The sequence below is a fragment of the Carassius carassius genome, chromosome 1, assembly GCF_963082965.1.
Source record: "Carassius carassius chromosome 1, fCarCar2.1, whole genome shotgun sequence".
Taxonomy (NCBI): Eukaryota; Metazoa; Chordata; class Actinopteri; order Cypriniformes; family Cyprinidae; genus Carassius; species Carassius carassius.
In genome coordinates, this window is record NC_081755.1 from 39,611,451 (window position 1) to 39,755,629 (window position 144,179).

A 144,179-nucleotide genomic window follows, 5' to 3' on the forward strand; every position below is an offset into this window, starting at 1 on the left:
AGCATATGTGCAACATTTGGATTTTTCTGAAATAAGCCGTGAGTGTGATAATGACAGTTTTAGTGGTTGTGATCAACTCACATAAGAGACAGCATCACTCTTGAGGTTGTGATTAATGAATACACACTCACACGATGTTGGTACTGTGAAGTTATACGTACTGTATATAACTTTGATTTTGTACTGTATATACTATGGCAATGAATGATTACCATATTAATAGTAAAAATCATGGTAATAGCGTGGCAGATGTCTAAAAGCATGTTTTATTACCATAGACAGAACACAAACATTCAAAAGTATGGGGTCAGTAAGAATCTTTTTTTTTAAATACTATTTTGTTCGACAATATTCATTCAGCTGATCAAAAGCAATAGTGAAGACTTTCATAATATCATAAGGTTTATATTTCAAATGAATGCTTTTTATTGATCAAAGAATCCTGAAAAAATGTGTCATTGTAAAAAAATAAATAATAATGATAAGCAGTTCAATTTTCAACATTTATAATAATAATAATATATCTATTTTTTTATTTACTTTTTTTGAGCGTCAAATCAGCATATTATAATTATTTCTGAGAGATTATGTGACACTGAAGACTGATGTAATGAAGCTGTAAATTCAGCTTTGCCCTGCAGGAAAAAATCACATTTTAAAATATACGCAAATATAAATTGTAATAATATTTCACGATATTACTGGTTTTACAAATAAATGCAGCCTCTGTTTCAAAAAATAAAATAAAATGAAATAAAAAATCTTACCGAACCCAAACTTTTGAACAGTAGTGTAAGTGAACATATAATTAAATCGAAGAGTTAATTAAAAAAAGTACTGCATGTAGTGCAATTCTTCAAGCTAATTTGTTAAAGATGTAAGGTCCAAAAGCCTGATGCCTGTAATGTTTTAAGATTTGAAAAATGGGCCATAAGACCCATGTGGGACGAAGAGGATTAAGTAAGGAAATATATGCAGTACAACTGTTGTTCTGATAACATATGGCATCCTATAATATGATATGAATACATGATATAATTAAATAAATGCATATAGAAGTGTAAGCTTTTGGACCCAACTCTCTGAAATTGTATTAGCCACAAAACAAAACTGTATGCATAAAATTGGGCAGAAATAGCTGAAATGTTCTCATTTTAGAGGATCTGTGTTTGATTGTAGTTATTTCTAGTCTTCCGAATCCACAAATAACCTCAGCTATCAGACTCAATTGTACTGCACTCGCTGCTGGTGTGCGAAAAAAAAGAGAGAGATTAAAAAGAAAACCCTCAGGGTGACGGTGGGTAAGGACACTTAACTCATCGCATGCATCATCATAGAAGACATGATTCGTATAGCAACTCTTTCTGACGAAAATGAATAAAATCCTCTTATATTGACAAATATAAATATATTTATGTTCGGGATAATATGTACAATAACCATGTTTGCCATCATAAACACCATTGGTATTGGGGGTTGACAGATTAGCACTCTCGCTATGGGTACACACACTTTCGCAAAGACAGGAACGATCGATTGGCGTGTTGAAGCACAGATCGAGGGAACACTGAGGGACGTTCGGCTATGAGAAGGCTGGTGGTGCGGAGAGCAGCAGCGGTTTAGTCCCGAAAGCCAGGCGAGTTGCCGTCCTCCTCCAGTTCCCACTGAAAGTTTTGCCCTGTCATTTGGTAGAACATCATGTTAAAGGGCTTGTAGAATTTGTGCAGTCTGCGAATGACATCGGGGTCTATTTTGGGGTGAGTTCTGCCCTTGGACTTGCCAAGGCACCGTGGGGTACTGCTGTCCTCAGGCTTCTTTAAGCAAGGGAATCCCTTGGTTTTATTAAAATAGAAATGTTTGTCAGTAACGATACGCTTGAGTCCCAGGAAATCCTGCACCTTTGCCATCTCGCCGGCCGGATCAACGATAAGCCGCTCTCCGCTGACAAAGTGCATCTGCGAGAGCGGGAAATACTGCATCCAGCTCTCCAGGTGAAGCGCGTAGATCCCTATACGCAGGGCGCTCCACGACGCGTCGATCAGACCCAGCGTTCGGTTCTTGAAGGCCAGCACTTCGAAAGTGGGAATCTCTGGCCTCTTGGAGAGCGTCTGAGTATAGTCCGAAATGGCTCTGGTCACTGGATTGCGGACGACTATGATTAGCTTAATGTCTCTCGCCATCGAGTGGATTCGCTTCGGGGCGCTGTTTGTCACAAAGTAGCTGGGCGTCTTCTCCATCGTGATCTGTCCCTCCAGAGTAGACGGCATCAGCTCCCTGCAAACACCAGAAGCGAGAAAAGCAAATTAGTGTGAAGCAGTTAACACGATGCACTGGCTTCATTATTAAACGCAATATCCAAGGACACGGTACGTGCAAAATTGATTCAACTAGTAAGTTGTAAATTATTTGAAATCACATGTGAAAATTATTGTTATTATCACTGGACATAATGTTGCAAGTAGAGGCATTCAGCTAATTATAGCCACGGAGTAACATACAAGAGATAAAAGCCCAAAGATGAAACGTGTATGTGTATGAGCGCTCGTTGCTTAATTGACTCCATCTGTGTTACTCCTGGCACTATTTGGGAACTTTAATAATGAGTTCACTGAATATTATTAATACTGCTGTGCCTGGGGTATTGTTTTATCATACAGTACATTTACTCAGAATGTTACACTCTGTACCCAGCAAGTACAAAGGCTTTTAAAAATATATTTTTTATGTGTTGCAGATTTAATGTTGGTTGCAGTTAGGTATCACACCTAAATAAATGTAAAAAAAATTAAAATGAAACTTAAATAAGAATAAAATGAATGTTTCAAAAATATCCAGTGAAAACATTCCACAGTTAATAATTATTTAATCTTTAAAAATACATTACAAATGGACTCAAAGGCAAATCTCTTACAGGTTTTGTGATTTAAAACCCCTTTAACACTTTTGAATAACTTTTAAAAAGTAATGTAAATATTTTGATGCAAGTCAGTTACAGGTAATTGTTTTTTTTTTTTTTTGCTGGCATTACACTAGTTATTCAGATTTAAATGAATCATATAATCTACGAAGTAAATTTAATTCATAATGTTTATTTTTATAAACATGATGATGTTTATATACATACTATTGTTATTTTGAAGAAATGTAAAAATTTGACACTGGAGTATAATAAGTACTAAGTAAGTACTTTATTATGCTGTTGATTTGATTTTTGATATTTGATGTTGCACATTGATTTGAACACATTCTGACATTTATTTTTTATAACATATGTACCAGACTAGATGTGGTACTGTTTATAAAACATTGGAAAGAAATGTGCTAACAATAACATAATACAACAACATATGTTGCTGCAGCATGGTTAAAATAGGTATACATTACATTTAAAATACAGACATCTGATGTCAAAGAACATACAGTACATATAAAAATAAAACATTTTTATAATCCTTTTATAGGTTTTTTTGTTGTTGTACGTATCCTTTGACTTTTCGCCTCTTCTTGTTGTGATTTAATGTTCAGATGCCTCACTAGAAGTACAGCATATTAATTATGGCATTTTATGTGATAAAAGATGAATGTGCTATGAGTGATTATAGTCAGCTGTTTGTCACTGAATGAAGTATTGTGTTCAACTTTTTATCATCAGAATCAAACTGGGAGATAAATCAGTGTGCCAGGAAAGAGTCATTCATAAATGAAGTAAAATAAATAAATATTACAATGTGATCCATGCCCCAGGAGGGCAAAACAAGTGAATATTTAGCAAGCTCTCTGCTCTATGATCTATACTGATCTATTCAGTATGATCCCTCATTAAACCTCACAACAAGAATTTGACCTAAATTTATGACTACATAATTAATTTGCCTTCAGTTCTAAGTAACTGAGACACTATGGGACTCATCAGTACACACCCACACACAATAAATAAATAAAATAAAAATCACAGAAATTTCATTTAAATTCTACACAACATTCACTAAAATTAGCTTATTTTATCATATCATGTCATGTCATATAACAAGTAAATAAATAATTAAAATCTATTGCAAGTATTAGGGGAAGCTATTTCATTAAAAGGCTATTTAAGGGGAAGATATTTATGCTTTTATTTATACATAGTTGGATAATTTATGATTTAACAGTATTTACTAACTTTTGAATAAATAAATCTAGATTACGGTGGTAGCATTAATTAAAATGGACGAGATACTAACACTGAAAATTACAATATATATTATTTAAAAAATATATTTCATATATGAAAAACAGAGACTTGAACTTCACTAATGTTAAATTACATCACTTTCATATTAGACTAAAAGCTACATTATTTAAAAGTTAATAGTCCATAACACAGGAAAAACACTGACTTAAAATGCTGGAAAAAATAGTGGTAAAAACGCAAAAGCTATGGAAGAGAGACAAAACAAATGTATGGTTTTAAATACACACAGTTGGTGGTAATAATCATTTCTGTGGCTGCATGGACTCAGTCGCTCAAAGCCAAATATAAACTTTAGTTAAGCGATGTCAGCTGAATTAAAGCGTTACGGGCTGAAGGTCTTTCTTTAGGGCACAACGGTTAAAGAGCAGGTCTTTAACTTTAGCTGAAGCTTGTCAAAATGTTCTGCACTATTTATTATGTAATTCTTGAAATGTTTGCTTTTTTCGTTGTGCTTGACCTTTTCTAGCTTTTACTGGAGCAGAAAATAAATAAAGAAATCTTTGTTAAACCTGCCAGAAACCAAACATTCAGAGTTTAAATACCTGGCTGCACACACTTTCTCAGAACTACCGACACATTAATCAAAAAATTAAAAAGTTCACCCAAAAATGAACATTTTTGTCATCAGATCACTTGTTCACCAATGGATCCTCTGCAGTGAATGGGTGCCGTCCAAACAGCTGATAAAAACATCACAATAATCCACAAAGCACAGCCTCACAAGTCATTAATCAAAGGATTGGAGTTTTGTGGATTATATTACTTTTCATATTTTTATCAAATTCTGTTATGGAGGTGAAACAAAATCACCTACATCTCAGATGGCTTGAGGGTGAGTACATTTCTACAAAGTTTTCATTTTTTGGGGGGTGAACTATTCCTTTAAAAAACTTTCCATAATACTGTACCTTCACATTGAACAAAAGCACTCACTTTGTGCAATCACAGATATTTGTGTAAAGTCTAGGTAAATACAGAAAATGTGTTTTTAAAAGGTAAATCATTCTTATTCTTTCTCATTCCCTTGAACTGCTCTGTAAAGACCATTATTTCCACTCAAATTGCCACCAACTGCTCCTCGTTATTATTACATTTACCTAACGCAACAACAAGCAGTGGGTAAGAACTCAAGTTATTCAGGCTTACTTTCATAATATCTGACAAATCAACAGGACTTCCAACCTCACAGCCGATGTTATGATATTACTCAAGCAATCATATTACTCTGGGGCATCACTGATGAAAACACCAATAACCTTTGATAATCATCGTATGAGAGACAATCAGCTGCTTTGTTACGTTCAGTACAATGTCAATCTGTAATTTATGAGCAGCAGAATGACCTGGTTATATGATCTTATTTAACCAACAAATATTTAAAGGTTCTGAAAATTCTATTTTTTATTTTGCACTACAATCTGATCACCTATAATCATATATATGTGACCATCTGTCAGTGTGCTTGCAACAATTGCTTAATTAATTAATTACATTTTTTGTGGAAGGGACTGTAGATACTTATATCTTCAAGTTATATTTGATATTTTTAGAAATTGTATTGTTTCATCCTGCATTTATGTTGCAAAGCCTACTGGCATAAAAAAAGGTTGCAAACACAGCTGAAGGTTCAAAGTGCACAGTAATGTGCAGAGGCAGCACACATACTCACGATAGATTGGAGACTGTATGTGCTGTTTCATACACTATATACAGCAGCACCTTGCACAGGCTTCATTTATTATATAGATGCTGAGCGATTGTGGAACTGAAATATAAGCTTTGTCCACCAAATTGTATTAAATTGAACTGCACCTCAGTTCAAAGGTGACAATGCTGTGTGTGTACTTGTTTATGCTACATTGTGGGGACCAAATGTCTCCACAAGGATAGTGAAACTTGAAATGTTTGACATTGTTGGGGACTGCCCTGTGGTCCCTAGGGGTAAGAAATTAAATAAAAAAATAGTAAATGAAGTTTATTTGAGGTATACTGTAAAGGTGGGGCGATAGAAAATACATTTTGCACAGTATAAAAACCATTACAAATATGGAATGTTCCCACAAAACATGGAAACCCAATTTGTGCGTGTGTGTGTGATTTACGTAAGCTGTTTTTTTTTTCTAACCAAGTTTAATAAGCAGAGACAACTATAGGCCTATTTGTAATCAACATTTCTATGTTGATTTTGTAAAAAATGTGTAAGACTCTGGCCCTGTTGCTCATTTATTTATTTATAATATATCATATTGAATATTTTATTAAATATTTAACTGCCTTTTTAATAATGCATTTTAACAGTACTCATAATTCACACTGTAATGTGTTATTTGGCATGTTTTAATGCATTATGTTTTCTAAGTATTATAATGCATTATACCTTTTGTTACGGTTATTCACGAGATCATACAATGCATTATAAGGGGTATTACAAGACATAATTAAAAGGATAGTTCACCCAAAAATGAGAACTCATTTACTCAGGCCGTACCAAGGATTCATGTAAAATGTTACCATCTTTTTTTCTTCTATTCCATTTTATTCATAAATGCTAGCAATTATGATAATGACTGATTACATTTGTAAAATAAAGTTTTACTTCTAAAATAGTTTATGAAGAAGTATTGCTGATTGTAGTGTTGTATATACATACAGAATGTCTTCCAATGTGACAGCTGTCGCTCTCTCGCAAATATGGTGATAGCACAAGCCAATCAATCATTGCACGTTGGACACATTTTAAATGAGCATCTTTCCAGGCCGCATTCGAATTCTCCTTGTGTAACACATCAAATGGAGTACATATATCCTCCATGCCCCTCAGCACACACATGCACACACTCACTCACAAGTGCCTCTGTAATTTCATTTCTGTAACAGTATTGCACTTCTGATGGGTAATTTCCCAATGGATTATGCTTTGCTCAACATGCTATAGAGCTTGGGCCACTTCTAGAGCAGTAATGGGATATAAAACACATTTGTAGATAGCACAGTGACTAGAAAGAGTATTAGTTTTCATTACATTCCATCAATGTTCTACACTTCCTCAGTGCAGTAATGAATGACTAAAGATCTTTTGCCCTTTCAAGGTCTTCAGGGGTTGCTATTTAAAGTCCACAATGAAGCACACAAGATGTCAAAGACGTGAGGGCTTGTTTGCTCACGAGTTGAATTTAGGAAAAAAAAAAAAACTTGCTGAGAGCAAACAAAACGGGGAAAAAAAACCCATAATGAATCACCTTGTATTCACCTATGTAAATCGCATCTAAAGTACAGGCGCAATGAGCAGCAGGCCTCGATGTGTAATAACAACATGTCATGCTTCTCCGGACGAAACGTTCCGTCAACAGGACAGATGACTGATGCTCAAGGTAACCTTCTTCATTTAAGATGAGCACATAACCAGCCATTGTCCTCATCAAGCTCGATGCAACTCATTATATGTGTAATTGCAAATATATGGAGATTACGGAGGCGCGATACCTTCATTTGTGTTTGAGGTCGAACTCATTTTGATTGTGAGCGAATCAGTCATGGATGATGTACATATAAAATGTCAGAGGGAGGGAGAGGTGGAAAAGAAAACAGAATGCTGATAAACAAGCTAATTTTCCTCTGCGCCGCGTATGACTCGGCTGGCCTTGCGCTCAGCTGGGATGGTGAGAAACAGATACAAATGGTTAACAATTGCTTATGCCTGCATGAGGAGTGCAGCATGACATGGGTCATTCAGGTGGGCAGGTAAATACAGCGCGAGGGGCTCAAAAGGCTTCCCTCACCATCTGCTGTTTACCTACTCGCACAAATTGCATAATATACCGGAGCTATTTGTCTGTTTGCCTTGCTGTGCTTGCATAACGCTTGGATAAACATGCTTAGGACAACTAGAGTTAAACGAGATAAATTCCTTCATAGCTCCATGGATCATTTCATGTGGACTGAATTATTCAGTTTAAGAAGAAAAAATGCACAGCGAATTTTAGAAATTGTGAATTTGATGTTGTGTAAGTTAAAAAAAATGTTGATTGACTTTTTTTACATTTTACAGTAAAATGGCATGTGAGCACAGTCAAGTAGAAGGAATAACTGTTTAACAAACATAATTTTTGAGGGAATGTTGCTTTTTAGAGTGCAAAACTATATTGCCTTTTTGTGCTTTGAAGGTAAAAGCATTCTAATTACCACTTGCTGAGATCTACAAGACAGAGAAAGATAATGCATGATCCAGAGGTATTATTTTACACTGGCACAGTATTTCTCAGGATTGCCTCCAAATGCATCTTCTGAGGCACTCTGTTTCCAAGGCAGATAAACTCTGTGAATTTACAGACAATGCAAGGATGCCTCACCTTCAGTTACAGACATTTTAAGGGCTGTATTGGTCACATTTTAAACTGAAATGTGCTTATTTTGAATTAAGTTAGTTAAATTAAAATTCTGAATACTGGTATTATGTACAAAGATGCTAAATTAAAATTTGAATTGCACTAACAAGACTAAAAAAAAAAAAAATTAAAAAAAAAAATATTCCAACACAAGTTTTGTAATTAAACAGCAAAAATTACATTTAATTTTACTAATTACTGTATACCTATATAACTGTCCAGTAATTAACTGTCTGTCCATATCTATCTATCTATCTATCTATCTATCTATCTATCTATCTATCTATCTATCTATCTATCTATCTATCTATCTATCTATCTATCTATCTGTCTGTCTGTCTGTCTGTCTGTCTGTCTGTCTGTCTGTCTATTATTTCAAACTGTAATTAATCTTGAAGTACCATAGAATAAAAAAAAAAAGCCTCATCGACTTAACATATTGATTCCATGATTTCAATATTTATACATAAAAATCCATACCTATTTGGGTCTGTTATTCATACATAAATATTTTTTAGCAGTTTTCCATATGTCAGTATTGCATGTTTCAGTGTAAACAAGTAAACGTACTTGTCATAGAACCTAGGATTTTTCTATGATAGTATAAGTAATTCATACAAAAATGACATTCACAGCAGCATGAGTTCCACGCACAATGTTTCCCAAGCAGCTCTGCATGTACCTCGGTTGTTTATCAAGGGGATGTAATGGCAGAATTGTCTGATTGTTTCAGGAGAACTGGGTGAGGAGGGGCTCATGGCAGAGATTCAAGAAGAAGTCAATAACAAGAGCAAGACTTTCCCCAAAACAAGTCAATGAGTGCTGCGATGAATCGCTCCAAGACATAAAACTTTGCTGTAATTATAAAGAAGGCATTCAAGCAATATCTGGCAACAACAAACCAATCCAGCATACAGTGTATCTTCATAATATATATGTGAGTCAGTGAAGTAATGAAAAGACTATATTGGTCACATGTGTAATTTCTGGATCAATAAAAAAGTTAGTTTCCCCAAAAATCCTCAGATGCTAAGGCAAACCGATAACCGCTTCAAACTCAGGCCATTGGTTGAGCCAGAGCTGCTGTGTCTGTATGCTCAAACAAACAGAGCAATGTTTGGTTAACGCCAAAGAGACACTGTGTTTACACCTTTGGTGGAATCAACCTACAAATGGTTTATTTGTAGTCATCTCATCATTAGTCTGAGAAAGTATTTTAACACAAAAAAGGGGTTAGTAATTATTAATAATAATTATTTTTAATATCATTTATTGTTATTACAATTGTAAGTACATGTAACTTACGTAACACACTGTAAAATAAATTGTTTCCCAATTTTCACTCAGAAATGGCTAGTAAATTTTACAAATAATAAACAAACAACAACAAGTAACACCTTGAATTAAACGTGAAGTAGAAATAGCATTTTCTTGTATAACATACTCCATTAATGGAGTTGTTTTATTTACAAATCGAAGTAAAATGTGCAAAAGCCAATGCTGCTGAACACACAATCTCGCAACAAGTGCTCGAGCACATCTAGATGTGGTTTTGGTATGATATTAAGAGGCCCAAAACGCACAGGGAATTGTTTTTCTTTTCTTATGGGGTGAATAGAAAGGCTTTCTGAGAACAATGGCAAGAGACTTGACAGGATGAAACACCTATGACAGTTCCCCAGACAGTTGTGCCTCTGTTTCCTTTGCGCTCTCACCCGGCTGACTGATGTTGTGATAAGAGAGCTGTAGAACAGTCAGTTTCTAAGTTGCATGGAGAGAGGTGCGAGTAATTAAGACAACAACACGTTCTCCCCGCTTCAAGTAAAGCCTCTTCCACTTCCCCGGGAACTGTTCACGTCAATGAAACCGTTTAGAGAGAACTGACAGCTGGTCTTGATCAAAAAAACCTTTTCTGTTCTCTCCTCCTGAGATCCCCAGAAGGCCATTCTACGTCCAACAGCGAGGCAGCACAGTGCATCGCTACCCATCCTGCCAGCCTGCTGCACTTAGATCTAAAGCTATGTTTATGAGCCTCTTGGACATGCTGAGCGTGATGAAACCAACCAGAGAAGAAGCTTTATGGTTTTTTGGAATATCACCATAAAGCTGATAATTGCTCCATGAAACCAGCCTGTATATCACCTTTTAAATGAGCTTGTTTTTCTCTCGCAACATCATTTTAACGAGAAATTGCTGTGGAAGGCCACACCTCAGAGCGTCAGTTTCTATTTATGAATTCAGTCCTGAGGGGTGAGCGGAAGCGAACGTTCTTTTACCATTTTATCACTCACACGGCCTGGATGGCTCTAGAAACCTGCCATTCATCGGAATATGCATGCAGGTGCTTTCAGAACTTACATTTATTTACATTGCATTCGATGGCGTGATAAAATCGTTTCGGGCCATGCGCATACAATTTCCTCACAATAGCCCTCAATATCCTGTGATTGGTGAGGCGATTACAAAAACGAGTAGATGCCATGTTTGGCTCCTGCTATAGAGCGCCAGAGACTGCACGAGCACGCTCATCAGTCATTTAGTATTTTACCAGGATGCAATTGAAAAATTATTGCCATCTGAAAAAAGAAAAAAGCACTGTAGAAGTCACACCTGGGTACAATAGAGGCAAAGGCTATAATTTCTATCCAGAAAATCTAGCTGATATGGTTCAGTTAAGCAGAACTGATTAATATGACAGATTGGATGTGATAGATTTTATTGCCAAAAAGAAACAGCGATGAGCACTCATCCAGATACTGAGAGAGATTGCACTGCTGCCCATGAATGATAACACCACAGCTTTCCTACTCTGCATGAGTGACAGGAGTTACAGGCATCCATTAGTGATGGGATAACCGTGTAGACCGACGCATTAGAAATCTGACTTTTCCATATGGCTCCCATCCTTGATAACAGACTTTCATCAGAGAAGAAATGTAGCATGAATGCACTCTGTCGCTTCTTCCATGTGCCCTTACAAGCCATGCATCATGATCCATTGTGTAGGAGACAATTAGAGCTGCCAAACTGATTCAAGATTATAATCAAAATATTTTCATGATATGCCACTTAATTTATCAAACTGATTACAAGTTGTCTCATACATCTATATTTGCTAAGAAATTAGTCTGTCAGAGGTAAACGTTCACATGCGTTGCTTTTTCCATTTTTACAATGGATTTATCTGCCAGGTGGCCATTTCTATTTTTGCAAGTTTTTGCAAAAATATAAAGGTTTTATTTTAATTTATATACAGATTAGGGACAATAACATGATTATTGATTAATAAAATTGATTTGCTTTATTTTTATTTTGCTTTATTTATATTATTCTTCAAAGGTTTGGGATCAATATGATTCTTTATTGTTTAATATAATTAGAAATTATAACATTTGTTCAGCAATGATGTATTAAATTGATCAGAAGTGAAGTGCCATGCATTATAGCGTGATCTGAACCCTAAACAGGTTTTGTAAAATAAAAATAAAAAAACTTTCACTGAACCTTGCTAAAGCAGCATGTTACAGGGTGAGGGAAAAGTTGACCTGGATACTTTTGCTATAAAACCAACTTTTAATATATATAAAAACACACCTTCAATTAATCTAAATTTTTTAAGTTACCTTTATTTGTTTAAGTTATTACTTAATCAAAAAAGCCCAAATGCATTTTGAAAGAATTTAGAAAGAAAGAAAGAAAGAAAGAAAGAAAGAAAGAAAGAAAGAACAAACTGGGGCTCCAACTGGGGCAAGTCTGACCTGCATCAGGTCATGCTCTCCTTTCCCCTTCTCGTTTCCAAATAATGTCCTTCTCTCTATACTGTATTATTTAATAAAATACAAAAAGCCCATACATAAAAAAGGAGGAAGCAGCCTGCCTCTGCGAACAAAATAAGACCTAAAGTAGACTGTCTTATGGCGTTGTTTGTCTGATGTGCTGAAGTCCTCTGAAGCACAACAGTACTTTTAGAGTGCTGTTAGTCTGCAGGCAATCCATTGAGTCTGATATTTGCTTGAGTCAGCATCACAGGACCCCATTTGTCCAGTGCACTTACTTATAATAGCTTTGTGCAAAGCAGCATTTGGGAGCAGCTACGGCTCCGCTCATTGCGCCAATGACACTCCACCGCTCTAACATCACATAGTACGGAACATTTCACTCTGGTACAGTCAAACGTGATGTATTTTCTCAATTTCCCTGCTCGGACTCACTAGACTGGGAATTACTAGCCTTTGAGAAAATCTAGGCACAGTGGATTGATATTTTCACTAACAATGCACAATGGGTGAGCCATTTAGATAGCACTGTAGCAGTCATTATTAAAATAATATCAAGGTTTCGGTGTCTTCTGCTCTTTGGTGATAGCATGATTTGCAGCATGAAAGTGAACTCCTGACCGTATTTAAATTAAAATATCTCTTCCTCTCTCCCTCTCTCTCTCTCTCTCCTTCCATTTTTTGAGCCAGTTTTGCTGAATCCTTTAAATATACAGTATCTAAGATTCAATTTATTTTTCTATCTGTGCGAAAGGCTCAGGCTGGCAGCAGCCTCCTGAACGTGAAGCTGATCTGCACTTTTTAGCCCTCACAGGTATGGTTGAGTACTTCGAAATACAGTTTTATTTATTTTTTTATTTAAGGACAGATTAAGTAAAGTATAGTATTCAGGTGGTTCTACAGTCTGTATGGGGACAGACTACAGTACATTTTTAGTGGTAGAACCAATGTGTACTCCAGTTCATTAACTGATCTGTTACAGAGTATAATTACCCACAATGCACCCAACCTACAAACATGCCCATGAACCAGCAAATAAGTAAATATTTTAGTTTCTGAAAGACTTTAATGTAATGAGAAGAGACTTTAATGTAATGTATCAATCATATATGGATGACCGGGGCTAGTTGTCACATGGGAACAAAAAGCCTATTAGTAGCTGAGTCAAAAGTCCCTTTACAAATATGTTTTCCCTAGCAGTAGTCTTTTATACTGATTTCAAACGTCTGTTTCAAATCCCTAATAAACTGAAAATATCCAAGATCATCATACAGTAGCTGCTGGGTAAAACAGTGAACACAATAAAACACACTCAATCACTCTACACTCTTAAAAATAAAGGTGCTTAAAATATTCTTCATAGCGATGCCATAGAAGAACCATTTTTGGTTCCACAAAGAACCATTCAGTCAAAGGTTCTTTAAAGAACCATCTCTTTCTTACCTTTTTATAATCTGAAAAACCTTCATTTGCCACATTTAGAACCATTTAGATAAAAAAGGTTCTTCTATGGCATCGTGAAACACCTGTATTTCTAAGAGTGTACATTCAGGCAAGAGTCCACCAGTGAAGGCAGATTATAAATCTTTTAAACTAATTACTTACAATATTTGATGGCTAAATGATAATAGTATTTCTGCACATTACCTTTTATATTTTTGCTGTTCCATTAATTGTTTTAAAGTTTACGTTTTCTGTAGCCAAGAGTTGAAGGTATGTGCCTATACAGAAAATAACATTCAAAAGATAAACTGAGAAACATTCACTTTAGCAAAAACCGTGAGAACCCTCTTTTTTCACCTCCTTAATGTACCTTAGTGAGAATTTTTAAAAAAAAAAATACATTTATTTTAGGCATAACATTAAGAAATGTGCATTGTGCAATAAATAAATACTCCAAAAAAAGTTTAATTATAATTTTCTGTCAATAAGCCTTTAGTGATATATCAATAAATATGTTAATGGATTTGATATATACTTAGTATAAAATCTCACAAACTCACAAATGTAAATTTCTAAGTATGCTCAGACTGATGGAGTCTAAATCCAAAATAGGTATTTTTTCAAATTGAAACCAGCCTTTCTTTTTCAAAATCACAAAAGTAGAGTGAAGTGTTAATATAAACTTTACACCAACCCAAGAGAGTGACACAAAAGAGAATGGAACCAAGACAGAAAAAGGTTCTTGGACTTCACTAATCCATCAAAGTGCCGTGTATGTTTTTCAGGCTCTGGTACTCACACGTTTTTGACCTTTGATATGCTTTAAGGGCGAAAAATATTAAAGCATTGAAAATGGAGCAGAAGCACCAATGCTTACAGTTAATGCACATGGAGTGTTGTCATTCAACTTTTAAATGTCACCGTCTCTTTTTATCTTGTGTGCACTGCAACTTCAAGAGGACATTTTTATCATATAGTCTTACAAAGACAGTCACACACAAATCACAGATGTTTTTACATTATTTTGACTTCTAGGGGTTTCTAAATAAACACTAAAATAAACAAGAAGTACACTTTGGCATACTTTAAAAATATAGTAGCCAACTATAGTTTAAAAGTGTGTGTGTGTTTGCAAACTTGATTTGATGTTATTAACAATTAAATTAAAATGTATTATATTTTCCATTCATATTAAATGCGACTACAGTAGCTGAATGTTTCTGATCAACTTAAGCACACATTCTTTGCACGTATATCTGTAATCTTTATACATAATTAATGTAATATAATATAATAATAATACATAATTCTGTTGTTTTTTCAATATAATAAAATGTACGGCCGAATATACTGACAAACATATATGGTAAGCTAAAATATATTTTAATTTTGATCAAAACTTGTATGTCAAATATTTAAATATATCTTTAATTACACATTTGTAATGATAACATTGTAACCGTCTTCATTTTAAGACCAAAATAACACGGGTCACTAAAATCCAGGCTAGAACCGCATTAGCTTTCACAGAGACATAATCGCGCGGTGGTGTTTATTCGTGAACATCTGGCTTCATGGAAAGAGCCTGCTAAGAACGTTATAATCACGTACTGAAGGACTAAGCTGCTCCATTAAAAGCTAAGCTGAACTATTACTGGAACATTTGGTAATCCGAATTGTGCTTTTACTGCCACAAATAATGCTGTGAAAAAGAAACTGCTTAATATATATATATATATATATATATATATATACTGTACAAACACATTTTAAGAAATACACAAGCAGGTTTTCTGTCACTTGATGATGAAAAATCTTTTCTTGAAGAGTTGCAGGTGCGATCGTGAAGGATTTCTAGGTAATTAAAGCTGTAGCGGTCGTCTCGTAGACAAGGCACTTACGTAAGTGTAAAACGAACACGATGGAAATCCAACCAACACATTTGTCACATGGTCTGCCACAGCATATGGAGAGGAACGCCTGTTTATTTCCTGTCGCCAAATGTCCATCATTTATCTCTACCTACACATACAATTTATAGAGCACTCTGGCTTACACAGCTCTGGATGATGCAGCATTTTCATGCAACATTACAGTAAACACTAAACCAGGGTGCTGCCAAAAGTTCTTGTTGACATAAAACATGCCAATGGATTAGACCAATGAAAAATCAACAAGTGCAGTTTGTGTTTTCTAAGAGAATCACAACACAAGTCCTAGATTTCAATGTTATCTAGACATCATTAAAAGCCAAATAGCTTCATTCTCCATTTTAACTGTCTGTCTATACCGTACTCTGAGCTTTACTAATACTGTTTTAGCCCTCTTTTAAGACTTGGATTTCATGTATATTTAATGATGCCGTGGATCAAAGCAAGATATGTACGATTCAATTTCACTACGTCACTTGCAACCCTGTTATGTGCAATGTTGCATCGCTGTTGCTCGATGGTTTCAAGCACTGTACTTTACTGTCAAAGTCCTGCATAATATCTCCTAGAAGAAAGCTGTGTTGGCTCAATAAATGAGAAAAATCATTCTTTATCTTCAGAGGGAGCGACACAGAACATGCCGACTGTGAAATGACTGTCCCAAGTCATTGAGCACTTCGCTGGCTTGCGATTCGAGAGATGCGTCTAGATATATGTGTAATCCTGGAATGGATCTCGGCACCGCTTTCATAAAGCCTTGGGCCAACGAATAGCGTGTTTAAGCACTTCCAATAAACCACTGTACATATCTGTAATCTCTTCATCAGAGGTGGTTTGATATTAAGGGAGGATCGCACATCGCGAAGGCAAGGATAATGTTTTACAGATACACAGATTAATTTGTGTAATCTGCATGGCCGAAAGGAAGATCTTAAATGCGACCTGAATATTTAATCCTTGTCTTGGGTTTCTGTCATCGTGATAATCTCAAAGATTGTTCTTTTCTTAGTGAAGCTGTTCATACACATTTGCATTCATTACACACATTTACACAATATCTCAATGTATCCAATTACATTCATTGTAATAAATACCATTGCCTCACTTGTTAATCAAAATATACATTTGGATTTGAATGAATGAATGAATGAATTCATTAATTAATTAATATTGTACTGAACAGGTAGAAATGCAGCTCTTAAAACTGAACCATGTTTGATTGAAGAGAAAAGAAGCAAATAAGCTCTAGAGCTCCTCCGAATATGGCATTTCAAAACAATTAATATTAAATACAGCAATGAACACCCATCAAATAATCATTTTCAGTATTTAACAGCCGTTTGAAGTGATTGTGAATCATTGATTAGAGAATGTGAGCAGCCCATGTGGATTGTGGGACAGTCGGTGGGCTTAAACCATAGCTCAGACTCAGAGTCGAACAAGGCTGGGCTCCAGTATCACTGAATATTCTCTAACCGGAAACAAGATCCTCCAGGTGCTGATGGAAGATCCTGTCCTTCGATCCCCAGCTGCACATCCAACCTTGAAAAAGCTTAATTTAGGCAGCAGGCAAAGGGGGGATGAAAAATTATACTTTCAAGCAACTTTGTCATTATCACCTCACACATGTAAACAGGGGCCAATACACTGAGAGAGAGAAAACGATTGAACAAAACAACTAATATTGTTTATCAGTCCAAATTCTTTGTCTTTGGGAATTTAAATATTAATCCAATGTATTTTATTAAAATATCACTAATATTGATTATCTGTGCATATTTTTGTATATTCTTTGTATTGCATACTGTATTATTTTATGTTTGTAAACACACATACAGACACACACACAGTGTGCAAATTATACACAGATGCCACATTATACAGTACACAAAATATATACAGATACAACAATACTACTCAGGGAAAGACTATCAGAACAAAAGTTAGCATGGCTTTTGCAAATGATAGAAGTGTTAAAAGTGCTAGAATTCAGCAACATTTGTATTCAGTCGTTCTCAGTTTCATTCAATAGTTCCCATGTGTGTATTTACCGTCAAATATTTGAAATAATATAGAAAATATGGAAGCAAATCATTGCTAGAAGCAAGCAGTAATCTCACTTGGTAATCAAAATATGCCTTTGGCTTTCTTTTATTCGGGAGTGATTTTGTTCTCTCAGTACATGCAGTATATTCAGTGTCATGGAAAAGTGCCACTGGAGTTCAGTCAGCCTCGTTTTTTTACATTCGACCCTCAAATAACTTCATCATGACCCACTTTAAGTAACTTTACCCACTTGCTTTGTTTAGGACTTTCTAACAGGGCGCAATGAAATTAGCCCGAATGTCAAAACTCAAGAGCTCTGTATTATTACTATGGCAAAAATTGTTGCCTTATTTAACAACAAACAAATAGTTTGGAGAGTTTTAGTATCAAATTATACCTTTATTTTCACAATTTTCCAGTTAAAAAATTCATTTCAGCCTTGTGAGTATATTCACAGAAGAGCAAGCAGATAGTATTCGGTGGCTGTTGGTAAGAGATAAACAATTTTTCAGAGTGCTTTGAAATTATGAGATTACAGTTAGGTCAAAAGTACTTCTTATACCCTACGTGAGAAGTGCAAAAAGACTGTGGCGTCTGCCCACATGAGCATCTCTGCAGGCTCTTATAATCAGTGCTGTAAAGTGAGTTACAAGACACCAGTGAATAAACCCCCACTGCTGCTTCTGAATGAGCCTGTGGACTCTTAAACTTCCTTATTTAAGTGCTAATTTTACGACTCTGCTCATCACCAGACATTACACAGGCTATAGAAACTATGGTGCGTTATATATTACATTGATATGGCCAGACTGATAAAAATACTCTGTAAGAGACACCACAATCTCAGCTGACGCTCAAGCCTGCAGAGCTGTTAGATTAACTCCAGGTCCGGAAATCTGACCTCATAATGCGTTCATGAATGCTGAAGCCCTGCATTACTTTTAAAAGACCTCAAGTTTGAAAGGGACTGTTTTCGTTTAGAATTAAATTAGATTAGCTTCCCTCATTCCCTCAAGTCTTTAGGCACAGCAGTGAGTTTCAAAATAGCGAGCTGTTTGGCAGCTATTTTCTAATTCTGCTGGAAAGGCCAGCTTACACCTGCGTGCACTTCTATGCGGGTCCAGGGCTGACTTGATGCTGGTCTAGCTGGTGCAGTGTGTTTTACAGGAGTAAAGGTTAGATGGCAAACCTGGATGATTTCCAGCATCCAAAACACAGGGAGTAACACTGATATTAGTATTTTGCTTAGCTAACACTCTGATAAACCCAACAGAAAAACACACAAATGGTGCAAATACTGAATTGTGCATTTATCACATGTTCAAAAAATAATAAAAGTATAAAAATCAGGGTATATCAGGGACAGATGTCACTCAAAACGACCTCTTTGCCACATTCCACCGCTGCAGAGTACATCATTGCCAGACAGGCTCTACTAAGTCTTATGGTTTTAGAATATTTTAAATCCTAATGTTAAAGTTTCTTGTCACAACCATGATATGTCAACACCATCTTCCAATTTCTGAGGAAATTATTTGAAATGTTAATTTTATTTTATTCTCAGAAGCAGGTTCTATTAGCATCTAGCAACAACAGACAAACAAACAAACAAACAAAATGGCTACTACATGAACTCCATTTGTTTTGTGAAAGAAAATGCCAAATTTATTATAGGATATACAACCCGAATTCCGGAAAAGTTGGGACGTTTTTTAAATTTTAATAAAATGAAAACTAAAAGACTTTCAAATCACATGAGCCAATATTTTATTCACAATAGAACATAGATAACATAGCAAATGTTTAAACTGAGAAAGTTTACAATTTTATGCACAAAATGAGCTCATTTCAATTTTGATTTCTGCTACAGGTCTCAAAATAGTTGGGACGGGGCATGTTTACCATGGTGTAGCATCTCCTTTTCTTTTCAAAACAGTTTGGAGACGTCTGGGCATTGAGGCTATGAGTTGCTGGAGTTTTGCTGTTGGAATTTGGTCCCATTCTTGCCTTATATAGATTTCCAGCTGCTGAAGAGTTCGTGGTCGTCTTTGACGTATTTTTCGTTTAATGATGCGCCAAATGTTCTCTATAGGTGAAAGATCTGGACTGCAGGCAGGCCAGGTTAGCACCCGGACTCTTCTACGACGAAGCCATGCTGTTGTTATAGCTGCTGTATGTGGTTTTGCATTGTCCTGCTGAAATAAACAAGGCCTTCCCTGAAATAGACGTTGTTTGGAGGGAAGCATATGTTGCTCTAAAACCTTTATATACCTTTCAGCATTCACAGAGCCTTCCAAAACATGCAAGCTGCCCTTACCGTATGCACTTATGCACCCCCATACCATCAGAGATGCTGGCTTTTGAACTGAACGCTGATAACATGCTGGAAGGTCTCCCTCCTCTTTAGCCCGGAGGACACGGCGTCCGTGATTTCCAACAAGAATGTCAAATTTGGACTCGTCTGACCATAAAACACTATTCCACTTTGAAATAGTCCATTTTAAATGAGCCTTGGCCCACAGGACACGACGGCGCTTCTGGACCATGTTCACATATGGCTTCCTTTTTGCATGATAGACCTTTAGTTGGCATCTGCTGATGGCACGGCGGATTGTGTTTACCGACAGTGGTTTCTGAAAGTATTCCTGGGCCCATTTAGTAATGTCATTGACACAATCATGCCGATGAGTGATGCAGTGTCGTCTGAGAGCCCGAAGACCACGGGCATCCAATAAAGGTCTCCGGCCTTGTCCCTTACGCACAGAGATTTCTCCAGTTTCTCTGAATCTTTTGATGATGTTATGCACTGTAGATGATGAGATTTGCAAAGCCTTTGCAATTTGACGTTGAGGAACATTGTTTTTAAAGTTTTCCACAATTTTTTTACGCAGTCTTTCACAGATTGGAGAGCCTCTGCCCATCTTTACTTCTGAGAGACTCTGCTTCTCTAAGACAAAGCTTTTATAGCTAATCATGTTACAGACCTGATATCAATTAACTTAATTAATCACTAGATGTTCTCCCAGCTGAATCTTTTCAAAACTGCTTGCTTTTTTAGCCATTTGTTGCCCCCGTGCCAACTTTTTTGAGACGTGTAGCAGGCATTAAATTTTAAATGAGCTAATTAAGTGGATAAAAGTGTAAAATTTCTCAGTTTAAACATTTGATATGTTATCTATGTTCTATTGTGAATAAAATATTGGCTCATGTGATTTGAAATTCCTTTAGTTTTCATTTTATTAAAATTTAAAAAACGTCCCAACTTTTCCGGAATTCGGGTTGTACTATATACTATAAGATTCAGGGAACATAAGGCTGAGGGAACACAAACACTGTATTAAACATATCTATACATAATACAGTTTGTTTGCATTCTGATCATATGTGTTCTGATAATTTTTGGATCATTTGTTAAGATGCTATATCCGAAAATTAAGATCGTGAATGTGCATAGATGGATTTTTTTTTTTTTTCATATAGCTGTTTTTGAAAGTTACTGTGTTTGTTTTGTTATTAATCCCCCTAATTGTGCAGCCTCTAATTAAAAACATTATTTTGGATGTGTATTGCAATTATAGACTTATTTCAAAATGGCCTTTTCTCTCAAAATTGTTGGAGAAAGGAGTTCTCAGTCAGATGCAGTCTTTTTTTAATAGAAATTACCTCTGTAAAGTATTTTAGTCTGGGTTCAGGGAACATCACAGTACATAATCTGTGCTTTTAAAGATTCTTAATATATGTTTTTTTTAATTGTGGACTTTGGCAATGCTGCAGTTCTGGTGCTTTTGACACCATAGACCATAACATTCTTAGTGCACAGCTTGAGCGATTGGTAGGGTTTCAAGGTACTGTTTTAAAATGGTTTAAGTCCTATTTAACAAATAGAAGTTTTTCAGATGCCTAGGGTGAATTTATATAATCTTCAGCTCCTCTTACATGTGGGATTCCCCAAGGATCCATTTTGGGTCCCATTTTGTTTTCATTATATATGCTTCCAATTGTCCTAATTCCAATTATTTTTTGAAAAACACGGCATATCATTTTACTGTTACATTGATGACACACAAATATATATATACCAGTAAAGAAGGAAAGTAGCTCATTAGGGCCTCTTCTTGCATGTTTTTAATGACCTGAAAACTTGGTTGTAGGAGAATTGTTTTGCATACGAATGAATCTAAAACAGAGATTATTGAAGGTAAGTAAATCATGGGGTACTGTAATTTTCATTTTTGGTCCAAATATCCCTTTAAAGCAAAAACTAATTAAAACTGACATTTCCTTTAGTGCATTTAACATCTTAGATTACAGTCATCAGAATGTATTCTGTTATTTCTATGAAATAGATTGAGATATATGTATAATGCTTTAAACTGTGTCAAAATGAGGGATTTTTGATGCCCACAAAGATGCCTGAAAATGATGTCCAGGTAGGCCACTGATTGGATTTTGGAAGAGAGCAAATTATCTAAATGGAGTTGTATGTCAGTGTTCATCTTTCGCTGTCTCCTGCTTTACCAACATTCAATTAAGCCTTGGGATCTGATGATTTGACACAGAAAACTGCAATGCGTCTTTTTCTGTGTTTCCCTACTGCGAGAAACCCTAAACAGATGTTATTTCAAAGCCAAGATTTTTAATGCCAGGGAAGGAGGAGGAATTGGATTTAACCCAGATTATAGACACATAAGGGACACCACTGAGTGGAAACTTACAAACTGTAAATTCACAAACACGAACACGCATCGTTAGACATGCAAAATTGCCTCTGATGTTGGCAGTGTTTACGTGTGTCAAGAGGAAGGGCTGAATCCATTCTTGACTGATTGATTTTGCATTGATTAGACTTACATTGACTCATGTGCATCTTAAAACTCACAAACAACATGGTGCCTTGTGATGCTCTGCAGAAACCTCACCACTACAGTTTGAGCGTTCACACAGAAAGTGCTCTGCTGTTCTCCACTGATAAGTTTTACAATGCCACGTCTGCACCAGTGCACCGATATGTTTGCATTAAAGAGAAATTAACATTAAGAACTGAGTTTAAAAATAAGCTGCTTTTCATTTAAGTACAAGTTATCTAGTGTTAATGTTCTGAAACAGTTAGCACAAAAAATGTCATTTATAAATTATTCATGGGATATATTTGTTCTGAAACATTGTAGTTGGACATTTAGATAATGTTTTTTTGTTTTTGTTTTAGAACATTCAGAGAACATTCAAAAGTAAAATTCAAACAATATTTGTAAATGATAAAATGGAATCTACACCTAATATCTGTTTATAATCAAGAAAATGTTTAAAACATTTAAAAAATATATATTTTTGACATTTTGAAGATTTAGAGAACATAGTGAAATCATTTTTCATAACTCTTGGTCTATGACACTTTTTTACAAAGTTATTCTGATAATAAAATAATCCATCAAAGCCTTTTGATATATACTCATTCCAACCTTCATATGTATTTCACAAATTCTGTCAAAAAATTACTTAAAAAAAAAAAAATAATATATATATATATATTGATGTAGAATACAAATGGTTCGTTTATGGCAATTTCTCTTTGAGAGAAATAGTCTTAAGCCTATATGCTATATTTATATGTTTGACACATAATCAAATCATTTACAGAACTGTGTCATTCTTTAATGTGATTTTTCGCAGTCCATTAAAATGTGTTAAAGGGAAGTAAAAATAATTCCCACAAGCTGAAGGTGTCTGAAATGACAGTCAAAACTGTGCTATTTTGGACATTCAAGCTGATTAATAGCTATTTATATGCAATGATGCAATTATGTATGAATCAAAAACATATTTCCATGGCAGTACACACATTCACTGGTGGGCAGTCTTTATTAGTTATTGTACATCAGGCCATCTTTATAGTCCTTGAAGTATACAAACAGATGCTGCTCAGTTAATCTGCCTTTCATGATTCTCACAAATGGAACTGCATGGTGATGATGTGCCATCTTTGTGTGTTTGTTTTTTGTGGTTTGTTTACATGTAGAGTGAGGTGAAACATATGAGCCGTGCAGAGCCTTGGCCACTTGCTGAGCGTGTGCTGAGGAGAGCTCTCGACTACAAATAAAGAAAAGCCTCGCTGATGACGGCCACATTATTAATGGATTTTCCGTTGGCATGGAGCTAATCTGCAGTGATTATTGCCCCCTAAAAGGTTCATTATTTTTGTAAGCAATTGATGCAAACAACTCACACAATTCCTTCTGAGAGTCCACCGGTTCCTTCCTCTTCTTTTCCTTACAGCTGCTTTACGCCAAGATAAACCAGACAAGCTTACTATGCTCATTATAAAAATCATGTCCACCTCAAAACTCAGTGGCTCTGCCCAGAGGAACATTTTTATTGCTTAGAGGTTGCTCTTTTATGGCTCAGAAGACCTTATGGTGAACTAATTATCTTTTATTTAAGTTTCAACTTAAATTTCTTTTAAAATGTATTTGGATACATAAAAATAGAGCCAGAAAAGGGCACTGTTGACATAGAGTAAGAGGGTGGTAAAAACAATTATTGTGGAAAACACAGTTAAGATCATTTGGTTTGGAGAATTTGATGAGAAATGTGCATATGGAAATATCTAAATTCAGCACATTTGTTAATTATAATGTGTGTTAAATTAAGTTTATTATTCTTAACACACTGGTAAATATTTAATTTAATTTAATTTAATTTAATTTAATTTAATTTAATTTAATTTAATTTAATTTAATTTAATTTAATTTAATTTAATTTAATTTAATTTAATAATGCATTTTTTTATAATTTTTCTTAGGAAAAGACTTGAGTACACATTTCCATTTATTCTAAGTGAAGTACTTCTAGGGAAAACAAACAAACAAGAAAACAAACAAACAAACAAACATTGAACTTTTCCTGTTGTATGGGTCAGTGTTGTTTTAATTTTAATTTTAATTTTAACTATTTAGGATATTGTATTTACGAATATTTACGACTGAATGAATCTCAGATTTTATTATAATTGTAGTAATTTTGTTATTTGTTTTTCTCTTTTTTGTTGTTTAATATTTCCATATAGCTATATTTTTTATTTTGATTTAAGTAATTTTAATAATCTAGCCATTGATTCATTTATTTTTTTTCTTTGGGGTCAGTGTTATTTTAATACTAACATTTATTATTATTATTATTATTATTATTATTATTATTATTATTTAAGTTCAGTTTATCATTTTAAGTTATTTCATGTGCATTTCATTAGTTTTTTATATTTCTATTCAATTAATTTTATTTCAGTCTTAGAAATCTGAGTACTTGAGTGCTCTGTGGATCAGTGTATTATTTATAACTATAATATATATTGTTTAGTAATATTTTAAATTGGCTATTTTCATTTTATTTTTTATTTTAGTGTAACATGTAGAAATAATTATATTTTAATATTTCATTAAAGTTTTAATAATTTTTATTTATTTATTTATTTTATTTTTTTGTACTTCACCTTAAACTTATTTATTTCAGTCACTTGCCAGGGCAACATTTCTTATATACTTTTTTAGGTTTTTAGTTTTATTTTATCTTCATTTCAGTTCCTGAATAGATTTTTAAAGGATTAGTTTTAGTTAACAAAAACATCCTTGCTAGTGTGCTGTATGTGTGAACTTTAAAATGTTCGTCTCATACACACACTCCCATCAAAAATCCTTATACTGAGTCTTAAAATAACAGCCGTTTCAGAGATACATTAGCCACAGCTGCTCTGGCTGTTGTTCTTGTAGATATTACGAGACCAGTGAGATTCACCCACAGCGGGGGGCCTCAATATGTCTTTCATTATTAATAAAGATGCGACTACAGTCCCTGTCTGACAGCCTTCAAGTCCCACACTTCCTTAATGTGCAGCCAGTGACAAGCCAAGAGCAGGAGCACCCACGCACACTCCAGCCCGGCTGTTGTCACACCAGCCCACCATAACCTGTAATTATTCATGCTGCCTAAGTGCTCCCTACCAGATATTGGGATAATTTGTTAGGTGAGTCTAGTTTCAGAGCTAGAGAGAGAAGGAGAGCAAGTAAAAAGAACAAGAGAGTAAAAGGGTATAATCCAAGCTACTGTAGTGAAAGCACCAGCCATTGATGGATCTTAAATTATTACTTAAGATGTAAACCACAGAAGCAGATGGACTGAAACACTTTTTCTTAAACACGCCACTCAAGAGAGACTGGCCGGCGTAGAGGTCTTAATATTCCCGCTTTAATTCTTCATCAAACAAATGCTGTCAGCAGGACAGGTTGGGGAAGAAAAAACCAAGCTCACAATGAGCTTTAGATGTTATTTATATCTAAATAATATCTAAATTTGGCAAATTCACTTGCAGTGACTCTAGAGTAGCATCATTTAAACTTAAATTAATCGCAACTTCCTAAAAGATTGGTTGATTGAATGAATGAATGGATGAATGAATTAACATATATATTTTAAAAATAAATAAATGCATGAGTAAAAATGGCTATTTAGTGATTTAATTCTAGGGAGATACATTGAAACTGATATTTTTAATTTAAATTAAAATTTTTAAATAAATAAATAATTTATTACATTTCTTCATTAGATGTGGCAAGTTCAGATAAGTTGGGCCTTGTACAGATCATTTGGTTTTAACTGAACTGTCATCATCTAACCACCCAAACTCAATTTCCCTCCCCCATAAAACAAAATGCCAAAGCTGCTTATTTCCAACAAAAGCCACATGGTGATCAGTGGTCATCCAGTTCAGCTTCCATTTAGCTTTGTTCTCTGCCAATTTAACACTTTTCTTAAAAGTAATGTAATGCTCTCAAAGCAATTCATGCAGCTATCTAAACACAGGCTCATCTTAACCAACCAGTTTAACTTTACTGCAAAACGAACCACTGCAATATTATCTAGTAAGTAATGCTTTTATTAATAGCAAGACATATAAATGTCCAAACATTTTTCAATGGAAATGAATGGAACAAGAGCATTGTAGACATAGTGGTTCAGAACAACATTTGATGTTAATATATGCTTCTAATAAACGCATTATTAGAAAACAGTTGCAGTGCTTAATTAGTTGAAAAGTTGAACTGTTAGTTTAAGATAAGCCTGTGTTTAGATGGCTGTGCTAATTGTTTTGAGAGCACTTACATTTCTTTGGAGAAAAGTGTCAAAGCGACTGAGAAAAATACTGTAACTATTATGAAAACATTGAAGTGTTTGTGCAGTGTTTTGAGAAGATTATTCGCATGATTTGTAATTTTTTTAAATGAATGAAACCTTACAATCTGTTTAGGACCTTTACAAAGCGTTCAGATCACTTTGTAAGCTGTTTTGAGAACAGTGACTTGACTTTAGACAAATGTGTGAAATTGATAGAGAAAAAGTGTAATTGTGAAATTGTACAATGTCCCTAGACTCTCCTATTTCATACTTACTGTATATAAGACACGACTATGTCATTCAAGGCATCTTTTTCTTTCGTCCTGTCACCAAGTATGACACTAACGCCCGCTAAAAATATAGGTACATGACATCCCTATTTTTCCAGTCCAAATAAACGTACCAGGTTCACCCTATGCACTTCAATTAATGTCTCAACAAGTCAGATTCGAATCCCCTGTGTGAAATAACAGATTTGAAGGGGGTGTTATGGCCTCTCTCTGTGAGCTGAGTCAGACTGTCAGAGCCACTGATGATGACGGAGTGACACGGCTGCAGGTCCCTCATAACACACAATCTTCCTCCATGTGCATTAAAGGGATAGTGCACCCCCTTCGAAACCTGTACGAGGCTTTCAGACAACAAAAAGAATCATGAATGTGGCCCATACAGCTTATTTATTGTTATATTTCAAATCATTTAAAGACATGTGATAGTTTTGTGATAGGACTGAAATTGTGTAACCACTGAAAATCTCAAGTGAAAAAGTTCCTGGTGCTTTTGTGTCCTTACTGAAGCTTGAAAGCCTCTTTTTTTCATAATTGCATGAAAACCCTGTGCTCCATGAAATATAGTCAGTCATACAGCAATGACATGAGGGTGAGTAAAAGATGACAGCATTTATGTTTTTGAGTGAACTGTCACTTTGAGGAGGAAGAGCAGCAGCAAGCAAACATCCATTTCAGCAGTTAACAGTGAGACACTTCCTCTCAGATGGGATGAGCTAAGTCTGAAAGGCCTGAGACTTCCTCATGGCTGTCTCAAATGGATAACGCCAGGGTCCTGAAGAGCAATCTGACAATTTAGTGAAAGGGTTAAAAGAAGAAACTTAAACACTTATATTACAAACACATTAGGTGACTCAAATAAAGAATAGACACTAAAGCAACGAAACTAGCTGATGTTGTGATAGATGAGATCAGGCATTTGCAGCTTACAAAAAAATTTACTAAGAATTCACTTAATTCAACAATGCATTTTTAAGAAAAGAAAAGAGATGTGTTTAAATATATACATACATACATACATTGTGTTGTTCCTTACTATTTAGTGAAACCAGGACTATTAAACTCAAAAAATAAAATAATAAGCACCATTACAATATCCCATACAATTTATGTGTTATATTCCATGTCTTCTGAAGCCTTTGGGGTCTGTTTGTTTGTTTGGGCTCACACACTTCATTTTAAGTTCATGTCCTCGCTATTAGCAAACCATTAACTGCGACGTTTGCCTCAAACTCATAATTGGCTGCTTATTAGCAAGGTAGCATTTGGGATGTAGAATATGGTCATGCAGAATATGTGTTTAATAAGTACTAATAAACAGCCAATATGATAATAATAGGCATGCTAATAAGCAACTAATAGTAGGAATTGTTCCCTATACTAAAGAGAGTTACCATTCATTCATTCATTCATACATACAGTACAGACACACATTCTCATTCAAAGAGTTTTCTTTATTTTCATGACTATGAAAATTGTAGATTCACACTGAAGGCATCAAAACTATGAATTAACACATGTGGAATTATATATGGAATCATATACATAACAAAAAAGTGTGAAACAACTGAAAATATGTCATATTCTAGGTTCTTCAAAGTAGCCACCTTTTGCTTTGATTACTGCTTTGCACACTCTTGGCATTCTCTTGATGAGCTTCAAGAGGTAGTCACCTGAAATGGTCTTCCAACAGTCTTGAAGGAGTTCCCCGAGAGATGCTAAGCACTTGTTGGCCCTTTTGCCTTCTGTCTGCGGTCCAGCTCACCCCTAAACCATCTCGATTGGGTTCAGGTCCAGTGACTGTGGAGGCCAGGTCATCTGGCGCAGCACCCCATCACTCTCCTTCTTGGTCAAATAGCCCTTGATGCCTTCAGTGTGACTCTACAATTTTCATAGTCATGAAAATAAAGAAAACTCTTTGAATGAGTAGGTGTGTCCAAACTTAGAGATCGACCGATATGGGTTTTTCTATAGCCGATGCCGATGCCGATGCCGATGTTTAGAGGTCAGGGTCAGCCGATGGCCGATATGTGCTGCCGATTTTTAGGGCCGATATCTTGAAGTTTTCCCCTTCATTTGCATGCAAAAATGTCACACTAATAATAAGTGGATGCACAACATTTCTAAACTTAACATCATTTATTGAGCACTGACTTGAACCATCTCTCGAATCTTAATTTTGTGCACTGCACGGTATTAAAATAAAAAATGTATCCAAAGTTAACCAAACAAAATCAATAAACTGACCAAGTATTAAATATATAAAACAGGTAATATATATATATATATATATATATATATATAAATCATTTGCATTAAAGTTTTAGCGCATTTATCAAGTAGAAGTTTTCAAGTTTGTTGGAACATGAATGTAAACTTAAATATACATTTAAATAAATACAATTTTAAAAATAAAAATCTGAAAAATATAAAAAAATAAATATATAAAAAATAAATAACAGTAGTGCTGCAAACACACTAGCAACCAGCAACATTTGTGTTTGGTATAAATGACACAGAACATCTAAAGTGCATTCTAATTTCAAACTTACATCGCAGTCTGTTCATTATTAAAATAAAATACAGTCAACCAAACATTTAAAAGGTGACACCGGTCAGTTTAAATGCCGTAGTATACCGGTCCACTCTGCTGTTATGCCAAGGACGTTTTTGCTCATGTGAAGAGGATGATCTTTATCGTCTAGTTTACATTAAATAAATAAAAAATATTATAGTTTAACATTCAGACACATTGGGAATATGGAAACATTTGGATATGTGCAGAACGAGACGTGAGCAATAACCTCCAAATACATCTAGTCAAACCCGCGCTCGCTCGTCCTCGTATGGATCGGATCATTTTTCGGATCAGCAAAAAAAAAAAAAAAAAGACAAATAAACATACGTTTTGTCTTTTTTTATTAACATTAAATTATTAAATTAAAATATATGAAATCAATTAAAGTGCATATAATATCTTCTTTTTAACATAATAGCCCGACTTCTCATCTTCCAGTGTGCTGTGATGAAGTGAGCAGTTATCGTCACAGAGCTCTCCGTCCCCCTGGACGTCCACCCGTCTGTCGTGAGCGCAACAGAGGATGCTCGGGATAGTTCATCCACAACTGTTTTCTTCTCCTGTTCATAAAGATCTGGCACAATATTTTCACTCTAACCTCTTTCCTTCATCATTATATCTGACAGGGAATCCAAAATGAACCGGCCGTTCAAGCTCCTCCGTTCCTCCGCTCGCCATGACCACTGAGTGTGGACTAAACATGTGCAACTTTTTTTTCATAAATCAATCCGCGGGTCACGTGTGTGCCGAACCGAAGATATTGATCCGAACGGATCAATGATGATCCTTTGCACCACTACTATAGTGTGTCTCATTTGAAAACATTGCAGATGCGTTTCAAAATACAACAACGAGCACCACGAAACCATTTAAAGAGGTGCATTCAGCAGTCTTCCTTGACGAAAAACAGTCAACAAAGTAAAATGATCTCCAACGTATGGCGCGCTCTCTTCATTTTATCAAATGATCATAATCACATCTATTCATTTTACAGTCCTGCTACTAGCATTTTATTCAGACTAAAACTCCTTTAATTCGGGTGAGAAAGCTTTTTTTCTAAGTGGCTTTTGCACATAATAATAATACCACTGCAGACGCATTTTGCAGCATTAAAGTAATTAATTGATCATTAATTTAAACGACGATCGATCATGGAAATTATCGAATATTGACATCCCTAAATACAAATGAGTTGGATGGAAAATTGGTTATTCTCTGCATCAAACCATGTTTCCGAACAAATGTCAATCACCGTTCTGGGCAGCTCCAGGACAGCTGTCTCTCTGAGCACGGTGCTGTCACGTCAGAGTAACGTCAGAGACAGTTTACTTTGGTAACGTCACGCTGCAGTGTTTGTTAGAGCTGTCAACTTCTCCACCCCATTTACAGAGTGAAATTCTCTGACTACCTTTATCTCACAGGACTGCTGTTGAATCTTCCAAAAGTTTTGGCTTGGGGTGCTTCACATGCAGTGGCAGCAGCAGCACTTTCCACCGCACCAATAACACGGGGCTGCCCGCCGACGTGCCTGACTTTAAATCGGTGCTACTAAACACAGATATCGGCCGATGCCGATATATAAAAAAATTACAAATATCGGCCCGATATATCGGCCGACCGATATATCGGTCGCCTCTAAACTTTTGGTCTGTACTGTACATATCCAGCAATGATACACTGACTTTTTAAAAGTGCCTGTTAAGGCTATATGCTATGTTACATGTTGATGTTACAAAACATAATGTTACGTAATATTTTAAACAAACCTTGCTCTTTGTATTTATACATTATCAATAAATTCTGATAAAATGTTTCACAGTTTCCGCAGGATAACTGTTTCAACTCTTATAATAATAATAATAATAATAAAATGTTTCTTTACAAGCAAATCAGCATATTCAAATTATTTCTAAAGGATCATGTGACACTTGAGACTGGAATAATGATACATTGCATCGCAGGAATAAATTATATTTTACTATATATTCAAATACAAAACAAACAATATTACAATATGAGTGTTTTTACTGTGTTTTTTTAACCAAATAAATGCAGTCTTGGTGAGCATAAGACACTACTTTGAAAAAAGTATCTTACAGACCGCAAACTTTTAAATGTGATGAACAGACTGAAATTTAAGTCATTTTTCATTGAAAATCTGTGCCTTTCAAATCAAATCTTTCCGTGAAGTATGGTTTAAATATCATCCTGTTCCTCACACAAAACTATCATATGGCTTTATGATAGAATATAGTGCAAAACTGTGCTTTCATGGAGTTTATATCATTTGTGGAGTTTGAAAGACTCAGTCCACTCTCATTTTCAGTGTATAGAAAAAAAAAGCGTCCAGGATATTTTAACAAAAAAATCATACAGGTTTAGAATGACCCAAGGGTGAGAAAATTATGACAGAAATTTAATATTTTGGAGAACGATCCCTTCAAGTGTCATTCCAGTCCTTGTTAGCTGAAAAATTGCCTGAAGCGCAGTAACAGACTGATATGAGCTATAATCTCAACTATTGGCACTTGCACCACACCAGCGCACCGACACAGAGACTTCCAGTGTGTGTGGCCTAGCATCTGAAGGCATGATTGAAGGACTGCAGAGGCTGAAGATAATATGAATGCCGGTGAGCACTACCAATTGGCAGGAAGAGGAGGGCACCGGGATTCGACTGACAAAATCAGCCCAATGAGAAGAGCACGGCGTTAATGAGCCTTTTCATACCAAACCATGAGCAAGAACCCTGGGGAAACAGGGCAATTAACAGGCGTGCTGACAAAAAATTCTGATACTTTTCATAGGCACTGGCTGTTTTCATTATCCAGCTCAAAACATGTTTTTCTGTTTTCGGGTTGATAATTCTCCGGCGTCAGGACAATAACAGGCCTCAGAGGTCCTCGAAACCTGCCGGATGTCATTATGAACTGTTATTTCGCCAGATCCGACGTAAAGGTCAAATGTACAGAGGGCAATTACGCCGAGCGCGACCGAACTGTGTCTATCAGTGGTAATTATAGAGGGACATTAAACAACGACTCGACAGTGGAAGTGAAGAAAACGTGTGTTCTTTCCTTTTAGACAAACTCCGCTTCATCGAGACATCGCTCGAATCACAAGAGTAGACATTGTGGCTCCGACTACAGATGACTTCCTGGTTTGAAAAGAAACTTAATGGTTCGCTTTTATCATTTCAGTACCATGTTATCTTTGCCTAATGTCTGCTGAAAATGACCGTCATTCAATCAAAAGTGCAGGCATTTCAAAAGGTTGCACAGAAAAGGGGGACGTCGGAAAGAAGGCTATTACCCACATAGGCGGATGAGTTCTGATGGGCATGTTGATACGGCGAACTAGCGGAATTTGTGTGCTAAGAAAGTGAATAAAATGCCAGTCAAGACAGCAAATGTCATCTGGAAAAATGGGACAGATCAGAGCTATAAAAACCTTTGCAAGACCAATTAAAGATAAATTCGACAAAGATTGATAGGGGAAGCGTTGGGTTATCAGGGCACTTTCATTTTGGAGCAATTAGCGGTCGGGCTGACGAGGCAGCCTCACGATCGCAGAGGAGCGAAAGAAGACCAGAGATGAGAAACACGACATCATTTTGCTGGAATCAATACACGTGACCTTTGCAGCCTGAAAGATCACTGGGTTTTTTTGCCCGAGTACTTGATAGAATTACAGTGAACACGAGTCACAGACAGCAGGATGAACTGTGACCTTCTGGGCCAGACGCCCGTCATGACCCACCATGCTCCCATCTGAGGTCCATGCTCTGTGACACATAGTCTCTCCAAATTCACAGACATAATGCCACGGGTGACCTTTTCTGAAGCCTTGGCGGAAGAATTGACCCATAGATTCCGTTGATCAGTTTTCCTTTCTCTTGCATTCATAAAATTCCAGCGTGATTGTTTTGTAACAAAAGGTGCATTCAGAGGGAACGGCGATAGAAGGCAGGATACGCTTCCATGTAGAGAATCTCACAGATTGCATCATGAAAATTGCACTTAACGTTGGAAGTGATGCCAATTCAATGCTGGTTGAGTGGGGATGGGACTCAGGAGAACAAAGGATGAGACAAACAAACAATATCATCAAATATGGATGATTGTCTTTCCCTCCCAAAACGCTGCATTTGACCATGTAAATTGCTTTTTTATTGTAATCCGGTGAGACTCTTAGAATATACAGTTAAAAACAATGCAATAAAGAGTCAGATATAACCCGCAAAGGTCCAAAGCTACTGTCAGCTGAATATTACTGCACACAGATTCACCATCCTGCAGCTACTTCCAAAAGTGCACTGAAGGAGAAAGGTTTTTATATAAATATAATAGAAGAAACATTTACAGTACATATGGCTACATTAGAAATAACAATATAGTATACATAAAATAAAAGGGTACCATTTTATTTGTCTATTTTATAATTTTTAAGGGGCACCATGTGGCAGCCCCAGGCTCTGTAGGCGGGGTATGACATGACCAAAGAAAACCAAACATTTTTCAAAAACTTCTTTTATTTTAGGGTGTAGGGTTGGCATAGGGATTCACCTCTAAATCTCAATCTAATATATAATTTGCACTTGCATTTGACAGCTAGTGATCTGCATGCATTTTTATTGTATGGAGAAAGCAGATTTGTCATGTAAATAATAACATGATTCTGTATGCTAACCCTTTTTAAGTTTTGAATGTCATGTGGGTGGGAAGATGATCACTTTTAGACATGTTAATGGGTGATTTCTGTCACAGAAAACATGTATTTTCTTACATTAATCATGTACTTACTATGGCTTATAAATAAAGAAATATAAACATTTATGGGATGTAGAAATTATACATAAGTATACATACATATAAACACTATAATTTAAAACATTGGAGTTGGAAATATATTTTCATGTTTTTTTTTCATATCGTATGGTATCAATCTGTACTGATTTGCTGCTCAACAAACATTTAATATTGCTAATGCAGAAAAAAAATACTTATATTAAATTTTCAAAATTTCAATTTTCCTGCTTTGCACAAATAAATGCATGAATGGTTAATCAATTACCATTGGTTAAAATCTGATTCACTCTGCATAATGCCCAAACAGCCGTGCCACCTCTCACACTACCGGCCTTGGCAATGCCAACTCTTTAATTTTAGTCACTTAAATGGCGTGTTTATATACGCCGCGCTGTAGTTTAAACTTGGGCTGGACCTGCTTCAATTATACAATGCTATAGAAAATAAACCGATTTAGATCCGTGTTTCTCAATCCTGCCCCTGGGAGCACCGCAGCTCTGCACATTTTAGGTGTCTCAGCCAATCTGAATTCGGGTCTTGGAGCTTCTACTAATAAGCCGATGAGTTGAATCAGGTGCTTAGATGAGGGACACATCCCTACAGCACAGTGCTAGAAGGCTCCTGAGAGCAGGATTGAGAAATATGGAATTCTACACCACTGATGTATCAAAACAATCTTCCAAATCAAACTTTTGTTCTATTTTTTCCCCCTTTTAAATCCATTTTTGGGAAGTGTGATATCATCTCCTATTCTCCCTAAAGTAAACAACATGTTTCTATCATTCTCACCCACTAATTTCCCAACTAAGACGGCATATTTTCATATGACATCACACAATAACTCCCAGGTGGAATCCAGTCTCGTTCTTTTCATCTTTGAAAGGAGCTTCCACCCCACCACAATCTTGCTTTCAGACGCTGTCTCTGAAGTATGCATAGCTGTGGTGCTTATTTACTTCTCGCAGCCATCATCTTCATGTCAAAACTACTTTTAAACTCTTATCACTTAACCTGCGGGAAGAGGAATGAAACGGCATGGTAAAATGAAAAATGTGCTTCATAATGATAGTGGCATTGGGGGTGATGAAAGGCAAAGCGGCACAATGACAAGTGCAGGCCGGCATCAACGAATATCTGAAAAGCACAATATAGGCATATTATTTCATGTCTCATTCCATGTCTCATTTTGAGCCCAAATGACAGACCTATGTGGGAGACATGTTTGCAGCAAACGTTCATCGGCTCGCAGTGGTTTCCACAGTAACGATGAGGGAGGCAGATATCAGAGGATCCTTGGCACTGGCACAAATCGCGGCTGCTATATTGGAGTAACTTAATAAAGGGGAGTGACACATGACCAGGAAATCCATGCGAAAAACACAATGAAGTCTTCAGACGATCAATAGTCACAATTTGTCCAAATGGCGAAGCATTGTCAAGCACACCTAGTGTCAGTCAGGTGACTTAATTTCTGCATTCGTATCCCCAGTACGACTGATTACAGTGGCATTGTTCTCCAATTTCAACGTGGCAATTTAGAGGCTGTAGCAATGAATGCTGACAAAAGCTTCTCATTAGAGACCTTCGACGCAGACGGGGATGGGAGAAAGTGAATTCTCTGGGCTTCTAACCAAATCAAAAATATCACCGAAACCCAAACCGGGCAAATCAAATTGCCTGGGGCCAAAACAGATTCTGGCTCTGCTATAAAACAGCAACAGCAACAACAAGATCAGATACCGCAAACATCGACACACACACTGCACAAAAAAAAAAAAAAAACAGCTGCAGATTTCAGATGCCTTCACCTGGTCGGAAAGAATGGAGGTGAATGGATTTCAGCATAATATCATTATGACTAACTGCAGCACAAGCTACGACCACATTGTTGTTTTTCAAATGCGTCTCTCAGCTTTGAATATTAATGGGATTTTATATGTGAATTTTTACTTGCTAATTGTTGCCGTCTCATAAATAGAGCATCTGGCTGTTTATGCTTTAAGGAGAGCAAACAAATGTAAATGAGATTACTTATCTCCTCTGCCTCGTTTGGATGTTTTATCTGGGCTACAACAAACCAAATGACTAATGTGTCAAAAGGCAAAACGCTTAAAGGAATTGAGGAGCACTTTTTTTGACAAGCGCTCCTCTGTTTTCACACATGGCTGATAGCAGGCTGGGAGCAGAGGGCGTGTTGAAGACGCTGTCCCCGTCGGCTCTGCTCTGATTGGCCACAAAGGGTTGGCAGCAGGGGAGTGTAATGTCTGTATGAGCTTTGTAAATAAATAACGCAAGTTGGGGCCTAATTAGCCCAGCATGTAATATGGGTTTGTTTTGCTTATTTTGCCAAGCTGATGCTGGCTGAGAGATAACTGATTATTTGTGGTTCCTTTTTTCTCATTGTACTGCACGCTCACAACAACAACAACAGGAAAGAGAAGTCAAGAGCTTCTGGATTTTTTGCATATTCTCTTGTGAAGATTCAGTGTAAAAAAAAAAACCCCACTAACAAACGAGGTGTTCGTAAAACAGGAAAATGAAGGATGCAGATGTTTTTTCATTCAAATCATTTTACTCCAGTAAATGACTTGACCCGAGTTGCCATGATAAAAACTGCCATCGTTTTAACAAATCTTGAGTAAAAAAAAAAAAGTTAAATAAAGTAAAATCAAAAAGAGTTCTGGAGGTGTATGACTTTAAGAAGGGACAGTTAATCTTAAACCAATCTTTTTTTTTACATGTTTTTTGCTGGCCTTTAGGCACATTTTAGCTGGTCAGGCTGGAAGGCCATCATTAAAGGTGCAGCCACATTTACAGTTGTTTGACAAAATTTTAGGGTGCAAAATCCAGGCATTTGAATCCACGCAATCTAGAATTTTGGGTAAAGCAGATTTCACAAATAGTTCAAGATGGACAGACATATGCGACCCTGGACCACAAAACCAGTCATAAGGGTAATTTTTGAAGTTCTTAGCAATGCATATTACTAATAATAATAATAAAAGATTTTTATACATTTACGGTAGTAAATTTACAAAACATCTTCATGGAAAATGATCTTAATTTTGACCCATACAAGATTTTTTTTTAGCTATTGCTATTTACCCCAGCGACTTAAGATTGGTTTTGTGGTCCAGGGTCACATATTTCCACCCTCAAACTTTCAAAGCCTCAAACACTTCAATAGAAGTAAACAATGAAAATGAAAAATTAAATGAGCAAACAGTCGCAATAACCTTAATTAAGGCTTTGCCATTTCATCAGAATATAAAATCTTATGATATTTAGTCTGTCAGTTTTGAGGTTAACTAATCTAATTTTGTGTCTCTGGAAAATAATGATCTGTGACATTGCATTACGTTGAAAATGAAAGTTTTTGTGTCTGTGTGTTAATGAGAATTGGCACATTAGGCCCCAAGTGGCATGTTGTTATTTAATACTTATTTTAATTCATTGGGTTATTATTCGATAATTCCAGGAGCTGGATTTTAGAAATCTTTGATATACTGTATTTATTAGTTAAAACCCAAGCTAAGTGAAATAATTTAACTTCAGTTTAATTCACAGTGTTGCAAAATATTCAGTTAAATAATTATTTCTATTGATAACACACCGATGCCTCATTGCCCTACACATACTAAACCTACATCTAAATAAGTTAACAATTTAAAAATAAATGCACATTGCTCTTAATGGAGACATCGTCTCTTATCTTCCCCCATATTGCATAAGAAAAGCTGCACTGAAATGCTTTTACTGTGTTCCTTAAACTTAAGAGTAAACCACAGAACTGCAATCAAGTAAATTATTTACTTGAGCTATGCATCATTTTTTACAGTGCCCTGCGATTCCTGGAATGCACGAATTGGTCTTCTTAGAAGGCTAAGCTTTAGTCTCAATAGTGACTATCGAAGAGAAACAAAAAATGAGAAAGAAGAAAATCATTTACTAAAATAGAATAGTAATTTAGTGTGTATGGGTCAAATGGCCTTTTTTCATCTTGTGTCTTAACAGTAGGACCTCTATGTTTATTTCTTCCTTTTATTATGGCAAACTGAATGCAAGGATTACTTAAGGGTAATCTTTTATCAGCAGTGTAGCCAAGGATTATAGCAAGTTCAACATTCAGTAGAGCTGATTATTGCTCATATTTTTGCTACAGAATCCAACTGGAATGGCTGTAATCCTCTTTAGAAACCATGTTTGTGAGGTTTAAACCATGGATCCATGATCATTGGCAGCCATATTAGATAATAGAACACTCTCCTGTCATGAAAATCGTCATCCGGTCAGGTTTTTCTTTCAGGTAGATTTAAAAAAACCTCCTCTCATTGGGTTGCTATCATGTCTACATTGACTGCTCCTGTATCACTGAAGGAATTGAATTCAGCTCACATAGCGCTGTGCAGATCTGCCTGCACTGCACTTTCTATTGGAGCGCTTTACTCTAATTGCAAAAAACAAAAGAATCAACACTTTAGCGGTTATGTCAATGATATACAGAAAAAACGATAGCTGTCAAATAGCATTCAGCTTGCCGTGATAAATCTTCGTCACAGATAAAGCGAAATTAAAAATAAAAACCACCCATCGACAAGGAGGCAGTAAACATCCATCACAGCAGCAGCAACATCTGGAGTTGGCAGGTCTATACAGAGTTTTACATGTCCCATTAATCCCTTCAAATTCCCCCAAATTCTGGCTATTTGGGAGAATAATATGAAGTTTCATGAGCACTTTGATATTTTAGAGCATATTTGTACAGCTATAACAGGGAGTCATGGCCAATGAAGGATTGTCTTTGCATTCCTGTTCAAGAGATTTGGTTTTGGATCGTAGGGGCATGTTCCTATTAAATTTAAGAGACTATAAAATAATCTCTAGCAATATTTGTTGCAATTGCAGTTGTAAATGTAATAGAGTGTCATGTTTTCTTTTGTTGAAAGAAAATATTTCCCTCAATAAATAAATTCCCTATAAGAGACATTGTCTAGCACGCATTTTTACTGACATATTATTAATATTATTATTATTATTAATATGGAGCGAACAGCCCCAGATGGGGATCAATACTTTACATGCTCCGTGTTGCATCAGAAAACACAGACACCAAAATATCAGGTGAACCAGCAAAAAGAAACAGGGAAAAGATACTAGCTTCTTGAAATTTCCATCTATCTGCACATGTAAACCATTAATTGATCACATACTTGGTAATATGGAGTTTAAAGCATCAAAAAACACAAAATAGAAACACATAAAAAAGAGGGAAAATATAGGGGGAAAAACAGATTTGAAAAGATATTTTGAAGACAGAAATATTGGAGTATGTGAATTACTGTTTTCAAATATTATAACATGGCAACTGTGTATTCAAATAAAATTATTAGAACACAAAAATTCCCTCAAATATTGTTCCAAATATTTTTGTTCCAAATATTCAAACACAAAGTTGTCAGAGCAGTTTCATATGAACAACGTTGATGATTTAAGGTGTTTGAGCTCCCAGCATGCATTTCAACATGCATAATTAAGTTTTATAATCAGATAATAACTCCCCTAGCAAAAACATGAAATATTTAAACTACATTTCTTTTATTCTAAGTATAGTTCAAATCTATTAAAAGTGGGGTAAGCGATTTTCCAAAATGCTTTAGAAAACAGATTCGGGCCGACTAGCAAAACAAACTTGTAGCCCATAAGGGGTGTAAGGGGCGTGTCTACTCATGATGTGCACAGGAAGGACATTAGCCGAGCCAAGCAACAGAAAGATAGAGATGGCGGATAAAAAACAAAAGAGGAAAACGTCTGTGAAACAAAAAAAGGCTTAAGGCAATAAGGCAAGAAGTAGGAAACATGTAAATTTCAGATCAGCTTTCCAGCGCTGGAGAGAACTCAAGGAGCGGAAGGCCTGCGACCAGACAAGAGGTTGCTTTGTTTCCTCTCGATAGGTGAATAACACCGTTTCTGCGCTGCAACAGCTAAAGTCTTTCTAGTGCACTTGATGCGACAAAGCGACCACTGAAAATCATTTGAAATGTGTCAATACGTCATGAAAAGAACGCAGCAGCAGTTTCTGTCATGAAATTGTCGTGTCCTGTCGTGCCACATCCAGTGTAGACCATAGATATGTATATATATCTATGGTGTAGACAGTGTCACTGATTATAATAAGTTCTATAGTTAATGAGTTCTCGAGTTGCCGCGCTACTCGCATCCGTTGTAGACACAGTGTAACATTGGTTTTGTTTTGCTTTACAGAACTAATCATTGCCTGGGTTGCATACCTATGTGTGGGGCGGAGCTATCAAAATAGGGGTAAGACCTTTTTGGGGCAGGGGCATGTTTGTTTTGGTGATTTTAAATGTCAACATTGGCTACCAGAAATCACTTACCCCACCTTTAACATATTTACTGGCATATTGCTCGAGACGTACTGATATAAAAATTATAATGAAACTTTTCTTGGTGTACTACTTGTGCACAATGCACATTTCTTAATATTAAGCCTAAAATGTGTTTTAATGTCACTATTCATAAGGATTGCATGATACAAGATATGTATAGTGTACCCGAAATGAACTTGCAGTAGTTTCAAACATACTTCAGTATATCTTTAGTTGGACTTCAGCACTACTCACACTTTAAGCACAAATTTAGCAATTTATAGGTATACCTGTTTAGTATGCTAAAAGTACAGGGTATTTTTATTATGGACATAAATATGTAAATGTATTTATTTAGCTAAGATAAATGTACTTCGAATACATTTTAGTATATTTATTTTTTACTAGGGAATATAATGAAAATGCATTTTACAGTTAATAATAAAATAATTTGCAATCAAACATGTTAAATAATGCATTGTATTCATTGTACAAAATAAACACGAGTTGCACAAGAACAATCAAATCAACTAATCAAAACAGCTTGTTAGAAATGCACAGTTATTCAAAAGGGGCTACTCGGTTTTCTACAAAATTCAGATACTTCTACACTGCAACTCTCAGCTGTTAGATATAGTTACAACTCACTTTTATGCTAGCCAAGAAAACCTTGAATGCATAGACTGCAATTATGCATGTCTGCTTATGTATCTGTAAAGACTACCAACAAAACCACATTAACAGCCCTGCCATCAACAGAGTGAAAGCAGATGTCTTTACAGAAACACACACATTCTGCAGTAATTATTTGATTTGAACATAAAACTCTATAATTATTATTAAAAGGTATGACAAGAAAAACACAGAGTACCTAATTGAGCGTGATGAGTGTCCTCAGTCTAAATGAGGTATGACTAAATGTCTCCTTGGATATATAAAAGCGGCATTTGCCGAACATCAGAAGATAAAAAGCATGACGTTGAGCAGTACATTTCTGGATGATGCAGGGCCGCGTTGCCGCGTGCCAGTTACATAAACACAGTAATCAGTAACAAGGGGGTGCCAAAAGAAAATCTATGATGCTTTGACATACTGTGACTAAAATGGATATCCTAAATGAGGTGAGTGTTTCACAAGCTCATCTTCTTCATCACCACAAATAAAGGCTGATATTTGATTTCAGCAAGTCAATTCCAAATCACACGGGATCAATCGAGACTAACAGGCAAATGAGAACCCATTTGTAAGTCATTCAAAGCTCCTCGCCATCTGAATTTCTTGAGAATAAGGGACGAATCCCTGCAAAAACCGCCTTCGCTGTGCTCTGTATTTCATGGCAACAAAAGAAAGCAAAAATAGACACGGTGATCAAAGGCACATCTGGAACTGGCACCGGGAGATAGAAATCAACATCGTGTGATAAAGAAAGGAGGAAAAAAGACAGTCATTTTGTTGTTTGTAAAAGCACAGCGCACTCTCGAACACGTCTCATGTATCACATGGATGCTCTACATCACCCGGGGGTTACTGATGCTCCCGCCGCTTTGGCTTCACACCGGGGTCCATCAATGTTCAAATCCAGCCCGGTTTGTAGGCAGAATGGCAGAGAGAGAGAGAGAGAGAGAGAGAGAGAGAGAGAGAGAGAGAGAGAGAGAGAGAGATAGACAAGTGGATGGTGATTTTTTGACATCTCAGGAGAGAGAGACGGTGAGAAAGTGGAATTCAGAAAGAGAAGGTGGTCAAACAGAGTCCATCCCTCCGCCCATCTGCTTTCCAAGCTTTAAAGTAGGTCACACATTTCGCCACACTTTGTGCTGAGAAATCTAACAAGATCAGCATGCAACGTCCCCTCTGCCGTTAAAAGCAGAGCATGACGATGGCTTTAAAAATGAACGGAAATGCACAGTTCTCTGAATGCCAATTAAACCTCCAGAGGTCTGTCCTCAGAGACCCTCAACACAATGAAATACACAAATCGATTCTGGATAAAACAGATATGCATGACATCCAAACACTTAGATGTGTTGCATTAGTTACCTCCAGCTTTAGTGCATAGCAAATCTGGTTACATTAAAGTTCTTGGATCAATTTTTTATTTATTTTCCCCTAAGGTCCACTTATAATGTGTTTCCATACTCTCTCCACCCCCTCTCTGACCCTTACAAATTAAATTGCAATTTTTTTGCCGATGTGCCTATAAGACTTTGATGTAAACACTCTCTTTGCATGTGAAATGAGATGTGGAAGGGCTTTGCTGAACTTACAAGCTGCAGGGTTTCTGTGGTATCCAACGTAATATGTAACTACTCCATCCTTCTGTAACAGGTCTGAATGACACTGTGACAAATCCACAAAATGATCTGCACTAAAATGAACCACAGAAAAAGTTTAGATCAGACTGAAGCGATCAGAGATCTTGTCAGAAATAAATGTTAGACACTTGCTTATAAGGTGCAACACAGAACAGAAATTTAGCCATATTTTACTCTGACTTAGACTTGTAAGTTAGACTAATAGTATCTTCCTTTAAGGAATTAAACTCATAACCTTAGCATTTACAGCACTATACTCTACTCTTTGAGCTGCAGGAACATTTTGTTTACAGAATGTTGCCTCATGTGACTAGACAGGTTTTCTGATCACTGACTTTGTGTAAATGTGTTAACATTCATTTGTATTAATTTGGGTGACTATACACTTTGCTCTCTTTTTCCCAGACATTTGCTGGATGGGATTCCTAAATTGCCTAAAATGTCAGGGTTTTGGCTTTGTTTGATGTGCTTTCCACAGTCCTCATATGAGTATTTGCATTGCATTAACGGTTTTCTGAAGATCCCATCTTCTCACATACCACGTTTGGTTGATTACACACAATGCCAGCATGCTATTTGTCAAACACATATATATATATGTGTGTATATATGTGTATGTATGTATGTATGTATATATGTATATGTATATATGTATATATATATATATATTAGGGGTGTAACGGTACGCAAAAATCACGGTTCGGTACGTACCTCGGTTTTAAAGTCACGGTTCGGTTCATTTACGGTACAGTGAGGGAAAGAAATGCAAACATTAAACTGCAGGTTGTTTATTACTATAAACTTTTTTTTAACAATTTGTTTACAATTTGTATTTTTTTTTTATACTTTTAAATAAAATATATATAAAATAAAAAAAGAATAAGAAATAAAATACTGCTGCAAAGTTCTCCACTAAATAAAATACTCTAAGTCTCAAACCAATATCATATAATAAAATATTATGAAAAATATAAATAAATAACTATGATTACCGTGCAGCATTACCAATCCCAGCTTGTAGGCCTGCTCATATTAAAAAAACATATATAACTTTCCAAAGTGTAAAGTGCAGCATGAACAGTTTCAGTTTTTAGACCTGCTCAGATTTGGTTATTGCGTTGGACCGATCGGAATTAAGAGCAAAGGTCTGTTTAAATGCCGACGGGAGCTGCATTTGAATTACAATCGTTTTTTTCCTAGTTGTAGTGATGTTCACACTCGCGTGATGCCTTTTGAAAACCTTAGGCCGGTGACACACTGGCATATTGCACCTGTCAAACAATCTATTTTGCCGTCAATACTGTTGACGGTGTCCTTTATCAGTAGGCTTTATATTTATGCTCAACATGAAGTATAGATATTGTTGTAGTGTAGACAAGATCCTGGGCTGTCGGTGGTCTCCCTCTATGTCATCTACAGTAGCAGCAGCGCGCCAGCGCCGCGTCAGGCACGGTTCTGGTGTGTAAAGACACAGAAAACGCGAAGCAGGTGTCACGCAGCTGACAAACAGCAGAAACGCCACGCTCATGCCACGCAGCCAGTGTGTCACCGGCCTTAGAATCAGCTGCAGGGCGGGATTTGCGCTGAACGCGAAGACTTCCGCCACTTAATATGTTCGTTTGGAAACAAGAAAATGTATATGTTCCGCAAACAAAATATTGCATTCGGTCATTCGGTACACACGAGCACCGTACCGAAAGCCCTGTAACGAAACGGTCTGGTATGAATACACGTACCGTTACACCCCTAATATATATATATATATATATATGATTTTTTATGTAATTAATACATTTGCTTTAATTGAACGTTTTCACACTTAGTCCATACCAGTGTGACACAGAAGTTAATCGAGAAGCCAGTCTCACAGAGAGACTGGGTTTAAGCTGTAATTGAGAGCCAGAGCTCTGTTGTGTTTGTCATGCCAATCACAGCCATCTGCTGGGAGCTGGCTGGGAGGGACACCCATTACTGCAGACACTTGTGCAAATCACAAAGTTCTCTGCAATCCAGCTGAGCGCCACCGGAGAATGAACAGAGCATGGCAACTGTTAAGCTGGGTAGTGCAACACAAAATCACAGCAATACAACACACAGGTGTCGTTGAATATTTTCCAAACGCTCATGAACAAGTTCTGAAAGCGTCTGTCGACTGTCGCCAAAAATCTTCTTTCCTAAAACATTTGTGGAAACATGGAGAATCTGTGTGTCTATTTTTGTATTTGCAGCAGATGCAGGAATATGACAGATTTGTAAGTATGTGTGTATAGCCTGCCTAGGTGTTGCTATTGGAGCGCCAGCATCTCATCAAACTTGGTCTCTTCATTATCTGAGCACTCACACCCTGATCATCAGCTTTATGTCAACTCAATAAGATATTTGATTCTATGTGATGGATTTGCATCATAAAACACTGTGGCCTTTCTAGGGATGTAATGATGGCTGATGGTTATGAGGTTGACTAGTTTATTAGTTTATTAGTTTTATTTTAATTAGTGTGAGGACAGCCCTACTTGAAGCCTTGCAAATTCAGGCAGATGCTTTTGGCTGTTTTGTTGTGTTTTTTAATCATCCCGGCAGTGTCGAGTTAAAAACAATGCGTGCCTTAATGTAATGCACTGTGTCCACCTATTTCTAAATGCAATAATATGTCCGATATTAAGGAAATTGCAGCTGAATCCAAACCAGCTTAGTTATGCCGGTCAAAAGTTTAGAATAATTAAGATGTAAAAGAAGTCTCTTATGCTTATCAAGACTGCATTTATTTGATCAAACAATAATATTGTAAAATCACAATTTAAAATAAACATTTTCTATCTGAATATGTTTTAAAATGTTATTTATTCATGTGATGCAAAGCTGAATTTACTCTTCCATGTCACATTATGCTTTAGAAATCATTCTAATATGCCGATGTGCTGCTCAAAAACGTTTCTTTTTATAGTGGAATTTGTATATACTTATGTAAGTGGACACATTTATTAAAGTAAAACTTCTTTAACAAGGGAAGAAAATGTTGAATGCACCTTTAAGACTCATTAGTCAACTAGTTGTTTTGCATGCCCCTTTCTAAACCTCAGCACTGGAAGTAGTCTGAACACCCACATCGACACTTTGTCCTCCCGACTGAAGCAGCACCGCTGTGCAGTAAACGAGATGTGACGAGGCCTGGTGAGAGGTGTCTGCACAATCTGTCTTACCATATTGTCTTGCTCACCTTGTACTGATGAAGTTTTGACGAAGCACAAACTCTCCTTCACATAACAGAGCCTCCGCCTGGAAATGCAACTCCAGCGAAACTCATCAAATTACAGACACAGGTGAACAGTTTTAGAGGTGAGGAGTAATTCCATTTTCATCTCAGAAAAGCTGATAATGAAATCTTATAGATGTCAAGGGTTTCGTCTACATTAAACCATAATTATCTGATGAAACTGCAAGCCACACAGTCTTCAGATGGCTTTTTTTGTCTCTCATGTTTAACAGCACTGTCATTTTAAAGGTGTTAATTTACTGGGGTTAATTATAAAATAATAAGAAAAATAATAATGACAATGACAATGTAATAAAATTAACAATTAGACACGCACCCAGACATATGTGTTATTTTTTTAATATGTTTTTTTTTTCTGCCAGCTGAGTTATTCAAGCTTGATCTGAGAGGCCCTGAGACAAATTAAGAAGCAACCCATGAGCCAAAACAAAACAAAAGAAACAAAACAAAACAAAACAAAACAAAAAGCACTAAATAAAAAATAAAAACAACTGCAGATGTGAAACAAAAAACAAAACAATATAAGCACTTGTTCTAATTTTCATTAAATAAATTAATGATCTTCCACAATATTATCTTTAATAAAAATAGTATTTATCTTAATAGAAGTTGACATATTGTGTGCAATTGGTTTGATGAATAATTGCCATATTATTCAATTATTCAGAAAACGCTATTTTGAGGGTTTTACATAGTTAACCCTTTTCTATACTGCCATATGAATTAATAAACCATGAGGGAAAAGCTGAGCTGCTGGACAAAGTGTGCCAGGATCTTAACAAGCCATTACTGCAAGGACTTCAGAAGTGTCTCAAAGCAAACATCTCTCTGAGAGACAAGACATGAATCCACGCTAGACCTCATCCAGCACTTCCACTTATAATTTCTGTGCAGAGCAAAGTTAAACCATGCATGGAGCTTTTTTCTTATTCATTAAGTTGTTTCAGCTGATAAAGGACATGGACCATATAGATAGAGGGCATCTCGACATAACTGAGCAGATCTGTGAATGAACCCAGTTGCGTCTTCATGGATACATTGTGTTCCATCGTGTAAGCAATACGCCCCGGGTGATAAGGCACTAAAGAGGAGAGCTCCTACACAAAGCTAATGTCTGTCCAAGAACAGATGTAATGGAATGGAAACATGGCAGTTCGAGGTGTATATTTTAAGGGTTTGTCAAGGGAACCAGGATTTTGTCACTCACACACACACACACACACACACACACACACACACACACACATTGGATTTCCATGTTTCACGGGACATTTCATAAAATCGCTGGTCTTTAAACTGTACAAACTATATTTTCAATCCTCTAACCCTACCCCTAAACATAAATTTTTGTTTAAGTTTTAACAAAAAATAAAAAATAAATAAATAAAAATAATAAAACACCATTCTGTATGATTCATTAGCTTGTTTCCTCATTAGGACCAAAAGTGTCCCCACAAGGATTTTGGATAATGCCATCTTTGTGTCCCCATAACGTATGGTACCTGATCAACACACACACACACACATTTATATAGTATGGTTCAAAAGTCTGAGAACCAAAATGCTGCTTTTTATATTTTCTCATGTAATACAGATTATATTAGCATAATTATTTATGTGGAAATTAAATAACTACCTGTTTTTTATATTTACATTATTAAATTTTTCATGACTTTATTGTAAATGTTTCAACTTGTTGTTTTTTTCTAGATTTAACTAAAAAACGAAAACTGAAATTCCAATAAAAACTAAAAAAAAAATACTGTAAAAACTGTACAGTGTTTGTGTTTAATGAATACTCCAGGTTGTTTACAACTTAATACATATGAATATCATCTGTGACATTTTCCTTGCCCTCAATGTGTATAAATGAACTGGAAGCATTTAAAGTAATAAACACTGGAATGGACAGCATAATGAATTTAAACATTTAAATGTCACACTGTTTTGAAATCACAAACCAACAACACTTATAAATGTTATCCTGGGACTGATGTGACAGAATCACTTTCCAAACCTGCCTGTGCAAACTTCAATTTATGTCATGGCTTATGACAAGACTAAAAATAGCCTGACTGGTTAATTTTGGTGTTAGTGCAAAATAAATACATAAAACATATTTAAACTAAAATGTATATATATATATATATATATATATATATATATATATATATATATATATATATATATATATATATATTATATTTGATGAAAGAATTATATCAGAGCAAAATTGAAGCCTTATATTTCTGCTTTTAAGTCCTTCAGCCTCACTTGATTTGATTTGGTTTCCATTGTAAGTATATAAGTGGCTACTAAGAGACATTTAAAAATGCATGACTCTTGAATTAGATAACAAAATATCAAACCAAGTGACATTTATTTAAAAGATTGGTAGCCCAAGTACACTTTTAAAGTAGAATGTCTCATTAAAAAAATAGCTTTTTTAAGTTTTAAATGATACAAATACATAAAAACTCAGCCGAAAAGATGAGCCAACATTATTTCCCACATGCCACAAATGCAGCCCATTGCCATTAAGTAGCTCTCGGTCTGTACTAACACAAAGCCTCACTATTGTTGAGTGCTAATGATGGATAGCTCACTTGCAGGGTCCAAGTTGGCTCCTTGATCAATGTTATCTGCAGTTTTTCTGAGATGCTCATTGCGCACCCCACACTCGTCCACTCTCATTGTGTCTCACTTGAGATAATGTCACTGGAAGGGCATGAGGAGCACTTTCATCCCTCTCCACTCTATGGCCGCTCTCCGCTTTTCATCAAGCACAGAAGCAGACATGGAGAAGCATGTTGAAAGGTTATCGCTGGCCTTCAAAGATCAGTATCAAAGACAACACCTTAAGGATACAGCTGGCCGAGACTAAAAAAGAATGTGACAAGGAACCATGCTTGACGAAAAGACAAGATGTGGCAGAGTAAAGCACAGCTGCAGTGAGAAGAATCAAGAAACTAAACCACACCACCACCGCCACCAACAACAACAAAAAAAGTTGTTTGCACCATAAGTTATCAGAAGTATTTCTGAGGACTGCTGTGAAGGCAGTAAACAATGCCCTCAAACCCTGACTAAACTGTGCGATTTCTCTGAACCTTGAAACGAAATGTCTCTCAGGAGATGTGCAGACGAAAGAAAACAGAGCTCATTTGATTTAGAGCACAGTGGTGCAGAGGAAAGACTTGAAAGACACACATTTACCAGAGTGAGGCAGGGCTTCCCCTGGCACACTGTAAATAATCTGACATTGACAGGAGCTACAGCGAGAGCAGTCGAAGATAAACCTCTTTAGAGGCTAAAAGGACAAAAAGGACTGAGACGCAGGGATATATGAGACAACCGGGGGTGTAAGTACTCGAGGAACTGCGCTTCATTACTGTAACATTGTTAATAATAGAGTTATAACAGTGTTAATCTAGCCAGTGAAAATACATAAAACATGTTTTTTGTTTTTTCTACAGACATAAAAATTGTATAAACACATGATAGATTTTTATTTATTGTATCTGTTCATTTATTTATTTATTAGGAAAATTAGGATTTTTACATGTTCAATCTAAAATGTAAACTAATACGATCAGAATGTCATGGCAACATATGTTGCTGTTTTTGTTTTCTATTACCTTAATTCAATTTCAGCTTTTTAGATTCAATTGAATATACTTCAAAACTTTAGGCAGCAACTAAGTGGATTTTTTTTTGTTTTTTGTTTATGTTGTCAAATATGTTGATGCATGTTAAAACTGACCAATTTTTTAAATGCATTTCAATATGTTTAAATACGTTTTATCGGTTACATTTTAACATGCTTTTTCATTTTTTTATTTTTTCATTGTAAATTTAAAGAACATATTTGTCAAAAGACAGTTAATTTACACTATTTTACAGTGTCCTTGCTAAATTTTAGACTGAGTAATATTAATTGTAATTTTAAGAGTTTATTAATTAAGTACAGTACATGGATAGGGTTAGGACGAGGGTTTCGGTAAGGGTTAGTTGAATTTAACAAGAAAGTACATGTGGAAATTATAAAACATTTAAATTATCATCAACGATTAGAAGAAAAATGTAAATTCTTAATAGGCAATGCCACTTAAGTATTATTTTGAGAAGATTTTATATAAATACTAGTAAAACTGGATACTTTTTACAAAAAAAAAACTCAAATTAACAGTGACTATAAAACAGGCTACATTTTTGTAATATAATATGAAATTGCAACTAGTTAGTGTATCTTCATTACTTAAGTGACTTTTGAAATATTTCTTTCCATCTTTTACCTAGGTTCAGTTCAATGTGAAAATCAATCAATCTTAAGTACATTTTGGTTAGCTACTTAGAATTTAACGGCCACACTTTTAAAGTATAATTTCCATAATTTTTTTGGAATCCAAACAGTGGGATTTAACCCTAAAAAAACTTGTAATCATAATCAGATTTTCCTTCATTACATTTCCCCTTTTTCCTCCTAAACATCCATCATTCACAAGCAAATGTTCTCAAATATCAATAAAGCTGTTAAGAAAACATGTCAAACACAGTCAAAACAAAGACTAGTCTGCGGCAAATTAACGAAGCAAGCAAAATATGAAGGGTGCTTGAAAACAGTGGCATGTTGATTTTAATTGTTGTTTAGTTTATAGGATTAACCAGATCCACATTGCAAAATGCTAAAAAAAATTAGATAATAATAGTATATTTGCCAGTATATAAAATAGGTGTACTTAATGCAAGGTCTTGATCTAACTGTGTTAAATGAAATGCCCTAAAATGAAAGAGTAAATAATATTAACAATATGCTATTGAACTATAATACAAACACAAATACTTGCTTTTACACATGCATTAAATATAACCATGAAAATGGTCCAAAGATGGACATTTGCAGAGGCAGCCGGACGGCCCACATAACTATGGGTTTGACCGATGTGATGTCAGGCTGTGTTTTGACATCTCATATAACATTGATCAAAGGTCAGCTGTATGACAGCACTATTATTACCATCACAAACTGTTATTATCTCTCATGACTATTGACAACATCTGTTACAGCCGGCATAAAACACATCTCGAGGATTCGAGTACATGTAAAAGCCAAATGCTTGACAGCTATAATGTGATGATTAATTCTTGTAATAAGTTGTCACAGATGGTATGTGCTCCAAATGTTGCATTATTTATGTAGTTTTTAAGGAATACTCAAGCTGCTGGTAGTTTGCTTACAAATTACTGACCACATTCTTAATTTTCTCAAATGTTATCAAGCGTTGTATTAAACATTTCTGGTGAGGGCCAATCCAATACCTGTTCTTGTAAGAGCACAAATCAATTTTTAGTGCCCTGACTGCAAGCTGTCATGGATAAAATAAAGGACTCAAGTCAGCTCAAGGTAACATACCATAAATCTTTGACAGCTATAATAGAAACATAGACTGTTGTGGAAACATATACTGTACATTGTACGAGAGGCGAAAAAAAAAAAAAAAGAGTGATTTCCAGCAATAAAATTAAGTTTGCCCTTCTGGTTCCTGACATGCTCAGACATGCTCCAAGTTCCCTGCATTTAACGGTTTACACGCACTATGGATTCCAATATGTTCGCTAAAGTAAAAGGGAGGAGGATAGAAGCAGTCAAGCATTTTATAAGCCGAGCAAATGGCTTTGCCACATTTAGAGCGCTGGAGGAGTTAGTAGGAGCACTATGAAGCGGGCAGCAGTACTTAAACCTACCAATGTCTCTGTTTTTTATATTTCAGCTGAGTCACCAGCTAAATCGATGTAGCCTGACAGGTGATGTACTTGTGCCAAACCTTGTAAGAATGGTCTCCGGACACTCTGTGAATAACAGAGGCGCTGGTGTTTTTTAAGCCTAGTGAGAGTTTGGGCCCGTGTGACATATTTAGAATTGAATTTGAAATGTCCGTGTCATAGGCACTGACATATTTATGCATAAATCAAGCTATAAATATGGCAGATGCTTCCTGTGTAAGCGCAAACGCATTCATTTGTGTTGCTAGTGCCAATCAGAGACCCGAATGACTGACATGGTGACAGAATACACTTTATTAAACGATTAAATCTCTGGCTGCCAGTATCTGACTCTAAACGATCATTCTACTATTCAATAAATCACAAACATCTGATCTTTGCACGTGCCACACGAGATAAAGAGATTAAGAGGCTGAGAGAGTTAGAGACAATATTTACACATGCAGGCTTGCTGAAAGTGCTGCAACATAATTATGAAAATTACTGAATCGTACATAAAAAGACATTTTTATGGGCCAAATCTAAAGGTATTCAGAGCGCTTTTAATCTGTGCTTCAGTTATGCCTTATGCTTCACATTATTTAATGAGTGTCATGTGCATATAATTACCGTAATTGGTAACATCTTCTGACAGGATTTTAACTGTATTAACATTCATTATACATATTCAGCGTATGCAAAATACCAGTCATGGCAAATTACGGTTATTCGCATTTTGTGCTCTAAAACATGTAGAGAGCTCGAACAAAAAGCAAGGTTAAATGAAAGAAAAATACATGAAATACATGAAATTCAAATAATCACATTTTTCTGTTATATTCTATTGGTGTAGTAGAGATCAGGGCTAGTTTTCACAAATGGAAGCTCTATTTCTCAGGAAATATATATCTCACATCTCCAAAAACGTCAAAGCAAATTTTCTAATAGATGTCATCTTTATTAACAAACCGCATAAACAAGTACTTTCTCACCTAAAAACTCTTTAAACTACATTTCGTAAACATAAACAGTATGTATAAATAATAAATATATATTTTTATTGGTGTGCCGGTATCTGTTACATGAGGTGGTAACAGGTCCTTTATTCTGTATTGTGATGTACATCTTAGTCTAAAGTAGTATTAAAAAATAAAAATAAAATAAACAATAAAATGTAACACTGAAAAAAAAGAAGAAAAAAAATTCACTGAATCACTTAGACTTAAAAACTGGCTTTATACAAAATATTTACTGTTGTAAAAGTGTGACAGGTAGCTCCAATCTCCTCTTTATATCTGTTACCATGTAATAAAGAGGTAATTATTCCAACATGTGACTGACCATCTGTCACTGATCTTAATTAACACTGGAGATAATTTGACTAAGAGAAAGTGTGAGCTCCAAACTATTTGACTCCACAGTTAACATCAATGCTGTATCCCATGAGCTTCTCTTTTGGAAACAAGGCTGACCTACAGTGCAGACACCATCTTTGCAAATAATAACAGTAATTTTTTTTTGCTGTGATTACACTAAGCCAAGTTAACTGTTAACAGGTCATTCTCTGTCAGCAACAACAATCCTTAGTGGATACGAAAAACAATGAACAGAAAAGACAAAATCTAAAAAAATGACAGGAAAAAATAATCATAAAGCTGCACTGCAAACAGCCCAAATCTCTGGCAGCCACCACCTCCGAAATTACAGCCTGTGCCACTGTAGTTATGGGATTTAAGCCTGAATGCTGGCAAACGGGTGAGTATAAGGATTTTTCTTGATTAGCACATAAAGACACTGGGCACAAGCTGCGATGGAAGTGAGCGCGAACGCCTGAAAACATCTACAGAAAGGAAGCGAGCGAATCAAATTCAGCAAATCTTTTTGTGATACTATGAGGAAACATATGAAATGCCCTATTGTCAGAGACTTAATTAATTGTCTTAGAACTCTTGACTCGTCTGGCTTCCACACAGGAGCTCAGAACAAAAGACAAAGAGATGAAATAAAAAGTCTCCAATATTGAATATTATGCACGACGCCTCGGGAATCTGTAATGAACTCCATCCAATTTAATTTGAACGGTTATCGAAGCGATTTGAGCCTTCCATTGCTTTTGTGCGATTATTGATTGTCCGAAGAAAGGTAAAATAAACAGGAGCTAATTAGTATTCCAGGGCACTCCAAACTGTGCTTTTAATCATCTGCACCTTGCGTGCTGAATAAAGAACCGTCTCGTGTCTCTGGCCAGACTGCTTTCATATTTCTCATATTCAGAATGATTATGGTATATGAAGACGGGCACAAGTGGAGATTGGATAACACTGACCTTTTGCAGCTTGGCGAAAAACTGACAGAATATTCGAAGCCAGTCATCTATTAGGACAGGAGAAAACTGCGGTGTCCGATTACACATCTGTAACCAAATTCCTAGGATAACCCGAGAGGCTTATGTCTGCTCCGTGTTGTCGATCAAACCGAATGGAGGGGAAGGGAATAGCTTGGAGATGCTGCAATCGAGTGGAAGGGGGTTGAGATGAGCTTGTGAATAGGCTGCCATCAGCCCTCCTCGTGGCAGTGGTGGCGACACTATGAGCACAGTGGGGATCAGGACAGCTTGCTCACTGTTTACTCAAGCTAATAACTGCTTTCTACATTCTCACAAACACTGATTACTGCAGTCGCAGCGGGCGGCCTGCGGAGCGCGCACTTTATGGAGCGCCACATTAATTCACTATTCGTATGCCACTGGCATTGGTGATGTCACTCCAAGCCTCATCTAGAGAGAGTTAACGGTAATTGGTTTGGCGAAGGAAGCGGGTTTTGATTGGCGTGCTGGTGCTGCAACTTTCTGCTGTTGAAAACGTCCCTGTGATAAAACAAATGTTTTCAACGTAAACTTTTTTGAAGCTGTTGTAAAATAGAAATGAATGCACACCTGTGGCTGCACATTCTATATGAATGTAGCAAGTAGCCAGATTGTTTAGCAACTGTAAACAGCCTAAAGATTAAGTAAAACCAAAAAAAAAAAAAAAAACTAAATATGGTAATTCCCTACCGAGAGACCATTTAATACATATGAGGAAATATTTAAGAAATATCGGTTTCAAGTTGTTTATGAGTATTAACCTATATTGATATTATGTGAAATTGTATTGTCATTGTTTGTTTATGTGTTTGTTTTTTGCCTTGTGACCTTTTGAGTATTATTTGAAACTGTATTGTCAGTGTTTGTCTTTTAAAAAGTGCTCTTTTAAAATTTCTATTCATCTAAGAACCCTGGGGTAAAAATAACTTCCTGGTTTCCAAAAAGTATTAAGCAGCATCACTTGTTTTCAACATTGATAACAATAAGAAACAGCTGTGCAGCAGCAAGATGTTTGAAGGATCACGTGACACTGAAGACTGGAGTAATGATGCAGAAAATTCAGATTTGCATCACAGAAATATATTACATTTTAAAATATATGAAAGTAGAAATATATTTAGTAATTATATTTAGTTGCATTATGTTATCAAATAAATGCATTTGGTGAGTGTAAGAGATTAATTTCATAAAAAAAATAATAATAAAGTATGTATGCGGTTAAGTTTTGATCTGAACGTAAACAACAAATTCACGTACATACATTGCGTATGCTGTTTACGTATGTGATACTCTCCAAAATATGGCTATAAAGTGACGCAGAAGAGACATTTTTCTTTTTATAAAAAAGTAGTTATTTTTGTTTTCTTTGCGCACCGAATGTATTCTTGTAGCTTCGTAAAATTACGGTTGAACCCCTGATGTCACATGGATTATTTTAACAATGTCCTTGCTATGCTTCTGAGCCTTGATCATGGCAGGATCCTTGGAGCGGGGGGGGTGGGGTTGTGGGGGGGGGGGGGGGGGGGGTTCAGAGAGCTCTCGGAATTAATCAAAAATACTTAATTTGTTTTTCCGAAGATGAATGAAGGTCTCACAGGTTTGAAACGACATGAGGGTGAGTAATTAATGACAGACTTGTCATATTTGGTTGAACTACCCCTTTAATCAACAATTACCGTCACACCCCTATATGTAATCAATCAAACAACTACAACAACAACAACAACAAAACACGTCCAACTTCAAAACAAAAAAAGAATAAATCCTGCCCACTTTCTGCTCTTGCAGATGTACCAATATATACATTTATTCACTCACAACGTTTCGGTCCCATGACCTTCATCAAGTATGATGTACTGTATGATGTAAGTTATTTTTAACCCAAGCTGGCTTTTTTTGGCAATCAGTTTCATGTGGTGCTAAAATCACTATTATCCCGCACTTCTGTCAGCTTTATTGAACATCTGCTGAGGAGCTTGTTTCAAAACAACGAACTCACGGTGCAGTGATGATCCCGCTTCCACATGTCACAGGAATGAGCGCTGTGTGGTCAGGTGGGTGGAAAGCGCTCCTGGTGCATGTGTGAGGTTGTGCCGGTCATTAGCAACAGGGGGAGTCAGTGAGGGAGCGCGGCTGACTCATATGAAAGCGGATCTGCTGCTAGTAACGCTGCTGTGCTGCTGTTTGGGAATGCTTACTAGAAATGTCACCTCAGCGCGCTGCCTGGCACTCTGCCCTCTCTCGGGCACGTCAACAGACACTGTTCTGTGCCATGCTTCACGCCATAACCGCACTTCCTCCTGACGGTTCTTGGAGAGAGGCGTGACTCCGTTATCTCTACATGCGCCAGCAGTGGCCCTACATGGAGAATCAGCACAGGGTGACTAATGCTGGGGCTCTTTAACATTTCAGAATTCACCTTCTGCAAACTCTCTTTTTCTTCACGCTCTGCTTATCTCCAGACACATACTGTGACTATCTCCAGCTGCTCCCAGCCTAGATCCATAGCAATTCTTGCATTCTTAAACTCAGTGGGTAAGTGAACAACCTGTCCTCTGAATAGCGTCTCCCACACAAACATCATCTGTAAAAGAAAATTAATGTTCAGGAAAATAAGCGCTGACACCACATTACCACATTGATAATAGTTCGCAAAATAGGAAATATGAGCTTCATTAATCATTATGTAACTCTTGTCACTTAAGTAATCAAGTTATATTCAGTTCATTATAATGTTGTGCTAACTCAATCTCTTAAATCCAGCTCAAAAAAAATATATATATATTTTGTTTTTTTGGGGGTTTTTTTTGCCAGGCAACAGTGGCCATCTAATAATAGGCAGGCACAAGAGGAAAGAAAGTGTGCGAAACTCTTTACAGAGTCATTCTTTAACTGAAAGAACAGTGAGTCTGTTAAAAGGCCGCTCTGAAAAGCAGTGTGACAGTGTTCCTGCAACTCAGCTGGTAAAGAATAGTGCTAGCAACCTAGCAAATTTAGTTTACTTTTAAAAAGAGCACTTATTACAGAAATAATATATTTGAGAATAATACATTTAAAGAGATATATACTCAAAAAAACAAAAAAAAAAAACAAAAAATCTATTTTCATTTACTCAAACTCAAGTTGTTCCAATGAGTTTCTTTCTTCTGTTGGAAACTAAAGAAGATATTTTGAAGAATGTTAGTAACCAAACAATTGCCAGTAGCCATTTTTGGGTGAACTATCTCTTTAAGGTATGTTTTCAGACACTTAAAGTACATGTTAATTGCAATTAGATGAAACTATAGTTTACATTCATATTAAATACAGTATGCTGAATGTAAAAAATCGTTTTTGGCCCTCAGAAAGTATAACTTAAATCTTTATCTATAATTTCATACTGACTTGTCTTTGAAATGTGGCTAAAAAGTACTGACAAATGTACGTACAATTATTTATGGTACACTAAAATGTACTTTTATATATTTAAAATATATACAATTTAAATGTCATTTCAAATATCACTACAATTATAATCAAGTTCATACAGTACTTTACATTTAGTGTGTGCTTTAGTGTTTTAGTCAACACATCATAAGTGTAGCTCTTCAAAGCAAAACAAAAATCATTATGTACTGTAAGACATTAATTGTGTTAAGAAACATTGCTATGAAATTGTACTCTCTTTAGAGTCCTTTTAGTTATAGCATCTACAGGAACAGCCTTTCCCCTATAATAAAATATACTTTTAAGACTATGATATTATATGATTACATTCAATAGAATGATGTCTACTTTTTCACAAGGGCAGTAAATACACATACAGTACAGATAAACTGATAAAACTTTAAATGTACTTGCTTTGGAAAGAAACTAATAAAAATGTTAATATTGATTCACCTTTGAAATATGTAAAGATACAAATAGTTTAAGCTTGCTGCACGAAATAAAGAGTTTGGTTCCAAAACGCTATAAATCTATTTTGATTAATTTGAGTAAAAATGTTTTCTTTACCAAGAAAGTGGCAAGATGAAAACCATTATTTTCAGTTTCATACTTTTACATAGCATCTTAGGTTATAATAACATTAAAAATTCAAATCTAGATTTAGATTTTCAAAGATTTATTTTAAAAACTGATATCTTTTTTTCCCCAAAAATGCAATAAATCTTTTGAATTAATATAAAAGTTATTTTTAATATTGAAACTGTTGAAATACACAACAAAGTAAGTTGATGTACATATGACAGCTTCTGAACTTGGTCAATACTAATCTTATTGATAGTTTACGTTTCTTCCACACCGCAGAAATCACTTCAGGTTCAAAGGTCAAAATTATGATTTTGAAATTATGAAAAAAAGCTGCACGATAAATTGCATGCGATTGTCATGCACATCTCATCAGTAAAGCTGGTTCTGTGATTAGTAATAAATCTCCATTAGGTGTTTTCAGATGGAGCGACATTTAATACTCAGAGCCGTAGATCACTATTTTACAAAAAACTGTTACAAAAAAAATTAATAAAAAAATACATTTTAGAAGCAATTAAAATTTTCTTTACAAACTCCTAAAATGTAGAATCTGAATAGTATAATCCTGGCTCATGAATTGCTATTATGCACTGCCATGCACTTTATAAAATATGAATCAATATTCATTAGACCCTACCTGAATCATTTAAAAAAGAATTGTCTCTTGTGCACTGCCAAAAATAAAAAATAAAATAACTAAATAAAAATAAATAATCTAAAATATATTGGTAGTAGTTGTTAGCAGCTGAGGGCTTTTTTAATATTTCAGAGATGTTTTGAATTCCTCAGATAGACAATAATGGAGTCTGCCTTTGATTGAGCAGACGATGCATTATTTAAGTATCTCTTAATGGCACTTAGGGAGGAAAAAGAATTGAATAAACTTCAGAGGAGGAACAACTAATTAAAACAACCTTTTTATTTATGCACATCCTCTGCAGTGTGTTCAATGCAGTATGATCCAGGTGGACCCGAGGCCTGCTGGAGCAGTGATGGATGGCCCGCCTCTGGGCACGGCTGTCTCCCACTGATGCGGGATGGTCGTATTGATTACACCTGCTGCCAGTCTTCCTGAGAGCTGCCAATACCGCTATCAGCCTCCCGACAAGGAGGACACAGCTAAAATAAAGGCATCAAGAGTGCATCTTGAATGAGAAAGATGCCGTGTTCCACGTTCCCACACCCCTGAGAGGCAAACAGATGGAAGCGTTGCTGTCTGCCTGGTACAGAACAAACCTTGGTTGCCTGAAACCCATACGCCGCGGGCTCCTATACCGCTTAGATTAAAGTCTTGAATATGCTTTCAGGTGAGCTTAAAGGGCGGCGATAAGCCTCTAGACTGACCAGGTGAAAAGATGCTATCTACGGAATCGGGAACACAGAGCTGTTTTCAGGTTCGGGGTAATTATTCATCACTATTTTGTCTCCTGTGGCGCTTTGTGTCATCTGGGACAGTGTAGTCGAGGCGAATGACACTGTACATCACAGGCAAGAGTTAGAGGTCACTCACTAATGTCTCTCACACAAAGGAAACATCCAGCTGATATGTAAAAGATTAATGTGAATAAAATCCTTTGTGCCGTCGTTCATGATGCAATGTGAAACTGAAAATCTCAGAATAAAAAGAAAGACATCCCAGCCGGCCCACATGCCACTGTGATTAATTCTGCCAAAATAACTCCTACTATAGAATTTAAGATTACAGAGTGCATACGGCAGTATAATTACATGCTAAAAGTTAGACAATTACAGCCATGCTATTTCCCTGTACAAAACCAGTGGCATAATCACATGCAAATTACCCAGGAGCCTGTAATCGGGTACCTACTTGAATGGCATTGTGAAATCATCTGGGAGCAATATCTGCCTAACGTCACTTATTCTACTGTCAGAAATCGTAAAAGAGCAGGGAGAAATGGGAAATGGTAAAAATCATTATTGCACCGAAAACTACGTACAACACATTTTATCTCTTTAACAAGCACTGAAGAAATGATTTGTTTTGCAGTAAACTGATTACTGAGAATAAAGAAGGTACATCTTCTGAATCTCCTTTCTTGCTATATATATATATATATATATATATATATATATATATATATATATATATATATATACAGTACAGACCAAAAGTTTGGAAACATTACTATTTTCAATGTTTTTGAAAGAAGTTTCTTCTGCTCATCAAGCCTGCATTTATTTGATCAAAAATACAGAAAAACAGTAATATTGTGAAATATTATTACAACTTAAAATAATAGTTTTCTATTTGAATATACCTTAAAAAATAATTTATTCCTGTGATGCAAAGCTGAATTTTCAGCATCATTACTCCAGCCTTCAGTGTCACATGTAACATCCAGTCTATCACATGATAATTTAGAAATCATTCTAATATTCTGATCTATTATGAGTGTTGGAAACAGTTCTGCTGTCTAATATATTTGATGAATAAAAGGTTAAAGAGAACTGCATTCAAAAAAAAAAATTATAATATATATTCTAATAATATATTTTCTTTACTATCACTTTTTATCAATTTAACACATCCTTGCTGAATAAAAGTATTGATTTTATTTAAAAAAAGAAAGAAAAAAAATTACTGACCAGTAGGGTATATTATTATTACAAAATATTTATATTTTAAAAACAGCTTCTTCTTTTTTTTTTTTTTTTACTTTTTATTCATCAAAGTATCCTAAAAAAGTATCACATGTTCTGAAAAAATATTAAGCAGCAGAACTGTTTCCAACTTTGATAATGAATCATCATATTAGAATGATTTCTAAAGGATCATGTCATAATGATCCAAAAAATTCAGCTTTGCATCACAGAAATAAATGATCATTTAAAGTGTAATAAATTTAAAAACAATTATTTTAAATTGTAATAATATATCACAATATCACATTTTTTTCTGTATTTTTGATCAAATAAATGCAGGCTTGATGAGCAGAAGAAACTTCTTTCAAAAACATTAAAAATAGTAATGTTTCCAAACGTTTGGTCTGTACTGTATATATACTATTTACTTGTATTGTATGTCTATTTATATTCATATAACTTATATTATATAATAATATATGAAATATATGAACATACTTTACATTTTTTCTGAAATTTACACATGTATGCGTGTGTATTTATATATGCATAATAAATATACACAGTCCATATATATATATATATATTATGCAAACAAAAACTTTTATTTCAGATGCGATTCATCGTGATTAATCGTTTGACAGCACTACTCTGAACATTAAACTGATGTAATGATTAGCATCATTATGTTAACAGAACTCAAACATTATTTTATCAAAACAACATCTGCAACTTAAAAGGATTAACAAAATCAATAAATTGAATTTTTAACTTGCAACCATGCATTTATTTAAGTAATAGGTATTTATTTTGAGTGTTGCCAGTTTGACCTTTTTACGAATTCTAGGGTTAATACCTAAACTTGTTACAGCAATGCACATTAAGGCCACCTGTCCTCGCCAAGGTTGCGACCAAGTTTCGACTCTGTGAGCTCATAAATTGTACACTCCAGCACAGTGGAGCTAATCTAATCCCAGACAGCAGTACAACCCCTCTCCAAGGCTCCGTCATCACTTATCAGTAGGCAAATCAGCTTAGTCAATGACCCTGCGGCCTCTGGCTCTCATTAGTTCTGACTGTGACATTGATGGAGGGCTGGGTCTCTCCTGCAGTCAAAGCGCACAGGTCAGCGCTGGTGGGTGGGGAGATTAGCGAGCACCGAGAGCTCTCTCAAGTTATCCCGCCCAAGGCCAGCACTCGCTCACTGGATGAGAGCTGCGGCGGGACAGCATCACCACCCCACCCCACCACTCCCCACCTCCAGTCCATTTTCCTCTTCTTTTATCCTCCCTCCACCACTTGTTAGAGGCAGGATGACATGGATGGAGAGCGAGGCATCTGAAAAGCCTCGGTTGACATGTGGTCCATGTGAGCACTCAAGGCATTATGGGTCCTGTGCAGAGAGTGCTCTAAAATGAGAGAGATTCAACTGCAGTTTTACAACCGAGGGAAGCAGAAAGCTGTGTGGCTGCAAGTGACAGTGTGTTATTGTGCGCTGTTAGTTGTCACACTATTAATGTTGATAGAGTCATTTACACATGAAGACAAGAAGTGTTCAAAGAAAAGATGCAACAGGAACTCATTCTGACAGAAACACTGCTGTAGTGAATTTTCTCTTATCAATTGCTGTGATATTCTAACAACAAGTCAGAAGATTCGGTAACACTTTAGAATAGGGAACACTTATTCACTATTAACTATGTCTTTTCCATCAATGAATTCCTTATATGCTGCTCATTAATAGTTCGTAATGTAGTTGTTAAGTTTAGGTATTGGGTAAAATATACGGTTACCGAAGGATTCCATCAATTCCAATAATAATGTAAACAATAATGTAAAACATTGTTACAATTTAAAGTAACTTTGCTATTTGAACATTTATTCCTGTGAAGATTATTTTTAGCATTACTTCAGTCAGTGCCACATGATTCTTTATCATTCTAAGATATGCTGATTTCCTTCTCATTACATATTTTTTATTATTATTATTATTATTATTATTGTGTTTTTTAGGATTCATTTCCACTCTTATTTGAAATACAAATCTTTTGTAAAATTGTAAATGTCTTCGGTGTCACTTCTGATCAGATTAATTTGTCATTGCTGAATAAATGTATTCATTTCTTTCAAAAAATGATAGAATTATTATTTATTTTTTAAAGTTTTGCCAGGCAGTCTTCAGAAACAAGTTGAAGTTGAATTGAGCCATCAGTGTGACTTTTTGATTTGTTGCCTGAATATTACACAATAGTAACATTTTGATTTAAGATGCAAGACATAAGTCACTAAAAGGGTTTTTTAAATAAAATATAAAACTAATACTGCTACTCATAAGTTCACTCTTTGTAATTCTGACTTCACATAGACATTTTCATAAAGTCTTTCTCTTTCTCTCTCTCTCTCTCTCTAAGAGTTGATTTGCTTAGAATACTTTCATTACTGCAGTAGAAATCTTTCCAACAACCAACCAACAGAACTCCAAAAATTCAATAAATCAGTCCTTATGAGCTGGACTGTGTTTTCTGACCTGCATATTCCTGTGTGCATACATTACAACATTTACAACAAAGTAACACAGCGTGCTTCTAAAAGCTATGAAGCTATTAGCTCATCAGCTTGAAAATAAAAGAGTAGCCTGCCTGAATATTTCAACTTCATTTCTGATACACCTTTTTAGACTCCTCATAAATGTGTTATCATACTGAAATAAAAAGCCTTTGAAGAATAGCAAAACCTGCTTATCTTGAACATAATAGAAATGTGCATGCAATGACCCACATTATATTCTAACATTATGATTTGTCCTGATGCATTATTTTAAAATATCAGCTTTGTTACTCCTCTGTTGTGCCCTGCTGAATAATAAGGCTTTCCTTTTTATTTATAATGTAAGGACTGAGCTATGTAGCTGTTTGCGCAGTGGGGGTGAGGGGGTGCTAACTATTTTAGCGAATAGTTCACACAACACTATTTGCAAATTTTTTAAATATTTTTTAGATGTTAAATTTATCATTCTGACTAACTAAATCACATAAACATGGACTACAAGTCAAGGACCACTGCTGGAACAAGCTTCTGACTGTTTTGACAGAGACCCCTCATGATGAACATATTTTCACAGAGAATTTCACAGAGAATTGTCATATTTACAAGTCTGTGTCTCTCTGTTGCTCAGCAGCTAACCGCAAGGAAAACGCTCCTCCCCAACACACTTATCACACAGAACGTGTTAAGAGAGAACTAAAAATAATCCAACACAAAAACTGCTGCTATTTATTGGATTTTGTCTTGTAAAGAGGCAAAGACCAGATATGTCATGCACTTGCTTATTTTATTTTATTTGAGAACTTCATGAAAGAAAAAAAAACAGCTAAATAACTCCTTTTTGTGTTCGATGGGAAAGAGTCACACTAGTTTCGAGTGATACAAGAGTGGGTAGATGATGACAACGGAATATTCAGTTTAAAGCAAATCATCAGTGGAGGGTGCGACACGACTGATCAAGCAAACTTAGCCATGTGAATGGGTGAAGACAAGCACCTTTTTTTTGTTAGAGTTATGCAACCTAATTATCAAAGATTCTCTCTCTCTGTCTTTTTTATTTTTAAATTTTTTTTTAGTTGCATTAACCACTTGGTTTTCAAATCTGAGGGGGCATGATGTTCCTCACAAACAGCAAAAAACTTCAAAGGAGGAAGGGAGGAGACGATACGAGTTCAGGAGTGGACAGCAGCAACAGGAATCTTTCTTGGAGTATGTGGGAAGTATGGCTAAATCCATGTTTTTCACCATGGGCGGGTGTGAATGTTTCATCTCACCCACAGAAACTGTACACTCTCCATGCCATTTCATCTGCAAAACAGTGAAAAAAAAAAGCAAAAGTTTCTTCTGCGCTATTATTATCAAACCAGCATATCCAACAATGGAGGTAAAAGTGTAAGGAAAATCATAATGACAGAATTCCGGGGAATAATGGTGAATGGGAGGAAAGCTTTGCATGGGAGGTGAATAAAGAAAAGCTAATTCCCCTTATCTAAACCTCCAACAGGGATTTTAATTGGCCATTCAAATATTCAATTACGGAGGATTTGAATAGCACTTATTTCTAATATTTGACCTTCCATTATGATGGCAGGTGTGAAAGCCATTAAACGAAACCAATCTTGTTACTGAATACTTAGGAGTACAAAAGACAACTGCTGAGCAACACTTACAAAGAACTTCAGAACCTGTGAAATCTGAAAGTCTTTGTGAGCAGGAGCGGAAATCCTCATTGCACTTTTAAATGTTTATTTCCACAAAACAATTGTAGAGAAAAGCAAAACACTCCATTGGGAAAAAAAACCTCTCTTTGTAAATCGTTATTTGTATGATCTGAATAAATGATCATGTAAATAAATTATTATAAATGAGTCATGTCAATGTCATAGCAATAGAATAAATGACAGTAACAGTTAATTAATTAATTAATGTGCGTCTATTTATAATAATAACATGAATATTCATAATGGGTCTCTCAGTCAATTAAAAATATATGGAATTAATTGCATATGCAATTAATCAAATGAAGTGAATTAATTAATGAACTTAAGCGCATACAGTATGCTACTGTTCAAAGGTTTGGGGCTGTTGTTTTTTTATTTTTATAAAAAATAATGCTTTTACTGAGGAATAAATTTCATTAAAATGAAAAAAAAAAATGGCAGTAAAGCCATTTACAATTTTCAATATATATATATATATATATATATATATATATATATATATATATATATATATATATATATATATATATATATATATTGCATGCTCAGATTCCAGATTTCCAAATGGTTGAGCAAATATTGCCCTGTACTAACTAACCATACATCAATGGAAAGCTTATTTATGCACCTTTAATATTTTGTATAAACCTCAATTTTTGAGCCTTATGACTAAACGCCCTGAGGCTGTGCTGAACTTTAAATGAAGTTACTGATACAAGTGAGGCCGTTGTGGTTGAGTGTACCACTGGAGATCAGAGAAGCATGGCTAAGTGTGCTGAGACGGCCTGATGCACAGCGCTGATGCAGGTGTGATTCAGATGTGTGAAAAAGTCCAAGGGTGAAATGGAGAGGGACCTGTGCGGCCACAAGGAGCCCTGTACCCATTCAGCTAATGCAGTTGTTCAACCAGCGCTGTCCTGCTTGTAACTGTACAGCTGCTGACACTAAAAAGCCATTACTGGTGCCACTGTAAAACCCAAACACACACGAACAGCATTTGTACACTTGTACACAAAACGGGGCAATCATTTTACCAGTACAAAGAGGTCATTACAAAAAGGCAGCTGGATGCAAGAAATCTGATTTCTCATAACGAAGTTATAACAATATCAATGTCGCATCTCAACCTTTAGGCCACAACGTATTTAATCAGCAATAGCAAGCGACTCTAGCAGATGCGGGGCAGTTAGGCTCCATTATCACTCAATTTTCTTGTTAAGCGGAACATGGAGGAATATTAATTAATGCTTTTGCTTTCTGAGGCAGTTCAGCAAAGTCCCTGACATCCAATTAGTCAAAGTCACTATGCAGGTTATTCGGGTCAAATAAGCTTCTGGAGCTGTACTTTATTTTGTGATGTGACTTCATCTGCGCCTCAGTTCCGAGTAAGAACATGCAGACGGTGTGAGATATCTGAATGCATTCAATTATACTGAAACATGGGCTTTGAATTAAAATCTATCTCAGAAAAAGTTGTCGCCAAAGGTTGCCAATTAACAGTAGGTTTGCGGCAAAAACATCTGGGGAAACAAAAAACAAAAAACTGTACAAACAAGTTTTTTTTCTGTCAAAACGTTGGTGTAATATTTTGTACGTTTCTCAGAAGTGCATTTCCCCTCAAAACATTCCTCATGGAGGTACAGTACTTCATGCATTTTCACAACCTCTCTGTGGAAAAGACGTAAAGAGGATCTTCTATATTCAGTACAATGTAGGTCAGCTGGCCCCGGGCAAGGGTCAGGCACCAGAGCGTATTGTATGGCCAGCTCTGGACCAGACCCAGAGGACCAGCTTTGTGTGTTTAATGTAGTGTGAAAAAAAAAATGCACTGGAAGGGAAGAGAGAGAAACAAAACACCACACGTATAATGAGCAGTGTATACTCTCCATAATTAAATCATTGTGGTATGTGGAGGAGAAGTTTACAGATATGGCAGAAGTTCAAGATAACAAATAGCATAACGTGAGCCATTTTACATGTGGCAGTTGATACATGATCTGTCAATGAATATAATTTACATGAATACACATATAACAGCAAGTGTATATCTTTACCAACAAATTAGAAATGTTGCCATGGCAAACTGAAAAAAAAAAAATACATACTAATATATATAATCAAAGATTAATAGATATATTAGGGTGTAAAACTCAAAGATAACAAAAGCACAAAACTAAAGCTCATTTAAAATATTAATAAATATCATAACAGTGCATAAATACTATGAAAACAACATGACATTTCCATACAGTATTTGTTAATCTTTGTTAATAACAAGTGGTCATTGGGCTCAAATCTATTAAATAACATTTACAGATATAGCTTTTTTGATTTTATTAATGTATTAGTAAAGTTGAAATTACCATTACATAATATTATTAAACACAAAGTATTTTTCAATGAAATGTATGTATTGTAAGTACTGAGTACTATTAATTACCACATGTACTTACTATATGGTTAGGGTTAGGATTAGGGTTTGGTTTAGGGTTACTTGCATGTCATTATGCATAATTTATTGTTATTACAAAAGTAAGTACATGTAACAAGTGTAACAAGGACACCTTAAAACAAAGTGTTACAACAACAACAATTTATCCAGTATGATCAGTTCAATTAGATTATATCATTTAAAAGTACATTAGATATGTATGCATAACTACATGCAATTAGTAGTTCATAGTTAATTTCAGGTTTTGACGGTTACAGCCTACTTTTTATTTTATGGACATTTCAGGAATCCACCGAGGAAGCAACAGAACATTGTTATATTTAGATTTGCACGAAGATTTGCCTGCATTTAGACAGGATTCACATTCGCAGTATAAGCAACGCGTCTGCCACTTGTTTATTCCTGCGCTGAGCCGACAGAAGACAAGACACGCGCCGGCAGTCGTGACAATGGCAAACTTTAAGATGACTCTCATGCGGCATCTCAAACACAGAACCCAAGCTGACGCAAAACTAAACAGAATTAGGTTTAGTTCAGTATCCGATAATAGCTCTGCCTCACAGCAGTGCAAATGTGTTTAAGACACAGCGAGTAGCTGGAACCGGCCGTAAAGTCTTAGCGACTGTCCTTGGCTTCTCTGTTAAGAGAGCGTTTCACAGTTAGCAGCTCTGACTCAGGCTGACTGCCCTGGAGATCATGTAGGGGAGTGAAAATATGAAGAGCTGATTCACAACACCTTCTCATTAGCATGTTAAAGGTGGGAGCTGCCATTTGCAACTCAACAGCTACAAGGTGCCAATGAAGCATAAACACACGTTTTCCGAGCAGTTGTTAAACAGCTCATTTAATACCACACACAATCGCTCAATACAGCTTTCGAAAATGGCCAAAAGCGTTGAGTAAGCATGCTGTTTTTAGAATCAATAACCTTGATGTTTGATTCACTCGCCCGTCCGGTTATTACTCGACTGCAAGGGCCCTTTCTGCGAGTACAGAGCGTTTAGATGCTCTTCCCCTCTCTTGGACATGTTGTCATGACGGGCTGTCAGTTTGAGGAATGGCTCATCATTGTCATGCCGTTGAACGGCTCCGATTGAGCCGCACAGCTGGAGTTATGTTAAGTGTAAAGCAAAGTGACAGAAATGCTAATCAAGTATCAAAACTGACACAGCATTCCCATCGATGCACATCAGGCCGTCAATGATTTATTAGGCAAAGTAAAAGCATGTGTCACCAGCCGCAGGTCTCATGGGTAAACATGCCACCGGCTCAAGGTCCAGCACTTAGCGACGCTTTTTAGGTGATACACTCCAAGGACAATATTCTCGACGGCAACATGCGGCATACGTAAGTGTGACATGACAAATATATGTATATACACACACACATTTATATTAATATTATATTAATAAACAAATCACTCTTGCTTCGATGTGGCTTCTAAAGACAAAATATAAAAAAATTTAAAACATCAAAATTAAAACTTCCTGCTTAGTATCTTTAAGTTCAAATCCCATGGTCATTTAATATTTCAAAATCAACTTCAATTCACAGATCCATTGAAGAATAATAATAAAAAAAGATTTACACAGAAATATTAAACATTTATAAAACATTTCTAAAGGATCATGTGACTGAAGGCTGAAGTAACAATGCTGAAAATTCAGCTTTGCGTCACAGAAATAAATGACATTTTTAATTGTATTTTTAAACTGTAATAATACGGTATTTTAAAAATATTACTGTTTTACTGTATTTTTTAATTGAATGAATCCAGCATTGTTGAGCATAAGGAAGTTGGGAAAAGGTAAATAAATAAATAAATAAATAAAAACGTATTGACCCCGATCTTTTGCATGATAGTGTACAAATCTACACTACAGAAAAAAAAAAAAAAAAAAACAATGAGTTTACCTGTGTTTTGGATGCTAATTAAGTGTGCATATGTCTGTCTAGTTTTGATGACAAAACAGGAAAAAGTTTTTCGTTTGTTTTTGCATTTTCAGGGTTTTATAATGAGTTGAATTCTGTTAGTTATCAGCCTTTCGCTGTACATGTAAACACAAAGTCGACATAATTAAAGCACATTATGAGTTTGCACAGCTGCCTTGCTTTCTCACAGTGTGCATGAGCGTGTGTCTGTGTGCTCTTAAAGGTGCTCCGCTGTGCTGAGTAAGCGCTCTCCCCTCCTCTATTCCCGTCCCCTTGATCTGAACACAGAAAGAGGGAGAGAGAGAGAGAGAGAGAGAGAGAGAGAGAGAGAGAGAGAGAGAGAGTGCTCCAACAGGCCCCAATTATCTCACCTTCATTCAGCATTCCTCATTCAACTCCCCTAGCGACACCCACCACTGCTTTCATTTCTGTGAGGAGATTCCAGCCTGAGCCTTGGGGATCTGGGGGTGGAGAGGTTAAACACTGCACAGCTCAACTGAATTTGGCATTAGAATCGCAGGGATGAAAGTTGAAAGAAAGCTGGCTCGGCCGATCCGTACTTTTTTTCGCATCTTGGGCTGAGAAAGGAATGGCGCCGGTTTGCTGGAACTCCGTATAGCTGCTGCCAATTAAGGCTGAGCTTCTTTTAAAGCAGGGTTTTGGAAAGCGGCCTAGTTTGACGCGTCAACAATTTGCAGACTCATAATTTAGTTGAGGCATGTAAGAGACAAAACAGCAAAATTCAAGCTTCCGCTGCATAGCAAACTAACCATTTTAAACAGGTGCTCTAGTAGAGCGACGCAGTCCTGCTGGCTGAGTTTGTATAATTCAACATATTGTTGTAGCAGAGAGTATACCTCAAGCTACACACATAAAACATTTCCAGACATGCACTTCTAATTTTCGGATATAGGACATGTGTGACACGCTAAACTCTAAAAACTATTAGAAACAGTACACAGGTTTTTGAAGAAATAATTAAAATTAAAATGCATGCAGCTTTTATTACGTCAGACTATATATGACAGTTATTTTAAGATAATTTGGCATACCAGAGGATCATTTAAAATGAACTAGAAATAAAAAGTAAAAAAAAAAAAAAAATGTCTCCATCTTTGCAGCACATGTATGTTCATGAATAGTCTCACACAAACATATATATACACACACACACACACACACACACACACACACACACACACACATAATATGTATATAGTAAAAGCTGGGCCAGACACATTAGAACTTATTAAATTGGGACCAAAATACCCATAAAAAAATGAAAAGAAAAAAAAAGAAAGAAAGAAAAAGAAAGAAAGAAAGAAAGAATTCTGCAGGTTTGTTGTTGTTGTTTTGTGTTGCAAGACACTTTCTCTTATACATGTAAAAAACTGTTAAATGTTAAAAATCTTGCAGTTGATACATGCATCCATACATGCTTAAATATTTCAATAAATAAATAAATAAACAGATACACATTTGTTCCTGTTCTTTTTGGAGACGTTACAGGGTTTTATATCCATTAAAGCATATTTATACATGTTAATAAATATTGGAACAGCTGGTTTATGCATAATTTATATATCTTAACATCTGAGAGAATGCCTGGCCCCACAAATCGTTTCGATTGGTCCCTGAAAATCAAGACAAGCCCTCACTGTAGAGCTGCGCTTCTTGCACAGGCTGTTCATTTTTAATATTGGGGGGAAACAGAATTACTAACAATGTTGATTATTCAGTGGGACAGACCAACATGTTGCTTTTTTTTCCTTGGGCAAACCCTGACTCTTTCGAGAATAACAGATTGAGCTGAATATATTCTGCCAATTCTTGAGTGCTCAGACACAAAGAAAGAGCAGGATGTGCACACTTACACACACACACTCACACAATTGATTATTCTCTGAGGATCCCTTTTGAGTCCTCCATTAGCTTTGATGTTGATAGCCATTAAAAAGATTTCTTACTTGATGTGTGTAATTAATGTCCTCTCTTTGTTCTCACTTCAGTCTTAAAAGAGGAAGAACATCCTTAATTGTAAACTCAAGTGAATATTCATGCCGTAATCTGATCTCTTTTCACGTCTTATTTCACTGAATGCACCTAAATTACTTCACGACAGCCGCGCTTTTCTTTTTAAAGGCAAAATCAGTGGTGGTGTCCTGTGGCTAAAGTGAGTGTTTTTTCTGGCTCGCTCTTCTATGGTCGGCGTGATGCATTGTTTGCTGCATGAGAGCAGCCCGCGGCATTTTCTGCTTTCATAGGTGAAGTGCAGGGAAGAGGCATTGTGAGACTGATGGTGTATAAACAATATGGAGACAAGGATAAGCAGCAGACTCGAGTCATGTGCACTTCATGTCATCAACATTGCTGTGAATATTAGCCTATATTCTGGTGATAAAAGCTTGCCTGTAGCTCAAACAGCAGACAATGGCGCTAGCTACAAAATTAATAATGTGTACCATGAATGAATTAGTTTATTAAAGTATCACAGCTGATTATATTTGATTACTTTTTGATAACATTTGCACTCTGTGGTAATGCTATTTTAAGTTGCCCTTGTAACACGCTACAGTACATGTACTTGCTATTATAATAACAATTAATTATGCATACTTACATGCAGGTAACCCTAACCATATAATTACACTGGAACAAGACACCATAAAATAAAGTGTAACCGTAATGGTGATTAAATTTGACTTTTTTTCTCAATAACTGTAATGGATTATTTTGTAAGTTAATTGCATAACGTTGTTACACATACAACATGTAAAAACACTGTGTAAAAGCATATCTGCTTACTTGATTGAAAGCATTGTGTCTATAAAAAAAAAACAGCTTGCTTGCGGAGAAAAGGAATGAGAAATATTTGTGAAAGAATAAAAACTCTAATCCAGTGAGTGATCAGCAATGCTGGTGCATTTTGCACTCTCCATGGTTCCATGGTAACTGTGGGGAACAGGATTGTGGGTAATGTAGTTCTTCAGGTAATCTGAATGTTTCACATGAAGCTGAAATCTCAACATTCATGACAGATATGTTTTGAATTGGTTTATATTTTATTTAAAAAAATGAATTTAGTAATTTAGGGAGGTTTTACATAGACACATATAAACATACTTTGTGTTTGTTTGTTTATACACCAAGGCTTATTTTCAAAAATATTTCAAAATGTGATTTATTTCTGTAATGGCAAAGCTGAATTTCCAGCATCATTACTCCAGTGTCACATGATCCCTGAGTAATCATTCGGATACAATATGATGATTTGCTCATCAAACACATTTATTAATATCATATTACTATATGGAAAGCAGTTGTGCATATTTCATATTTTTTGTGAAAACTATATCCATGCTACATCTTTTTTTAGGATTCTTTGATAAAGTTCATCAGCATTTATATTTGTAACAGATTTTTTTTCTGCAACACAATAAAATACTTTAATGTCACTTTTGATCAATTTAATGCATCCTTGATTCATTTAATGCAGACTTAAAAAGATCAAAGATTTTCCAACATTTGTAACATAGCTGGTACATTCCTACAAGTCCCAGTACAAAATAGAGTCCCGTCAATATCTGTGACACAGCATTATCTCTCCACTTCCCATAAAAATCCACTCAGAAGTAATATAGAGCTGAGGCATTTATTTAGGATGAAAGTCACACCCCGGTGAAACTGAATCATATTTGAGAGATCAGGGATAAGCTTTGGATGTGCCAGTCGAGTCTTTTGGGGATACGTGGCGGTAATTCACCTTTACGCGTCCTGTCAGACGTGCTGAGGTGATCCGCCACGGATTCAGATTCTTCTAAACACACAAGTCATTACAGCGTCTGGAGATGAATGACTGAGATCATTTATTCATTAACAGACTGACAGAAACATTGTGTACCAGAAATACACAGACCTTGAGCCAAATGAATACAATGAGATGGTGATTCATTACAGACTATTTTATTAAGCAGTACTGTAGTCATGGAAACACTCTTAGTCTCTAATGCTAGAAAAAATGAACTAATACACTTTTTAAGAACCACCTTTTTTCACTCTTTATATATATATATACTGTGTAAATTTGACCAAATAACCTTTGTGGATTTCAGTGGAACTGGACAATGCTATATCTCATTAGCTTTAGTTCAGTTGGACATTAATGAATTAATGAATGCACCCTGTGCATGCTTAATAACTTCAATACAGCAGCTGAATGCACGGAATGACCATGAACTGCAGCTGCAAATGAATCACATTCATTTGATTCACTTTAGTTAATTGTAAATGCAAAACTGAAAGCATTAATTAATCATTAATCTCAAATACTGCAGCTGTTACCCAAACAGGAAAACGTGAGCGAGGGAAAAATGTCTCAAGGTATTATGGGAGTTTGAAAGGGAAGTGAGAGATGAGAGCAGTTCTTCATACTGTAGATCCAAAGGTACCTGCATTCAGCTGTAACCAGCTGGAAACCAGCGATCTGATATTATTGATTATATGAGCTGTATGATTCATATTCTCCACAGAGAAATAGATTTTTAATGATAATGTATAAACTTTTAAACCATGCACAATTATGTACTTCCTTAAAAAGCCATAAGTACATGTGATTTCAGCTTCATTGTACTGTACATTCATAAGTTTAAGGGGACATTTCATAGGCATAATGGTTTTTATACTGTACCAACTGTATTTTCTCATCAATCATTTTGTGCAGTAAAGCACTTCAGATTGGCCACATGGGACTTCATCGGAACATTCATTGAAAAAAATGAAATATAAACTAAACTCAAATTCACGATGGCCAACTCTAAACTCTAGAACATGGCTCCAAAAATGATTAGCTAAAGAATTAGAGAATAAAAGTTATTATTAATAAGGCTGTCTTATTGTCCTTTGGGAATCTAAATGGATCCTTTATTCTAAAGAGTCATGTTCACTTACTGTGCACGAATAAAATAATGAATGTACCTGGCAAAAACACAGAGTATGAATCTAAGGAGGACTCATTCTGGCCATAGGGGAATATTGCATGTGATTTTAGATGAAATGGAGCATATACAAATGACATGTGAGAGTGAGAGATAAAGAAACACTACACATACACATACCCAGTTGCACCCTCTGGCTGGAGCTGCACAGGAGTAATGCTCTCCTCTCATAATAAACATGTCCACATCTTACATCAAAGTTGCTCTAATATACCGGAGAGAAAATTTATGGCACATCCCTGATTTGTTTGCTGTTATTAATGGGGCAGGGAGGAAGGAAGTGTTCTGTGGCTGCCAGAACAATATCTGACCTCTGAGAGTGCATTAAATCAAGGCATTAGGGCCTGTGTTAATAAAAAGGATAGCCGAGGCGGAGCACCTCGGCCAAAACAAACACACCCCAGACACAACAAGCAAGCTGCCCAGGCTTCCAGTAGCACAGGAAGGAGAATTAATATTGGGTTTTAATCTGCCATATTAAGGCAGCGACCTGCCACGGTTGACTGAAATGTGAAGAAGATCTCTGCAAAGCCTCTGGCTCAGAGCTGATTCGAAGTGCATCTCCATCAAACTGAGACCCAGACCAATGCCCTGAGTGCAGGTCACAGAGGTTAATGTGTTGATTGTACATGGTCGTTCTTAAAAATAAAGCTTACAATTATTGGCAAAATGTGTTTTACAGCTGGACACCACTGCAGAACCTTTTCATTTACATTGCTCATTACAAAACCAGTTATATATGTTTCAGAGGTTTCATATTAAGTTGGCAAGATGAAAACCACTAAAACCACTATATATATATATATATATATATATATATATATATATATATATATATATATATATATATGTGTGTGTGTGTGTGTGTGTGTGTGTGTATATACCTATATATACCTATATATACCTATATATATATATATATATATATATATATATATATATATATATATATTTTTTTTTTTTTTTTTTTTTTTTTTTTTTTAAAGCAATAAATCCATGATACTTTTTTCTCAAAATACAAATACATCAATTGAAATCAATATGAAAGTTATTTTTTATATTGAAACTGATGAAAATACACAACATAGATAGTTGATCCACATATAACAGCCTCTGAAATTGGACACTTGACTAAAAATACATTCATCAGTCATTGCCTCCAAAATGAATTCAACAGGTCACCTTGTTAATGCTAGAAATTAATAACAGCAATAAAATAACATGAATAACAATATCACATTAGACCACAGAAATTCCAAAATTATATTTCCCTTACATTCAACTTTCAAAAGTGCATTCATCTTTGCCATGTTACATTCATTTAGTTGACTAGTGCTATGTGCTGTTTAAACAAAAACATAAATTGCATTAATAAAAACCCTAACACTGACAAGCTATGCATTCATAATCGAATGCGATTCATTTAATGAACGCGATATAGCGCAGCTTGTCAATGTGATCTACGGCTCTGTGTTTTAAATGTGGCTCCATCTAAAAGCATGTGATTTACTAGTACTATTAAATCACAGAACCGGTTTTACTGACAAGATGCTCATGACAATCACATGTGATCTATTGTGCAGCCCTGGTTTGTTGATCAAAAAGTACAAAGTAGTTGAGTAAAACTAAAATGTGGAGTGTATTCAAAGTGCCGCGATCATAAATGCCACTTTAGCTGCTTCTGTTTCTTCTACAGTCAAATGTATATAAAAAAAATATTGTTTTAATTGGATTTGTAAATACCCTATATTGTATTATTATATAAAATGATTAATACAATGTAAAAAAAATTATATGACAGATACATTTAATGCAGTTAAGGAAAATGCATTTAGTATGGTTAAGGAAAATTACCTTTAAATAGGCAAAAATGATCTAGAAATCAATTCAAATAAATTATAGTGTGCAGAAACTTTAGTCATATTAAATGTAATTTCCCAAAAACAAAATTGTGGGATATATATATATATATATATATATACACACACACACACATTGTAGTTCTTTCTGGTCCTCAGATCTGATTCGCTGATAACAATGTGATAGAGTCCAACAGATCCCCATCAGCCTTTTCACCATTTGTATCACTGCGTTTGTGGTATTTCTCACAGGAAGTGTCATGGCGGACTCCTACTGTAAATCCACTATAATTAAAAATAATACAGATGCAGGTAATCACAATCGCTGAGTCAATCTCTCTCTCATTATAGTCTACTCCACATAATACACTGCTTTTAAAACAGTAATACAGTAAGCTTTCAGTGAAGCAACTTAACATTCCTTTGTTATTAGTTTTAAAGTGACACTTTCAAATTAGTAACAGAGGTTTGGGCTCAGCTGTTGAAAACTGTCAACTTTAGATTTTAATCTGGTTTGAATACTGGTCCAAATTTGCACTAAATACAAACGGTAGCTTATGACTTGCTGTTCTAGCATCACTGATGTATTATCATAATTTTGTTCATATTTTGAACTATATTTTATTCTATATTTTCAGATTTCACTTTAATATTAAAGTTTCAGTAATAATGCTGTTTTTGCCATTTTTTACTTTTTTTAATGTCCATATAGAATGTAGCTTATAGCTTTATAGCTTATAGCTTTTTTTTGTTTATATTTATATTTTTTCATTGTTTATATATATATATATATATATATATATAGTTTTAATTTTAGTTTTGGCTAAAATAAATAAATAATAATTTTATTTTAGGTTTGCCCTAAAAACAAAACCAAACAAGACAAAACAAAACAAAACAAAAATTAAGTAAAACAAAGTGCATGATGCTCCTGTATATATGGTGATAATTTACTCCAAATCCCAAATGTTTTGTGGCCTGTAGCACAAAGCGGTTTCAGATTTAACCCAGGTAAGTTCATGTTTAGTTTGAGCAAACTGAGTTTCTGGGCTCAAGAAGGTGGGTTAGTTTTGAGCAGGTTTCGTCACCTTGGTAGCTTACGCTACACAGCTACCCTGCTCTGGAGCAGGTTTTATTCTGGTTTAGAGAACGCAAACCTAAAATGGACCAATCAGCTGTGAGCAAACTGACAGATATCTGATGCAATTAAGTCACTCCTCCGTATCTCTCGCTCCAAATGAAAGCAGTTTTCGTCAACGAAACTGGGTGAACTAATCTATTAGCTGATAATACTTAGAACAACATGCTGATCTGCCAAACCTACAATACAGCACCAATAACATTTCTAACTATAAAGCAAAATTAATGAAAACATAAATAAATAAAAATAAAATAAAACGTGACAAGAGCCATTAAAGATTTAAAGATCTACACATTTCACAGCGAGTGTCTCTAAAATGAAGCCTTGCATTCACAGTGATTTTGTGACAGATGTCTGTTTTCATTTTGACAGACATTGGGTACAAGCATGTGGGTGGAAATCATAAAAGCTCGCCTGGACCGTGCCTGATTGGCGCTGAGAATTTGAGCATTTCCTAAGCCAGAATCAATGTGTAAAATAAAGTGTCTGAAAAGCGTCTACTATAAGCAATCTGCGTCGCAGCTGTGGTCACTTTTAGTATAACTTACAATGCTAAGCAGTACATGGACTGACGGAACTTTCAGTTATTGTGCTTGTGCCATGGGAGGCTTGATTACATTCATTATCACAACAGGACTGCTTCACTGAGTTTCCATAATTGACAGAACATGCGGTGAACTTTGTTGTGTCTTTCATTTGAGAGTAATGCAAAAGGCAAAAAGAAAAGTGCACAGTGTCGGGGACAGGATGAAATAAAAGCTAAAAAGCAAAAGGGACATGTAAAGCACAGTGGGGATTCTTTTGCTTTAGGTCGGTGGCATGGTTGTTTCATTTCGATGTCACTTTCTGGTGTATACTTCAATTAACATAATGGTAATGCTGTCCAAACTTTCAGGTTCGCTTCAGCAACTTTTATGCACCCATATTCATGTGACCTCTCTTTTAATGCCATTTGTTCTATAAATACTTTCTAACTTCATTGTGAATCTATCATATCTACTGCTTCCCTTAGTTTTTATGATACAGTTAAGTATGGGGCGCCGTTTGTAAAGCTGCTCATGCTGAAAATAGCAGCAACATTTTGTCACATTTAGCTTCAAACAATGTAAAAAAAAAACGGTATGAATTTTTTGACGGTCACTTTTTAGCCCATTTACAACATTATTTGTCAACTTAGAGATATTTTAAATAGTTAAATATAAATATTAAATGTTAAATCTAAATGCTAAATCTAAATCTAAATGTTAAATCTAAATCTAAATGTTAAATCTAAATGTTAAATCTAAATCTAAATGTTAAATCTAAATCTAAATGTTAAATCTTAATGTTAAATCTAAATGTTTAATCTAAATATAAATATAAAATCTAAATGTTGAATCTAAATCTAAATGTTAAATCTAAATGTTAAATCTAAATCTAAATGTTAAATCTAAATGTTAAATCTAAATATTAATGTTAAATCTAAATGTTAAATCTAAATCTAAATGTTAAAACTAAATATTAAATGTAAATCTAAATGTTAAATCTAAATGTTAAATCTAAATCTAAATCTAAATTTTGAATCTAAATGTTTCGGGTGAAACTAAATATTTAGCTAATATGCAAATTCAAAATGCTGGAAGTGCCAAAATAAAAGCTTGATGAGGTCAGTGTGTGTTTATAGCATCATGTTAAATAAGGAACGAATAAAAATCCTCTCATCCGAGGAAATTGACTCTTGGACATTGATTATCATGATAATGACTACCGTATTTTCCGGACTATAAGTCACACTTTTTTCATAGTTTGGCTGGTCCTGCGACTTATTTATCAAAATTAATTTGACATGAACAAAGAGAAAACATGACCGTCTACAGCCACAAGAGGGCGCTCTTTGCTGCTCAATGCTCCTGTAGTTTTTATATTTTTAACTCCACTAATGTGATTTTTTTTATAGAATTAGAAAACCCAAAATCGTTATCTCTATAATATTTTTTTTCAATTATTTTATGTGATTTTTTTTCCCTGTATAGGATCTCATATGATGAACACGTAAAATTTTTATTTACTGTTTTATGGTGTTATGATTGTTATTGTTAAATACAACCGTCTTACCCTGATTTTTTATGTTATAACTTTGGCAATAATAATAAAAAGAGGTACAGGTGCACTACCACTTCACAGCATCACTAACTCCACAGTCCAGTACAGTTTCTCTCAGCGACTCTGCAATGTCTGCACACGTCGAACAGCTGCTCGAAGATCTCACCTTTGGAGAAGACTGATGATTTTATACTCTAAAAATGTAAGTATTACTACTCAAAAATGAAGATTACCCCATAATGAACTGCATCCTTTGCCCACCCCAACACTTACATGCAATAATAATGATAAATGCCAACCAATAATTATATAAATTTTTTCCTTAAAATTACATTTTAGCAAAAGAAGCAAAATGTATTTTCTGTCATGACATAGCTATACATGAATATACACTAATGCAGTTGATTTGAATGCATCAGTTTTCAGTCAAGCAATTAATACACGAATAGGTAAAATATTTATATTTTATTTACTGACAACAAGAAACATGTTTAAATGATTAAAAGAATGTATAAATGTTAGCATCACAATAAATGCATACATGTACAAGTCAACAACACATGAAACAAAGCTTCATTCAAACTTACTGTTCTAACAATCATGTATTTACAGATGGTGAACCCCACATCTTACTATCATCTCAACACAGTTGTTCTGATTCTGCTGCTGCGCTGTGCTTCACAGTCTCACTCTTCTCAACGGGGATGTCGTTGAGCAACAGGATGAGGAAGACCATGATGTCGGCTCTCTGAACCACACAACCTTGAAGCGAGAGCAGAAGAACACGTGCAGGACAATCTGAGTGCTGCTGTGTCTGCTCCAAACAATCGTGTGCCTGCTCTCCGCGAGCACCACTACCTTTAAAACATTTACACATAGTTTACAAGTACATGCATTAATTTATTATTTTTGTAGTGGGCTAAACCACTGAACTGGTTCAAAACCAGCAGTATGTCTGTGAGCACGGCTCTTTTCTCCAGGTGGATCAGAGGATTTTAGGCCCCTGTAATAAGAGCACTGACAATGACTTCAGATAAAAGCTCCATCACATTTTTTGATGATGCTTTTGATGCTTCTGAAAGTCAGCCTTCATTGTATAAACAGAAACCAGCAGAACAAACTTTACCAAAATCAAATCCTCGGTGTCTTTTGGTCTTTCTCTAGATGCTCTCGCTGCTCGGGCCACCGATGAGGAAGAGACCACAGCAGCATCTGGTCCTGATGAGAGCTGGAGTGATGGAGCATCTCATCCATATCTCTGGACCATTTCCAGATGCTGCAGTGGACTTCTCCATCCTCAGTGCACACACCAGTCTGCAGACATTTTCATAACCTACACAAACACACACACACACACAAAATAAAAAAAGTCATTACTTTATTCTTTTGTTTCAGGTATGTCCTTTTTCCCCTTTTCCTTGCAGGTGCTGCTCCACCACAAAAGATCTGCAGCAAATGCACAGAAATCAACAATAAGAAAAGTGCTGTTATAACTCTTTGAAATTACACTAATTAAAATGTTTCATTTATTTTTGTAGTGTACTTACACAAATCCTTTGATGGCAGCATTCCTTCATCAGTCACTCTACAGCAGATAAACACACATGTCTCATCTGTCCCTGTAACATCCAGACAAGAGTCAGTCTCCTCTGTGATTTATCTGTGATATACTGCATCTGCATGTTGAGTTAGTAAATGATGTAACTCGCTTTTATTCCAACACAAATGTTTCTAAAATTATCAATATTGCAAATGGACAAATAAAATAGATAACCTGTGTTTAGTTACTGTATGTAGATGTGTTTGATTACATGACTTACACTCATCTAAAGCAGTGTTGACAACAATGAGTGAACACAGATGCCGGTTTCATGTCTGTTAAATGTGCTCACCTGCAATACTTATCAAAGACTATCCTGTCAGATGATAGACATTTAGTAATAGTCTTCAAGATGTATATATGGTTTATATAAATCCACTTTTGAGTCGTGTACTTAATGGAGCTCCCCTGTTAGTTATTCATTATAAAACGTGTTTTTACAGCACAATCACAAATATGCTGTATTATGTAAGTAACAAACAGGGTTTAGATTAAGCCAGGATCAGGCCATGGCTCAATTAGTCTTGCCTGTGAAACCGGAGGATAGCGTCTTTACACCTTTTGCTTATATGTTGCTGACTTTACACCTTAGATTTAATAGATTATTAACTCCAAAATCAATACCACTGTATGAAAATAACTTGTACTCTTAAATTTAAATAATTATTTCGTGAAAAAAAAATATTCTCACCATTGTAACTCACAGCAAGCCGTCATATTCGTCTTCTTCCCAGTTTAACGGCGGTTGGCGCAATACCGCCCTCTTCTGTTCCGGAGTGTGGATCAGATGTTTTCCTACTAAACGTACACAACGTGTACATTTTTCCAAACGTGTTTATTATTTTAGGTAGTCATTATCACGATAATCCATGTCCAAGAGTCAATTTCCTCGGATGAGATGATTTTTATTCGTTCCTTATTTAACACGATGCTTTAAACACTCTGACCTCATCGAGCTTTTATTTTGGCACTTCCGGCATTTTGAATTTGCATATTAGCTAAATATTTAGTTTCAACCGAAACATTTAGATTCAACATTTAGATTTAGATTTAGATTTAACATTTAGATTAAACATTTAGATTTAGATTTAACATTTAGATTTAGATTTAGATTTAACATTTATATTTAACATTTATATTTATATTTATATTTAACATTTAGATTTAACATTTAGATTTATATTTATATTTAACATTTAGATTTAACATTTAGATTTAAATTTATATTTAACATTTAGATTTAGATTAAACATTTAGATTTTATATTTACATTTAGATTTAGATTTAACATTTAGATTTAACATTTAGATTTAGATTTAGATTTAACATTTAGATTTAACATTTAACATTTAGGTTTAACATTTAATATTTATGTTTAACTATTTAAAATATCTCTAAGTTGACAAATATTGTTGTAAATGTGCTAAAAAGTGACCGTCAAAAATTCATACCAGTTTTTTAAACATAGTTTGAAGCTAAATGTGACAAAATGTTGCTGTTATTTTCAGCATGAGCAGCTTTACAAACGGCACCCGATAGTTAAGTGCCCTAAACAACAAATGCTTTTAATCTCTGTGCATTTATTCCTCAGTGACTTCACTCCTTCAGAGCCCAGACTAAAGATATCATGAATTAAAAGTAGAGAATTGATGAACCAAATTTCCCTCTGCTATGTCTATTTCTTACATCATACATGCTATTGTAAGATAAATATTGAGAAAAAGCAATGCAGCGTGAACCAGTTCTGTGCACTGTGTGCTATGACCACAGATCTGTATTGATTCAGTAGCTGAAGGTGTATTTGAACAAACTATTGGGAAGATTACAGGCGCAAAAGTGTATAACACGGTTTAAATCCTAAGCATTTCAAGACTCAATTTTAAGCATGCTACAACTTATTTCAATTCAAATAATACATTAAAAATTAAAGGTGGCAGAGAAAGTTTACCCCATTCGCTCTAATGTTACTCATACAGCCTGTAAAGACAGTAATATCAACATCTAATCTAAAATCTGAACACCACACACACACATACACACACACCTTATGGCTATTTAAAGTCTGTATTAATCAGGGCCCGGTTCCCCAAAATGTTCTTATCGCTGAGTAGTTCTTAACCTATTCCTTAACCTCTCTCTTAACATTATGGCACGATTCCCGACACATTCGTACTCTAAGTATATCTTCTGTAAGTCACACTTTCGTAAGGTTGGTCTGGACCATTCGTAAGCTCTCTCTTAGCGTTGTTTGAGCTCAAGACGCTAGTCACCGAGACTGTGCAGCAGTCTTTAGAAATCAGCGCAGCGCAGTACAAGTCAAACTATGGTATGTTGACAATGTTGTGGCTCAATAATGATTTTATGTTATGGAAATTTTTTTAAGACTCATAATAAAATATGTTTGCAATGGATACAGACCTATTTATGAAGTTGACTTTATGTGGTATCAGAACTAATATGGTGGTAATTAGCCTAGGCTATTTCGTAATTAAAGCAAATTGGCAATCACTTTTGATAATTAAAATCTAGCAAACAATTTGGCTCTAAATGGCTAAGATCTATAAATTGGTAAGCATGGTGGTGTCCAGTAAGCGACCAACTATGGCAGCGTCCAGTAAGCGACCAACTATGGCAGCGATCCAACGTGTCCTTGTATTGAATCAAAGACTGCGCCGGCCGCAGAGCCGTTTAGTCCATATCATTTTTTTTATTCGGCAAAACTTAAGCCCTTTTGACATTTTGCCTGACGTGGCTATATAAAAAAAATTAGCCTCCCAAGACAGCTCATTATGGAGCTGCTGGACCTTCTCAGACCTGCGCTTGCCAGGCTAACATGGCAGAATTTTGCTTTAAGCCCTGAAGTCCAGTAGCTTGCAGTGCTAAGGTTTTTTTATTTATTTATTTATTTTTGCTACAGAGCTTCATCGAGGTCATGGGAGAGGGCTACGGTCTAATCAAGACCTCGGTGTGGAGGTGCGTCCACACTATCACCAACGCCCTTCTGCACCATGCCGGGGATTGGATGGCACACGTACTCATCCCTATCGCCAATCCATCAGTGATTGATCAGGCGTACATATCGTGAAAGGGTAACCGTCACAGCATATCGTGTGAACATATTATTGACCACTTGATAATTTAATTTATAGTCTATATTTTACTGATAACTTAAACTATGTTAAAATAAATGTTATTGGAATAATTTGAGGAATGTCTCATTTGCATAGAATGTGTTGTCTTTCTTAACGCTGTAATGCAATTTTGCGTAAAGTGGAAAATCGATTCCTGAGCAATCGATGCCAACTAATTGAGCACCCTCACTCAGGACAGCGCCTATGTAACGTCTGACGTAAGAGGCAGCGTGTTAAGAAGCTTCCTAAGGGACACTTCGGGGAACACACTTAGGAAAATAAACAACTTTGGTAAGATATATCTTTCGAGGTCTTCTTAGTGCGCTAAGAGTGAGCGTTATCGGGGAACCGGGCCCAGGATTGTTGTTACATGAAATAAAATAATATAAAATAACTTATGAAATATTAAAAATAGATTAGTTTTTATTTTGGTTAACATTTCAACATTTCTCATTTTCATTAAGTTCAGTTTGGTGTAAGTTAGATATAAAATCTAAAACTCATGATGAATCTATGATTAACAATAAAGATTAAAAAATTCCACATGGAACAGGAATATATACACTCTACTATCTATTCAATTGAACTTTTAAAAATATAAAAAAAAATCTCATGCAAAATATTTATAAAAACTATAATAGTATTTAAGTGATACTACTATAACACTGATATTCATATAATGGATTTTGGTAACACTTTAATTTAATTTAATTATTTAAGAATTTTCCCTCAATAAACTGCTAATTTGCTGCTTATTAATAGTTAGTAAGGTATTTGTTAAGTTTAGGTATAGGGTACAATCTAAAAGGAATCTAAAATATGGTCATGCAGAATAAGGCAATAATATGTGCTTTAATAAACAATCAATATGCTAGTAATAGGCATACTAATAAGCAACTATGTAATAGTGAGAATTGGTCCTTAAAATAAAGTGTTACTGAGTATTCTGATAGATTTGCACAAACACATTAGTTCATTTGAATATCTGGAAACCAGTTACAATGATGAATTGTATTAAATGTTGTTGATACAATTTGGCACACCACTGCTGCTTTCTGGCTGTTTAATTCATGATATTGACCATTACTCAAATAGAAATGGCAAACTGACCTTGAGTTTCCCATTTAGGATTGTGTTTCAAATCAAAACACAACTCTGTGTGTTATCTGTGCTCAAATTTGCTGTAACTTGTCACTTGTCGTAACTCCGCTTCCACAGTGGCCCAGTGGTACTTGATGTCAAATAATCCTGTCAAACATAGCTACAAAGGTAGCCTGAACGCACGCGACGATAGTCAAATCCCAGAAACCCTGTGTGTATCCACCCTGCATTATAATCTTAGCATGACACAGTCAGCCAAAGGCGAATTCTAAGAGAACTAAGCAAACAGAAATTCACTGTCTCAATGTGCCTCAGCCCTAGGCATCTATCAGCATTGAAAATGTTTTACAACACTTTGACACCTCAAACCAAAAATGTTTGCGAGAAGGTAAAGAACAGAAGGAACTGTAAAAAATGTTGCGCGCCAAAGCGTTTGCTGGATTTACCCATGGTGGATTGCGCATGAGTTCGGCTAGTTTATTCCAAAACACAGCTCTATGTGAGCAATTCAGCAGGAACTGTGGCTGCACTCTAAAAAAAAGTTAGTGTAAAAGTTAAAGTACATGTAGCAATAGTTCTATTTAGATCCACTGCATCCTCTAGAACCCTTTTATGCCGAATGGTTCTTTGTATTAGTGTATAGGGTTCTTTATCCCTGTTGAAAAAACCAGCATATGCTGTTTAGGTATGTTTTGACTGCTGGTTTATGCTGGTCCTTTTGCTGGTTTATGCTGGTCCTTTGCTGGTCCTTTTGCTGGTTTATGCTGGTCCTTTGCTGGTCTTTTTGCTGGTTTATGCTGGTCCTTTGCTGGTCTTTTTGCTGGTTTATGCTGGTCCTTTGCTGGTCTTTTTGCTGGTTTATGCTGGTCCTTTGCTGGTCCTTTTGCTGGTTTATGCTGGTCCTTTGCTGGTCTTTTTGCTGGTTTATGCTGGTCCTTTGCTGGTCTTTTTGCTGGTTTATGCTGGTCCTTTGCTGGTCCTTTTGCTGGTTTATGCTGGTCCTTTGCTGGTCTTTTTGCTGGTTTATGCTGGTCCTTTGCTGGTCTTTTTGCTGGTTTATGCTGGTCCTTTGCTGGTCCTTTTGCTGGTTTATGCTGGTCCTTTGCTGGTCTTTTTGCTGGTTTATGCTGGTCCTTTGCTGGTCTTTTTGCTGGTTTATGCTGGTCCTTTGCTGGTCCTTTTGCTGGTTTATGCTGGTCCTTTGCTGGTCTTTTTGCTGGTTTATGCTGGTCCTTTGCTGGTTTATGCTGGTCATGAGCTGACAAAGGACCAGCATAAACCAGCAAAGGAACAGCATAAACCAGCATCAAAATATACATAAATAGCATATGTTGTTTTTCTTTCAGCAGTGATTCCGCCCTTTTTTTATCTGTAACTTACAAAGCTTCTCATTACTGATTTTCTTGAGCTCAGTGATCCAAATACAGACTGTCAACACACTCTCAACAGGTAAATGATTTCATTCTTTAATTTAAATACTAATTTAACTTTAAAATTGTAACTGGTTTCCAAACAAACATGTTTAATGTTCCCATAACCTCATCTGCCATTCAATCACAACAAATTGATGGACTTAAAGGCTTTATAGAGGATTGTGAAGATATTTCACTGGAACTTTGTCCTCATCACATCTATTTTTTGTGTTTTACTTATTTATGTATGTATTCATGTTCAATGTCTACTGTCAACTGTTGTTAAGAGCACTGACGTTATTGCTACGTGAATTTCACATAGATAAAAGAGTTCCTAATTCTGCTGTTGTTGTTGTTGTTGTTTTAATGTAAAGTCCCCCTCCCCCTACTTTCCCCCCTGAATTACTGATTTTTTGGACTTCAGCCATCCAACAAAACAGACTGTCAGCACACTCTCAACAGGTAAATTATTTATTTCTATAATTTTTTAACTGGTTTCCTACCAATTGTTATTTTTCTCATTTTAGTTTAAGAGAACATTTAAGTGCGACCAGCTCTTTTCAGTTAAAGATACTTCTTTCTCCATCTCCACTAATATATTGAATTTATGGTCCATATTTTATTTATTTATTTTATTAATAGGGTTTATGCATAAACATAACAATGTGAAGTGCTCACATACTACTTTTGGCCTTCTTAAACAATTTCTTTTTACATAAATGTAACCCTAAACTCAATTGTGCATTTCAGATGATGTCACGTCCCACAACCTCGTCATATGCAAAGAGAAACTGCCACTCAGTCACACCAATAATGGACTTAGTTTTCTTTACAATATTTTCTGTTTCGGGTAAGTATTTATAAGTAAGTTAATAAGTAAGTTAAGTATTTATTTATGTTCAATGTCAGTTGTCACTTATCAATGTATTATACTAATAATGGATGTTAGATCACTGTCATTTTTACTACAATTTCACATGTCATTAAATAAAATAAATATACCTAATTGACACATGCTGTTGTAGATGTTTTTATGAAAACCTTAATAGAAGCTATAAGATATTATAAGACCAGGCAAATAGAGGGGTAAAAAAAAACAGCAATAAATAGTTTATTCAAATAACATTAACAAAACTAATATTAATGATATAAATATACTAATATTAAAGAAAATAAAACTATAATTTAAAGGTTATTTATAGCGCCGTTAAGGTTCTATATAGCACTTTCAAAGCATGGAACCCTATAAAAAGGGATCTACTGTATTTAGTACCAAAAAGGATTCTGCTATTGTTACAAGCTGAAGAATCGTTTTCTGGTACGGTTTAGAACCATTTTTCTTAAGAGTGTATGCAAACCCAAGGGCTGCTGGGATTGCTTCATTTACATTCCACAGATTGGAATTCAGAAAATTTCCCTTTTTCCGCCTGTTAATTGGGGACAGCATGCACCGAAAGAGAAATGCACTGACACGTAAGCACAATAGCAGCATCACAGGCGAGTCCCTAATTAGTGAGCGTTAATGACTACAACACATGCTTGACCGTGACCGTGATATTCTATCAGTCAGTAACCACAGCCATTTCAGGCTGCTTCCTTCTCATATGATGGTCAGGCATCTGTGCGTTTTGCATCGAGTGGCAGTCGTTGCAGCAAACGCTCCTTTCCATCCATCCGAGGACATGTTTACAAATCTTTCATTTCTGAACGATTCTTGACCCGTCGCGCGCCCCCAGCGTGACGTTGATTAGGAGGTTTGTCAGTAATAAACTGGAGAGCCCCATTCATTCACAAACCTGTATTCATTTAGTTCTGCCAAGTTATACAGTGCCATATCTCTGCAGGAAAATCCAGCATGACATGAGAGCGAATTTTGCCCTTTTAAAAAAGAGGGTTAATCTTTCTTTCTTTCCCACAGCAACCTCAATCTCTCTCCGGCCCGCATGGCTCTTGTGATCCCAGGCTGCTGCAGTAAATTAAATTAAATAAACCCATTAGTTACAGCACTGCTACCTTCTCACCTCTGCCCAGATGCGCTTTCATGGTTTGCTGGCCTTTTAAAGCAACCGGAGGACTGAGTATATGGAAGCTGTCATTGGAAAGTGACCTTGAATGAGCAGAATAGAGAACCGGGTTCATTGTTTATCGGGATGATCAATTAAAACTTTAACACATTTCCGACTGTGTTTTTTCAGGTTAATTTAAAAATGCACAAGTATTACAAAAGTAAATCAGAGTTGAGGTGCTTTCAAATATGAAGAGGCAGGCGAGAGGAAAAATGGGGGTGGATGGCCGTGAAAAGAGAGTCTGCGTCACTGAAAACACGTTAAAAAGTGTGGCATGAGTAACTGAGTGGAGATCACCAATACAGCAACATGCTGACAGCCTGAACTGCACGTCCGAGGGGAGAGAGAATTTATTATTTCTTTCACATGATTTCATTCTGTCTGTTGTTTTAAATCATGAAAATGTGTAATAATAAAAGGACTAAATTGAATAAAGCTGGGAGAGAATTTAAAAGAAGATCAACGGTGAACAAAGATCATTTAAAGTACATTATCCAGTGAATAATTCTCCCTGAATTTCCCAGTTTGCCTCATAAAAACAGGAAATCTCATCTTTGTGCCTTATTTTGAACACTGCAGGTATTCAAAATTGTTTCCTTTTACACAAAGACGCTTTGAAATCTTGAAAAATAGCATAATCACAGAGGAGGTGTGCAATATAGTGTAACAGTTGGGTTCTGGCAGTAAAATTCCTATTCTTTGTCTCCATAGAGAAAATTGCAACAATTCTATAGAAACCTTTCAAGATGTTCTGTACATACTATGAGCTACTATGAGCTCAGAGGTCATTAAACTACTCCGTATGTTTCTGTTCAAGCTGTTAATTTGAATTTAAAAATGTAAATATTTAATAGCAAAGCTAAGGTGAGGAATCATAAATAGTAAAGAAAGAAAAATGGACCAGCAAGCAAATCAGGATGCAAGAGCTCAGCAGTAACTACCCACTCTGTGAAGCACTGTCAGTGTTGTAATTGATTGATATTGTAAGAAAGGCTGATTCAGAAAGATGGAGAGTAAGATCCAATTGCAACATAAAACATTTATTAACAAACAAAACAAAACTAATTCCAGGCAAAGGGAGACACGGGCAAAAATATAGTACATTCAAACACAGGGGATAGCAGGAAAGAACTGAACAACACACATGGAACATCCACAAGGGACAACACCAGACCCTGACCAAGGGAAACACTGAGGTATAAATACACAGAGGGCTAACAAAGAACACCTGGGGAACTTTAATATTTTGAAATATTATAAAAGTGTACATAAATTGTCTTTATTTTTATATATTTTACAGCAATAATTTATTCATGTTATGCAAAGCTGAATTTTCAGCATCATTACTTCAGTGTCACATGATCCTCCAGAAATCATTTTAATATGCTGATTTTCTGCACAAGAAACATTTCAGATTATTATAAATATTGGAAACGTGCTGTTTAGATATAAAGATAGATATATTAGCTTATTTAAATATGTCATGCACAATGATTCAATGGTTTGCAGTTAATTTTTCATAGAGATGTATTTTCACTTAGATGGTACATTTTCATCTCAGATCCGGTCGATTTAACTCATGGATTTAAAACAAAATAAAAAATTCCCATTGAGAAAATGAATGGGAAGAAAATGCTTCCAGAACCAAGACTTACTGTGCAACAACCATTTTCAGGTTCATTTAAGCCAGAAACGTCCACTACAGTTCACATGTGGTATTTAAATGAAATACAGAGTTTTAATTTTACTAACAAATGAGACAAAATGCAATTGGGGGTGACTCCAATTCACTCCCTTTCAAACACTGGGGGTACTACTAATACTACCATTCAGGTATTGTCAAGAAATTAAACGGTTTAAATTAATTATAAAAAGCAACACTTTCCATTTATACTGTTACTAGGCAGGCATAGAACAAGCAAAGCATGTCAACAAAACATGGCCCAAACTGACATCTCAAATGCCAATAATCCAAATTACCCCAGCAAAACAATCACCTTCTGATACACCAATTAGCAATTAACATAATCCTTAAAAGCATCCTTTTTCATCTCATCAGCTTAGTCCAGGTCTCAAAGGACACTTGGCACATGCGACAGCTGCTGCATAAAAACTATTGTGAGCTGAGCTGATTGTGGGAGATTCTCATGTGGTGTTTGATTAATGGCGTATGCATATAATTGATGGCAGGCAACATGAAACCTCAATAGACAATGGCACAGAAAAAGTTCCTAAAAAACATATTCAAAGTCACATAAGAACAGAATACCACCAGAACTCAGTGTGTTGAAACTGTTGCAGTCGGTTTACACTTCCAAAATGCCATCCCTACATTGTTTCACACTATGCTAAAATTATTCTAGCTGAATACCTCATGGTGATTTCAGGCAAGGAAAAGCACATGAATAAATAAACAACAGAAAGCAACGAGAAACTTCAAAGGCGATGGGACAATCACAGCAAACAAGCTTCTGGAAGCCAATGAATGTGTTTGTCTTTGTTTGTGACAGTGACTCAGGGGTTTTAACAGAGGAATTAGCTCAAACCTATGGAGTGTAAGCACATCTCACTGCCATAATTGAATTAAGCCTGTCACAATCTTCTAAACTGCATACATTATTGAAGAAACGGTTGGTGTGAGCTATGTCACAGATCATTCACAAAGCAGCATTGCTAAAAAGCGGTCTTTCTCATTTGTTCATTCAGATTCAGTTGTTCACAAAATGGAGAAAACCTTCATTTGTAATTTAGCGTTCCCCTGGCAAACTGTTTAAAAGGATAGTTCAGTCAAAAATTTACATTGTCACTGTTTATTCTCACTGGTCCAAAGCCATATGGGGTTATCATTTCCATTGGAAACTTTGAACAATTTCATAAAGAATCACACAAAACAGGTTCATAGTGAGCCAGTGCTGTCAGTAACAAAAAATATAGAAAAAGCACCATAAAGGATTGTAAAAGTAGCCAGTGTAACTTATTTCAAGTCTTTTGAAGTCATATAATAAGCTTTCTCTGAGGAACAGACTTCAGAACACTTGGAAATATACAGTATATATTACATAGAAAGAAATCAAGTCTTTTCCCAAAACTTGGATTCGAGTGTTTGACTCATATGGATTACTTGTACGATGTCTTTATGAACTTTTTTAAAACATCATAATTTTGGGTAAATGGGCTTTCAGTGGAGGCACAGAAATATCTTAGGTTTCATTAAAAATATCTTCCTTGTCTTTCAAAGATGAACAAAATTCAGGTTCCAAAAACAGGTTTCAACATTATAAGGGTGTTTGTTGTTGTTTTGTTTTTCTGAACTGTTCTTGTGTGTCAAGAGCTGCATAACAATTCTTCAAAAATCCCTGCAGGAAAATAACAGCATACAAGTGTAGAACAACATGAAGGTGAGTAAACGATGACAGCCATCTCACTTTTAGGGGAACTATTCCTTTAACTAGAATCCTCTATCTGTCAGAGCCATATGGTGTATTAGGATTTCTGTGTACTTTGTCAGATGTCACAGAGAGATGCAGGTGAAGCCATGTGTCACATTCCTAGCAGGGAATCTGACTTTTTTCATCCCTACAGATCCTCTGAGGTACAGTAAAGCCCTGCTACGATAAATGTCAGGTCAGAGGAGCAGCCGTGAGACACGCTAGAAGCCGCATGTTTGCCGTCGCGGCGTGGCTTCAACGTGTCAAAGTTCCTGACTGAACTGCATTAGCTTGTCTTTGGGTCATGTCATGAGACTGTATCACTCACCCAATACGCAAAAAGGGAGGGGGTGCTGCAGGAAACGCAGGGAGAAAATTGGAATCTTGTCAAGTATGATTGACATGCCTATTTGTCCCAGGGAATTCTTATTCAGAGAAATTTTAAGATGGCTGTAAACCAGCTCTTTGTTGAATGAAATCGTTGTTCCTTCTGACTGGAAACACATCATGGCAAATCCGTGGAAAGTAAATAATCCCTGAGAGAATTCATTTAAGCTCCAAATGACTTAAGTTTAGTCTTTATTTTTGGCTCAAAATAAATAATTTAATACTTGAGGCAGTGGCTGGGGCTACAAAAAAAGCAACAAAGCTTAACCAGCCTCCAAATCAGCTTTGCAACAAGGACAAGACTCAGGTTCTCATCCACAGACACGAAGCTGTGATTTAATGGCAGATTGTGTGACGATGCCAATATTTTAATGGCTGCAAACTAAATTGACAAATTAGATTCTTAGCGTAAGTGAATTAAACTTGTGGAATTGGATGAAGATCGTCACTTTAGAAACTTTCTAGCAGGATTCAGCCCAGCAGGTAGCAAGGATGTCTGTCAGAAAGAGCGAGGTGTTGAGGGCTGAGTATAAAAAGATGTATTCCAGAATCTTGACGGCGGGTGGAATTTCCTCTCTCGTCCTTCAAAGATAAAAACATGGTGATTCCATGTACAGCTCCGGTGCTGCAAAAGAAATGGACTCGAATAACCCGGAAGCCCGACCTCTGAGTAAATTCCACAATATGAGCTCATTTTTCACCTTGATTCTTTAGGCCACGGAGAACCTTTCTCACAGACTGTGGCGCCATGTGAACACTTACACCTTAATGCTCTTTGACTTTAAATCCCAAATGTAATTGAACTGTCAAGACTGCTGTCTGGGATTGTTTCCGGAGGGGCAAACAATATGCACATGCCTTTCCGTGCAACCCTGAAAGCTGGATCCCGGAAGATGTCTACATATCATCAGTACGTCAAAACAAAGTATTAGCGTGAGTACATTCACCATTTTTCAACCGTCAGCAACTGTATCTCAGCGTTGGAATGGCACGATGTTCGCACCTAGCCAAAGGATGACAGGAAGAGCGATAAACATGTGAAGTGCCAGGACAGAAGCTCTTGTAGTCGCTGGGCTCTCTTGTGCTGGTGAATTTAATTAAGTGGAAATAGGGGGATGAGACAGACCTGACTGCAGTGGTCCACTCGCTCTCGACAGGCACAGGGGCATGCTGCTAATTAAAAAGTTTAATTCCACGACTGCCGTGTTGGCATCCGAGTACCCAGAGGTGCGTACTTGCACACCTTGGCGGAAGCTTATCAGGAGCAGGCAGATTTTGGGGCGTCCCATGGAGGTGCAGGGGCTAGGCTGTATGGAGAGAGATGGCATCCAGCTTGAGCTGGTAGGCGGCCCATCTCCTCTCACAGCTTCAAGCCAGCAGTCAGGAGGAGAGAGTCGGGTTGAACTGCAGCGTGGCGTGCTGAGGCAAGGTAAACAAGAGATAAACGGAGGATTTGGGTTCTGTCCTGCTTCGCTCAGCAGTGGATCTGCGACTTGCTCCTTCTGTTAGAGGCTCACGCCTCTGCTTCTGACAGGAAGGAATCAACACTGTACGCTGTTCATACTCCTTAGAAACTCGCAGATGATTTGCTACACCCAGTGACCCTAAACGTATTAGAACACTTAAGCCACACTTAAAAACGCATACATTTCATTGCATTAAACATCAAAGCAAATGGCATCTGTAAACAAGTGGCACTGGAGCTTTATCCAACTAACTTTACTTTTCAGGGCTATTTTTAAAAGTGTCAGGGGATTTTTACTCAACAGGTTCACACAGGTGTTCTGTCAGAGTAACAACAGGTGCAGCTCTTCACATTAACTATGAATGTGATCTACTAGCATCTGAACCAGAAAGTGCCTATGTACTTACCAAATATTCATAATGAACAGTATTGTTTTATAACTTAAAACCTTTTTCATTAAGCTGTCATTCTTAAAAAAAAAAAACAATTTAAATGTAGTTTAGCTTAAACTATAATAACAACAACAGCAACAACAATAATGATAATAATAATACATGTATTAAACTAGTATACATGACAAGAACACAAAACAAAATTATCAAATATATAAGGGAAATGGAAATAAAAACAGATTATATAAAATAAACAAATTTAAAATATTAACAAAACTAATAGTATATCAATAATATAAGGTATTAAAAGATCTCATATAAATGACAAGAACACAAACCAAAATTAAAAAAAACTGAAGTAAAATTACATTTAAAACATATATATATATATATATATATATATCAAATGTTAATAAAATTACAGTAATATAGTATCTTAACATTGTTTTGGAACGAGGCTGAGTAAATTATGAATTCTCATCATTGTGTGAAGTATATCTTTTTAGGAATAATTCAGTTTAAGGAAATATCTGCAAATAGTATCTTTTGGCATGTTAGTGATGACCACTATCAAAATACTATAATTGCTTTCCATCTCTCAGTTCCAACAGCTTTGCACATACACTGCAAGTCTATAGGGCAACCATGCAAGATGCTGCTGATAGAGCTTAACTTACGCTCACCTCTCAATATTCTTTTAAACTACAGATGTTGTGAGGAATAGGGGAATATCTGAAGTTCTACTCTCCAGCAGGAAACAAGGGTCACCGGGGAATAAAAAGGTGGTGGAATTAGAGCGCTTCATTGTGTAGCCTTGTACGAGGAAAGAACAATGCGTGGGCTTCAGCAGTGTACAGCTCTCATTGATCGGAATGCATTTCATCAAGGAAGAGACCTTGGTGTAGGCAATGCTGAGTCTTTGCTATCTCTTGAAAGGCCACCTTTTTTTACAGGCTCACGACCAGACATAAAGATGGGAAAACTCTCCTGAGGTCAAATAGCCGAAGGATCTCCGGCTCTGAATATTGTGTGGGAGATTATTGAATAGAATGAATAAATAACAGATCAGAGAAGCCTGTAAAATGTTGCAAATGTACTATTACAATTTCTTTTTTCTTTTTCTTTTTTGGCAATACCACATAGTAACCATAAACTATAATATACATCATATTTGAATGCTTGTATCATTGAAAAATGTCAACTATTATCACCCAGCACTACTCAAGAGTTGGAATGCTGAAAAACAGCAGTGTTTTGCCCTACAAATGGCTTGTCTCTGCATAATAAACTGGGATATGAGTCTTTTAACACTGCAAAAATTACACACTTCAGCTTTAACACTCTCGTTTTTACTTCCGTACACTCCTTTAATCTAAAAGTGGACCCCAACAGTGGTGCGATTCATCTAATGATGCCGAGCTATTATTATTTGACAGAGGGAACGCATTACCTACTCAGTGAAAGTGAGGCTTCTTTTAAAAGCAGACAGGAGTTTAACAGAGCATCCGGTCCTCCCTGACAAGCCTTTTAAACATTGCTTCAGGCTGTAAAGAAGAGGACCATTATATTTCAAGACTGAAAAGACTACCTAACTTCTCCTGATACAGGTGCCCAGCAAATTAAGTTCAATAAGCCTTTACCGCTGGATATTTATTCATGATGGCTTTAAAGTGTAAAACCGGCTTGTCTATGCATCTTTCCATAAAACATATTTGTAAACCGAGTTGCCTTCTTATGCATATTAAAGGGGATAAACCACCTAAAAATCAACCTTTCCTACCTTTATGACTTTTGTGGAACATAGAAGATATTTTGAAGATTTTTTTGTCCTCCAAGTCAGTGGGTTGAACACCACTGCTTACAACCACAGCTAAGTGTGAAATGAGCCACTTCTGCGAATGCAAATCAGTTGCATGCATCTGATGAGCCAATATTAAAACACAAATATTAAGGGTATGTTGTAATGTCATCAAATTCAAGGTCCATCTTTTAATATAATATCAAATATTATTATTATTTTTTTTTTTAATACAGTTTGTTTGTAGTACATTTTTGTTTAGCTTCACTTTGATGTATTGCACATCTTCACTTTTGACAGTTATTGCACTTGTAATATTGTTTCCTTCAGTGAGTATGGTAGTCCATTACATATTTGATATTCCTCCAAGCTTTAAGTCATGTTCCAAGCGCATGTGGATACAAATTTAAGGCCACTGAAGGGATTTTCTAGGCTCAGTAAAACACTAAAACACACAAGCACTCTTAGGTGTTATTTATATAAGCTTGTCATCCCCCGGTCTAATGAGCCCCACACAATGACTGTAATGAAACAGCTCGCATTAACACCCAGGCAAATGAAGGAATGTTACGAGTTCTGCTTGCTCCGAAGTGAATTGCGGCAGATGTTGCCTGGCCCCAAAGCTCTGAGTCACAGCCCAAGGCTAGCAGATCCAAGCGGATCCAGCACACGCCGCAGCGTGACTTAATGCTCATTCACTCTCTACCCCTCAGACACTCTTTGTATGAGCGTCTCATCACCATAGGCAACCACTCGGATGAATGATGTTAGGTCTATGTAGAATAGCAATCCAAAGAAAAACAGCCTGGCTGTAATAACCCGCACTGGCTCAGATTATAAACAGAGTGGAGAAATGTGAACTACGAAATATCGCAGGCTGATGAGTCAAAGCATGTTGAGGGACACATATACCTGAGTAAGCACCTCGTGATTTGAGCACACCTGGGAGTCAAAGCACTCAACGGTGCATCCACTGCACCTGGTACTAGTGAGCAGTGATTGTGAACATGAATTCAGCATGAAATGAAACAGTCATGCTGCTGTAGTAATTATGTTAAAGCTGGACAAAAGCATCCACTGCATTCTGGAGCTCGGTTGCATTTGAATCATCACATATGTATCAGTCTACTGACTAACTGTCTGACTAAAATATCTCTCAACAGCAAAATGGGGAACAAAAGCAAATGACCAAGTCTACAGTAAGTGTAGACATACTCAAACGCAATACATAGGCCTGATAAAAAGATTGTAATTTTTTTTTGTCAAATAAAGATGTATACTATGTCTTATTTTATGACTGTACTAAAATTGGGTGTATATATCTGTCATTTAGCTGTACAATCATCTGATGTCTCCAAAAGCTTTGATCATCAAGACATTTTTTGCTAAAAGCGTGTTTTAATGAATTACTACACCATTTAGAAAAATACAGTAATGGTAAATAATGTCTGCAATCTCTGAATGCAAGCGCTAGTTATAGTAAAGGAAGCAAAGAGAACTTAACCCTGATATTTGGGTCAATGACAAGATGTTTGTTGATGATATGTGGGCTTTATCCGGATCTATTAAATTACATTTTTTTTATCCTTTTTTTCATGTCTGATTAAATTGTTACTTTTTGCATCAGCAGTTTGGCATAATTTTTCATTATAATTGTTTGTCTTTTATTTTCTTGTTTTACATTATTAAAAATACAAATAAATTAACAAATAAAAATAATAATATAATAAACTAAAATAATAAATAAATAAATAAATATAAATAAATAAATAAATAAATAAATCCCATAAATCAGTCACTGTCATAAAGGAAGCCATTTTGTTGTCATGTGACAAGAAAACCATAAAACAGAGAGGGTCTCCGGCATTCTCATGACTATTTTACATAGACCTATATACTGTGTGTATATATGTGTGCAAATTAAATATTAACAATAATAATAATAACGATAAGCATTTTGCCTGAGATTAAATCAACTGTTTTGGTAAAAATAGGTATAAAACTACTTCAAAAGCATATTAAAGTAAAGTCAAGAAAGAAATGCCATTTCCAAGAACTTTAAACTAGATTGCTATCGTGTGATCGGACAGCCTTATCCGTCATTGACCCATAAACAACACAACAGAAAAACTTGAAGGGCGCACCTGTACCAATCCAGCCCCTTCTCGTAGTTCCTGTCAAAGAAGTGCGGCTCATTCCCAACGGCTCGCACATCGGGATGAACTCGCAAAGCTTCCAGCAGAGCCCTTGTCCCCCCTTTCTTCACTCCGATTATAATGGCTTGTGGCAATTTTTTAACCCCGTAATCCGAGGTGCAGTTCACCGCTCTCCGAAGCTCGCTGTCCGTGGTGCTGAATTCCAGGGGCTCTCCAGCAGCAGCAGCGGCGGCGGAGCGCGTTGTAGCCGCCTGAGCTCGCACCCATCCCGCTGTCCTCTCGTCGATCCCCACGCTATTTCTAACGCTCGAGACGGCGATGGTTTGCTCTGTGGCCGTACTCTCGACGAACTCCTCGTCGAGGTAAACCTGGGAAGAGGTCGAGTAAAGTTTCTCCCTCAGCGTAACAAAAGTTGTCTCCTCTGTCACGAGCCTGCCCTGATAAACGTAGTTCTCCTGGAACTGGAAGGAGTTGTAACAGCTCATCAAGCTATAGAACAGATAGGTGACAGAAAGGGACAGGGTGAACATGAATAAGATCTTCCGGGGCACTTTAGAAGTAAAAACCGAAGTGCTGGACCAAAATGCCATCTCTGATAGCAGCGACCCTCTCAGAGAAGTGGCCAGACATGTTTCCACCCCAAGTCTCGCATGGACACTCAACAACAATAATCTGTCACCATCAACACCGCGAACATCTGAAAGTGCGAGGAGGATCCCGCTCTCCACCGCGCGCTTCGCTCGAGGAAAACGGATCGTTAAAATTCCAGAAGAACGTCTCGAGTATCGATTTCTTATTCCGACGCTGACAGCCTTTGTCACAATTGATCGGAATGAACTTGCAGATGAGAACGGCTGCGGTCGGGCGTTCTTCCAAACGAGCAGCCCTCTCGGTTGTAGACTGAGGGTATTGATGCTGATGGAAGTCTTGGCATCTTAGAAGAAAAGGGGCAAATACATAGCAAAGTCTCTGAAGTGATGTGCAGGGCACGTCTGCACTCGATACCGCTTCTGGAGTGCAGTTTTGACACCGCTGTCCTTCACACCGCTGATTTCAAGAGGCAATCGGCGCAAACGCTGGATCTTAATCCAAAAGAGGTGCTGATGTTGTATCACGCAGTCATCCTCCCACTGCTAATCCACTAACTTTGAGCGCTGGAGAGTGAGCAGCCTCGCCATAAATATTCATTGACTGCTCTCAGTGGCTGAGAGTGCAGCGCGCAGTCGTAACGCGTCGCGTTGATTGGTAGACGTGATGTGCGCATCAGCCGTGGGCTCATCCAAAAACCAGAATAATACTACAGTAAGAAACTGCTGCTACGTCTATCGCTTTCTACAAGATAACAGGGGAGGAAAGCATTAGACGCATGTAATTTGATCAGACAAACACAAATACATTTCTATAGAATCTATTTTATATTTATTGAATAATAATAATAATAATTAACACAAATCTCAACAGAAAGTTTATTTAATAAAAAACGGATTAATATTGATATTTAAACCGATTTATAATATTAATATTTATTTTACTTTATCATTGAAATATTCTAATAATATTATTTATCTAATACAAAATAGTACAATTTGAATAGACTAATATATAGTATATTCATAGCATTTATGAAACTTTTTATAAAACTATGGCTTTAATTACTGAATTTGTATTTCATTTCAAATTTTATGTATATTCAAAGTGTCTGATTACGAAAATATTTTCTGATCAAGACGTGCAGAATGTTTGGGGGTGCACTGAAAAAAGAAATACACAAATAATTAGAAAAAAAAACGGTGAGTAGAATGTTCAAAACGTGATTTTCTTTTAAAACATACAACAATCATCTTTTTTTTTTTTTTTTTAAGAGCTTACGTTTACAACAAAATAATTCTGTTATAGTGCAGTCAGTGGGTGTTTGCAAACCTGCTAGGTCTGTAATGCCAGCACCAGTGAAAGCAGTACTGATAAGAGGAATATTACAGCAGCTCATTTAATATATTTCTTCCTTTGATTATATCTGATATCACATTTATATTGTTATGACTACATTTTTATGACAGAAGCACTAACTTTGGTCTATAAAGAGCAGCTCATGCCTGCTCTCTGCTGGCCTGAAAGATGCAGGACTAATCCATGCAACAACAGCACTGTGATTCTTCATGACAGTTACCTTAATGCACATTACAGCACATTAATGCACGGATTGCAGGAGTGACTGTATAGATGAGGAATGATTGAATGGGTTGATGCACGGATTTCTGAAATTCAGCAGTGTTCTTGTGGTATGTGTGCTGAATAATTCAACAATGGACATTTCTTTATCTGTTGTTTACCCTCTTCAACAGAGTTCTCTCAATAGAAGCATTAAAGCAATATTTACAGTAACAATGCTCAAAATGTTCATTTATACACTTATCTCAAGTTATTGATTTTTATTTTTTATTATTTTTTGCTAATGATTATGTTCCAAGGATAAGACATATGTCTTTTGGGGAAACAAACAGATGACTTGTGAGTAGAACGATGTGTCCCCTTCCTTTAGATCCCTCCATTCATCACGTCCCTCATGTTATACAGCTTCCAGCTCAGAGCATCCATTAAAAGTAAGCATTTCATTTTCCTGATAAATCTGAGTTCCTGCAAGCTTCTTGTAGTTGGTTTTTGGAGGTTGTTTAAAATCAAGAACGATGTTTGAGCTCTTTATACTGTAAGCCTGCACATTTAAATATGTTTTATGTTTCGGGAGGCAGACACACTCTTGCAGTTTAAATCTAGATTAAAGACCCATCTCTTTAACCTGGCATACACATAACATACTAATATGCTTTTATTATCCAAATCCGTTAAAGGATTTTTAGGCTGCATTAATTAGGTAAACCGGAACCGGAAACACTTCCCATAACACCCTATGTACTTGCTACATCATTAGAAGTATGGCATCGGTAATATTTGTCTGTTTCTCTCTTGTTCCGAGGTCACCGTGGCCACCAGATCCAGTCTGTGTCCAGATCAGAGGGTCACTGCAGTCACCCGGATCCAGTACGTATCCAGACCAGATGCTGGATCAGCACCTAGAAAGGACCTCTACATCCCTGAAAGACAGCGGAGACCAGGACAACTAGAGCCCCAGATACAGATCCCCTGTAAAGACCTTGTCTCAGACGAGCACCAGGACAAGACCACAGGAAACAAATGATTCTTCTGCACAATCTGACTTTGCTGCAGCTTGGAATTGAACTACTGGTTTCGTCTGGTCAGAGGAGAACTGGCCCCCCAACTGAGCCTGGTTTCTCCCAAGGTTTTTTTCTCCATTCTGTCACCGATGGAGTTTCGGTTCCTTGCCGCTGTCGCCTCTGGCTTGCTTAGTTGGGGACACTTCATATACAGCGATATCGTTGACTTGATTGCAAATAAATGCACAGACACTATTTAATTGAACAGAGATGACATAACTGAATTCAATGATGAACTGCCTTTAACTATCATTTTTTCATTATTGACACTGTTTTCCTAATGAATGTTGTTCAGTTGCTTTGACGCAATGTATTTTGTTTAAAGCGCTATATAAATAAAGGTGACTTTGACTTGTGAACTGTACAATGAGTAGAGAAAAAAAACACTGTAAAACATACAATTTTAACTGTTAAAAACTGTAAAAATACTACAGTAAAACCTGGTAATTGGTCATCAGTAAGTTCCCTTACTGTATATGGGGGAAAACTGTAATAGTTCCAGAATTACATATAAGGTAAGTTAAATGCACCATTTTTAGAAGTAAAAGGAAACAGTTATCTCATTTATAGTAAAAAAAAAAAACTGTAACCCGACATTCTTCCCATGGGTGAAACTTCACATTTGATGGTATTTCATTTACATAATTTTCTCATACGTTTTCCTTAATAGTTTTTGTTAGCAGCTATGCATAATAGGGTTTTATGCTATGGCAATTTTGTTGTTTATTGCATTATTTTACAGAAAATGCAGCAGTAATTTTATGTTTAAGGTACAAAACAGATTTTAATAGCAGTATGTTGAAAAATGGTACGGTATAAACGTATTTTTATAAACTTATTTTTAGAAACATATTTTTATAAACGTATATTTTTTTTCCTGCAAATATATGTTAACATTTTACTATATTTAACCGCAGCTGCAATTTCTTTATGCAAAAAGAACAGAATTAAAAAAAAATTTTACAGTGTATGAACACTGAAACACCCTCACCTCATTATATAGGGTGTGAAAATGTGAAAAAAAGAACAAACAAAACAGATAACGCATTTTAAGAGTGTTTACACTATAACTGACACATGCCAGCACTGGAGCTCCTCAAAGATACCAAACTTCACATTCATTACAGCACCTACACTGTAAGAAAACACCATGTTGTGCTGGCTTTTACTGCAGCTAGCTCCTCTTCCTACATATAGGGCACCCACCTATCTAGATGTGGCAGTGCTGCCGTTCTCATTCTCCAATGTGGAAATGACCTCTCAAACTTAGGTGCAATTGCTCACTGGAAATACAGCTCCACACACTGTAGGAGATGCATTTCTTTGATCAGAAATTCGGATGCATACATATATTTTTTTGAAGTTGCTTTTAAAGATAGCACCTGCCTAGAAGCTACAAGAAAATATAATGTAGAGTTCACAGTGAAGGAAAACTAATTTTTAAATATCCATGGATATTTAAGAGATCGGCTAGCAGTTGGACTCTAAGCTTCTGGCGTGCGGCCCAAAGGGAAATCCAGTGAAATCTGCCAAAAATCCTTGAAACAGACTTATAATTGTCTGAGCTCTGAGTGGTGAGTGGGGAAAATGGTAGTTTGGTCTATAAGCCTGCATAAACGCTAAGATCTACAGCAATCAGTGTTGGGTAAATTACTCGAAAAAAGTCATTCATTACTACTAATTTCATCTTCAAAAGTGTACTGTAATTAGATTACTGTACAAATTACTCTCTCCAAAAAATTATTTAATTACTTATTACTAATTACTTTCTAAATCCTACATCAACCTCAAGTTAATGATACAGGATAAACATGAAACGGTTCTTTTAATTCTTTCAAATAACTACATAAAATATTCTGGTCACACTTTAGATTAGGGTCCAATGCCCACTATTAACTAACTATTAACTATGACTTTTGCCTCTATAGGTATTCCTAATTACGGCTTAGTAAAGTAGTTGTTAAGTTTAAGAATTGGGTAGGATTAAGGACTTTGAATAAGGTCTTGCAGAATAAGACATAAATCTGTGCTTTTTAATAAGTAATTGGTTACTGTAAATGAATTACTTTTCCATTGAAAAAGTAAAGTAAGGGATTACTCTTATTTTTTCTGTAATTTTATTACTGTTACTTATGTAATTTAACTTAGTACTGTGTGTAGACTGTAGAACATTTATACACAATACAATAGTGGATTTAACATCAAAATTTGAAGTCTAATCTTAAAATGCATGTTGGTAAGTTAACAAGAATATTGGTAACACTTTAGTGTCCATTCCTCACTGTTAACTGTTGGTTATTAGCATGAATATTACTGGGATACTGGCTATTTATTATTACTTAATTAGTTACACCCAACGCTGACTGCAATAAACTGCATAGCATGAATTTTAACAAAGAACATAAACGATAAATACTATGTCCAGTTGACATGATGTTTGTAAATAATATTTAGCCATTACTCCTGTCTTCAGTGTCACATGATCTTTCAGAAATCATTCTTATATGCTGGTTGCACAGTCTCTTCCTGTCTAAGTAGGCATATGTTGGCAAGAAGAAGCTTGGCTGTGAATCAGACTTTGCCTTTAAATCTGTAAACGGCCTGACTATGCAAGACTAAGTTCATCCAGGGCTTTGTATGTTTGACCGGTTTCTCTTTAGGGAAACTTCTGTCTGGTACTGTCTCTGAAACTGAAGGATTATATAACTGTTCATTAACAAATATGCAATATTTGCTCTTATAATTAATAGTTTTACTTTTTAATGCCTTCCACACTCAATACAGGTAAATATTAATTCACATTAAACATTGCTTTCTTTTGGGCATTTGATTTTACAACCTCAACAAGTCCTATTGTTCACTTATTGATTTAAGGCTTAGGCTTACTGAGGCACGTATGATGTTTATATATATATATATATATATATATATATATATATATATATATAACTTAAAGCAATTTTGCCTACATTTCCAACCAGCCCTGATGTAATTTTCCCCTAGATAATACATTGAAAGGACATTTGGCTAAATAAGAATATGCAGACAGATTGTTCAGTGTGCTAACAATAGGTAATTGTGGACAAACATAAAACGTTCACATATGGTTAAACTGCAATATTTATTCTCTATCCATTGGCTTCTTAATTGGACATTATTATTGCTTGATCATACTTGAACATTCCCTTCCAATGAAAACCAAACAAAACAGACAAATTACATGCTCACCAAGCTGTGCGCTCAAGGCAAAGGCAGAAATGTCTGAGTGAGAGAGAAAACGGCAACCTCTGACAGCCTCAGAGGCACAAAAAAACAAAAAACAAACAAACAAACAAAAAAACCACACACACACATCCAAAACCATGGAAATATGTGGAGAGGGCTGAACAAGCCAGCAAATCTATAAGGCCTACAGTGTAAACTGATGATCAGCCGATAGCACCAATGAATTTCCCTGCACCTATGGAGACAGAATAAAGTTTCCCCTCCAGTATCATTTTTGTCCTGGGATGACAGTAGAGACAAATTAAGATGATAATACAGCACAGAGTACAGAGTAGAGTTTAAAGCAGTATTTCCCAACCACTGTGTCGCGACACACTAGTGACAGGTTGTCTGGTGTGCCGTAGAAAATGATCAAAACGTCCTATCTCAATTAGCCTATATTTCGTTATTATTTTAAATCAGATCTGTTTGTCATCGTTATGTCTGTTTGTGGGTTTTACAAATATTTTACCAATGAAAAGCATTCAAAAGAGCATTTGACCACACCTCGTAACGCCATTGGATCCTCAAATTGTCAGTCAAACCTAATAAAACTCAACACGCAGTTTGAATACAGACGTCTACTTCTTCGCAATACAAGGGTAAATAAAGAACTGATGTTTTAAATTGAGCAGCGTTTTCTTTACTCAAGTAACATTGTCCATAAAGGCTAATATTTTTTAATAATGAGTGGAGAAGAGTCTTAGCATTTGGCGTCTAGTTACAATAGACCTTTGTACATTTTAAATATCTTGTGCATATCGGTTCATCTTTTGGATCAGGATATTTTGGCCATATAGCTTCATATAGCTTTTGCTCATATTGATACAACAAAGTTTATAACCTGTAAATTGACAAAAACATAATGCGATTCATTTACTGTCTCAGATGCTGCCATTCTAATGACATACAAATTTTCCTCCGTCACTCTTCAAAAACCTTAACTCCATATGAGCTGTTTTTCAGAAAATGTGCACGTGTCTGATCATATATAAACCAAAAATACCTACTCTGATGTCACACGTTTAATTATTGGGCGTGTAGTGGTGTGCCGTGGGATTTTTTTTATCTTATCAAAACTGTGCATGGCCTAGAACGTAATCAATGTAATGAGCATTGTTTGCATTCAGCATGCGCAAGGTTTTTGCACACAAAAAGTATTCTCATAGCTTCATAATATTATGGTTGAGCCCTGATGTCACATGGACTATTTTACTGATGTCCTTGCTACGTTTCTGTGCTTTGATCGTGGTAGTATCCTTGCTGTCTATAGAGGGTCAGAGTGCTCTCGGATTTCATCAAAAAAATTTTAATTTGCATTCCGAAGATGAATGGAGGCCTTACGGGTTTGGAACGACATGAGGGTGAGTAATTAATAACAGACTTTTCATTTTTAGGTGAACTAACACTTTAAGGGGTAAAAAAATAATCTTGTCCACAGTAATATTGGCACATATGCAGTCATTCAAATAAAGCCCTTGAATTTAGAAATGTCAGCAATATAACAGTTTCCACATCCCTTCTATGAGTATGCCAAATTGCAGGATGTGAAAATGACACACTTTGGTTGCTTTTAGTTTTGTGTACACTCAAGATGCACGACTGCATCAGGGCGATAAAAATGTGCTGGGTTACAACTGATGCAGGAAACTCTTATTCCTGTGACATCAGAGGGATGATAACAATTTTGTAAGGCAATAGTGCAGCAAGCAGGAGCGCTTTGCTGACACTATAAAGACACAGTCAGAAATGGCCGAGCAGTCAGTCAATGAACAAGTGAAATGATAGATACCAGCCCTTTATCGAATCAATACCGCTGTTTCCTCCCATGTTGAACAGCCTGCCATGCAGAGGACTAATTAGATGATAAAAAGTGATAGATGTGTATTAAATTCACCAGCTTCTTAAAATAAATGCTCCTTTGGGCTTTGCAGCATTTCCTGCTGACCTTTTAGATCCTAACTTTATTGTATGTGAATGCAATTAAATCAATCCGTCTGATAGTGGCAATGCAACGGTGTTGTTTGTGGGGCTTAACTACACACAGAAATTCGGTTGACTGCAAAGGGAAAGCCGGGAGATTGAATTTGTAACATTGTCAACAGTGTCTGTGTAATCAACAAGAAAACAAACAAATGAAACATCTCCAAGAAGCATGGTTGTGTTCTATGAAACATAAAATAGATAATGAGTGATTTCCGCAGTCAGGCATGATAAAAATTGGAAGAGTAAAAGCCTATTGATCCTTATGTCATTAGTCCAAAAGATAATGAGAAATGACAAATTTGAGCTGAAATAAAAAGTCACAAAGGACAGGTTGCTGGGAAGGAGAATCCAAATGACTTCTGAAGGGGTCAAGAGCTCTGGAGAGAAAGAGCATGGCAAACCGCAGAGAACGGGCAGAATAACCATCAGGGGCCATGGGGAGTCTCGCATCTCGCTACTAGAAACTAGAGGTCAAAGTATTTCCCTGCGGACATCTGCTAGGCCGTGCTTTGCCCTGGAGACATCAGCCCTCTTATGAAGGCTTTTCTTCTCATTAAGGTTCTCCTACAGATCCTTCAGACTCCTGTAGCAGAACTGAATGGCAATGAAACTCTCAGAAGCTATTGTTAAGACTATTGTTCAATTGCAGGGTAAAGCTCATTGTGACTGTTTTTAAGGTTACATTGCTCATTGCACTATAGTATCATAATCTACATATACAAAAAAAAAATATACAAAAAATTCTTAGTTGATTTGACAAGAATCAATCAGAGAGGGTCAAGACAGTCTTAAGATCACATTTATAGCTCAACAATAACAGTTAAGGTAAAATCGATCAAATAAGTGATGCACAATATTGGTATTACATGGGTATTCAACCAATAACAGAATGTTATTTATTTATTTGTTTATTCAATGCCTATTGCTTGATAAATAGAGGTTGATTGTTGAATATAAATTGTGTACGTGATTTATTTGTTAATCACTTTCTGTCATTTAACACTTAACAAATCAATTATAACCTTGATTTATACCCTGTTGTATTATTTGACAATGTGGTATTTGTCTTCTTTCTATTCTTCTTACTTATTTGTACTATTTCTCTTTTTCTTTGAGTCACTACTGCTGTCGATGAATGTTTAGTTCATTGGCTGTAATTTTCTTTAATGAAACAAAAAAACTTAAAAAAATATATATAAATGTAATCTTTAGCAAATATCAAAATGAATATCTATTTATCAAACTGAAAATTATAATGTTGTGATGTCTTAATTCACTTTTTAATTAAATTTTTAGTGTTCATTTACATTTGACAATTGCTTGACATTGGCTGTTACTGGAATTGCCTTTATTTTTACATTTAATCACTGTTGCCATCACTTAACAGTCACAAGTTCATTTTTATGTACACTCATAAAACTGTTAAATGTAATCTTTAGCAAATATCGTAAAGTTGTGATGACTACATTCACCTTTAAAATGAATACTTTTACTTTTTAATGTTATGATTTGTATGATATTGTATTTTTATATTAACACCTAACACTGATTTTTCCCCAGTTTTAGATTGGAAACTAAACTTAAAAACAAAACATAAAATATAATTGAGACCGAGAGACTTAAAACTTCTACTCTAGAATCTACTCAAGGAGAACAGATTCTTCAACTTTGCCTCTCAAGAGAGCACTGGTGTATTATTTATTTTTCCAGAACTTCAGCTGATGCAACACTTTCCCTGCTGAGCATTCAATCTTCAAACACAACTCAGAGCAACAGAGAGAAACAATTGAACGCCAGTGGCAAAAACACCCCGCAAAGCAATCCGGTAGTGAAAGACCTCTCAAATAGTTTAAAAAGAATCAGAACAGCTTGTTATAGATCTAAGGCCTCTAATGACCCCTTTTCGGGATGTCCCTTAGATTGATGACTTTCGCAGGCTTTTGCCCAGGTGGCACATGGGAGGGACGGGTCCAATACATCATCTTCACCTCTGGCTGGTAGCCCCAGGACACATGACGTCATCTCTCCCAAAGCGTCCACTGGATTTCCACCGGAGCAATGTCTAGAATCACCTGTAGAGCGGCGACACATCCCTGAGTCTGCAAAGAGTCCCCGAATGCCTCCCAGTTGGCGCACCCTCAGCGTAATTAGGGTGGAATCTGCTAGGACTTCTAGTTTAGGGTCATTCATCAAATGGATCACCCACAAGATTAATGTGACCCCACAGTAGCACTGCAATGGATTGCTGCCACTTGCTGAGATCATTAGCGTTGGCTCGGCCGCTACAGCAAAAGGGGGCTTTGGTCGGTGAACAGTGAGATCTGCAGCTTTGCATACTAAATGAATAGTCCATCATCGCCTAATTAAGAGATTATTGGAGACACTTGTGTCCAGTCCCCTGGACAGTAAACCATAACTGAAGGGCAAAAGAGATAGATTAGCTCCACCTGCTTCATGGCAAAATACAACATAGTGAAAATCCTAACAAAAGAAAGCAGCAAAAAATGGGCAGCTTCAAACACAGTGCTTGGAGGCATAGTTCCGCCAAATTATATTGTCATAAACTCAACCTCAAAAAAAGGTATTTGGAAGAATGAGTGGACAAAAATAATCCATAATTGGATTGGGACTAGTTGCCTAAATTACATTTTTGTTATCACCTACGTCTGTGATTTTATATACCAATTTGGATGGGGCATGTTATTAAAGAGTTGGGAGTGTGTGTTTTCTAAATGTGGGCATTACAGAAGGAAATGTGCTGTGCTTGCATGCATCATACATCTTTTTAATGATTTTTTAATGATCAAAACCTTATTTAAATAAACTAAATAATATTTTAAAGAAGTGACTATTTAACAAACAGAGAAATCTAGTTCTATCATAACAACTCTCAGAGGGATTGGCATGGCAATGTACATGTGTGTTTGGTCTTGGTGGAATAGATCTGCTACACTGCTGTTGCTGTTGCTGCGGCAGAGCAAGTATCTAGACTCACTACTGCCAATACATCCACAGCATGCTGCTGTGAGCTTGTAAGAAATACTGCTACTGTACATTACATATATGAAATAACCCCATATAAGCAGATCTACACAGGTGGAACTGGGGAAGGTGGAGGGTTTCTGTAACACACTGCAACAGCTATACCGCAAGCACTGCCCAAGTATTTGAATGTTGAGCAGCAAGCTCTTTGGCTGCTGATGCAAAAAGAACACATCAGCAGTTTCGTGTGATGATGTCATTATATCAGATTGAATTTGACCTATTGGACTGCTCCATCTAGAGTTTCATATCAGAACTTTGGATATATGTATCTTAGTTGACATGTATCCTCATTTTTGGCTCTCTTAAATTAACTTTCTTATATTAGCCTACTTTTTCCTCAGTTACCGTTCGACAATTGAAAAGTGAAGAATATGTAAGGTTAGTGTGCAAGTGGTAGCTCAGGTTAGTCTAAAAAAACTAATGGGATAATGCAATATCAGCAATCACAGACATTCTCATTCATACAGGATTAGATTTCTCAGGAGCACTGTGTTTTCCTCAAGAAAAAAAAAATTGTAAAACGTCCTACAGGAAAACAATAGCCTAAATACAGTTCAAGTATAGCCTGATTATGATGTTCATTTTTTCTCATAGGGACATCAGCTGTTTTCAATATTTACAAGGGTTAGTCGGTAACTTTAGTGCTGTCTGAATCCAGAATATCTGTGTTTTTCTCCCCCCACCAGTGTAAAAATCCCAGGTCAAATTACCTACTGTTTCCTGCCAAACACCAAGGTTGTTTTCAATATACATGTTGCCCCTTGGTAATATTATTAGAAAATACGGAATTAGTTTCCACTGTTATGCTGATGATACTCCGCTATATATCTCAACGAGACCAGATGAAACCTCTAAATTATCTAAGCTAACAGAGTGTGTTAAAAATGTAAAAGATTGGATGACCAATAATTTTCTCCAATTAAATTCAGATAAGACAGAGTTATTAATTATTGGACCAAAAAACACTACACAGAATCTTGTAGATTACAATCTGCAACTAGACGGATGTACTGTTACTTCCTCTACAGTCAGAAATCTGGGTGTTATATTAGACAGCAATTTGTCTTTTGAAAATCATATTTCCAATGTTACAAAAACAGCATTCTTCCATCTCAGAAATATTGCCAAGCTACGAAACATGTTCCCTGTTTCTGACGCAGAAAAGCTAGTTCATGCATTCATGACCTCTAGACTGGACTATTGTAATGCACTTCTAGGTGGTTGTCCTGCATCTTCAATAAACAAGCTACAGGTAGTCCAAAATGCAGCAGCTAGAGTCCAGGTCAAGAAAATATGATCATATTACCCCAATTTTACAGTCTCTGCACTGGCTACCTAATAAGTTCCGTATCAGTTACAAATTATCATTACTTACCTATAAGGCCCTAAATGGTTTAGCTCCTGCGTACCTAACTAGCCTTATACCATGCTACAATCCATCACGCTCCCTAAGGTCACAAAACGCTGGACTCTTGGTAGTTCCTAGGATAGGAAAGTCCACTAAAGGATGTAGAGCTTTTTCACATTTGGCTCCCAAACTCTGGAATAGCCTTCCTGATAATGTTCGGGGTTCAGACACACTCTCTCTGTTTAAATCTAGATTAAAAATGCATCTCTTTCGCCAAACATTTGAATAATGCATCTTAAATTGTGAGTGTAGTTGTATCTGATCAAATGTGCATTCTTATTCTTTAGCTTGGGTTAAACTAATTAATTTTACTTTGTTGGAACAGCAGCTATGCTAATGATGTCTCTATTTGTTTCTAGGATTTACACAAGCTCCAGTCTGGATCCAGAACACCTGAGAAGAGATGATGCTGACCATCAGAGGACCTCAGATGATGCTAACCCTGAATCAACAACAGAACTAACAAATATTGCTACAAGTGTGACTGCATCATATAATAATTATTAATTATTAATAATGTTCATCATCTGGCTGACTACGTCTTGTATTAATTTTTCTACAAATCCTGTCATACGTGCACAAACTGACAGTCACCACTTATAAGCTATTACTAAATATTGTAGAAACATAATTTTCTGTAAAGTTGCTTTGTAACGATTCTTATTGTAAAAAGCACTATACAAATAAACTTGAATTGAATTGAAGTTGTATGGTAATTTAATTGCCGTCCAAATAATCTGTTAAAAATTCACCATTTAAATCCTTTTTGACCGTTTCCAAACCCTGTATGGTTACTATTGCACTTTGCTGTAATTTGCAATGCATAATTATTCCTGAAAAGTATTTACAAGAACAATATTTCATCACTGTTCCACCACAACAAGTGGGAACTGATAAGAACATAAACGAAATGGAAGAAAAGCACAAACATTTAAAATGGGTCATAAATCATGCCAGCAACAGGTATGCAATACAATTTTGAAATAAGTATTATAGGCCTACAATTATATACATAAACATAATAAACCAATCAGCTTTATGTTTAGCTTATGTAAATAAGAGGTTGCATTAACTTATTTCTGCTAATCTCTGCATTTTTATGATATGCATCTTGAGAAATAAAATGCAAACAGAAAAAAAAGAAAAAAAACCAGGAGATTTAAATAGTAAAATAATAAATAGAATATCATTAAATATGAATTTATTCTTAATATTCCAAGCATATTACATTTTATTTATAGCACACAATCATGCGACTGGCCAGGTGACTTTCTCCATTGTGAATGAATCACTGAGTTTTATCACTGAGGTGCCATGTAATTGTATTTTTACAGACGTGTACATGAGAAAAAATACTGTCCTAATAGGCCTTAAGGCAATTTGGACCCCATTTCATTATTTGCACACATTCTGTGTCGTGCAGAAGACAAAAAATCATACAGGTTTGGAACAGCATAAGAGTGAGTTAATGATGTCAGAATTTGAATTTTTGTCTGAACTATCCCTTTAAATCACTGAAGAACACCAATTAATATTTAAAAGCGCATGTTCAGCTTGGCCAATCAGAAAGCCTGCAGTCAGCCAGCACTTACAATTCCATACTTGAAACTTGGTAAGCTTGCATCATCTTTGTAAGTCCCAGCGATGTTGTAAAGACCATCTGAGAGGGCTGAGGCACTGAAGCACTTGAGGTAAGAGGGCTTATTAGCATTCATGACCGTGAACAGACCACAGTTTCCCAGATAAAATCTCAGAGGTGTTAAGTACCAAAGATTTGCTACATTCATTAACAAAGAAAGAGACGGAGCGTTTTAAAACCCACAGCTCTCTTCCAAATGATAAGAGATCACCGAAGCCATTAGGAAAATCAAGAAAGACAGCCCTCTTGTTGTGTAGGAATCCTGACATGGCTGAACACTGTGAGAGATGGAGCAGAGTAGCTCCACTGGCTGAAAGCCTCCCAGTGTATAAGGCTTGTTTTTCATCGACTGTGTCAGGAATCAAGAGGGCTAATCCCTAGGAGACTTCAGATGAAAGTTTCAAAAGAAATAATGAAAGGCACATTGCCTCGGGGTGCATATCGGGGTGAACATATAGTGAGTTGGGGAGAGCTGGAGCAGCGGCGCACGACAAGCATGCAGTGGAGAAGAACGCAACCATATTTCTTGCCTGCTTTCACCCCCTCCAGTCCAACTAGAAATACATAATACAGATAAAAAAGATATCACACTGAGACGTACCGACTAAAATGAAAACAGTGCAGCTGTATCAAACATTTCTTGTAAAGTTTGGAACATCAAAATAATTAGTCTTAAATGAAAGAAATTAACTTTCGACTTGCCAATTAAATACTAGATTAGATACAATTAAGTTAGGAGAGGCCTCGTGAGATGGATGTGCAATAGACTTGGGTATTTGAGCTATGCAAATATTAATAAAATGAATGTAAATTAACCAAATTTGGACATTAGTCAGGGTTAATACCATATTTAACTGGATAGATATTTAACAAAGCTGTAAAAGTACAGTCTGTTTAATAGGCTTTACTGTTGTGAACCTTGGCATTGATATTTCAACCAACAAATTATTGCAAACACCTCCTTCCAAAACATTTCTAGAGACAAAAAAATAAATAAAATAAAAAAAAAATCAGCTAAAATTAAAATTGATGTTAAGATATATATAAGATTGTAAGTAAAACACATTTTTTGATTAAGTTTTACACAAAATTGTATTTCATAATGTCTTACAAATTACATTTCAATGTGTTACTTTCATTTCTTAGTAATTATTTGTTGTATGTATTAATTACAGGGGGACAATAAATTTTTATTTTATTTTATCCTGGCAAGCATTTCTAAATTGCCTAAAATGCCTGGGTTTTGACTTTGTTTTCAAATTTTTTCATACTTGTTGACCAATAGTGTGCAGGCGTTGTACATAATCAACCGATCGTGACTTGAGAATTTGGGATGTACAGAGAACAGTCAATGCAAATACATGTACATTTAGGGCTGTGTAGTAACAGCTGCTCTATGTGAAATCACGCACCTGAGGGAATTTACCGCTGATTAGAGAACCGGCTTTACTGACGAGATGCGCATTAACGATCGGCCGATCGTGATCGGAGCAGCCCTACATATAATGCATAAGGACTGTAGAAAGAATGTCAGCAGGAAAACTAAGGCAAAAAAAATGATATTTTAGGCAATTTAGAGATCCCAGCTAGGAATTGTTTTGAAAGAGGATGCATGCTCATTTAAGGGAAGATCGTTTACTAGAAACAAGTTTAATAAGTTTATACTAGAATCAATTAATCCAATTAATTAGGTGCAACAACACTAGTAAGTTAGTAAAGTGCTTCTGGAAAGAATCTGTTTTTTGAAGATGGAGCAATGAATCTCCAGGTGAAGGTTGGTAATTTGTTCCAGACAGCGAGTGTGAAGGATTTTGAAAGTGACCTTTCTGTGACGACACTGACCGCAGAGAGTAGGATCTATGTTTGGTTAAAAATCAATATCCTTTGTAAGGCCAACATTATTACCAATGGTCTAAAAGGAATTCATGGTAAGCAGGTTTGTTGCATCTTAATAATGCAAATATTGTATTATTTAGTAGACCTCTAACATAGACCTCGTATATATTCAGCGACCTACATTATGGGCTCCAGCTATGTATGGAGTCTTTTCCACAGGCATTACCCACAAGTCCCTTAGCAGCATTTCATAAAAGCACTTCAATATCTACCAGTGGTCCAGAGCCTTTCTGACTTTTATCTGCTTTGAAGTCGAACACTTCATCAGGAAGCGACTGCTATGGCATATCAGTGCGTTTTCTCTCCTTACATTGCAAAAAGACCCGTATCTGCCCCTTTGTGTTGTCAGTCACAGATGTCCAGTCTTCCAGCAAGAAAAAAAAAAAAAAACATGTCCTTTGGGAGGAAATATGTCTAAATTTTAAAGATATGTGTTTTATTTGGTGCTGAAGAACATGAACTGCAATTTGTCTATGAGTGCGATTAAATAGTCTTCTTTTTTTGTCTTTTAGAAATAATGTTTAGAAACATTTTCAAAGGAATCCTACAAACAGAATAGTGTTAAACAGCACAGCCTATTGTTTTTTTTGTTTTTTTACACTGGATTATTTTTGTGAATGATCATGAGAGAGATACTTGCATCACATTAATACATAGTTCATAATAAAGTGTAATATCAAAAAGAAAGATGTTACTGAAGGTACTGAAGGAGTCTGAAGGTATTACATAGAGACAAACTACTAAAGTATTAAATCAGTGGTCCTATAATGTTAATAATAAATCAACTCAAATGCAACATGAACAGATTGTTATTTTTTGTTTTGCTTATTTTATCATACAAGCAAAAACGTTCACTAATAATGAATTGTGTCCACTTGTTTATGCAAATGAGACAACATTTTTAAGATTTACAAGATTTTTGCCCAGATTTAAAAAATGGCAAGTGATAATAAATTAAAGTCCCCCTGAAGACACTAATTTTAACCCATAAAACTCATCTTTGATCATCCAAACAACATTTTAAAGACACATACATGTCACATTAATAATTATTTATAAAAAGGAGCATGTTATAAAATATTCTAGTTTATTTGCTCATTTAGGCTGTAGAGAAGGGTTACAAAATGTCCATGAAAAAAAAAATTGTAAAATGGATGTTATAATTGGTTTTACACATGCAGTGTTGAAGATAAATGAATGAAAATGAAAAAAAGTCCTTTTTCCCAACCACTTGTTCAGCGCTAATCTTTCTGTTTGATATAAAGTGCTGTGGGAACCCAGAGTTGCTCTGCTAAATCGACCACGTTCCCCTGACTGTGTTTAACAAAGAGCGTAGTCACAGCTCATGGCTTACTCTCTCAGTCCATTGCGTTTGCTCTGCACTGCGGCTCACACAATACACCATCTATTCCTCACACCTACCCGATGCACTAATGGTCAACAGACACGATACAACACAACACAAGCCACTGGCTCCTGACATCAATTTGGCCAGCAAGGTTTAGTTTTGATGGGTAAAATCCTTGCTTGGGGAAATAATACATCTTTAATAGTGGGTGGAAACTGGGGTGTTTGTTAACGTAACCTTGAGGTGTCTCGCAATCTCAACATGCAGCATCGACTCCATAAATAAAACAACATGTATGTTTGCGTAGGCCTATCATGCCAAGTGCAGAATATTTCCTTGCAATAAGAAAACCTGCAGCACAAAAGATGGTTATTGCCATGGCAAAGAAGTCTTGCAGGTTCTGCCGACTTTCCACGTTTAGATGTAAGTAGGAACAAAGCTTTTCACGGTCATTCTGTGCTCACTGATCTATTGTTGAGAGCCTCTCTGAAGGGCTGGATTGATAATTGAATGTGAGTCATAATACGAATGTTTCCATGAACTGAGAGGGTCAGCTCACACACACTGTTCGCATGTCATAATGCAGTGCATTTCAAATCCTATTTCAGACTGTTAAGAGGGTACATAAAGAGGGAAAGAAGAAAAAAAGACACCAAGGTCAATGTGCAGACTCAGGAAACCCAAAAGGGACGTTACAAAACACATTAATGCGGGCCACGTAGTAAAACAAGAGCAACACAAGCAATATCATCAATTCACGGCTCTTTCAACTGTCCAATTAGTCTTATCTCCTCTTTGCAAGAACAAAACCGAGTCCTTTAAGAAAAAAAATAAGGTGATAGAAAAGCAGAAATGTAACTGTCCCTGGAGAAAAGCGCAGAATGTATTACCTATTTAATTTTCCTAATTATGTAATGATTTCAGTACGGCGCTTGTGTCACGGTTTTGCGGCACAACAGCTCTCGCAGTGATAAATTGAGATTTTAATTAAAGATGGCATTTATTAATAAAAACCATCCTGTTGCGTCAAAACGATTCACTTCAGAATAGTTCAGAAGACTATCTTGAAATTTCACCTTGATTAAACTTTACAAAGAGATTAAAGCTTTTTTCTCTCACAGCCACCCATGAGCGAAATATTACTGGAATATTACTGTCCACCTTGAAGACTTTGTCTGTAAAATCAGGAGACACATTCAAATATTGCGTGTCCCCTATGCCAGCATTTGAAGAAAGATCTCACATTCAAGGACATATAAAAGATAATGCCTTTATATCAAAAAGACACCCATCTCCCCTGGGTGAGTGCAGGGTGCTGGCAGAACAGCATAAATCATGAAGCCGACGGCGTTGACTATAAACTCTGATGACCGCAGACTGTAGTTCACTATTTCTTCATCAGCAGGAAATACCTATGATGGCAACAGCACATTTCTGGCAACTTGAGACATTTCCAAAAGAAGAAATTTTAGTCACTAATACAATAGTTTACAAATAATGCAGACCAATTTATATGTGCACTAACACACTTTAATTAATTAATGCAACAGTGTTAAATAATTAACAAATATTAAAATGTATTTTAAACTTTTTGTTCAAAAGTTTTAAGTGTTTTAAGTGATTTTTTTCTGGGAAGAAGTCTCGTATGCTCACCGAGGCCACATTTATTTGATAAAAAATACAGTAAGATTGGAAATACTGCAAAATGTTATTGCAATTTACAGTAACTGTTTTCTATTTGAATATATTTTAAAATGTAATTTATTCCTGTGATGAAAGCTGCATTTTCATCATCATTACTCCAGTCTTCAGTGTCACATGACCTTTCAGAAATCATTCTAATATACTGATTTGCTGCATTTATTATGCTTAAAATAGTTGTGCTGCTTTTATTATAATTATTATTATTATTATTATTATTTATTATATTGTTTTTGTGGAAACAGTGATAATTTTAAAATAAAAACAAAAAAATATTTTGTTACAATATAAATGTCTTTATTGTAACTTGATCAATGTAATAAGTCCTTGCTGAACAACAACAACCTCAATAATAATAATAATAATAATTCTTAAAAAAATTACCCTAAACTATTGTTTTTTTACATTTCAGCCATATCGATTAGTTAAATTAACATCCATATATTAGAAATGAAAATTAAATAATGATCAAAAGTATATTTATAAATTAACAATAACCTATATTAATACAGTAAATACTGTTAAAAGGTAAACTGACACTTAGTTTAGTTGACACCTTGGGTAATGCATTAAATAAATTTAACAAATTGATTCTTATTATAAGTGTTACCAATAAAACCATATGTACAGCTGTGAATTTTTTATTTACATCCATAAATTGTAAACTATCATAACATTATGCAGCAGAATAACCTTAGGTCAATTATATACTGTATATAGCTGTCTGCAATGGGACTAACAATGATTCACAATTGGGTCATTTGGAGCATATTGTGTCAGTACCTCATTATTGCTCTCCGTTTCTAACAGCGTGAATATCTTAACGAAATGAACTTAGAGCTAAATAATAAAATAACTGGAGAGGCCACATCTCACCCATCATAAAATTGCAGCACTTTTCTGATTGCTTGTTAAGAGCCACAAACACTCAGACCCTGTTGATGACATTCATTATTTCCATGTGTTTCCTCTAGTACTAACAATTTGATCTCAAGTACATACTTTAATAAGTTTTCTATAAAAATAAATGAGATGGGGATTGTGTTAGTCACCTTTTCCTCCGGGCATCAGGGACAAAATGCTTGTGATTAATAATTCATATTTTCTACTTGATGCCCATCATCACAGAAATAGTTTCCGCCAGCTTCATCGCCCTCCCAGCTCCTAAAATGATGGGCTCCTAATCCCAGAACACCACCGCCATCCCGTAAATTAATAATGTTGTTCTTGGAATCTTCTGGTCTGAATCATGATAGCCTGCATGTTTGTCATGATTGCTCACACATTCATAGAAAAGAACAATGTTGAAGGCAGAATGTAAGTAACGTGAAGAAGATATTACCATGCTGCAGATCAATTCTGCCATACTTGAGGTACATTCTGAAGTATGATGTCTCCGAGTATGCAGAAGCTGTCTGTCTGAAATGAGCGGTGATCTGAGAAGGTTTCTGCCCTCTGCCTGAAGCTCTCCTGGGAAACAAATCTCCTGTACGCTCCTCTGGAAGCTATGATCCAGAACCCCAGAGGTTAGCTGATACAGAGTTTGGAATGGAAAGTGAAGTTTCATTATAAGACAAGTGCAGATCCCATTATGGTACTATGCATCTGCCTGCTGGTAACAGAAATATTTAGCAGAACCCTAGGTGACCCCATCGTTGCTGAAATGATAAAAGCAGCGAGCACTTTGTATGGCTGTTTCAGGGGGGGAAAATACAAAATACAATTCTTACATACAGTTTGATAAACACATCCATTACAACTTTAAAGATTCATGCACATGTTGTGTAAACCGGAGTCCTTTTTGTTTTGTGTTACCTTTTGAACTCTCCAGTTTTTATAAAAATGAAGATGCTTGGATTGTACATGCTACAGTAATTTAAGGTATTATTTCTATAGACTTACAGAAAATTACTTTTGTCAAATTCAGTCATATAAACTTAAACTTTACTAAATTAAACACAATCACAACACAACAAGAGAATCATCATATCCAACATAAAGTAACTGAGAGAAAAACAATAAAATAAAAAAATAAAGAGTAAGCAATTGTGCATTTCTGTACATGTGTGATATTGCACTATATCAGCACGGCTGAAGCCATATGTAATGACACACATACTGAATCAAAGCAATATCACACCAGTATGAGTGTGATATTGCTCTTACAATTCATGATTTCAACAAGATTTATTAAAAATGAAACCCTTATTAAATTGCTTTAAAATTATTGCATTTATACAACAGTTCGACAGCACAAGTGTGGAAAGAAAGGAAGGAAGAAAGAAAGAAAGAAAGAAAGAAAGAAAGAAAGAAAGACTGATTGTCTTGAAAAAACATTATGTATGCAGAACTACCTTTCTTCCTCCATGGACTCAAAGAAGGAGTGTTGAGTTGCTTCACTGAAAGCTTACTGTATTACTATATTAAAAGCTCACTGTATTATGTAGAGTATTATGAGACAGAAATGTATTGAGTGTGAATACCTGCATCTGATACACCATTCATTTTTCAGCTTAATCTCATATTCACAATAAAAACAGAGAAAAGCGATATCTTTGTTGTACTATCCTTTTATCTGTTAAAGGTGTTTTCTGATGACAGGTCTGCTCAGCGCATTTGCTGGCTTTGTCTTACAAATGAGTTGTTTAAAGTAAAAATAGCTTCATTGTTTATAACTCCATTTCAGTCTCTTTTAATATAAAAGTCTTTACTGCTGACTCACTCATAAAAACGGTCTCGTCATCATCTAAAGGCAGAACAATGTAACTAAGATCCCTATCACGAACACACACACACACACACACACACACACACACACACACCTCATTTTGTTTCTCAATACGAAATAATATTATTAAATACTACTATTATTTATATAAAATATTATTTATTGAATAATATTTAATAAACAACTATCGATATAGCAACTATTAAGGTGCTAGGCAATTCAGTCAAAAGTAGGCTACAAAGGCAGCGCTCTGATATTCAGCATTAAAATCATACAAAAATATAACATTATGAAACTTTGTCGTAAACCAAAACTATTTTCTCTGGATTAAATAATAGATTAATGAGACCAAAGAGGAGCTTATATCTTCGAAATGAAGCAAATTTTCAAATAGAAGAGACTCCTAAAACTATATTCCATGACACAAAAACAGCATAATTTATACAATCATAGTGGATTTGGGCGTCCAGTGTGAAAGACATTAATGATGACATGAGAATGTAGTACATAACCGAAATGAACAACCAATGTAACTTCAGTATAGCTAAATCTCTTGAATGCATTATTACCTAGATACATCAATCAGCACAATCAAATTACAGAGGAATAATGGCATGGGTCCATTTTTTGAAACACAATTACTTTTTCTTGCACTTATGGCTCGTCTAGACTAGGAACCTGCTTTTGCTTCATTTCACAGATTAAGAAATAATGAAGCTGGACTGACATTGACAAATTCACAAGCAAAGACAAGCGACAATAGATGATTTTTTCATTGTCTCAGTTCCTCAAATCTATAAACTGGCCAATATCAGAGTTGGCTTGTACTCAATAGCAATCTATTCACTGCTTAAGTTAGATGTATTTCACATTTTTTACAATGAGTGTGATACTTGTTTTGAATTCAAATGTTCTTTTAAGGTATGTGAGGAATAATGTAATCATGGGGTGCAATAATAATGTCTTTTCTTCAGGAATGTTTTCACAGCATGTCATGTCAAGTACTCTGAGTGCTGTATCATTATACTGCTACCTGCAGTTGAATGGCAAGTGGAGTATCATATAGTTATTCTGTCAACTGCAGTGCAGGTTTTATTAGATATTCTAAGAAATATTATATGATTATAATATTGCATAATTATAGATATGAGTCAATGTCCTGTCCTTTCCTTGCCTTATATTATATTACCTAAGATATACGTTGGTAAAATCTAAAGTTTCTGATCTCTTTTTGATGAAAAGCAGGCCAAGCAGAAATACAGGTGCATTTCAGATGAAAGTCAGACACAAATAATTAACATCAAATTGTCTTTATGGGGTCATGGGAGTATGAACAAATTTTTTACATATAAAGCAACTAATCTTTTGTATTATTACATGACATTTAGAATCCAGTTTATCTGAAATGCATGATATACCACATTAATCTGGTGTGAGACATAATTCAAATAAAATAAATTAAATAAATATATATATATATTTTCCTCACAGAAAAAGAAAAGAAAAAAAAGCAAAGTATGCATAGACTCTACCCTAACTGTCATGAACCGGAAAAAAATAGAGTTCATGCAGAGCTAGACAAGATGAGCATTTGAGGTTAAAAAGTATATACACTAAATTATTATCATTTATTTTTTTTTTAGAAAAGGACAGATCGTTTCCCTAGATAAGACCCTTCTTCCTCGTCTGGGATCGTTTACAGCCCTTTGAAGCTGCATTTCAATAGTTCACGCTTACATATAATTAGCTGAGGTATGGAATGCGTATTTGGCGTGCTGTCCGGGGAAGGGCTCCGAGCTCGGGAATGGCCCGAACCTAGAGTACCCCCCCTTCCCCGTCTATTTATAAAGTGAACTTGAAGTGAGGAGATGGGGTGGAGGAGGGATGCTGATAAACCGTCAATGGATAGAGGTAAGTCAGCGATATTTATACTATGGGATTGATTACTTGATTATGGTCCACCTGTGTTGATTAGGCTAAGTATCTGACGCGCTCCTCCCGAATCTTATTAATAAATTACATTTAAACTGCATTTTGGAAGTTCAAACTCGGGGGCACCATAGAAGTCCATTATATGGAAAGAAATCCTGAAACGTTTTGCTCAAAAAACAATTTCATCAGGACTGAAGAGATAAAGACATGAACATCTTCGATGACAAGGTTATCTGGAAGTTTTTGTTCCGGAAGTGAACTACTCCTTTAAATTACTGTTAGTTTTTGCAAGTTAATGGAAATGCATGATTGCATCATAAAATATATGAATCAATATTTGCTTCATTAAAAAGTGCAGATTCACAAACCTGACACAAACACGCATAAATTGCTTGGCGCTAATGATCATTAATTGCAAATGAGGCTGACAGACGTTCAAGCAGATCCTGTGCAGCAATTACATGTAATGTCAAAAATCTTTAACTGTCCTTATATTGACCTTCAGCACTAAAGCAGTAGTCAATGAACATCTGAGCATCGAGTATGGAAAGAAAAAAAAGGACATGAAAAGCTTCTTTTCAGCTCTGTTGGACTTTTTAAGATAAGAGTGCTGCACTGTTTGATGGCGCTGGATAGATACTCTATCTCCCCAATTTCAGATGATCAAAGGTGTGAAATGTATTACATATTCCTATTAGGTGTGGATTCAGATGGGAAAGGTTTTGTGCATTCAGATTGCACAGACAGATGAGGAAAGGAAGCCGGGTGAGATACTGGGGGGAAAGGTAATGATCTCTTCAAACAAAATACTGTATTGCACCCATGGTGGTGAAAATGACTTGTTCCTACGCATTATTTGAATGCCAAGCACGTGGAGGCCTCACTCGAATGTCTTTGTATGAGAATCAGATGGAAAAAAAATTATATATATATATAATTTTTTTTCCATCTTATATATATATATATATATATATATATATATATATATATATATATATATATATATATATATATATATATATATATATATATATATATATATATATATATATGATGCGGTTCTAGGAGACTAGGATCAGCCAGAGAGAGGTGCATAATAGAGACTTATAATGACAGAACTGCAAGCAGCCCCATTGGTTAACACGTCCTGGACTACAACCAATCAGGTGCTTAATATACTTCAAGGAATTATCAGTCATGCATAGAAATAGAAAACGCTGGTAGAAAGGGAATTAGTGGAAACAGGGGTCCCTGAAAAAGAAATTGTCTATATTTCCTATGATGGCCCTACATGATAATTCGATTTGAACTAGAGCATTTTCTCAATATTTTACTATTTACTGAGGATTCGGCTTTCCATCCTGTGAGGAAGTTTTTTATCACTTATCAGTTATTTATCACTGATAGTTATTAAAGGTGATGTGTGTACTGTAATTCTTTGGATGATAAAAAAAAGTCCACTACAGTGGGTTAATATGTATTGGCAAATATAAGGAGAAATTTAAATAAAAATAAAATATGAACCAAACTCTAAAATGAGACTGTTAAAATACTGTCATCATTTACTGACCCTCCCTTTTACTACAAACCCGTATGACGGTCTTTATTCTGTGGAACACAAAAGGGGAATTAAAAAAAATTATAATTCTGGTCACTCCATATGTTTAAAGTTCATTAGAGTACATTATCATCTTCCAAAACCACAGGATAACTGTGTGATGAACAAGCCAAAACAGAAACCGTTACTCACTGACAATCCTGAGATCAATAGCGAATGACAACATTTTCAGTGAGCAACAACCTTTAATTTGTGATTCATACAAAGATGTTAAATGGATTTTTTTTTTTTTTTTTTTTTGTCAGTACAAATCTTGAGAGAAGCCGTCCCCATTAAAGACGAAAGGAAAACACCGGAAGTGGTAACAGACCTTTTCTTCCATCTTTTGATTTACATCCAAGTGAAAATGATTGTTCAAAAAAGAGGGGGGAAATAATTCGCATTCATTTCATTGGTTCTTTATTTATTTAAGAAGTCAAGTCAAGAATGTTTAAGAGGACTAAATGATTGTATAAGTCACATGTCACATGTAGAAGGCATTTGTCATGACAACTTTAACTTTCATTATGTAGAAAAGAGTGGACTGAGTCTTAAAATGTGAAAGAAAGAAATTCCAACACAATCTTATGGCAATGTGTCACTATTTTAAGTTTTGGTGAATTAGTGGCTAATTCATATGAATTTGTACAGTCTCTTTTGTACATTTTCGCACCGGTGATGGTTATGTTTAGGAGGGGGGTTAGTGGTGGACCTGCATTCTATTATTCACAAATATCATACATTGTATCGTACATTTGTACAATATTGTACATTCACATTGTACAAATTAAATTCATATGAGATCAGGTTTGGAGCAACATGATTTTTTTTATCTTTTTTTTTGGGGGGGGGGGGGGGTTACCAATGTTTGCTGCCTAAATAGTTATGCATAAGTTAAAGGTTTTGGTCAGTGAAACCGCTGAAACTGTGGAGTGCAACAGTACAGAACTCTAAACAATGATGTGCTTCCTATTGTTTCAAATGATGTTTTGTTGTATTGTTCCAGTAAAAAATAAATGGCTACATGAGCAGTGACTCAATAGGGAGACAGCCCACGTATTGATACTAAAAAGCAACTATAAATAGGCCTGTGATGGAGATTACTGGGGAACTTTAGATACTGCAAAACCAACAAGCAAGCAGGATGCAAGCAGTTAATCTGAATGAAGTGAGCACATACTGTACTGATATTAATTACATGAGAGAAACACAAGATTGGGCTTTCACTCTTTCAGACAGGATTAATTTGAGATTCCCCTGAGCGTGCAAGCTGATAGAGGATTTGCCACACAATAAGGTCGGGCCTATATACAGTAATTGTACTTTTGCACTGAGCAGCAAGCCCTGTCATATGCACAGAAAATACTGCTGGATGTTTCCTCACAGTTGGGGCTTTAATCCTTCAGGAGAAAAATTACAAGAACCAGAAAGAAAAAAAAAAACTGACAGCAAGAAAGAAAGAGCAGCAAGTCAAACCTGGATAGTCTCTCCACTGTGTATGAAGTTGGCTGCAGGTGGAGCTGAACAGCGTAGATTTGTGTGCCAGCCAGAACCCCAGTGTGGATTTCAGCAGGGATTGGATGCAGTTGAGCAGCAGAGGGGAGCTGACATGCACCTTTATCACCCGACTTAGCCAGACTAAGGCTGGATATAGACAGGGCCTGTGATGGATGGCCTGCAGACCTTGCCTCTCTTTCCCCGTGACACAGAGCTGCTGTAATCTGTTAAAGGAGAGCTGCCACAGCCTCCATTAACTCCTCGCAACACAACAAGGCTGCATTCACAATTGCTGACCTACGCTCACGTAAACCGCACTCTGGACCATTCACACCTCCAGTACCAGGCCACTACAGCTGAGGGTCACATTCTGTTCTGTTATATTTGGGCTCTCAGAGATGTCATGGCCATTTTAATAGCTCAAAAAATATACTTAGCGTTAGAGAATCAGTTAATGCTTCACAAATTGATGTTACTGTGTGAAATGGCTATAAACTAAATGCAATCTAGTCACAAATGCCTTCAATGCAATATATATATTACAATATATAAATGCAATATATATATATACAGTATATACAGTATATATATATATATATAAACATATATATATATATATATTGCATTTATGATTTTTTTATTATTACTCCAGTATTCAGTGTCACATGATCCACCTGAAGTCATTCTAGAATGCAGATTTGCTGCTCAAGAAACATTTCTCATATATATATATATATATGAATGAATATAAATGTAATTTAAATATTTTAAAACAAAAAGATGGTGTAAACACTGCTGTCATTAAGTAATTAAAGCTAAATGAACAAGAGATTTGATGAGATTCATTCATCCATTAATTCATTCAAATATTTATAATAATAATAATAATAATAATTCACAGTGATTTTGCTTGTGTCCAACTGAAGCAGCTCCAAACAGAAGTGCATACAACAGGTGGTAAAAGCTCCTAATCAGTTTTGATTTTGTCAGAGTAACATATTGAAAGGTTATGAAGGGTAAACAAGAGGTTAATTTCAATAAGAGGTTGATTTTACACACACACACACAAACACACAGCAGTGTCCTCTCTGGGATCTCAAACATAAAAACAGTAAAGCAAATCTCAAAGAACATAAAGAGCTCCTCAATGCACCAGTGGAGGAGATGACACAAGCCTCTGCTCGCCCCCTCAGGATATGACATAACAGTGCACTGTTAGCTTTGGTTGCCACCTGCTTAAAACACTATTAACACACACTACACATTTCAGGGTCGAGTTACAGGCACAGAGACACTGACGTCAATGCCCTCAGGGAAGATTTTTAACAGTTCTTTTGCACACGCTTTATGATCTTGTCAGCTTGTCTAGGATTTGTTGCACTTTAAAATGAGGGAAATTAATTTTGTGATTTGATTTCCTATTTTGGAGGTCTTTATCACAACCACAATCTTTTAAGTATTTGGCAATAACAATTTTCATACATTAGGGCTCACAGCAGCAGTACACTTACTTTTCTCCTGTTGGGATTAAGGGAAATCATCACACTTAAGTAGCTAAAGATATACAATATTTCATACAAAATTAATAGGTTATCATTTATTCATCCTCACGTCATTCTGACCCCATTATGTTAGGCCGCTCATTTCCATAACAGCAAGGCAGACTGTGATATATACTGGCAACTAGGGATATCGCAAAATACTGGTATTGACGATAACCGTGTCATAAAAAAAAGGAAATATTGATACTCTGCTAATCCTATAATAATATAAAGAAATGTATGTATATACAAGTATGTTAGTAAATAATCTAGCACCAGTAACTGGTCTCGGCATAGTAGAAGTGGAAGAAGAAGATAATGATGACACAATGTGCAACTACTACAACTGCAAAAACAATGTTAGGGTTGATGTCAGACAAAAATGAGACACTCTTCCCACATCTGAAAAATGTTAGCTTGCCAATATAGGAGTTTTTTGGAATCCATAAAAGAAAGGGGGTGTTAAAGAAATGGGGGGGTCTCTCTCCATATACCCATATTTTCGTGTGACACATTAGCCAAAAAAAAAGTAAAAACACAAAAGTTGAAGATTAATTTGACTGAGAATCGGACATGAATACACCCTCTTATTCTAATTTTTTGGGCGATTTCAGATAGGCTAGTAAGAGCAAGCTAGCATTGAAAGCATAAGATCCCACCCTCCGTGCAAATCACTCTCCAAAGCCACACCTCCTCCAAAACACATGACTGTGCACCAGCAGACCAGAGGATAAACAACAACATGATGAGAGACGGCGTCGGTGAAGCGAATGCAACGCTGTCAGTTTACCTCATGTCTCATTCACCGGTGAGAAAACATTACAGAACAAAGAGCATAATATTACAATAATAACGCCTTCCATTCTCACTCGGTCTGCAATAGTGTAATGGACCGTGCTTAAATAGATGAATATAAATACATATAAATACATTTAGACCACTTAATTTATTGATTGCTATCAGGAGGTGAGGAGACTTTCAACCAGCAAATAAAAAAATATTTTTGAACCAAATCATCTATTCTGCCTTTAAAGGGATACTCCACCCTAAAATGAAAATGTTGTCATTAATAACTTACCCCCATGTCATTCCAAACCCATAAAAGCTCTGTTCATATTTGGAACACAAGTTAAGATATTTTGGATGAAAACCTGGAGGCTTGAGACTGTCCCATAGACTTCCAAGTAAATAACCGTGTCAAGGTCCGTAAAAGGTATGAAAAGTAATTGTCAGAATACTCCATCTGCCATCAGATGTGCAATCTGGTTTATATGAACACTTTTTGTAAGCGAAGAAAACTAAAATAACGACTTTATTCATTCCATTGTCAACGGTCTCCTCTGTGTCAGTCCATATCACAGTGCAGTGTGTGCTCTTCTGTGTCCTCTGGGCCACAAGGATGCGCTGTTTCTACATGTATTTAACTTTGATTTAAAACAAAACAGCGCATTCTTGTGACACGGAAGACACAGAAGATGGACCTTGACACTGTTATTTACTCACAATCTCAAGCCTCCCAGTTTTCATCCAACATATCTTAAATTGTGTTCCGAAGGTGAACAGAGCTTTTACGGGTTTGGAACATCATGGGGGTAAGTGATTAATGACAAAATTTTCATTTTGGGGTGGAGTAACCCTTTAAGAAAACTAAATATGCATCCCAATACAAATCTATGCAACTGACAGTTTCACAAGAGGGTGAAAAACTTCCCAATGCAGATTTTGCTAATTCAAGTTGGTCATGTGAATTTGCAGCAGTGACTAACAGAAAGCTGGTTGCGTCGAAAGTGATGAAGCTGTGCTTCATGCATCTGTGCGCTCTTTTTCACAAAGAAAATTGCACTCAAATTTTTCTGGTGTGGGATTGCACATTCACAGAAAAATTCTTATAATACAGAACAATGCAGGTTGAGTAAATAACCTCAACTATTCCTTTAACACTTTTCTCTCAGCACAGGCTTGATAAAGCCTGTCTGATACTATTGTTCGTCTTTATTTACTTAAAAGTCCTTGGCTTGCTGGAACATGTTCATTAGATCAATCCTCTTCGGCAGCGTTCAGAGATGTGATGCCACCCTGAGATAAAGGATTGATAACCACTCATTTATATATGCAAAGCAAGACGATTTACTTTCACCCTGGGTCATAGTAATCCCCAAAGCCTATAATTGAAGTCAATCACGGCCACTGGTGGCAGCAGGCCAGGGTTGTCTGTGACAGTACTTGCATTCAGAGAAAGACACAAACTCGATTAGTCCTAAAAATGGGTCTCAATTCTGCAGGACTCTGTCACACACGCGCTGTCTCTTTAAGAAACGTCTTGCTTCTTAATTTAAAGCTCAAAGCAGAGGAACATAAAGGTTATTTTCATTAAGTTCCTGAAAATCTAGGATAAAGGTATTTATGCCTTCAATCTAGCAATGACCTTTTCGTAATGTCATGTTAAGCACATCTGAATGAAAGTTTTAGCAAATATGAAAAGGTCACTTTTAGTGCCAGACTTTATTTTCTTAATCAACTCACACAATGGAAATATGATATACTGGGAAATATCCACATCTAACTTGATTGGCTAACTTGATTGGCATACGATATTTATAAGTCTGCAGCTACATCATGAGCGTTCTAGTCATTTTAACTCATCAGCTTTCTCTAGGTTGTGTTTAATTTCATTGGGTGAAGTCAGGAAAGTCAATTAGACTGTTGGTCATGTCTCTACTTTAAAAATCCAGGAGCAGAAAAGCAAAGGGCTCACAGCTCTCGAGTGATAATTACAGTGATCCTGTGCGGCGTTTGGGTGTCTGGAATCAATCCAAAGCTGCAGCGAAATCAGATTAGTAATAAATGTGTGAATGAAGGCAACGTATATGGCAACCAATATACTGCCAGTAACAAGAAAAACATACGGTTTGACATGCACACATGGATCAATATCGGACCTGTGTTTTATGAACCTCACCGTACAGCGACTGCATGGCTATCAGCTACCCGTGACCTCTTGGTCAATTTTAAACACACTCATACAGTTCAATGTTTCGGCATACATTGACAAATATCTGCAATTTCAAGAGCCAGCATATTCTATATTGCTATTTTAAATGTATCCAGTTTCAAAATGAAAATTATTATTATTATTGGTCAATGTTTTTAAATGTTTTTAAATGTGATGTTCCAAATGTAGTTTGCAAAATTTTAGTAACAAAAATAGTATGTTTATAGTAAATTTTCCAGTAAACTAGTACATTTCAAAAATAGTTACAAAGAAATGTCAAGTAACGCATTTAATTAAATTTGAAATTTTAAAGCAGAAAGACTGAAATGGTATATTTGGTCAAATGTACAATAGTCTTATAATCTTTGTTTTATTTAAATCTTTGGGAAATCTTAGTTTACAGTGTAAACCTTTAATTAAAAATATTTTAAAATATTCGCAAAATAAAATCTTATAGCTTAGTTTTGTTGTATGTGTTTAAAATGAAAATGTTCAAAATCCATATTCAAAACTAGAAAATTAAACAAAATGTATTGTGTTAAATAGCACACCTAAAATCATTTGTTTACAGTGCAAACCTGTAATTTTATGTCTGTAAATTAAGAATTCTTTAAAAATACGTTTGCCATTTGAATTGACAAAATTCACATTCAAAACTGCAAAACTAAAAACATATCTATTTTGTTAAAATCGAATTTACAAATTTGAAATCTTGATTGATATTGATAGAACATTCCTTCAAAACCTTCAGTGGTGTCAGTAGAAATGATGAGTTTTCCCTCTTTATTGTCAAAAAGGTGAGGATGTATTTGTTCTCATGGAAAGTGTCAGGCCGGATATGAGGACAAATGGAGGGGTGGTGTGGGTATGGATTTTGGCTGAGCGCCGTGTCGCTGCGACTCGAGCTCCTTGGAGTCCCAACGCTAGGATCGGTTTCCACGTGGAGAGGACACAAAGACAGGAAGATAAAGACCTTCCCCAACAACATCAAACAGAATTGAACTGTGCAGTTTATTGTTGCTCTTCAAATTCTGCCATATGACAATCACTTCTTATCACAAGTATCATCATCCAGGTCATTGAAATGAAACGCAAGGCATTTATTAGAGGAGTTCTATGAGCTAAAAGAGGATTACAACTATAGAAGTGGTTTGATGGATGATGCTGATGTAATTACATTAGGCATCATCTTCTTCAAGGTGAAGTGTGTCATGTCTGCACCACTAGCGACACCAGAAACGCAAAAATAACTAGTTATTTACATTTTCTGATGAAAATATAAGCCCTCCTTGCCAATGAAATAATTTGCTGCCACAGAGCTGAGCTGGTTCCTCGTGTTGTTGTCTGTTTTAAGATGTTCTAAAGGGTTTTTGAGATTTTAGTTCAATAGGCTACTATGCAATCAAAGCTTTCAGTCACGTGACTGGCTTGAAGACCTGGAGGGCAAAACATCCACAGAACTGCAGCACAAGCCTGTCAATTTTCCATCTGTTTCCAGCCGCAAATATTTAGATCACCTCTCAAAAGAATAAAACTATGATATGTTAACAAAATGCAAGTTTTGGCCATTTGCAATCCATTTTACGTATATGCACCCACCGCAATATTTTAATCACTAAGCAGTGCAGTATAATGTTGTGAAAAAACTTAAAGTACCTTAATATATTTAAAACAGTGATATCAAAAGAACAATTTCAGTACATGCCTTATTATGCTTACTTTATATTGGCAAGCAGATAGACAAGCCAGGAATATGAACGTAGTTCACTAATTAGTTCTGTGTTTTCTTTATAATGGCTTCCTATAGAAAACAATTTAATATGAAAATTTGCACATTGCATTTATATTCTGGGTTCATCTGCTTGCCTGTACACAGTATGCATCATCAGTAAGTGTGTACTGAATTTCACCTTTTAATAACAGCATTTTACTCTATTACTACTTAATGCAAACTGCGTAAAAATAACTGGAGGTCAGTGGAGCAAAGCTTTGTTCTGACCCTCCAGGTGGATGTTATTATAAGGGTGTGACATCACCTGAAATCAATTTTTGAGGTTTTTTTGAGTGGTTTTGGTCTATTTAAATGCTGTGGATAGATTGGTTACTAGGTGGTTGGTAGGAGACTGCTTACAATTGTTCTTTTTGAAAGAATCATCTTATCATGCCTACCATGCTCACCATTGCTGCATTCATTTGGTCAAAAAAAAAAGGAATCTTGTGAAATATTATTACTTTTTTTTGTATTAATATATTGTAAAATGTAATTTATTAATGTAATGCAAAGCTGAATTTTCATTTAGTCTTCAGTGTCACAGTTTGTAATGTGTGTGTGTGTGTGTGTGTGTGTGTATAAATATATATATATATATATATATATATATATATATATATATATATATATATATATATATCTGTATATTTATTTATTTATTTATACACCCCCCCCACACACACACACACACATATAATATATAATATAATATATATAATATATATCAACACAAACCCAAAGGCAGAAACAATAATGTACAGTATGTGGAAAATAATGTGGCTTTTTTTTTTTTTTTTTACTTAAACCACATAAACCCATTGCATTAGACCAAATACACAAAATAATGTTCTTTTTAGAACCATCATTTGACCCCTTTAGACTAGGATTGGAGAAGTACTTTAACATTTGGGAACAAAACAATTACAATTCTTTACATATAAAACTTTACATATAACATTACTGACACCTAAAAACACTGAAATACTTGTTAGGCCTCTGTTTCGTCCTCTGTTATAAACAGACTCAGACGGGTCTGTGTCTACACCACAATATTTCACCTCACAAATGAAACAGATTATCTGCCAGAGCACAGCCACTGCTGATAGAGACTCCTGCTGTGTACAAATTCACAGCAAGTTTCCCACAGCTAGATCACAAAACATCCAAATTTCTCAACCGAGGTGAAAATTTAGGGTCTCCTTACACTGTTTTCATATTAACGGAGCCAGGGGAACCACAAATGTGTTCATTTTGAAACGCCAGCATAGATCCACCATGAAATTAGGATGCATTTCATATGCCAAAATTTGCTAACAATTTTAAAACAATCAACAACTGCTTGATGTTTTTCCACTGAAGTTTATAATAGTGCCAACAAGCAGTGAAAAAAGCATTAGGTACGACCTCATTATGCCAAATCACTCACTATAGCGAGACAGAAGCTCAAGCGTCTGTTTTCTTTGTACACAGCACTGTCCTTATCTTCAGTGATCTGTGACTCAATTAGTACAGACAGCAATTGACTGTAATGAATTAGGAACCCGTTGACCCAGGTAAGTTGGATATCAATCTGTTTCCCGATAGGAGACATGAGTCACACTTTATCCATCAATATTGTCTTGCCATCGAATCGGTTATCAGTAAACACAAATCAATAGCGTCCTGATGCAGGTCACTCCAGGTGTTTGAGCATATTGTTTTGTTTACCGAAAAGAATATGAAGGACAGGTGCAACACTCTTTGTGTACTCAAGATGAGCAGCAAATTAATTACTGATGAATACAGGGGATTAATGAGCAATTAATAATCGATTACACTGTTTTTAGCTTTCATGTTATGATTTCATAAAATAAATCTGATAATGAATTTCACTTAGGCAACATGAACAGGTTTTGACATTTACTTTCACAGTAGTTTGTGACAGAGCGCCTCCTGTGGACCAATTCAGTAAAGACCCTTCATAGACTGAAAGGTGAGAAAGATAGATTATATTTACTTCTCTTGAATCTTCTTTTAAGTATTTTTTATAGTCTTTTTTATTTATATATTATTTTGAAATGTCTATATATTTTTTATAATTGTAAAAAAAAATCATATATAAATGTTAGTTTATCAGGCTAAATTAACTAAAACTAAAATAAATATTATGCGTGTGTGTATGTATGTATGTATGTATATATATAGCGAATTTATGCATTTTTTTAAGAAAAATATCCACATTCAAAACATAATAATAACTTTAATGTAGCTTGCGCCAACAGTTGTTCATGAAAACAGTTCTGGATGAACGACGTATGAGGTCAGTGTTGCACATGCTCTGGTGAGTCTCGTGAAAACCAACGTTTGTTAACAGGAGCAAAGGAAGCAAAGTTTCCATACTTTAGCAAAGAAAAATCAGTCACCTCTTGGCTTATATCTAAATCCTCCGACATTCTTCTTTACAAATTCTCGTTTTGTACTTCTAATTAGTGACCATTGTTTTGTATGGAATGCCAGAGCTGCCAATTTTAAAAATAAATAAATACATAAATAAATATACAAATAAATGTAAATAAGAATAAATAAATACATAAATATATATATAAATATACATAGAAAAGCAAAAAAACGAAAATAAATAATTATTTATACATTTATTTCCATATTTATGTATATATTTATTTTTTTCCATATTTATTTATTTATTCTTTTATTTATTTATACATTTATTCATTTCTACATTTATTTATTTTTACATTTATTTATTTATACATTTATTTATTTATACATTTATTTATTTCTTCATTTAATTCTTCCTAAATTTCTTCCTGCGTAGGGTAATGAGGAGGGCGTGGTTTACCTCAGACATAGCCATCGAGCTCAGAGTAAGCGAAGGCGAAGGGTTGAGGCCACAGTGACGCCTATTGTGCAGCGAAATACAATTAGTATAGCTCACTGGCGTTGATACGGTCTGTGACTGCGAGGTATATGGTCAAAATCCTAAATCTTACTGTGTGACATGGATAGGCTAGCTACTCTTTATTCCGGACATGGCCGTAGAACATCGTTTGGTCTGGATTTGTAAAATGTCCTGGGCTAACAAACATGAAACAGGGACTCTGCAGTGCTTAATTTGTAAATTGCGAGGTCCCGGAAACAAAGCTATTGAAGCACATGGGTAGCGATATTCAATTTGCAAAGTAATATGCAAAATGACAATGCAATATGTAAAATGGCAATGCATTTCTGTATTTACATTTACATTTTCCAATACATTTGTGCAACATTTGGTGCAAAATGAAAATGAAATTCATTTGGCATTTCATACACCAGTTTTAATATGTAAAATTAATACTAATTTTAACGCTTTATAAGTTGCAAAATTAAAATGAAAATGTATTACAGAAATGATTAGATATGTATAACATGTTCAAGCAAAAACTGTGGCAAAATTATCATTTAAATGCTATTTTTCTTAAATGCATTAACACTCACAGTCAAGACACTTACGATTGCATTTTCATTCAGTGTCCCGCAATGAATGTAGCAAAATTCAATGTGCACATTGAAAATGCATTCCGAGCCGATCACGTCTCCGCCCCCCCGCGCCATGTCAATCACTGCGTGAACAAGGCGGGGCTTGCAGAAGGTCAAGAGACTCAAATCTCAAGAAGAAGATTCAAGTGAGAGAACATGGACAAGACAGTTGGCCCGTGTACGTTTTGATCATTTCGGTTTATGGCTTCAATATTACATTCGCACTTGTGGGCGGCGCTGAAATGCTGCTTTTATCTGATTGGTCGAATCGCTCAACCTTCAGCTCGGTCTCTTCATTCTTTCAGGCAGAATAAGAGTCAGTGTGAGTGAAGCACTGTAATGTCTGAAACCACCGCTCACTGTTAATTAGCATAATATTTGAATCAGATGATGCTGGGCACATAATTCGTGCTGCTGCGACTTGCAAGAGACCCCGTTAAATTATTTCTAGGTTGTATACTGTATTGTATAAATATTGTCCCACTGATAAAAACAGTGCAAATAGTTCTGTCTCCTTGGATAACAGTGAAGTGGAAATAAATATAGTTAAATTTATGAAATAAAATTAAATAGGATTTTTTTGGGAAGGTAAGTCTGGCCAGTTATACAGCAACACGAGTCAGACGATCCTGAAGATCTGAGCTGAATTTGGTGAAACATTAAAGTTCTAGTCTGTGTCAATTACTCTCATAATAAATAATAATGTTACCCGTATTTTTCGTTATAAGTTGCATCAGTCCAAAAATACGTAATGACGAGGAAAACATATATAAGCCGCATTTATTCAGAACCAAGAGAAAACATTACCGTCTACAGCCACGAGAGGGCGCTCTGGGGTAGGCTACAGGAGCACTGAGCAGCACAGAGCTAATTTTACTATTTTTATTTCAGAAATGTAACTATATTAATTTTCACAATTATTTATTAATGTCACACACACATACCTAGTGCCTTATGACTTAAAATATGAGAGTGGTAAATGTTACAGACATGGAACTGTTCAGTCTATTATTGATTATTATTTCCACTTCACTTTTATCCAAAGAGAGAGAACTATTTGCACTGTATTTATCAGTGGGACAATATTCATACAATACTACAACCTAGAAATAATTTGCAGGTCTCAGCAGCACGAATTATGTGGCCAGCATCATCTGATTCAAATATTATGCTAATTAACAGTGAGTGTAGTTTCAGACATTACAGTGTCACACTCGCACTGACTCTTATTCTGCCTGAAAGAATGAAAAGACCGAGTTGAAGGTTGAGCGATTCGACCAATCAGATGAAAGGAGCGCTTCAGCTCCGCCTACCAGTGCGAATGTAATATTAAAGTCATAAACTGAAATGATTAAAACGTACACGGACCAACTGTCTTGTCTATGTTCTCTCACTTGAATCCTCTTCTTGGGATTTGAGTCTCAGACCTTCTGCAAGCCCCGCCTTGTTCACGCAGTGATTGACATGGCGCGAGGGGGCGGACACGTGATCGGCTCGGAATGCATTTTCAATATGCACATTGAATTTTGCTACATTCATTGCGGGACACTGAATGAAAATGCAATCGTAAGTGTCTTGACTGTGAGTGTTAATGCATTTAAGAAAAATAGCATTTAAATGATAATTTTGCCACAGTTTTTGCTTGAACATGTTATACATATCTAATAATTTCTGTAATACATTTTCATTTTAATTTTGCAACTTATAAAGCATTAAAATTAGTTTTCATTTTACATATTAAAACTGGTGTATGAAATGGCAAATGAAAATTATGTAATTTAATTTTCATTTTCATTTTGCACCAAACGTTGCACAAATGTATTGGAAAATGAAAATGTAAATACAGAAATGCATATTACATTGCAAATTTAATATCGCTACCCATGTGCTTCCATACAAAGCGGGGTAACGGATGCCGTATGCATGTGATTACAGGAGGGAGAGGTGACGGAGCACTCGCGCAATCACATTAGTCAGCAGTTTAAGTGATTGACTGCATGCATCAGTTGCTTTTAGGGTCTGTATGTTCATGAATAACATGGAAATGCCATGCAATTTTAAAACAACAATTTCCAGGCCTAAAAACGTTTTGAAAAAGTTGTGGAATTTTATTTTACAAATCTCTGTATAATAGAGTCCTAAATTTCGGCGGGGTACTGTGTAGCTATGCCGCATGGTTTTAATAATTCTCGCAGCTTTCAAGTTTATAATGAGGAAAATTCCTGCATTTATTCAACATAGCTTGTAGGTTTGAATAATAAAATTAATCCACGCAAAATGTAAGATTAAATAATTCATTCGAAACCAGTCTTCGAATCCATGAACTCTCTCGCACGCTTCTCATCAGCGCATCTCGTCTGCACAGTGACCTGCAGCACGCGCCGACACAAGACTTCACTCGCATCTCGGGACAGCTGACAGAACAGTCACTTGACTAATCGGGTCATTGTTGCATTGTCACAAAAATGTATAATTTGCACACATTTTTAAGTATTTTAAGCCATGGTACTCGCGCGCTCCGAAGGCTGTATTATGTGGCCCTCACAGTCACATCCAAAGTTCACGCGTATAAAGCCGCCTCGTGAGTAGCCTATTATATGAGTTATTTTTCGTAGTTTGTTGAGCTTAAGCAATCAAATACACACAACATGATGTCTATTGTGGGTGTTTAAAAACAAAACAATTTCATGGCACACTCTACTTAAACACATGGGGAAAAAAATAAAGAAAAGGGGAAAAAATCAATAATTAAACAACACTGAGTCGTCAGTGTTGGTATTGTATCGGACACTTGCACTTAACATGAGGCTATATGAAAAACAAGCTCAAATGGAGTAAACAGGTTTTTGCTGGCGAATGAGGAGATCGCATCTGAGACAAGTGCATCGCATTATACGCTTTCATCAACTCTTACAGGTTATATAACATTTATTGTTGCTATATGGGCGATTTGTTTTTCTTGTTGTTTAATTCACTTGGCCAAAATCTCATGATATAAACGATTAAGCGCTGCAGGACATTTAAAACGTACAAAAGTAGGCTATATTTGCTTGCGAAAAAACCAGTCTTCAAACACACAAAAACATTAGCCTTTACAGACATATAGTGTTTGAGTAAAGAAAATAAATAATAATAACGAATTATAATAGAGATATGAATTTTGGATAGTTTTTCACGGCACATCTGGCTATTCTCTGTCTGCCATATGGAAACGCCGCCCCTGGAGGAGGGGGATCCGCCAAAATGAGGTGCCGGATCAGATTTCGGAGGTGCCGGATCCGGCGTGTTGCGGCACAAATTAAGCCCTGGGACTCTGAGACTGAAGCGCTTGATATTTTCCATTTTTCGGTCAGAACTCACGGACAGGAAGCAGGGCAGATTTAGGCTATACAGTGAAGTCGACGCAAGCATACTGACCAATGCTTTTGAACATTTTTTTTTATTCTATTAAGCGGTGGTAATCTTTAGCCTACCTCCATAAACTCATGTCCAGGGGCAACCTTATTAAATGTATGAACGTCACGTTAATCCACATCGATAAATTCAGTTAGAGGATAAGACTGTAGGGCAGTTAGCCTACCACTAAAATCCAACCAGAGCTTCAGCAGAGCCATCAATACAGAAGAGATCTTAATGCATTTACACAGCAATTAGCCTACAAGTGCATAGAAATATTATGAAGTGTTTTACATTTTGAAGACATAAATATGACATGATGGAATCAATGAAGTGATAGACCTACGTTTAATTTGAAACTAAAACAGACACCAGGTGGCAGAAAGACACTGTCTTAATGCGTGCGTTCAATCCACTCGTTTGATTCCTTAAAATACACACCCGATTCGAACGTTATCACTCGATTGAATGGCCGTTATCAGCAGTTATCAGCCCATAGATATGGGCCAGGAGGGGCCTACTGCGCCTACTAGTAGGCTCAGAAGGCCGTGATCATCCATCCTCATCCATCCTCATATCGAAGCTATTTATTGTTAAATTTTGTAAAAATTTCTGTAGGCCAAAAACTGCCAAAAACATAACTAAAAATTAGCTAGTAGCCTACATAACTTTTTAATTTGTATTATTATTATTATTCTTTCTTTTTATTATTATTATTATTAGGCTATTATTATCATCATCATCATCAGCTGGCAAACCATTATGGAGTCTATTTAAAGGGAATGATTGTGGCGGGGAGTTTGGTCAAACTATGGCAGCAACAATAAATGTTATATAACCTGTAAGAGTTGATGAAAGCGTATAATGCGATGCACTTGTCTCAGATGCGATCTCCTCATTCGCCAGCTAAAACCTGTTTACTCCATTTGAGCTTGTTTTTCATATAGCCTCATGTTAAGTGCAAGTGTCCGATACAATACCAACACTGACGACTCAGTGTTGTTTAATTATTGATTTTTTCCCCTTTTCTTTATTTTTTTCCCCATGTGTTTAAGTAGAGTGTGCCATGAAATTGTTTTGTTTTTAAACACCCACAATAGACATCATGTTGTGTGTATTTGATTGCTTAAGCTCAACAAACTACGAAAAATAACTCATATAATAGGCTACTCGCGAGACGGCTTTATACGCGTGAACTTTGGATGTGACTGTGAGGGGCACATAATACAGCCTTCGGAGCGCGCGAGTACCATGGCTTAAAATACTTAAAAATGTGTGCAAATTATACATTTTTGTGACAATGCAACAATGACCCGATTAGTCAAGTGACTGTTCTGTCAGCTGTCCCGAGATGCGAGTGAAGTCTTGTGTCGGCGCGTGCTGCAGGTCACTGTGCAGACGAGATGCGCTGATGAGAAGCGCGCGAGAGAGTTCATGGATTCGAAGACTGGTTTCGAATGAATTATTTAATCTTACATTTTGCGTGGATTAATTTTATTATTCAAACCTACAAGCTATGTTGAATAAATGCAGGAATTTTCCTCATTATAAACGAAAGCTGCGAGAATTATTAAAACCATGCGGCATAGCTACACAGTCCCCCACCGAAATTTAGGACTCTATTATACAGGGATTTGTAAAATAAAATTCCACAACATTTTCAAAACATTTTTAGGCCTGGAAATTGTTGTTTTAAAATTGCACGGCATTTCCATGTTATTCATGAACATACAGACCCTAAAAGCAACTGATGCATGCAGTCAATCACTTAAACTGCTGACTAATGTGATTGCGCGAGTGCTCCGTCACCTCTCCCTCCTGTAATCACATGCATACGGCATCCGTTACCCCGCTTTGTTCCGGGACCTCGCAATTTACAAATTAAGCACTGCAGAGTCCCCGTTTCATGTTTGTTAGCCCAGGACATTTTACAAATCCAGACCAAACGATGTTCTACGGCCATGTCCGGAATAAAGAGTAGCTAGCCTATCCATGTCACACAGTAAGATTTAGGATTTTGACCATATACCTCGCAGTCACAGACCGTATCAACGTCAGTGAGCTATACTAATTGTATTTCGCCACACAATAGGCGTCACTGTGGCCTCAAACCTTCGCCTTCGCCTTCGCTGAGCTCGATTGCTATGTCTGAGGTAAACCACGCCCTCCTCATTACCCTACGCAGGAAGAAATGTAGGAAGAAATAAATGTATAAATAAATAAATGTATAAATAAATAAATGTATAAATAAATAAATGTAAAAATAAATAAATGTAGAAATGAATAAATGTATAAATAAATAAAAGAATAAATTAATATGGAAAAAAATAAATATATACATAAATATGGAAATAAATGTATAAATAATTATTTGTTTTCGTTTTTTTGCTTTTCTATGTATATTTATTTATATATTTATGTATTTATTTATTCTTATTTACATTTATTTGTATATTTATTTATGTATTTATTTATTTTTTAAAATTGGCAGCTCTGGCATTCCATAGTTTTGATCTCCCTGCTGTGCGTGCATCACTTCTGAGTGGCGCATGCGCAAAGCTGACCTCCATATGTCATCCACTCGGAGCTGCTTAATTTACAATAGGAGCGCAAGCTAGATTCAAGTGATTATTTCGTTGTGAATATGGATATTTTTTTACAAAAACGAATCGATTCGCTACAGGAGGCCTTTGTTCACCCCCCGGAGCTGCGTTAGACACTTATATTTTTTTATAGATGCATTTTTTTTTATTAAATTTATTTTGGACTGATGCATGCAGCACCCTCTGAGTGTCATGGAACAGCTTGAAAGATAGACAGTTTTTTAAATAAATCCGACTGGATTCGTCTGATGACTTCAGGGTAAGTAATTTATGGTTTAATTTTCATTTTTGGGAGACTAACCCTTTAAATGAAACTGAAGTGACATGATGTTTAACCAAGTTTACTGTATTGTTTACAGTATTATTATTTACATTTTAGAAATGTTTCCTTGGCAGCTAGCTGAAATAAAGATTTTATTTATTTTTTTGGTTTTGTTGTTTTTGTTTGTGTATTTATTAACAATAGTAGTAGTGGTTATATTAGTAGTATTAAATCCCTACATAGCTATTATAAATTTTTATTTCAGTTTAAGTTCATTTAGCCTGATATATTAAATATATTGATATAGACAATTATAAGACAATTATTGGAATTGTCTTCTTTTGAATTATATGAATTATGAATATATATATATATATAGTACAGACCAAAAGTTTGGAAACATTACTATTTTTAATGTTTTTGAAAGAAGTTTCTTCTGCTTATCAAGCCTGAATTTATGTGATCAAAAATACAGAAAAAATGTAATATTGTGATATATTATTACAATTTAAAATAATTGTTTTTAAATTTATTATACTTTAAATAATCATTTATTTCTGTGATGCAAAGCTGAATTTTTAGGATCATTATCACATGATCCTTTAGAAATCATTCTAATATGATGATTCATTATCAAAGTTGGAAACCGTTCTGCTGCTTAAGTAATTTTTTTTCTTTCTTTTTTTTTAAATAAAATCAATACTTTTATTCAGCAAGGATGTGTTAAATTGATAAAAAGTGATGGTAAAGAAAATATATTAGAATTTAAATTAGATTTTTTTTTTATTTTGAATAAATGCAGTTCTTTTTAACCTTTTATTCATCAAATATATTAGACAGCAGAACTGTTTCCAACACTCAGAATAAATCAGAATATTAGAATGATTTCTAAATGATCATGTGATGGACTGGATGTTACATGTGACACTGAAGGCTGGAGTAATGATGCTGAAAATTCAGCTTTGCATCACAGGAATAAATTATTTTTGAAAAGTATATTCAAGTAGAAAACTATTATTTTAAGTTGTTATAATATTTCACAATATTACTGTTTTTTTTCTGTATTTTTGATCAAATAAATGCAGGCTTGATGAGCAGAAGAAACTTCTTTCAAAAACATAAAAAATAGTAATGTTTCCAAACTTTTGGTCTGTACTGTATATATATATATATATATATATATATATATATATATATATATATATATATATATATATATATATATATATATTATATGTACTAAATAAAATCCTTAAAAGAAAATTCAAAAGAAGAAAATTCCAAAAAAAGTATTAATAAAAATGATATCTCAGTGATACTAAAATAAGCAGTTGGTTAAGAGTCATCCATCTTTCATTATTCCCAGTATTCAAACTGATGACTCACTTGAAAATAACCATAATCAGCAAACTGATTCACACAAAGAGGAGCAGGATGTACTCTTGATTCGATCTTAAAAATAGAGGAAGATGAGTCACAGTGATTGTTTCATTTATTTTATTTATTTATTTATTTATTTTTTGACAGGATACGGTTAATTTGGGAATTCGGAGTAAGAAATAATATTGCCACAAATGTATTCATAAAGATTTATGTGTGCCGACATGCAAGCGGTAAGCAGCGACAAAGAAATAGCTGCAAGACTTCCTGGGAATCTTGATATTCCGTCCTGCTTTGGAGCCGTGCTGGATGTTTTCTCTCTTGTCAGACGAAGGTAGAAGAGTTTTATGGAAATGAGCCCACCTGCCACAGGGGGGTCGACAGTGCATGAAGCACTGGATACAGCCAATCACTATTT

At 35.7% G+C, this 144,179-nt stretch overlaps 1 protein-coding gene across 1 annotated transcript; it reads right to left on the reverse strand.

Moving 5' to 3' along the window:
• Positions 1-739: 739 nt before the first annotated feature.
• On the reverse strand, positions 740-100,310 carry LOC132149894 (heparan sulfate glucosamine 3-O-sulfotransferase 4-like). Its single transcript, XM_059559203.1, has 2 exons — positions 99,018-100,310; positions 740-2,274 (listed from the first exon to the last, which is right to left on the reverse strand). Exons 1-2 carry the CDS (start codon positions 99,617-99,619, stop codon positions 1,620-1,622), a joined length of 1,257 nt encoding a protein of 418 aa, XP_059415186.1. The 5' UTR covers positions 99,620-100,310; the 3' UTR covers positions 740-1,619.
• Positions 100,311-144,179: the final 43,869 nt, after the last annotated feature.

Excerpts from the sequence above, each read along its gene's own strand:
- LOC132149894 (XM_059559203.1), bottom strand. The coding sequence starts at position 99,619 with ATGGCATTTTGGTCCAGCACTTCGGTTTTTACTTCTAAAGTGCCCCGG. Across the intron at positions 2,275-99,017 it reads AAGGGGCTGGATTGGTACAG|GGAGCTGATGCCGTCTACTC; the intron begins GTGCGCCCTTCA and ends TGGTGTTTGCAG.